The following is a 105655-nucleotide window of genomic DNA, read 5'->3' as shown; positions in this document are numbered from 1 at the left end:
ACCAGAGCTCAAGGGGGCTGAGTGCAGATGGGCACCGCAGGCCAGGGGCAGGGGTGGTTTAGGTGCAGGAAGACCACCCGGCATAGATGGGCGGCTCTGGCCCAGATCTAAGCTACAGAGGCGGAGCTGGGGGGTTAGCAGCCCGGGGAAGAGAAAGAAGTGTGTGGTGTGCTCAGGGAGGAAGACCCAGTGAGAGCGTGAAAGGGCCGTGCTGGTGAATTAGCCCCTTCTTGTTCCTGGGCTTGGGCCACAAAAGCCTTCTAGAACAGAGCCCCACTGCCACCAGCAGCCAGCTGAACATGGAGTTCCTAAAGCATCTGTTCACTTCAGCTTTGAGACTGGGATCCGTGGGATCAGCTTTTCTTTGGAAAAAGGGAGACTAACACCTTCTCCCAGAGCCGTACCAAGCCCATTGGAGGTCCTGACTCACAGCTGAGGTGAAGGCTGAGGCAGAGGCAGGTGAGGTTGGCTGTCAAACTGGGGTCTTTAACCCACACCCCCTCCACCGTGTGTTGAGAGAATCTTCCTTTCCTCCCTTCATTCCAGAAAGGAAAACAAGGTTGGTTGGCAACTTGGTATAATTAGACCTTTTACACCCCACCCATGACCCTTGTCCAATTCTTGCCTGAAAAGTGGTACAGAGAAGCTACAGAGGTGAAGAGTTGCTTGGCAACAAAATAAATAAAGTAGTAGTGGACTCTAACCCAAAGTATAAAATAAATATCCATGAGTCCACACTGATATAAATGGGTGGTTGAACAAAAGATAAGGGAAAACAGACCGATCTCCCATGTAGAAGAATTCCAAATAATCCATGTAGATATTCTGCCCTTAAGAAGGTAGAACATACTCCTCATCCCTTAAGTGTAGGCAGCAGAGTGAATTCCTTCCAAAGGGTATCGTGCATAAAGGGAGAAAAAGAGTAAATTGACAGTGGAGAAATGTGGCAAATCTGACAATCCCTACGTCAGCCAGGTGATCAAGGTCAACACCAACCCTTGATATGATGTGATGAGAAAAGCACCTTACCTCTGAGGTCTTCCCCAGTCTAATCATGGAGGCACACCAGACAAATTCCCATAGAGGGACATCCGACAACGTGCCGGACCTGCGCTCCTCGAAGCTGTCAAGGTCATTAAGAAAGAAGGAGAGTTGGAGAAACTACCACAGCCAAGAAGAACCTAAAGGGACATGATGACTAAATGTAACGTGAGATCCTGGAAGAGAAAAAGGACATCAGGGGGAAACTGAGAAATGTGAATAAAGTATGGAATTCAGTTAATAGTAATGTACCAATACTGGTTATTTAGCTGCAACAAATCTACCACACTGATGTAAGATGGCAGCAATAGGGGAGACTGGGTGTGGGGTATATGAGAACTCCCTGTAACACCTTTGCAATAATTCTATAAATCTAAAACTGTCTACAAGAAAAAGTTTATGGTAAAAAAAAAAGCAGAGAGAGAGAAAACGAGTGGCTTGGCTCTGCCCTGGCCAAGGTACCACCGGCAGGGCCGACCGAACAAGGAGCGGCGAGGCTGGAAACGAGAGGGAGGTGGGTGAAGCAGGCGGCTGCTTTATTTCAGAATAAGGCACCTCAGCCATACTCCTGCCCCCGCTCCTGGGAGCCCTGGGCACAGGCGAGCTGGCCAGCTACAGGCCTCAAGAGACGAAGCAGAGGGAAGTCTTGAGCGTTCCTTCCTTGTCCAGAGGGACAGGTCGCCACTGCTGTGGTGCGGCTCCTCTTAGCTCCTCAGCTGCCCGCGGACTAGGGAGTAAAGGGACCAGGCCCAGCATCCTCTAAATTCAAGCTGAAGTGGGAGAATGGCACACCTTCCCTGTTGGAGGAGGAGAAGGAATATGCACCCGAGGGCTTGGAGGACAGTAGAGCTGGAGAGTTGATCCTGGGCAGAGTTCCGGTTGCCAAAGGAAGACCCAAAGTGACGGCACTGCAGAATCCGAGGGATGAGGGTGTTCTCAGGGTAAGTGTCCAGGGTGGGAGCAGCAAGAGAAGTCCCGGAACTTTGTTTTCCAATTGTGTTGGTCTTCCTCTCTCCCCGGACGTGATCAGACACAACCAGAGCTTTGCCTGGGTGCTGAGAGGCTGCCGGCTCATGGTGGGTGCCCTGCCTTGGGGAAGTCCCAACTGCTGGTGCCACGGAAGAAGTCCTCAGGGAGCTCGCTCAGGAGTCCATCTAGGTCATCTGCGGAGGGGGAAAGAGAGGGCAGGGAGACTTAGTGATAATATTAGGGCTCCACGTGACTCAGAGCCAGGGCTCCCGCCCCTCGGGAGGGCTGTCAGGAAGGTGGCTCGCCCGGCCGCCAGCTCCCACACTGACCGGCCTGAGGCCGGCCCGCCTTCCACCTCCCCTCTGCCCCCCACATACCCACACACAACAAAGGCAGAGGCAAACGCCCGGGCCACTTTGCTAAGCAAGAGGCTCCCCAGGGCCTTCCTGGCTCCTCTTTCCATCCAGAGGTACAGGGCCCGAGCAGAAAGGCTTCAGAGGTCCCCTAGTGCAACCTCTGCGCTGGACAGAGGGAGAAAGAAGGCCAGAAGAGTCATTACATGTGTTCAGAATCACACAGTTCATTAACCTGGTTTCTCATAGGCAGAGTGGGAGACATCATCGTCCCCTCCCCCAAAGTGCCTTGTGGGCAGAGGGGACAAAAGTAACTGTCCCCGACTACAGTTCTTGGATGGGGTGCTTCTGTCTGAGAACTTGGAAACAGAGCTGACCTCAGTAAGCCCTACTGCTCCTCTGACTGCTAACAAGGGCAGCTAACACGTGCCGGGGCGTGCTGGGTGCCAGCACAGGGCTGCACACGTTATACTCATCACTTTATTTCGGGCTCACCGGGCCCCTTTCGAGGGCATCTCGTGGTAGGTCGTGTTATAATCCCCACTTTACCCGAGAGAACAGGGTTTAAAGAGGTCAACTACTTCCCCAAGTAGCATCCCTTTGACACCAGAGCCACAGCTTCCAACTAGAAAACGCCCGCTGAATGGACGGGATCAGGCAGCCCTAGAGTCAGTCAGGCTGGAAACGATACCTGCAGAGGCCAGCTCCCAGTCTGGCACAGAGCAGTCGATACACACTGCTGCTGGAAGGACAGACGTCAGTTTGGGGGCATTCAGATTCAATTAGGGAGACCAGCACTGCACTCAGGGAAGCAGGACTGGAATTGGATTCTAACGAAAAAAGCTGCCTCTCACTAGCTACACTGTGACCGGCGGAAGAAACACTAGGTTAAATGGAGTGAGCCAGCCAGCGTGACCCTAGGAAAATGGGAATCATAGAAGGAATCCGCATTTGTGTCTCCTAGCGCTGCCCGGCCACCACCAGCAGCTGCCTGCCTGGCAGGTCTGTCCCTACAGTGGAGATACGACACCAACCACACCTTCTACAGGCAACTCGCCTCACTCTTATACTATGACCGCCAGCAACCTTCTGATGATAGTTCGGCTTGTCATCAAGCTGACTTACAAGGAGACAGTGCAAGATTCTAGAGAAGATTCCAGCATACAGGGTAGATGCTATTTCATACAATATAAAGAAATGGGCTTTGTGGTTTATCCATTGGTCTACTGTGAATTTGGTTAACATTGAGACACGTATTCATAATCCCACGAACTTTGGGGCCAAACAGGGTTGAATTTATGGAATCAAAGAGCTAAGGACCAGACCTGGACTGTGTTTAGCTTCACCTGGGTAAGGCTCCCTCCAGAGGAACAAGTTGGCCCTGCCCTAAAAGGTCTGTATTTGGGCCTCTCAGGTCTGTATCCTGGTCCCACCCTAACCACATGGATGTCTGACCCCTCAGCACCACCTGGAGGGCCTTGGAGCTTAGTCACTATGGGGAACTCTGCCTCTGAGGTCTGGCCATCAGCCCACAGAAGACTCAAGGATGGTGCCAGTCTATGTCCCCCTGTGGCTAACAGCACATGGCCTGGAAACTGGGGAGCTTCGGTTCACATTCTTTGTGTTAATTAGTTTGTGGCCTGCAGCCTTGCCAGAGAACACACCACATTTGATTTCTGTTAAGATTCTGTAAGATCCAAAGATTCACAGGAGGAGGAACAAGATGCAGCCAGAACAATCTGGCTGAGCTATTCAAGAGGGAACAGAAGGAGAACCTCTTTTGCTCCTGGGTGGGCTGACGGCCTTACCTGCTTCTGGGAGTTCTTTCTCAGGTGATGCCCCTGCCTCTGGGTTCTGTGCTATTCGGAGGCCTTTCCCAGGCTTCTCGGGCTCATGCTGGAGGCTTTCATGGACGCTTCCTGGATCCTGGGGACAGAGGACCTGGTCACCAACACCTGTGCCCCTGACATCCCTCTGGACAGTTCTGCCCAAACAACCTCAAAGGAACAGGTGGGGGCTCAGGAAAGACAGGAGAGAGGAACGTGGCAGCGGCCAGTCACCCAGGCCCATGCTGTGGGGAGGGGGCAGAAACGCCAAACACGCCAAACAGCAGACAGTTAAAAAAATAAAAGAGAAACAGAAAACTTTGGGCTGATTTTCTTTTCTAATTCTGCTGGTATCTGATGTTTTAGGGAATCTCTATAACTGGAGCAGAGAGTGAAGGCGCCATTCAGAATTATGCTGAGGAGTTAGCCTGGAATTAAAAATGAGCTGTTAACAATCCCCAAACTAGCTAATATATGAACAGGTAATTAAAATTAGTAATTAAAGCTGTTAACCATGGTTAGCCCTAGGGAATGGAAGTGGAGAAGGGTCAGTTTCATATTGCTTTATTCTGTACTATTTCAATTTTTTTCAACAAGTATGGATGACTTGAAAAAAAATTTTTTTTTTTTTTTTGGCTGCACCTTGCAGCGAGCAGGATCTTAGTTCCGTGACCAGGGATCGAACTCATGCTCCCTGCAGTGGAAGCACAGAGTCCTAACCACTGGACCACCAGGGAATACCTGGGGTGACTTGAAATTTAAAAGGAAATCAAGATGGGACTTCGCTGGTGGCACAGTGGTTAAGAATCCACCTGCCAATGCAGGGGACACTGGTTCGAGCCCTGGTCGGGGAAGATCCCACATGCCGGGAGCAACTAAGCCCGTGTGCCACAACTACTGAGCCTGCGAGCCACAACTACTGAGCCTACGCGCTGCAACTACTGAAGCCCGTGCGCCCTAGAGCCCGCGCTCCGCAACTAGAAGCCACTGCAATGAGAAGCCTGCGCACTGCAGTGAAGAGTAGTCCCCGCTCGCCGCAACTAGAGAAAGCCACGTGCAGCAACGAAGATCCAACACAGCCAAAAAAATAATTAAAAAAAAAAAAGGAAATCAAGATGCTTTTTTTAGAAGTGGGGTGATATTGAGAGAATGAAGAAGGTTAGGGAGAAAGATGAGAAGCAGCAAGTTAGAACTAAACGTGTAACTTGACTAGATGTCATCGAGTCTAACCCACTCATTTTATAGACAAAGCAACAGCAGGGGAGGGGACAGGACTTGCCCAAGGTCGTGTTACAAATTTCCAGCAGAGCAGGGCCATGACCTAGGTCTCCTGACCCCCAGGCCAGGTCATGACGACAACCCAGGATCCCAGGAAGGTGGGGGTGGCCACAGACGGGACACTGTGTGCCAAGTCAAGGCCGGGCCCTGCACACTCACCCTGGAGTGGAGCTGCCTGGGACCCAGCCTCCCTTGGTTCCCAAAGGAGTTCTGGGCCGGCGCCCCCTCACCTAGCAGAGGTGGGAACCAGGAGGGAAGATGCAGAGCAAGTTCTGGCTCACCTGAGACCACCTGTAGCTGGCTGCTCTCTGCACTGCCACCTGCAGCAAATCCAGCCCTCAGCCACTCACTGAGGGCCCCACCCCATCGTGGACCCTCAACTCGGTTAGTTCTCAAGTGACTCCCATGCTCTCCGACGTTCAGGTCTGCCATCAGACACTCAGGGATCCACCCAGAAGCCAGCTGCTCCTCTAGGTCCTGTTACTGTGCCATCTGGCAGGTGGCTGGACCAGGGACAGGAGGAGATGGCCCTGTCCCCAAAGGGCATCTTTTCACCTCAGGGCAACTGTCCACTTCACATCCCTGCTCCCCAGGATAGAGGAGGGGAAGAGATCAGAAGACCCAGGCGGAAAGCGGCTCTACCCATCCCCACTCCATCTTGCTCCTCTTACCTTGGGGAAGGGCTGAGATGGCTTGAGGAAGTTCCCATCCCCAGAATCTGGGCTATAAACGTGGACCAGGTTGTTGGGCGTCACGTTGAGGTAGTGATTTCGGAGGGAAGGAGAGAACACTCCGATCTGGAGTAGAGAAAGGGGGGGAAGGTGTCCGGTGTCCTGACAGAGCGCCAGGTGCTGCCGGACGGCCACCCAGTCCCGCCCGCCTCACCCTTGCTAGCCTCTGCACCAGGGTCACAGAAATCACTCCTGCCGCAGCCCTGCTGCCAGAGTAGAACCGCGTACCCCATCCTCGGCCCCTCACAGCACGACCCCCACACCCATCTGCCCCCTGAAGGATGGCAGTCAGGCCTTTACTCGGCTCCAGTGAGCCAGGGTCTTCCACTAGGGCAGCCACTCTCTGCCTGGGCCCTGGGAGGACAGGGAGCCAGAGACACAACCCCCGGCCTTTCTCCAGGGCAGGAGGCGGGAGAGCAGGTCCCCACCTGGAGCTCCCGTACCTGCTTTAGCAGCAGCACTGAGCCAGGCTTCAGCTCATTCTGGCGTGTCTCCAGCAGCAACCTGTGCACCGTGCCCTGCATCTCTCCTGCAAACACCACACCGCCCGTCAGTATCAGGGTCAAGGGCAGCACAGCGACTGGTTTGGGCCCTGGCTGGGAAGGGGGTTGTAGACTGCCTCAATTTTCCTAACTGCAAATGGAGAGGGTGGCTCCTCCTCACCTCCTGACCTCAATGCGGCCACTCGTCAGACACTCCCAGGACTTAACTCCTCACCCGTGGGGTCCTTGAAAACCGCACTGGCGTCCACTGTGCTCCGAGTCAGGGACTTGATCATCACTGCCATGTTGGGGACTTTGTTCCTGGGCAGCTGCTTCAGGGCTGCCTGGTTACAAGGAGAGGCATTTGCTGAGCCAGCCACGTCCCACCTGTAAGGCTCCCAAGTGTGCCAGGGCCACGCAGGGAGTGGGCGCAGACCACTGGTGTGGTGATGATCTTCCTTTTCAGAGGGCACAGGGGCAGCCTAAAGGGCTCATCCCACCTCCCTCTGGCAGACCCGAAGCTGGCGGGCCTTTCGTTCGTCTCCCCTGCCTCCTTTCTTTTGTGTGTTTATGTGTATGTATTCATATAGAGCTCCGTCACACAGGCCACAGGCAGGAATACGTCAGCACATGGACTAACATGAGTCTGCACGTGACCTTTGACCTCTGGGGAGCTCTACGGGTAGCAGTGTGTTTACCTTACCCCATTCAGGGCCCAGATGTGCAGAGACATGCCCATAACCCACCTCCACCTATGCCAGATACTGTGAAAAGGCAGGTGAGTGGAAGATACGACCAAAGGGGCTTCGTGTTGCCACTCAGAGACAGGCCTGGGGTAGCAGGGAGCAAACAGAGAGCCCCTTTCCTAAGGTGGAGCAGGGCAGGAGGTTGGTGAAAGGGATAAAAATGGTCTTCCCTTTGGGTCTCAGCACCCAGGACCCTTACCTTCCGCAGCACCATGATGATGCTGTAGGTACAGAGGAAACAGGTAGGGTCTCTCTCATCCAGGCCCAGAGCCGATTTCATGGTCAGCCAGGGCCCTCGTCCAAAGTCCTCCTCCACCGATGCCTGGGAACTAGTAACAATCTGGCACAACAGAGCACAGGGGGAGCCTGAATTAACGGGTCCGCTTTGCTCGAGGCCTTGACTGAGCTGGGATGGAGGGGTGGGAGAGCAAGGGCGAATTCCCTGCAGCACGGTGGCCACACTCTCTCCCTTTATGTATCTCCAAGTTCAGAAAATGGTGTGTGAAACCTTGTGGCATATCACATCTTCCACAGAGAAGCAATACCAAAGGTACACTAACAAAGGTACTTTCACTGAGGTATTTGTTTACTTTAAATCAGGCCCTGATTTTAATTCCATTAATGCAAAAGGCTATCTTGGGCTTCCCTGGTGGCGCAGTGGTTGAGAGTCCGCCTGCCGATGCAGGGGACACGGGTTCGTGCCCCTATCCCGGAAGATCCCACATGCCGCGGAGCGGCTGGGCCCGCGAGCCATGGCCGCGGAGCCTGTGTGTCCGGAGCCTGTGCTCCGCAACGGGAGAGGCCACAGCAGTGAGAGGCCCGCGTACAGCAAAAAAAAAAAAAAAAAAGGCTATCTATGCTTGTCTCTTACAATGGACTTGCAAAGTCTTAGGGCTAGGGAGCCCCCACATACATCTATAGGCTTCCAGGCAATTTTGAAACCAATTATATTTTATTTGGGGTGCCTCTGGCTTTAACTATTCACCTTCTTATATTAAAAAATGCTTTGAATCCAGGTGAGTATTTATTGCTTTGGAGCTGAAATGGACTGGTGGATCTGCAGAGCTACAGCAAAGAGAAAAACTTCTAGAGAGAATTAAAAGCAAAAGTGGGTCTGGGAGCGGAGCAGGCCAACCAGAATCCCAGGGAGGAGGGAGGCTGGGTCTCACCCACCAAGAGGGAACCCACCAGAGGCAAGATGAAGCCAGATCCTTCCCAGCTTGATTCCCAGAAACCTGAAAGGCAGGGTTCCTGAGATACAATTTCGACAGCTATTACACTCTCCTCCTCTGAGGGAAGATGGAGTTAGCTGGGCCTTTCTTTCTTAGCTGGGAAAGAAAGCTGGGCTCATGGTATCGGTACACACCCCTCTGGCATCAGGATAGGCTTCACCTTATGCCAGGAAAATTGCCACCTCCCCATATGCCCTGTGGTGTGTGACCCCAGGGAACAGGCCGAGCAGCACAGACTCTGATTCTCAGCTACTGAAACATGTAGGGATGTCCCTCACTCTTAAATGATCCCCAGGAAGTTAACATTTGCATGGAATTAGTTACCTCTGCCCGGAATTTAGCCAGAGCACCATGAGTCGGAGTCTGGGGCGTGGAAACCATGATGTCGTCCAGATTTTTCCCACTGTGCTACAAGGGGAGAGAGGAGGAGAAGGCAAGAGCAAGCTCAGCAGCTGTTATTTACAAGTACAGCTTCTTGTCTGGGTTACATAATGAGTTCAGGAAACTATCAGGGACAATTAACACATAGTACATCTCTCCTAACGAAGTCTCAGGAGCCTAGTTGGCAGCTCAAAAAAGATGCTTTGGGGATCGTTTTGGGAGTGTGAGGAAGCTAGAGCTGGCCCAGGAACAAACCCCAGGGCTTCCTGAAGGGGGCGATGACGAATAGAGAGGCCTGAGATGAGTAAAAGGCAGCTTTCCCCAAACCCCTGCTCAGGGACCTCATCCTTCCCTACAGAGATCCATCCCAGGAGGAATGTACATGATCTCCTTGGATTTCTCTTAAAAGTGCCAGGGAAGAGCAAGTTAACAGGTAGGAATCGTTTCAAACACCCTTCAAATGTGAGGAAAGGGGGTAACCTATCACAACCAGACCAGATCCTCAGAGTCCAATTATCTGGGATCTGATCCAAGAGTAGTTTGATGGACCCTGTCTCTCCACTGCTGCCGAAATCTACACAGGCAGCTCAGCCCCAACTCCCCCACGTTGACCCCACACCAGCTATGAGTGATTCTGTGGATCTCCCAGAGCATCTGTGCCTTTGCACACGCTCTCCCGTCTTTCCACTGCTGAAATGTCCTCCAGGACACAGCCTTCCGACACACCCTCCGTAAACCTCCTACTCATCCCTCCAGAGCCCACGCAGCAAGCCCAAGGAGCCTAGAGTCTCCCCAGCACCCAGGGAATGACCTCTACTCTCCCTGTGCCTTTTATGTGTAATCGTTTGTGTCTGCTTCTTCCACTCTCCTGGGAGCTCCTTAGGACGGGAATTATTTCTATGTTAATCTCTGTATTCTCAGGTCCAAGCAAAATGCCCAACACATACCAGTCCTTAGCAAATATAAATGAATGAATCTTCCTGCCCTGGTGCTAGGAAACAGTAGATGTTCAACGAATGTATGGAAATTGTGACATTCTCAAGCCTTAAGCATCTCACACGTGGGTTTTCGAGCATTCAATTCTTCCCACTTCTTCTGACTTCCTCCACAGCTTTGGAAACGCTCCCTCTCTGCACTTCCTTCCTCTCCTTCCTGGGGGGCGTGAAGATCCTCTGGGACTCTGCTGCTCTCCTGGGCCCACAGCAGCCTGGGGAGCTCCGGCTCTGGCCAGAGAGAAGCTGTCACTCACCTGGTGAGGCAGGAGCCCAGCTGGGCCGGGGAAGCGGCGCGTTTTGGCACGGGTGGAGGTGCAAGTGGGCTGCTGGGGTGTCCGGTTGGCAGCAGTGACGAGCCGCACCAGGTGGTTCGTGACGATGGGCGTCTGCAGAGCGGCTTGAGGGACTGGGGAAGGACGGGGGCCCTTCAGGGTGCTGACAGGAGACTCAACAGAAGATGCTGGAGCTCGGGGCTGGAAAGGCCCCCGAGGAAATAATCCAGAGATAGTCCTCAAGGGAGTAGCACAGCTTGAGTTGGGAGTTCGTGGTGTAAGAAAATGAGGTTTGCCAGCTAAGCAGGCATTTGGAGACTGGAATGGCTGACCAGGGAAATGATTTTGAGGGCTGCTCTGAATGAGCCTGCCAGCAGCTTGGAGAGGCTGGGGTGCTTGAGGAGGGGGACCACCGGGAGAGACTTCCCAATGGGGCTGCTGACCGCGAACCATTGAAGCAGTTGGGACAGGAAGGTTACCCGTGGCACCAGGCCTCAAGTGGGACTGTGGAGTCCCACAGCGGACAACAGGATCCTGGGGCACATCCCGGGCTGACAGGACACCAGTTATGTGGGTTGCAGGCATGGGCCCCTTTGGGCAAGGTCTGCTCAGATCAGCTGCCCGGGCCTTTTTAGCCAATGTTGAGTCCTCCCGCCGCCAGGTGGGCAGGATTCCTGTGGCCTCACCGCTAACTCCAAGTTCCAGTTCCATGACGGGGCCCTCCAGCTCCATGCTTGCCAGGACCTTATCAAATTCATCTTGTTCAGGCCCCTCAAAGCCACCAATCACCTGCTGTTTGCTCTTGAAGGTGAGTTGGGGGTGGGAGACTGAGGACTGGGGTCTCACTGGGGTCTCACTGAGCGCTTCTGTCAGTGTCACTCTTCCCCGATTGCCAGTCCAGCTGCTGGATGTTGAGACAGGCCTTAGGGGAGCTGTTCCTGTGGAAGGTGGACCTCCAACGGCCCTGGGCATGCTGGAGGTAGAAAGGCGGAGTCCCAGGGCTGGCAGGCCCGCAGCCTCTGAAGGAGCAGTGGGGCATGGCAGTAGCTGGGCCTCCTGTGGCCGGGAAGAGACAGGTCTCAGGCACCCAGCATTTACAGGCCGTGAGCCAGCAAACTGGTTCTCTGCATCCTCCACAGCCGACAAGAAATCCTACAAAGAAGCAGAGACAGCGGGTCTTGGCATCTGGAAATCAAGAAACACTCTGCTTTTACTGTTTCGGGCAAGTGGTGTGTCTGTGTGTGCAGATACTCGCAAACAAGAAACCAAAGTGTGAAACGCAGTGGTGGACTCTCTCACCACCTTTGACCTTGCCCAGGAGCCCATAACGAGGCTTCTACCAGACGCATTCTAAGGCTAAGTCTTCAGGTAGCTTCTCTCTTTCTTCAGTGTCAGGTGGGGGGTGGGGAGGGGTGGTGGCCGCAGTTGGGGGAGCAGTAGGAGAAGCAAAGGAACCAGGTCACCCAGGAGTCAAACAAATCATCCAAGGTCACACACACATCTCAAGGAAACTAGCTTTGTGGTGTCGAGCCTGTGCACCAGGCATCTAACCATCTGGTCCTGCTGCCTGTCCTCCACCCACTCCTCACCCCCACCACACACACACACACACACACACACACACACACACACACACATGCACGCACACACACACGCACATGCACATGCTTAGTCTTCAGTAAGCCAGAGAGTCCTTGGAGCCTGCAAAATAGACAGAAGTTAAATATAGCTTTTCAGGCAAGGTAAATTAAGTATGGATTCCGGTTGGGAAGCAAGGTGAGATTGACACCTTCAAGAGCAACAGACCTACTCCGAAGGTGTCAGAACTGCTGATTTAACTGACAGGAAGGCCCCCTCCATCCCCACCCCCCGCTGCTGCACTGGACTGTCCAGGCTAGAGAAAGGATCTTTCTTGCTTCGTGTATTATCAGGAGAGTAGCATACTCTTAACAGGACTACTTTAGGACTTAGTAATAATAATATTGTAATTACAGCAGCAATAAAATCCTGATGACCCTGGGAGTTGATGGAGCCCTTTTCCGCTGAAGAGCTCACTCTCAGACATGATGTCATCTGTCTTGGGAAGGGGGAAAGGGACTGGTCATGGAACAGAAACTTGAGCTGTCAGAGTTCTTCACTCTTAATTCCATTACTAGCCTAGCAGTCCTACCATGACCTGGTAAGACCCAGGAGGGTCATTTTTTTCAGCCCGTAATTACACATCTCCAAAGCTGAAAGACAAAGACAAGGACGCATATCTCCTTGACAAAGCTGGCAGTTTTGAATTATTTGTAAAAACAAAAATCAAGTCCCCAAGTGATAACAAAGCACCTAACATTTGAAAAACCTCACCGGGTGCCAGGTACCATGTAAACATTTTACCGGAATTCTCTCCATGAGTTCTCATGATGACCCTATGAATAGGTACTATTATTGTCCCTGTTTTATGGATACAGAAACGGAGACTCAGAGAGGTTAAGTAACTTCACAGAACCAGGACTGGAACCCATAAGTGCCTTTGTCACTATGTCTTGGGGCCTCAATGAATGAGACAAGCCAGAGATGGAATTTTAAGAGGTCTGAGGAAGGTCTGTTTTTCCCTTCAAACCTCGGGTTCCAAAAGCCTCAAAGGAAGGGAAGCGTGGGACTGTGGCTGCCAGAAGGGTCCCTGGTGCAGCATTCACCATCTCACTAGGCACCAGTTAGGCAGCCGGACAAATTCTAAACGTGATTTTTAAAGCAAATCACTGGGAGACAAAAAAGTGGATTTGAATGGCTTGTCATCAATAAACTAGAGCAACTCTATTCTATAAATGTAGTTTAATAGCTTCCATGTACATTAGACTGGAGTCAGGAGGCCAACCTGGCTGTTGGTGTTGTATTCTTATTTATTTATTTATTTATTTATTTATTTGGCCGGGTTCAGTCTTCGTTGCTGCACACGGGCTTTCTCTGGTTGCATTGAGCAGGGGCTACTCTTCGTTGCAGTGCGTGGGCTTCTCATTGCAGTGGTTTCTCTTGTTGCGGAGCTCGGGCTTTAGGCACATGAGCTTCAGTATTTGTGGCACGCAGGCTCAGCAGTTGTGGCTCGTGGGCTCCGGAGAGCAGGCTCAGTAGTTGTGGCGCACGGGCTTAGTTGCTCTGTGGCATGTGGGATCTTCCTGGACCAGGGATGGAACCCGTGTCCCCTGCATTGGCAGGTGGGTTCTTTTTTTTTTTTTTTTTTTTTTAATTTATTTATTTATTTATTTATTTTTGGCTGTGCTAGGTCTTTGTTTCTGTGCGAGGGCTTTCTCTAGTTGTGACAAGCGGGGGCCACTCTTCATCGCGGTGCGCGGGCCTCTCACTGTCACGGCCTCTCTTGCTGCGGAGCACAGGCTCCAGACGCGCAGGCTCAGTAGTTGTGGCTCACGGGCCCAGTTGCTCCGTGGCATGTGGGATCTTCCCAGACCAGGGCTCGAACCCGTTTGCCCTGCATTGGCAGGCCGATTCTCAACCACTGCGCCACCAGGGAAGCCCCCGGCAGGTGGGTTCTTAACCACTGCACCCCCAGGGAAGTCCCTGGTGCTGTATTCTTAAGCAATTTAATTTACCTTTTGGAGATTTACTCACTTAAATCCTGTTTCTTTCTGAAAAGGATTTGAGATAGCAATTTTGGGCCTCCTAGATGAAACTATATCTGTTAGATCTGAGTGGGAAGACAGCTGTGCAGATCACTACTTCAGTGGTCGCTGGCTGCACCCAGAGATTAGAAAGACCCCTGCCTGGGCCCATTCCCAGAAATTCTGATGTAACTGGTGTGTGGTAGGGCCTCGGCAGAGGTGATTCTAACATGCCAGCTTCAGATCTAGTCTAACGTGTCATCTTCTGAGGAGAGAGGAGGAAGGGAAGAATGTTTATGGCAGAAGAACAGCCATCATGTCATAGGAGAGAAAATGGAAGGCCACAGAATGCAGTACTTTGCCCTGGCTCAGGTAGCCAGGTGGTGACCCCGAGCCTCCTGTTGTCCAGTAACTGTGCTGTCTCTGACTCTCCCTAAACTTTCTTCCCACATCAAGTACGTCATCGTGGGGCTTCCCTGGTGGCTCAGTGGTTAAGAATCCACCTGCCAATGCAGGGGACACGGGTTCAAGCCCTGGTCCAGGAAGATCCCACATGCCGCGGAGCAACGAAGCCCGTGCGCCACAACTACTGAGCCTGCGCTCTAGAGCCCGCGAGCCACCACTACTGAGCCCGCGTGCCACAGCTACTGCAGCCCGCATGCCTAGAGCCTGTGCTCCACAACAAGAGAAGCCACCACAATGAGAAGCCCACACACCCCAACAAAGAGCAGCCCCCGTTCGCTGCAACTAGAGAAAGCCCGCCTGCAGCAACAAAGACCCAACGCAGCCAAAAAATAAATGAATAAATAAACAAATTTATAATTAAAAAAAGTATGTCATCGTGAAGGTGAATCCAATCATCCACGTGACACAGCTTCCAGGCAAGGGCCCTTATAATTTAAAGGTATGACAATTAAGCAGCTCATCTTTCTGGTTTTTCATTTGTTTCTAAGACAGTTAAGTGGGTTGTTTACATTTCTCATTATTTCTCAGCCTCTCACAGACAAAAAAAGATATACATGCCAAGTAAAAGGAAACTTGGGTTCTGGGCCTGGGTGTTTACATCTTAAGACCTTCTCTGCCATCTCTGTTCACCAACACTTCCTTACCTCATCTTCAAACTCCTCTTCCACAGCAAACAGCTTCTGCAGACTGCATGCCTGAAAGGAAAACAAAGCAGTTGAGGTTGGAGGAGAAATACCGTTTGCAAGTACCTTCTGTCCTCTCTCTGCTTTTTCCCAATTCTAACAAGACCATCAGGTTTACTGTTTTCTGTTTGTTTTTCTGCTAGTGTTGGGGGGAGGAATAAGGGATGAGGAGAGAAGAGATGGGATTTACTTAAAGACTTAGATGACTTAGAATCCTTTCTTGTAAAATAATTCACTCAGGTCCATTTGCACTAATCTTTTTTTTTTTTTTTTTTTGCCTGTGTTAGGTCTTCATTGCTGTGCACAGGCTTTCTCCAGTTGCGGCGAGCAGGGGCTACTCTTCGTTGCAGTGCGCGGGTTTCTCATTGTGGTGGCTTCTCTTGTTGTGGAGCATGGGCTCCAGGCACGCGGGCTTCAGTAGTTGTGGCACGTGGGCTCAGTATTTGTGGCACACGGGCTTAGTTGCTCCGCGGCACGTGAGATCTTACCAGACCAGGGCTCGAACCTGTGTCCCCTGCATTGGCAGGCGGATTCCTAACCACTGCACCATCAGGGAAGCCCTGCGTAATCTTGTAATAAGAGGGAGGAAGCAAAGAGAAGACTGCCCACGGGAGCCTGGTCATTCTTTAGACCCAGCACTGTGCAGTGGGCCTAAGGATTTTGCAACATCCCAAAGGTTTGGCGTTTGGAAACTTTGTCAAACATAAGGGACACTCCCATAAATCCAAGCATGCCCAGCCTAGTGGCCTTGATTCTGAAAGTCAAGCCAGTGGTTTTTATCTAATCCAACACCCAAAAGCTAGGGTCCCAGGAGGGTGGGGTGCCTCCCAGTCCACAGTTCAGTTCCTTCTTTCTGGGCAGCAGGGCTGCTGTGGTCAACATTAAAAGTGTGCCACTCTGGGCTTCCCTGGTGGCGCAGTGGTTGGGAGTCCGCCTGCCGATGCAGGGGGCGCAGGTTCGTGCCCTGGTACGGGAGGATCCCACATGCCGCGGAGCGGCTGGACCCGTGGGCCATGGCCACTGGGCCTGCGCATCCGGAGCCTGTGCTCCGCAGAGGGAGAGGCCACGGCGGTGAGAGGCCTGCGTACCGCAAAAAAAAAAAAACACAACAAAGTGTGTCACTCCTAGAGTCAAGGGCTGTGCCTAAACTCAGACGCCAGAGCAGCAAGAGCTATAGTTAGGGAGACCTATCCCGGAATGTCAAGGATCAGGCTGGAAGGGTTAGGGGGAGGAGGCCCCAAGAAGCGTGACGTTTGAGCACACCGGTTAGGATGAACAGGAGTCCTCCAAGATGAAGTGGGGGCTTCCCTGGTGGCGCAGTGGTTAAGAATCCGCCTGCCAATGCAGGGGACACGGGTTCGAGCCCTGGTCCGGGAAGATGCCACATGCTGCGGAGCAACTACTGAAGCCTGCGCACCTAGAGCGCGTGCTCAACAAGAGAAGCCACCGCAATGAGAAGCCTGCTCACCGCAACATAGAGTAGCCCCCGCTGGATGCAACTAGAGATAAGCCCGCGCAGCAATGAAGACCGAACACAGCCAAAAATAAATAAATAAATAAATATTTTTTTAAAAAAAGGAAGGCAAGAGGCAGGAAACTGAGGCCCAGAGGGAGGTGAGTGGAGAGACCTTCCCTGGGGGTCCGGGCGTGTCCATGTCGAGTCCTGACTAGGGCCCAGGCCTCCCGACCCCACCAAGCTCTCCCCTAAACCCTAACCCGGCCCTGCAGCTCGCACGGGGGAGGGGCTGGAACCCGGAAGGCAGGTCCTAGCGGCCTGGAGACCGGGCGGCCGGGTGGTCCCATGCAGGGCATTACCATGGCGACGGCCGGTAGTCTCCCGACTCTAGGGGTCACCGGGGCCAAGGTGGCAGTGTCAGAGTCCGGGCGACAGAGTCTCTGGTGCGAGCTCGGAGAGAGGCGTCTTTGCAACCCAGATGGCGGCCGAAGGTGGGTGGTCGGGAAGCTGACCGCTGGCGTCCTAGGCCGCTTTCGAAGCCGCCGCCACTCAGCGTCTCCGCCCTCTTAAAGGGGCAGGTCTATTTCTATCCCGCCGACACAAAGGCCCTTCACCGCAGTCTTCCGCCCCGGCCTTAAAGGGAAACGGATGAGCTCTCGGTCGCCCCCCTGCGGCCCCTAGGGCCCAATCCGCTTGTTCAATGCGCTCTCAGGTGAGAGCAAGGTTGGGAATTTGGGGCCCATTGCATCCCATCCTGCCCACCCTCCTCTCTTGTGTTAAGCATACTAGGGACTGAGTACTACAGCGTGACTCTCATTCACACCAGAATCTACCCTGTTGGTTTGTCTGTCTGTTCATCTCTCCATCCGTCCATCCATCTATTCTTGCCACGCGTATATTAAGCAAGGTATTCTCCGTCGGGCTCTTTTCATCCTTCATGTTTCAGCTTAGATCTCAGATCTTCCTTGTCACCTTATCTCTCAAGTAACATCCCTCCCCCCATCACAACGCTTAATTTCCTTCGTTGCATTTTTCATTATTTATAATTGTCATGGTTTACATCTTTTAAAAAATATTTATTTATTTATTTATTTATTTATTTATTTATTTTTGCGGTACTTGGGCCTCTCACTGCTGTGGTCTCTCCCGTTGCGGAGCACAGGCTCCGGACGCACAGGCTCAGCGGCCATGGCTCAAGGGCCCAGCCGCTCCGCGGTATGTGGGATCTTCCTGGACCGGGGAACGAACCCGCATCCCCTGCATCGGCAGGTGGACTCTCAACCACTGCGCCACCAGGGAAGCCCCAAAATACTTATTTATTCATTTTTGGCTGCACTGGGTCTTAGTTGCGGCACCCCGGATCTTTCGTTGTGGTGCAATGGGCTCTTCATTGCGTCGCACGGGCTTCTCTCTCTAGTTGTGGCGCAGGCTCAGTAGTTGCCGTGCACAAGCTTAGTTGCCCCGCGGCATGTGGGATCTTAATTCCCCAACTAGGGATAGAACCGGCATCCCGTGCATTGCAGGGCAGATTCTTAACCACTGGACCACCAGGGAAGTCCCATGATTTACATCTTTACTGTCTGTCTTCCTCACTAGAATATGAGCTCCATGAGGGTAGGGACCTTGTCTGGCTTGTTCAACTTTGTATCCCAGCACTTAGAACAATGACCCATAGAGTTATTGAATGAATGACACAGTGACTACTATTTAACAGGCACAGTGCTTGACACTGGAGATAAAGAAATGAATGACTGCTTGTGCTCTCAAGTTCATGAACAAGTCAGGGAGGGAATTCCCTGGTGGTCCAGTGGTTAGGACTATGTGCTTTCACTGCCGTGGGCATGGGTTCAGTCCCTGGTTCAGGAGCTAAGATCCCACAAGCCGTGCTGTGGCCAAAAAATATATAAAATAAATACATAAAATATGAACAAGTCAGGGAGATACAGATCAAAAGATAGAGTCCAGGAGAGCTGTGCAGACAGATGGGCAGGGGCCCAGAGATCTGGGAAGGCCAGCTCTTATCACTAAAGCCTACTGTGGTTACTGATTCAGCCCAACCTCAGTTTCCCTTTTTGCTTGTCACAGGAGAGGTAGTCAAAGACACAAGGGTTGCATAGTTTTGAGGACTCAAAAGGCAGGAGGAAGGTAGCTGACTTGAGTTCTTAACAATCTGATCTGAACCAGCCATGGATCTTCCCTAGGGTATCCTGCTTGGTCTGGCCTGATCTCTGGGCAGCCTATGGCTTCCATCATTACTCCGTGTGGACCAACTAACCTGTCATATGTCAGAATGGAGGCCAGAATGGTGATGAGAGCGGAAACCTGGACCTCTAATTCTCATTCAAGTTAGGAATTCCTTCAAGGTCTCTGTGCTTCTGAGCTAGAGGACAAAACCCCAACCCTCCCATTTACAGACCCCCTCTCCTCCCAGGAATCCCAGGCACAGCTCACCCTGTGCCCAACTTTCGATAGTCCTAGAGACCCAGTTACAGAGCTCCCTGTGGATCTGGGCTCTGTCAGCTCCAGTTGAAGGGACACCACAGAGCCCAAAAAGCCAAAAGGAATAATATCAACTCCTACTCACACCGTAATTTCCATCTTCCAATTTTATTTTATTTATTTATTTATTTTAATTAATTTATTTTTGGCTGCGTTGGGTCTTCGTTGCTGCCCGCGGGCTTTCTCTAGCTGTGGCGAGCGGGGGCTACTCTTCGTTGCGGTGTGCGGGCTTCTCATTGCAGTGGCTTCTCTTGTTGTGGAGCATGGGGTCTAGGCGTGTGGGCTTCAGTAGTCGTGGCATGTGGGCTCAGTAGTGGTGGCTCGTGGGCTCTAGAGTGCAGGCTCAGTAGTTGTGGCACACGGGCTTAGTTGCTCCGCAGCATGTAGGATCTTCCTGGACCAGGGCTGGAACCCGTGTCCCCTGCATTGGCAGGCGGATTCTTAACCACTGCTCCATCAGGGAAGCCCCTGATTTTATTTTTATTTATTTGTTTGGCTGCACTGGATCTTAGTTGCAGCATGCGGGATCTTTGCTGCAGCATGTGCAATCTTTTGTTGCCGCGCAGGGGCTTCTCTCTAGTTGTGACCCACAGGCTCTAGAGCACACGGGCTCAGTAGTTGCCGTGCGTGGGCCAAGTTGCCCTGAGGCATGTGGGATCTTATTTCCCCGACCAGAGATGGACCCGCATCCCCTGCACTGGAAGGCGGATTCTTTACCACTGGACCACCAGGGAAGTCCCCACTATGTTGTTTTGCCTTTTAGAATTCCAACGAACTAGGTTCTTAACCTGGGGATTCAGGGAATATGAATCCCTTATAATTGCCCAAAACATCATGTGCCTATGCACATATGCCTTGTTCTGAAAGAAAATCATGGCTTTTATTACATTTTCATGGGTGAGAGGGCTTTGCTTTGCACTGTCTCAGGACCAGGATACACCCTAACCCCTCATCTCCCTCCATCCCTTATCTTGTCTGGATGCCTTACACTCTACATCAGACCTCACCATCTCCTGCCTGGACTATCGCCATAGCCTCCTGCATGGTCTCCCTAGTCCAAGCTCTCCTCCTTTCTGCCCACTCTTTGAACATGCAAATGGCATACTATTTTTCCACCGTAAAAATTCTTCAATCCCTCCCAGTCACCTGAGGATGACATATAAAACCCCCAGGGACTGCAATGCCCTGGCATCTGATTCCCTGCCCTATCTCATCTCTCAACCAATATCCCAATCAATACCAATCCCTCTCCACCCCACTCATTCTTCATGCCTCATGTCACATGCTGCCTCCCCCAAGAAGCCTTCCTTTTTTTTTTCAAAATTTATTTATTTATTTATTTATTTTTGGCTGCATTGGGTCTTCGTTGCTGCATACAGGCTTTCTCTAGTTGCGGCGAGCGGGGGCTCCTCTTCGTTGCAGTGCATGGGCTTCTCACTGCAGTGTTTTCTCTTGTTGTGGAGCACGGGCTCTAGGTGCACAGGTTTCAGTAGTTGTGGTGCATGGGCTTAGTTGCTCCACGGCATGTGGGATCTTCCCAGACCAGGGCTTGAACCCGCATCCCCTGCATTGGCAGGTGGATTCTTAACCACTGCGCCACCAGGGAAGCCCAAGAAGCCTTCCTTGACTGCCCCAGGCAGACCCAGGTTTCCTTCTTGGTTCTCTGCACTTGGGCGCTACCTCCATGATAGCTTAGGTCCCTTGTATGCCCTGTATTGCCTTCAAGTTTCCCTGACACATCCCTGCTGGCCTTTGAACTCTTTCAGGGCAATTGACCAGAGGGTTTCACTTTTGTGAGCCAGCACTGGGCACAGGACCAGGCACACAGAAGACATTCAGTAAGCGTTTGTTGAATGACCTAATGCCCTTTGTCAGAAGGGAGTGCAAAGGAGTCTAGGTAACTCCATGCTCATTTCCCTGTATAGTACCTGTACTTATTGGAAGAGGAGCCTCAGCTTCTTAGACACAAGAGAGAGAACACCTGTATTTGTGTGTGTGTGGTGTGGTGTGTGTGTATGTGTGTGTGTGTGTATGTGTGTGTGTGTTTGGAGACAGCATGCCGCACTGCCTTTGGAGTTAGGCAAATGTTGGTTCATATTTGACCCTGCTGCTAACTGGCTGTGTGACCTTGACTAAGTTGCTTTCCCTCTCTGAACCTTAGTTGTCCCCTCTATGAAAATGGAATAATGCATCTTCCTCACAGGGTTGCTGTGAGATTAAAGGAATTAATGCATTGAAATGGCTAACTCCATGCCTGGCACATTGGCAGGGGCTAAACAATGTGGGTTCCCTTCCCCCCTTACTTGAGTTTGCAAACCTGTGCTGAGATTTGTTATGGGGACCACATGGCTTGAGTTTGTATCTATTTCAGCATATTTGCAAATGCATTTCTTCCTAATTTGTATTTTGATCATATGAACAGTTGTATGCAATTCAGGGTGATGATGTGTGCTTATGTGTTTACGTTTGTCTTGGTATGGACAGTGGCATACACTGGAAGTGTGTACACACACTGAGAGCTTTGCGTGGCTGTGTTGGTGGGTGGGTGTTGCATGTTGAATGAGTGTGTGGAATGTGTGTGGAATTAAGTGTGTGTTGTGTGCTACCTACGAGGGTGGGGGTCTGAGTGTATGGGAGTGGGGGAAGGGCTGGTCTGTTTGTGTGGCATTATGTGTGTGAAGGCTGTGTAGACCAGCACTGTCGCATAGAACTTTCTGCCTTGTCCAATAGAGTAGCTATTAATAAAAGCACATGTGGCTATTGAACACTTAAAGTGTGGCTGGTGAGACTGAGGAACTGAAGCTTTAATTGGATTTAATTTTAATTAATTTAAATGTAAATAGTCACAGGTAGACTATTGACAGAAACCTCAAACTTATTCTCCAATGACCAAGTGATGTGCTTCCCCCTCCCTCTTATCATGGAAACCCATGCATCGCGTCCCGACCCCAGCAGGGAAATAGACCCGCTGGAGCCCCGCCCGCGCGTGTATGCGCGTGTGCGCGCGTGTGAGACGTACAGAGGGGGCTGCTACCGCCTCCCCCCAGCCAGCTCCCCCTTCCACCCCCCGCAAGTCCCCAGGCGAGCAGTGAATCAGCCTGACAATGAGGTGAGTCATTCATGAACTGCTCTGGCCGACCCAGCAGGCGGGAAGCTAACGTCAGCCAGCCTCCCAGTCCTACCCCCCAACCCCCCGGTGGGATCGCTCAACCCCACGCACTGCAGATGTTGAAGAGACTGACGCGGGCGGATCAAGGCACTAAAGCTCATCTCCTTGGCCCCTCCCTTTGGTTTGCAATCCATTCATCCTCCAGCCCCTTTCTCCCCTCCGGTGGCATGTGAATCATCACAAGATCCAGTCCAACACCCACCTCCCCCAAGCCTCTCGTGGACGGTCTTCTTCCAAGGTTGGGAGGAGGTGGGGGCAAGGAGGCTGGACACCTGGTGGGGCGCCAAGGTCTGGCTTTGGACGGGAGGCTGACACTCTCCGAACCGTGGGGGTGGGCGGGGCTCAGGGCAGGCTGCAGTCGGCTGGGTCTCTGCGAGCCGACATCCTGCTTGCCTGGAGCCTCAAGACCAACAGGGGTCAGCAGGGAAGGAGTTGGTGAAGCTTGCTGCCTGGAGCACCTGTGGCTGGTGGTGAGGAGGGGATGGGGCAGGGGCAGCAACATTCCTCTGGTTTCCAGGGAGGTCCCACATAGTGTCTCCCCAGTACCTGACAATCTTCAGAACCTGGTAGATTCTCTCATCTGCCCTCCTCTACCTGTTCCCCCAACCCCCAGCCTGAACCCCACCACCCGGCATCAATCAGTCTTCTTCTCTTGGGCTGAATGTCACCTGGGCTTGGACAACTTGGTCCCACGGTGGTGTCCCTTACAGGGTCGGAAATAAATCATCAAACACCTTAAAAATGTGTAGACCCTTTGACAAAACAGCTCTACCTCTAAGAATTTATCCTAAGAAAATAAAAACTGACGTGTGCAAGGATTTAGCTACAAGAAGGTGCATCACAGCATTATTTAAAATGGTGAAAAATTTGAAACAACCCAAATTTCCATCAAAAAAGGATTGAATAAAGAAACTGGTAAAACAACACAATGGAATGCTGTGCAACCTTTAAAAATGATGTTGCGGGGCTTCCCTGGTGGCGCAGTGGTTGAGAGTCCGCCTGCCGATGCAGGGGACATGGGTTCGTGCCCCGGTCCGGGAAGATCCCACATGCCGCGGAGCGGCTGGGCCTGTGAGCCATGGCCACTGAGCCTGCGCGTCCGGAGCCTATGCTCCGCAATGGGAGAGGCCACAACAGTGAGAGGCCCGCGTACCACAAAAAAAAAAAAAAAAAAAATGATGTTGTGGAAGAAGATTTGACGCCATGGGAATATTTTCATGATGTATTACATAAAAAAATTAGATAGTAAGATATTGTATATTGTGTGATATAATTTTTCTTTTTTTTTGAATTTATTTATTTACTTTATTTATTTATTTTTGGCTGCGTTGGCTCTTCGTTGCTGCGCGCAGGCTTTCTGTAGTTGCGGCGAGCAGGTTTCTCATTGTGGTGGCTTCTCTTGTTGCAGAGCACGGGCTTTAGGCGCGCGGGCTTCAGTAGTTGTGGCTCGCGGGCTCTAGAGGGCAGGCTCAGTAGTTGTGGCACACGGGCTTAGTTGCTTGGCGGCATATGGGATCTTCTCGAACTCATGTGCCCTACATTGGCAGGTGGATTCTTAACAACTGTGCCATCAGGGAAGCCCATTTCTTGAAAAAATATGAACATAGGAAAAAGATTAGAAAAGCATTTACCCAATTACTAATAATTGTTCTCAATGAATTATGCACTTAGGAGTGATTTTATTTTCTTCTTTGTACTTCTCTAATCTCCCTCTACATTAAGAGTTTGTGATTTTTGGGACCTCCCTGGCAGTCCCGTGGTTAAGACTCTGCACTTCCACTGCCGGGGGACATGGGTTCGATTCCTGGTCGGGGAACTAAGATCCTGCATGCTGCTCCACGCGGCCAAAAAAAAAAAAAAAAAAAAAAGTTAAAAAAGAAAAAAAGAGTTTGTGACATTTTACAACAGAAAAAAATAATTATTCAATATTTTAAAAAGCCATTTGTGAGGGTGGTAATGGGAATTAACTGTAAATGGGCATTTTATTGGGTGACGAAAATGTTTTAAAATTGGATTATGTGATGGTTGTACAAATTGGTAAATTTACTAAAAAAAATGTTGAATTGTATACTTAAATGGGTAACTTTTTTTTTTTTTCCCTCGGTACGCGGGTCTCTCACTGCTGTGGCCTCTCCCGTTGCGGAGCACAGGCTCCGGACACGCAGGCCCAGCGGCCACAGCTCATGGACCCAGCCGCTCCGCAGCACGTGGGATCCTCCCAGACCGGGGAACGAACCCGTGTCCCCTGCATTGGCAGGCAGACTCCCAACCACTGCGCCACCAGGGAAGCCTGGGTAACTTTTTGTTTAAAAACTCTTAACAAAAGCCATTTGCTGGGCTGTCTTCCAACCTGAACTTGAGGTCTAGGAGTAGGGATGCCAGATAAAATATAGGACATAGGACACCCACTTAAATTTGAGTGTCAGATAAGGAATAATTTTAAAATATAAGTATAAAAATAAATGAGTTTTGAAAAGTCAGGAGCTCTTTATGTAAGTATACAAAATTATTCCTTGTTTATCTGAAATGTAAATTTAACAGGGAATCCTCCCCCACCCCCCCGCCCCCCCTCACCCAATTCTGGCAACCTTAGTCTGGAATCCTTGTTCCTACAGCATCCCTGGGGCAGAGAAACAGACCTGGGGGTGGACATCTGGGCTTGCACCTCCACCCACCCCTAGGGCAATTCTATAGATACTAAGTCTGGGAGAGTGGGATGGGGATCTCAGGAGTTGGAAAAGGCAAGGTGAGAGAGGGTGGGGCAGAGGTCATTTCCTCTGTGTAGAAGGTGAGTTCCTTGTTCAGGGAATGGGAGTGTCAGTAGCATTACAGCTGGCCCTGAACCAAGGGGTGGTAACACCAAGGCTGGAGGTGAGGGTCGGGCTTACCCTTTGCCATGCCCTGGGCTAGCTCTTCACACAGGTACCCCACGTCCTGCTCTAACAATCCAGGGAGGAGGAGGTCATTGTCCTTTTTTATGAGTGAGGAAATTCTAAGAGATAAAGTAAATTTCCAAGTTCACATAGCTGGTAAGTGGCAGAGTGTCAGTTCAGGTCTAGGTCTTTACCCTTTCATTGGGGTTGGGTCCAGTGGTTAAACTGATCGTGCTCTGGGCTCTGAGAACCTGGAGTCAGATCCCTGTATCCTTACTTACTGAGTCTGTCACTTTCGGCAAGTTCCTTAAGTCTCCTGAGCCTCAGATCCTTCATCTTTAAAGTGGGGGCAGGGCTTCCCTGGTGGCGCAGTGGTTGAGAGTCCACCTGCCGATGCAGGGGACACGGGTTCGTGCCCCGGTTCGGGAAGATCCCACATGCCGCGGAGTGGCTGGGCCCGTGAGCCATGGCTGCTGAGCCTGCGGGTCTGGAGCCTGTGCTCCGCAACGGGAGAGGCCACAGCAGTGAGAAGCCCGTGTACCACACAAAAAAATAAATAAATAAAATAAAATAAAATAAAATAATAAAGTGGGGGCAATAATAATAATAACAACAATAATAATAATAGCAACACGACACTCATCTTGTGGAGTTGGGAGGATGAAGTGAAATGGTGCAGGTAAGGTCTGTTGCCTGCTGCTCTGTCTGTCTGCTGGGCAGGATGAGTCCTCAGTAGGTGTGCTAGAGAGGCCCTACTGCTTGAGGATGATGGAATGTCCTTTCCAGACATGTAAATCAAGGCCTTCTCATTGGGGTGTCCTGGGTCCGCAAGGAGTTCCCAGGAGAAAGATGACACCAAGATGACCCTTCAAACCTGGGGAGACCTCACCTGGCACTGTACCCACAGAGCCTGGGTTCTGCCCTGGTCCTGACACTTACTGATTGCTTAACCTCACTGGGCCTCTGTCTCCTTATCTATAAGATGGAATACATAGCATCTACCTTGTAGAATTGTGAGAATGGTAATACATGTGATGGGGCCTTTCAAAAGGAAGTTGCTCAATAAATGTTTAGCAGAAAGGGGGCAAAATGTATGTCAGGACTTCCCTGGTGGCACAGTGGTTGAGAGTCTGCCTGCCAATGCAGGGGACACGGGTTCGATCCCTGGTCCGGGAAGATCCCACATGCCACGGAGCAATTTAGCCTGCGTGCCACCAACTCCTGAGCCTGTGCTGTAGAGCCCACATGCCACAACTACTGAAGTCCGCTTACCTAGAGCCTGTGCTCCGCAACAAGAGAAGCCACCTCAATGAGAAGCCCGTGCACCACAACGAAGAGTAGCCCCTGTTCACCGCAACTAGAGAAGGCCTGTGTGCAGCACAAAGACCCAATGCAGCCAACAAAACAAAACAAAAAGTTTGTCAGCCAAAGACGACTTGCTGGAGGGACACAAATTGGGCCAGTTTGGTGTGGCTGTGGCCCATGCCCCTCCGTGTAGCATCAGTCCACTGTGTCTTGTTCTCTATGGTTTCCTGACCTCAGGGCCAAGAGGGCCTTCCAGAATCGCAGTGTCCAATCCTCCGATCACAGAGGGGAAACTGAGGCTCAGAGAGGGCAAATGATTTGCCTGAGCTTCTATAGGCAGAGATGGCCTGTGTCTCCCAGGTTCCCTCCTTCACCACTGCTTCACTCTGCTTCTTGGGGCTCTGTTGTTTCCACAGGATCATAAGCTCCCAGAGGGCAGGCACATTTGCACCCTCTGTCCTCTTCCCGACATGCATGCCCCGCCCAGAGAAGATACCCTGGAGGGACCTGCAGACATTCAGAATGTGACTGGCCATAACCGCCCTTGCACTGTTGTGCTCGGGTGGCCTTGACTCCTGAGCGGGCAGACAGGAACCCCGTATAGTCCAGGAAATCCTGGGCCTCACTTCCAGGTCCCGGCAGGGCGGTGGGGGAGAGGGTAGGTTTCCTTTTCGGCTACAGTCCCCTGGGCCTCCTGCTCTTCTTGTTGCTAGAGGGGTAAGAAGCCTCAGTGTGGGTCACTCTGGGTCCTGGCGGGTGGGGGGGTGGAGTTAGGCTGAGAAGCTTTTTCCCACCTCTGTCCCAGGCCTCCTGGTCACCTGCTGTCCTTTAGCAGGTAGCTAGCTGCTATGCGAGGCTCTTGGTCGATATACTGGCAGCTTTTTTCTGCTTTCTCTCTCTACATAACATATATATTAAAGGTACCATGACAAATGGTGGTAGCTGCACCCAGAATTGTCTTTGTTTTTAAACAAATTCACAGCTTATTCCAGGGGCCACAGTGCTGGCTTTCTCAAGGCTCGGCCACTGCCGAGTGAAGAGACAGTGACCCGCTTCCAATCTCTGGGCCAGGAAGGTAGGAGGTAGGAGGCCTGGGAAAGGACAGAAAGTGTCGAGGGCTAGGTAAGGCTTTCAAGTGAGGCATGACTGAGGCCCTCACCTCTAGCCACTTGTTTTGTTTTTGGTTTTTTAGAGCTACAGCTGTAGAATTGTTAGCTCACAGAGCTGGAAAAATCCTCAGAAGTCATCCGTTCAATTATACCATTTTACAGATGAGGAAAGTGAGGTCCAGCAGGTAGCAGCCTTCCCAGGCACCTGTATGTTGCTCTTCCTCCAAACATCTCAAATAGTCAAGCATGACTCTATCCTGGATGCTGGCCTGAAACAGGTTTCCTTCTGCCCCAAGCCTGGAGGAGGGGGTCCTGGGAGGAAGGCAGGAGAGGGAGGGGAGGAGGAAACTGTTTTTCCATCTTTCCTTTTCAACTTCACCTGTTGGACCCTCCAGAAATGTCTCCAGCTGGAAGGAAGAAAATCCAGTCCAACCCTCTCATCCTACAGGTAAAGAAACAGAGGCCCACAGAGAGGAAGGGACTTGTCCAGGGTCACGCTGGGAGGCCTGGGCCAAACTCAGGCATCCCAGGGGCAGTTTTCATTACACTCTGCATAGCTCAGTCCTCAGTGACCTCCTTTGCTTTGTGCCTTGGGGCACATGAATTATTTGCCCTGAAATAAACTCTCTTGACTCTTGAATGTATTGTAAACCGCCCATGGGCAGGACTGGACCTTAGAGCACGCTGAAGGAATGAAGGTCCGGCCTGAACTCTGAAGCCTAGCACTACACCAGATGTTGTCATCACATCTAATTTGGGATTCTCAGAGGGTCAGAACTGAAAGGAACCTTGGAGAACAGAAGTCCGGTCCTGTTCCCCAGATAAGGACACCAAGGCCCAGATGGACTCATCCAATAGCACACCAGGATGGAGCTGATCCTAGGACATAGGTTTTCTCATCTCCTGTCCTGTTTCCTTATTCATTCATTCATTCATTTATTCATTTATTTATTTATTTTGCAGTCCCCAAAGTACCTAGTATTGTGCTAGCCTGATCATTTTTCAATGAGCTCAATAAATTCTTGCTGAATGGACTAGAAACAACATGCCTCTAGTTACAAGTTGCCCTTGGTAATTGATAAAGGCTTTAAAGAATGCGTATTTCCTTTGATAAATATCCAGTAAATCCGTGTTGCATGAGTTTATCAGCTCAGTTCTTCCTTGTTCTATATTAAATATTTTCCACCCGAGGCTGTATTTAGGCACAGCTGGACTATTTCCACACCAGGCACCCTTTGGAGGCCAGCAGGGCCACCTAAAAAGTGTTGCTCCACCGGGGACCAGAGATGTGGGCTGGACCACTCTGACAAGGGCCACCCCAGAGCCTCTGGAATTCTATCCATGGATCTGAGGCTTTCTACCCCAGGAGAGATTCTGGGTGAGAGTTTGCAGGTAAGGGCACATTGGCACTGGGTGCCCTGTCTGTTCCCCAGGTAATGCTAACTTTATTTATTTATTTATTTATTTATTTTTAAAATTCATTTATTTATCTATTTTTGGCTTCATTGCTGCACGTGGGCTCTCTCTAGTTGCGGCGAGCAGGGGCCACTCTTCGTTGCAGTGCGTGGGCTTCTCATTGCGGTGGCTTCTCCTGCTGTGGAGCACGGGCTCTAGGCGCGCGGTCTCAGTAGTCGTGGCGCGTGGGCTCAGTAGTGTGGCACACGGGCTTCGTTGCTCCGCGGCATGCGGGATCCTCCCGGTCCAGGGATTGAACCCGTGTCCCCTGCATTGGCAGGCGGACTCCCAACCACTGCACCACCAAGGAAGTCCCTAATGCTAACTTTAGATGCTGTGTGAGTGAGAGGGATGTGGAGGGAGATGGGTGTAGCTGTTAGTTCCGCAGCATTCACCGAGCAGGGAGGAAGGTTGCTCTCTGTCCTGCTCCAAGAACTGGCCAGGACATTTCTCATGATTTTAGATAGGAGTAGCCGCACCCAGAGCCCCTGGCACTGCTGCTCACCACTCCTCGTTTTTCTCCCCAGCCCTGATGCCTCCTTCTCAAAGTCCAACGGTGCTGCCAACCTGTCAGGCTATAGGCTAAACACCTGGCTCTGCTCCGAGATTGATATCCTTCTACCAAGAGGCCAAATTCACCCCTGGGTTCCAGGGTCAGAAGTTTTCCCATCAGCTACTAGATCCCATCTGCCCGATCATTCTAAATTGGGAAACTTAGGCACTGGTTAAGGAGACAACCCCGTGACTCCTGTTTCCATGGTGAATGGTCCTGGCAATGGCCCACCCTAGGGACTCATAACAAAAGATAGTTTTATTCTCTGTGAGAGACCCTAAGATCCTTAAAGGCAGTTTCATCTCTATATCTCCAGTACCTACCGTTTGTGCTCAAGAAACGTAAGAAGAAATCATGTGGAATTATTTAACCCCACTTACCAGAGAAGGAAAAATCTGAAGGCTCATCAGGGCCCCATATGGTGAATTCTCCCAACTTCTGGGGCATTTGGCCATGGCGGGGACAAGGTGTTGATCTCAGAAATCTACAGAGAACAGGGCTGGAGTGCTGGGCTTGGGAGCCCAGCTCCCCCAGGCCCTTTTCCTAGTATTTGGTGGGACAGCCAGAGAGACATGGGTCTCAATCCTAGTTCTTGCTTGCATGAACTCTGTGACTGGGCAAGTTATTTAGCTTCTCTGAGTCTCAGTCCCTTCATCTGCGGAATGGAAAGGGCCTGGCCATAGGACAGTTACTGATGTCTATCATACCACATGGGGAGATTCTTCCCCATGTTCTGAGATCTTGAGAGAAGAAATTCCAGAGTCTTCAGTGTCCCTGAAACTTTATCTGCTATATGTCAGGCGATGTGCTAGGTGCTGGAAAGGCAAAAAAAAATATATGATCTTACGGCTTTTCTCAAGTGGCTCATACTCTGCTTGGGGAGGTAAAATATAAGCACTGAAAAAGCAAAATCCCAACCCAACCTAACTACCCAAGAGACATCATAAGATTGCACAAGAATAACAGGAAATGGATGGCACCATCATTACAGGATAGAGGCAAGAAGACCCCTGTCTTGGAGTGACACAGGATGACTTTGTTGGGGTGGCCTTTCTGCTCAGAGTCCACAGTCAAAAAGTGCTTATGCTGGCTAAGTCATTTAACACTCATTAGGGGAAGAGAGCCATATGCCATAAATAGATGTATAGTTACAAATTGTTATCAGCATCAGTGAAAGCATACGTGGGCTTCCCTGGTGGCGCAGTGGATGAGAATCTGCCTGCCAATGCAGGGGGCACGGGTTTGATCCCTGGCCTGGGAAGATCCCACATGCCACCGAGCAACTAAGTCTGTGAGCCACAACTACTGAGCCTGTGTGCTGCAGCTACTGAAGTCCGCAAGCCTAGAGCCTGTGCTCCGCACCAAGAGAAGCCACCGCAGTGAGAAGCCCGCGCACCACAATGAATAATAGCCCCCACTCACCGCAACCAGAGAAAGCCCGCACACAGCAATGAAGACCCAATGCAGCCAAAAATAAATAAATAAATAAATAAATTTATTACAGAAACATTTATATATTCACTTTTTCCGATCAGATAAGTAACACATGATAATTGCAAATTTTCAGATATACAGAAAAAGATAAAGAGGAAAGCAAAGGTAAATATTTTGCATATATTTTTATAGACTTTTTGATATACAAACATATTCAGACATATGGATCTAGTTTTTTGTTGTTTATAATAATAGAACAATTCTGTAGTACTTGTTTGATTTCTGATTTTCAAGAAAACTGTATATCTTGAGCACCTTTTCAGGTCAATACAGACATATCATTTTAAATATCTGGATCTGGATGGTATTCTACTGAATGGATGTGCCTTAGTTTATTTGCCAATCCCCTACTGATGGATATTTAGGTTGTTTCCAACTTTTCACATCATTAGAAGCAATCTCTTTCCTTCTATACTCATTTTTGAACACAACAATATTTATTTCCTTAGAATACATTTTCGTTAGTGGAATTACCGGGTCACTGACAAACCACCTAGGTTCTATCACACATACTCATATTGTGTTCTAAGGGGAGCTGTAGAAGAGGATAGCACCGAAGCCAGGGACCGGAAGTCTTCCCTTTGAAGGCCTTGGACTATTACTACATTACAGCTCTACCCTGGCCTTTCCCATTCTTTTTTTTTTTTTTTTTTTTTTTTTTGCTTGGCACACAGTTAGCGTGTGCGGTCGGAACTGGCGGGTTCGAGACTTGTCCCAGACATCCACCCCCAGCCTGGACCCCTAGCTGGGGCCTCCACGGCCCTCCCAGCCCCTAGGAATCCATCCCCAGTTCCCCTCCCCCACCGCGGGAGGGCGTGTTAGGGAGACGCTTAGGCAGGCAACGATTGCACCATCCACGGTTTGAAAAGGAAGTGGAGGAAGCGCAGGCAGGAAAATCGTGCATCCCAAAGGCCGAGCCCCCAGCAGCCAGGCCCGTACGCCTGCAGCGCTCCTTCAACCACTACTCTCAGGGCTCCTTCAACCACTACTCCCAGGGCTCCGATCCCTTGCCTTCCTTCCCCTTCCCAGCCCAACTCTTTGCTGGCTACTGGCCCTTTTAGAAGCTGTCACGGTGGCGCTGTTGGCCCCGCCCGGCGGGGAGGGCCAAGAAGGAGGGGAGGGGTTGCTGGTGGCTGAAGCTGGGGGTGGGGGGGTGTGTGGGGGGGTGGTCTGGGTCTATTTTTAGCTCCGGGTCGAGTCACGTGACGGCAGTGACGTCTCGAATGTTGTTGTTGGTGGCGGCGGCGAGCGGAGCCGGAGGAGCCGCCGCAAAGATGGAGGAGCCGTCGAGGAGGTGCTGCCGCTGCTGCCGCCGCCGCTGCTGCCGCCGCCGCCCGCGAAGCCGGAGCTCGAGCCGCAGGGGGTGAGCGCACCCCACCAGCCCCGATCCCATCTCCCCCGGGCTCCCCGGACTCGACGCGGCGCCCCCTCCTCCCGCCGTCGCTGCCCGCGGGCTCCCCGAGCGCGCGTCGCGCTCCGCGCCCCCCTTCGTCCCTCCCGGCGCCCGAGTGCCAGTAGGCGCCCCCCGGGAGCATCGCCAGCCGGTAGCCGGGCCTCTGGGTTACTGCGCGCGCCCCTCCGCGCCCCTCCCCGCCCCTCCCAGGCAGGGGCGCCTTCCCTGCAGGTAAGGGAGGGGCCCGTCTTCCCGCTACCTACACCCCCAGATGGCCGGGAGACCGGCCGGGGATGTCTGATTTGCCCTCTCCCGGGAGGCGCGTGGTGCGTTGCAGGGCGTTTTGAGCCCTGCACCCGGATTCTGTGCAAAGCCCTCTTCGCTGGACACCCTTTCTTGGTACTCTGAGGTGAGGGGCGCTGCCCACCCCACAGCGCTTCTAGCCATACCTCAGAACGCATCCTTGATTTTGTGTCCTTGACATCCGTGCTTGAGGAGGGGGCCTGCGGGCCCACCTTACTTCTCTCTCCCATTATTCTCACCCCCTCCCCCGTGAGGCGTTACTGCGTTTGTTCCCACCCTCTTCTCCCGTCTGACACCCTGGAGCCAGAGAGAGAGAGCTAGGAGGTGAAAGCTGCCCCCCTTCTTGTCTGGGGTGGAGGCCCCCCATTTTTCATCCTGGGTCTGTATCTCACAGAGAGAGGGACACTGCCTGTGCCTTTTAACTTGGGTAGGCTGCTTCCCCACCCCACCCTTCTCTGGGCCCCTGGGGAAGATGAGAATTGGCTGGGTGATAAGTAATTAATCTGGGAGTCTGGTTGTGGGGAGAGAAGAGGGGAACGTGGGAGCACCCCATCTGGGGGAGGAGGTGACCACCTGATGTCCCCCGTTGGCCTTCTGAGATGAGGTGTGTCCCTAAAGAGGAATGGTAGCAGCTGCAGTTGCTCTTGGGGGTGCTCAAGAGACCCACCACTCCGACAGTGACCACTGTGCTCTGGGGCCTGGAATGAGCTTTGGCGACTGGGGGTGATGATGCTGGTGACTGGGTTCAGGGTCCAACTGGGAGGGAAGGATGGAGCAGACCATAGGAACAAAAGGAGGCAAGGGGGTGGGAGATCAGGAGTCTTAGCCAGAAGGACCCATGACCAGACTGCTTTGCAGGACTGGAGCCTGGAGCTGGGTCCTGCCCTGGGCCTCCTCAGGTTCAGAGGATGTAGGCAGGGAGGGTCCTCAGTTCGAGTTCCAGGCAACAGGGGCCCTGAGCCTATGCTGGCTGTTTAGACGCCGGGCTGGGCTGGGCTGGGGATGGTGGGTGAGCCATGTTGGGGGCTGCCTGCTTCTTCATTTCAGTCTTCCTTCCTTCCTCTTCCTCTTAAACACAAAGCTTGGGGAGCCCTTGGGTTGCCTCCCGCCCCTTCTCTTGGATCCTCTCTTTGCTCTCTCTCCCCTTGGACTTGGATCTGGGCTATGTCCAGACAAGGCAGGGTGGGCGTCTCTGAGTTAGAGGGGTGGGCCCCTAGCATCCCCACTCTATGCCGGGCATGTATGCCTGCCAGGGGCCAGAGAGACAGATACCAGGTGCAGTTTACTTGGGGGCAAAGGATGGAGGACATGCTAGCTCTGTGCCAGCCTCCCCTTCCCCATATACCCTCCTCTGTGGCTGGATGGAGTAATCTGGGGGAGGGGGGAGGGCAGCACTATCACATGCCCCACCCACTCTAAGTAGCAGCAGAGACAAAGGTTTGCATTCCCTTCCCTTGGGGTGGCATCTTAGCTGTGTGTTTAGAAATGGGGGCTGGGGCTGGGGGGTGGTGGTGTGGGGCGGGGAGTTTGTGTTTCTGCAGGGGGGAGGGGGCATCAGCCATAGGAGCTGGGGGCAGTGCAGTTGGTGCCGAAGTACCAGCTGCTCTTTAATAATTAATTCTTCCTACTCACATCCCTTTGAGGAGGGATGTCTGGAACACGGCATCAGGCTCAGCCAGCCTGCTGGAGGACGCACTCCTGTTGGTGGGGGGTGGGGGAGAGACGGCGAGGGGGTGCGGTTCTTGGCATTTTTGGAGCACTGTTCTTGCTCATGAATGAAAACCTGATGCAGCCCGTGAGGGGGCCTATTGTAGCCGACTTTGGCTAATTAAACTTTCTCTGCCTTTCTTCTCCCCCACCCCACCTCACCCCAGCCTCGGCCCCAGCCGTTTCTTGGATGGGGACTCTGTCTGGTAGTGCTGGTGAGGGGGTACCCTTCTGCGTGAGGTTTTAGGGCAAACAGACCCGGTCTTCTGCCCTTTGCCTCCGTCTTGCCCCTCCCTCCCCTCTCACCCCCCCCCCCCCCACCCTTTTTCTTTTTCTAGAAATAGCAGCCTCCTCCATCTGGCTTGTGCAGATGCCTGGAGCTGCGTCTGAGCAGACAAACAGAAATGGGCCGATTGCAAAAATGAATTTGTCAGCCTGGTGCCTTTTTTCCTCCCCTGTTGCCCTCCCTCCTCCCTTAGTTTGGGCCCTGGACATCCAAGTCAGCCATCCCTCCTGGCTCTGATCATCTGCAGGCTTCTGGTGGGCCAGCTTGGGGGAAGGCACACGGCGATGGAAGCTTTTGGAGGCTGGGGAAAGTGATCAGCCGTGGCCACGGTCAGGAGGGGTCACGATGAGTGTTCCTTTGTGCCTTGGGATGGGATGTCTGGGCTTGTAGCTTTCTGATGACGTCTTTGGGGCACATCTCATATTGTGAGCAATCTCAGGCTCACAGGATTTGGTTCAGACAGCTCACCTGGCTGCCTTGACCTGGGGACAGGTCCCCAGCCTCAGTGCTCAGGACTTGGGCCTGCCTCTAGCAGGGCCAGAGCTGGTGTGTTGGCAGAGCGGCTGCCTGGTGGTCCTGGAGTTCAGGTTCCTTGAGGGACAAGATACCTGCAGGGCAGCATTGTGAACTTCGGGCCTTTGAGGCATTGCCTCCTCCTCATGTCCCTCACTTGGCTGCTCTTCTCCTGCCACCCTCTGCCAGAGTTTTTATTGCTCGTGAATGGAGTGCAGGATATTCCCCTAGGGTTTTTGCCTTTCCTCCCCCGGCTTAGCCATGAGCTTGTAGGGTGAGATGCAGCTGGTTTCCTGCCGTCCTGGCTGGAGGTGGGAAGTGGGTTTGGATCCTGGGGTGGGACAGAGGTCTGACTGGAAGAGAGAGTTCTCAGGGGATGGGGACAGGGCCCTGGGGTCTGCCTACTTGTGATGTCACGGAAGCCAGGTAGCTCACTGGTTTGGCATCGAAGTGCCAGGAGCCACACAGCTCTTGGTCCCTGACTGCCCACCGAGACCTTCCTATAACAATGGTCAGCAGTGAGTTTCTCTGGCTGAGGAGGCACCCAACAGCTCAGGTTTTTGTTTTTCTTTTTTCCAGCAGTTCGGGTTTTAACCATAAAGCTGCCCTTTCCCCTTGCATGGCCCTCCTTAGTCAAAAATCTACACCTGTCCTGCCTGTCCTGATTAGACCGTGAATGCTGCTTTGTTTCCCAGGGAGGCTTGATGGGGGTGTTGGCAGACACTCTCCACAGGTGGATGGGGGTCTGGGGTCCTGCTACATCCTGCAGGGTGGGCAGGAGTGCAGCCTAACAGAGTCCTGAGCCCCTTGGGAGTTCTAGGAGCCCCTCCCTTCCTCTTGTCCCCAGGGGGTGAGGAAGATGGGGGCTCAGGGCAGATCTTAACGTCGTTTGTGTACCATGGAGGCTCTGCCCCTCCTGAGTGCCCTGTTGTGGAGGTTCCTTTCACTAAGGAGATGGGCTGGGGCACTCGGGCTGCTGGGAATCGTGGGAATTTCTGAACCTGTGTTCTCCAGCCCATGGGAAGGGGTGTGAGCAGGACTGGGTGCCAGCCCCGGGGTGGGCATGGGCTGAGCTGTCTGCCCACGCGGGCCCTGCCAGGGCACCAACAACCCCACCTGCCGCCTTCCTGAGCTTGGCCCCAGTCCTGCGCAGCCTCTTTTGTCCTTGCCCCACACCTGTACCTGCTGGGAGCAATTCAGCCCCTTCTCTCTGCCTCCTCCCACCTCCCCGTCTGAGTGCACCCTTCTCCAGCTACAGAGTCCAAACCTGGGGGCAGCAGGTCTAGGAGGACTTGAGGTCTTCCCACTCTGTGCACGGCATACGTGTGTGCATGTCTGTGTGTACGTTCTTGTGTCCCTGCCGTGGCTGACTCCTGCGCCCCTCGGCTCCAAATGGACCCCACGCCTGGCGATCCTTGATGAGAATGCAGGGCTTACCGAGAATTTATCCTGCCAGGAGGTGGGCTGTCCTGGGGTGGAGCTGATCGTCTCTTCCTAGTTTGGGGGGCAGAGTTAGGGTTTAAATCTCGGCCTCATCGATCGCTTCCAGCTACCTCGATTTCACTGGGTGTTGGAGGGCCTGCCTTCATCTGGAAGAAAACGAATGAGATCACGTCTAGGGTGGATCGTGGACTGTTTAGGGATGGGCCCAGGTGGGTGCGTGTGTAGTGTCTGAGGCTTGAGGACTCGCTGTGGGGCTGGAGCGAGGTGGGGAGCTGGAGAGGTGGGGACAGGTTGGCAAACTCATGGTCCTGTAATACGGGGACATCCTCTCTTGCTATATTGGCCTCAGCAGGCGTACTGCTGGGCCTTTTGGTGCCTTTGTACAAACTGGAAAACGGTGTCCCTTATTCTGGGTGGATTTAGCCTGTGTAGCTTGGCAGGCAGAGCAAAGGCTGGATTTCAGACCTCGTTGCACAGGGCACAACCTATACAACACACACAAGGCCCTGGGCTTGGGCCTTGGACCTCCAGTCCAGAGGGCACCGGATGTGGGATGAATGTCTCTGTCTTTCGAAATTCTTGGAAACAGCATGGTTAATGGGTAGAGGAAAAGCAATTGTTGCCCTCTTTTCTCTGACCTGTTGTTTTGTTGAATGGGGGAGACCAAGACAGAAGTACATCACGTTTCCAGAGTTGGGTGGCACAAGGATCAGGGAGTACGGAGAAGATGAGAGTCCCACCTCAGGCTACTGGGGCTGGGATACCAGTCTCTCCCTTAAGTTCTGCGAGGGGCTCCAGATCAGCCCTGCGTCTCCCCACTGCCCTGGACAGAGTTCAGAAGCACTTTCCCTGCACTTTCTCCTTTGGTGAGCACCATCTCCCACGTCAGGCACCCTTGGGAGTCTGTGAGGTCTCCCCACCTGGCAGCGGACATTGTCACCTAAAAAAGAATTTTGTTGTGGCTACTGTAGCCATTTCCCTTCCCTTGAGGGCTGACGTCCTCACCAGTAAGAAAGAGAAGAAACCAGGGTCTGGTCCAGTTCTGTGCCCCTGGGCAGGTGGCCCTCCCTCTCTTCCCTAGGTGTAACTGACAAGCTCCAAGGTCTCCTTTGACTCTCAGATTCCAGAGTTGGGGACCTCTAACCCTGCTCCATCTCTCCCCAGGGATGCCGTTCTGAGTGCCTGACTGCCTCGCCCCGAAGGATGGCCTCGGATGGGCGTTAGAGGCACAGCGGCCCCGGGCTCCTGTCCCGTCCGTCTGTCTGTTATCGTCTGTCTCTCTTGACATCACCGCAGCTCCACCCCCTCCCGTCCCAGCCCCCAACGCCAGCTTCCTGCGGGCCCAGAGCCGGCATGAACTCTCCCACCGAGTCGGGTAAGAGCTGGGAGGCTGGAGAAGGCACCTGGGGTGGCTTTGGATGTAATGGGCTGTATGGGTATCCAGCCCAGGCAAGCTGACCTTCAGGGTCTGAGCTGTAAGGGAACAAGGGGTCAGGAGTGGAGAAGCATCGTGAGAAGAGAACAGAGGCAAACCCAAAGTGATTGACCATGGGGTAGACCTGAAACTGACGGGTTGACGGTCCAGCCTGGCCCTGGGAGGGCATGGGTTCAACTCTGTCCCCAGGCCTGCCCTCTCAACTCAGGGACCTTCAATTCCGTGCCACCCTGCCCTGTTCACCAAGACAGGCAGGGCTGAGGGGGATGTGTGCCCCTGAACCTCTGCAGCCGGTCCGGGGATGATGTTGGACGAAGTTCCCTATGATAGCTGAATGTCCAGCTTCCTTTTTGTGGTGGTGTCCTCTCTTCCTGGTGGAGTGTTTCTCTGTGTTCCATACTTTATTCTTAGTGGAGCTTTGCAGGGCCTTCAGCCTCAGCCTATGTTGGGATATGTGGTATTGGGGTGGGCATGCAGTGACATGTTGGCGGAGGAGACTTGGCTCTCTCCTTTAAGTCCAGGTAGACATGCCCTGGACATGGAAGGGTCCTAATTTGGGGCCTCTGAGGTTTCTTATTCCCCTCTGCTCGTGGGAGCCTGCCTAGTGCTTCCAGAAATAATCTATGGGTGGGACTCCAGGCAGCTTTGTGTACGGGTGGGTCTGGGTTTGTGCCCATGAGGATGTGTCCAAATGGCCTGAGCTGGACCCTCAGGAGTTTCACAGGGGGGTCTTGGGTCAGTGTGGTCAGAGTAATAACTGCCTTCCCTCCTTGGCAGTCTCCTTCTGCACAGACTTAAAGGATCAGAGTCCATCTTGCTCAACTTTAGCCCCCCCCCCCCCCCCCCCGCAGGCCATCCGGTCACTTAACATCTTTTTCTGTAGGGATGGGAGCTATTTCTCCTTCTTTAGAGATAGGGAAACTAGGGCCTAGAGACCAAAACCCACCTGCAGGATGGTACTGAAGCAGCACCAGGGAGGAATCCAGGCCCCTTCCCCTCTCATTCCCTGTCCTTGTCACTGTGCTAAATCTCATGCTTCCTGTTGTGAGGATCCCCTGCTGGCGACCTGTGGCCCTGACCACAGCCCCAGGGCTTCCAGCAGATTCGATTCAGGGAAGCCGAAGCTGGCGGGATTGCTTGGCTTTGTGACATTTGTTTTGGTCAAGGCTGTGCCCCCTCCCCTTTCCAGCATGACACACCCCGGGCACAGACAGAGTAGAGTGCCAGCTGGAGAAGGCTGGACTTGCCAGGTCAGCTTTGCTGATGAGCCCCCTCCTGCAGGGTCTGTGGCTCCCCCTCAGGTCCTCCCGCCTCTGCCTGCCTTCATTTCCCCTGCAGGGGCTGTGCCAGGTGTTAGACGTGGAGAGGTCTGTGTGACTCTGGTGCTGGAGGGGGGCTGCCCCGACTTCCTGCTTCCTCTTCTGAGGCTGGGCTGGCGAAGGGAAGGAGAGGCCTGGTGGGTTCTCATCGGCCCTTCGGCCATCTCAGCTGGACACTGCCCCTTGCAGGGTCAGTTGTGCCCGGCAGGGGTACCAACCGCTCCCTTCCTCTGAGCTACTATGCTGACCTGTCCAGGAGCCACTTCCAGTCACACCGGGCCTGGGGTCTAACCCTTGGCCAAGGGAACAGGAGCCTCGCAGAGACATCCGTTGGTGGCGTGGGGAGGACGTTTTCCAGCTTCGGGAGTTTATTCCCTTACAGTGAAAGGCTGAGATAATCAACCTCAGATAGATCAGGTCAGTGGGTTGCCTTTCCACATGCAGGTGGTCCGAGTCCCCCTTGTCGCCACTGATGCCAGGGGCTGGCAGGGGCTGGAGGTATCCATCTGCCCTGAGCCGGGCCAGGAGGGGCCTCCAGAGTGGGGCCTATGGAGTTGGCCGTGCCTCCTGGCTGGCTTTCCCGCTCCCCCCAGCAGGGGGAGATGCCGTCTTCTCGTGTTCAGGAAGGAGGGAGAAAGAGAGGGGGCCAGAGATTGGGAAGCTGGTTTTAGGACTGTGGCCAGACCTCAGAGCTGGGATCGTCGTCGTCGTTGTTCAGGGCAGCGCCCTGAGGCCTTTCCCACCGAGTTTTCCCGGGGCTCCGGGCCTGGCTCTCCCGCTTGTGGAGTTCCAGCTGCTCTGGCCCAGGGAGAGGGCCAGCCTCCACACAGCCTCCCCCTTCGAGGGGCCCAGCATCTGCCATTCCCAGAGCTCAGGGTGGCATCTGTGCTGGGGTTGTGGGTGTCCGGCGCCTGGCAGAAGCCTGGAAACCACATGCTTGGACTCCACGGAAGTCAAATGAAACCATGAATTGTAGCTGGGTGTCCACATCCCGGGTAGACACCTCACAGGGCACCCCAGGAAGAGCATGAGGCTGTGGGGCTGGGGATAGAGGTGGGGATGAGAATGGTTAGTACCCGGGGCCTGGGTGCCCTGGCCCCTGAGCACCTCCCACCCGCTCCCGAGACTCACTTCTCTTTCCTTAGGGCTCAGAACGGCAGGCCTGGGTGAGGGGCAGTTTCCCTCCATTTCTCTCAGTGCAGGAGCTTTCCTGTTTGGAAAAGAAAAATAGAAGATGGTCCATCCCGGCCTTCATAGCAAACAAGTTAGTAAGAGAGCACATTCCGGGTGAGGGGTGGCAGGTAGAGATTTCGAGAGATTTACTTCTGGGGCTCACCCGTCCTCCCCGGGGAGTGGGAGCTGATCCACTTACCTCTGGGCTGGGCCGAATGCCAGCATTTGACCTGATTTGCCTCTCTTGCAGTCTTGGGAGTACAGGCAGAGGCCATTGATGGGGCTGCCCGCTTCCCTGAGGAGGCCACTGCCTGGGGTCTGGCTTCTCTTCAGGCAAAAGGGGACTTGAGGAGTGAGGCTTTATTTTCATTTCTGCTTCCCTTAGTGGGACTGAAGGACTGACAGAATGTGCCCCTGGCCAGCCTGGAAGAGCTGCCCTGGGGCCTGGGCCCACTCTGGTCACTGCCCTGTCCTCCATGCTATTGCCCAGAGGAGAGGGCAAGGGTGAGGCGCGAGCCAGTCTGTGTGGCGACAGGGCCCCAGGAGAGAAGGTGGCCAGGTTCCTTAGCCCCAGCTTGGGAGGGAGAGAAGCTTCATGACAACACCTGCCTGCCCAGCACCTCCCAGCTCGCTGCACACTTTCTCTCCTTCCCTTTCCTGGCTGCCCCCTCCTTTCTGGGTGACCAGAGAAACTGGGGCATAGGCGTGGGGTGGAGCCAGGAACCTCGGCGTCCCGCCTCCCAGCCTTGGGCTCCGCCTCTGAGCCCCCGGGGAAGGCGGAGAAAGTGGGTCAGAGTCGGCGTGGGGCGGGGGTCTGGGAAGTGGACGCTGGTGTCCCTTCTCCACTTAGATGCCCCCCTGGCACACCTCTGCGCTCACTATAGATCAGGATCTGCCCTGCTCTCCCCTCCCCTGTCCCATCATTCCAAAGGGATTGAAGGCTTAGCATGGGACGTCCGGAGGAGGCAGGCTCAACCCTGAGGGGATGTGCAAGATGCCAAAGTAGGTGTTCACATTTTTCCCAGACTTGGTCTCAAATGAGAGGGTTCAGCCAGCACCTAGCATGGGACCTGGCGCATGGCAGCTCCTGGGCGATGCTGACGGGCTCCAGCATGACTGGGCTCTAAGGGCAGGAGAGAACCGGAGGGCAGGCAGGCCCGATATCTCCAGGACCCCAGGGCAGCGGGCACCCCACACTCCATCTGGGGTGCTCCCCGGCCAGCCCTTGGCTTTTTTTACTGTGCACAAAGCAGACTTCGCTTTTTTTCTTTTCGGTCAGGCCCCCACTCCAGCCTTTTGAGCCCAGGAAATGGGAGTCTTCAAGAGCTCAAGGGGCCCCATTAGGTTCTCCTCCTCCAGATTTAGAGGGTTAGGAGGCCTGAGCCCAGCCTCCAGGGGAGGGAGCAGGGTGAGCAAGGTCATTGCGGCACCAAGGAGGGGTTGGTGCCTGCTTCTAATGAGGCTCCTGTAACCCACGCTTTGTGGGTGCTCTCTAAGGTTTGTGGGATGACACATGGGAGAGCTAGATGCGTGGGGATGGAGAAGAGACACGAACCACAAGGACAGGGGCTATAAAGCAAGAAGGATTGATGTTAGACATTAGGAAGACTTGGTTGCATGACTTGAATCTCCGAAGGAAAAAAAAGACACTTGTCCCCGTCCCAGGCCTCCTCTCTTATTCCCCTGGAGGATTCTGGGAACTACATTGAGGATTGTCTGGCTGTGTCTGACACTTCACTTCCCACTTCAAGCTGTTACTGGAATTCATAGTAGTGCTGGGAACTGCCCCGAGTCCCCGGCTCTGGCCACCTCTGGGTGCCCAGTCTCCTGGGTGCTCCCAGCTTTCCTAAACAGGGAGTCGTGTTTCCTAAGGTTTCTGACTGCTCCACGTTCTGGGGCCCCTGCTTTTGAGTCACTGTAACTGATGATTTCCTCTCTTCCAGAACAGGGCTGCCCTACCATACTCTCCTGCGCCTGGGGCAGGCAGGGAGAGCCAGGACAGGGCTAGCCAGCCCTTCTGGTTGCTTTCAGCGTGGGTGGGTGGAGTCCTGGCTGGGAGGGGCTGCTGCCCCCAGCTTTCCAGGTTCCCTTGAGTCTGCTGCCTGTCACCTGTTAAGGAGACCTTGACCTTCCCTTCCCTTGCTCTTGAGAGAGCCTGGTTGGCTAGGATGAGGTTGGGGCAAGGGGTGCTGAGCAAAGTCCCCAGACCTACCCTGAAATGTCCACCAACTCCAGACCCCTGTGGGGAGCACCGCTCCATCACCAGTTTTCTGGAGTCTGCCCTGGCTGAGAAGCTGAGGCTCCAGAGCTTTGTTTCGTTCCTGTTGACCTCCAACTCCCCCAGTATACATCTTGCCAGCCAGTCTAGGGCCTGGGAAAGCCCACCTCTACCACTTACCCATCCATGTGATCCCCCCACCTGAGGGCAGGAGGCCCCTTTGCCGTCCCCAGCTGGCAGGAGCCACAGCTACTGTGTCCTTGGTTGGCCAGCTCCTCCTGGGCTCCCGACAGGAGGGTGAGGTCATCCAGTCCAGGGAGAGGACAGGTGTCCCTGGCTCCATGCCTAGAGTTGGGGGCAAAGGGGGCCAGGAGGGGGCTCCAAAATAGCAACTGTGACATCAGGAAGGGGGAGGGGGACACAGACCCAGGAATAACCAGGCTATTAAAAGGCTCCAGTGAGGTCAGGGGGCCAAGTGGGATCTCTGTGTCAGTGGGAGGCACAACCTCAGGAGGAGGGTTGGGCCAGCAGTGGGCTGGGTAGGCGGGTGTCACCAGTCCTCAGGGCGCTCTAGCCTTAGGTCCCAGCAGGGCCGCAGGAGCCGGGGCTGCTCTGCCAGGCCTGGGGCTGGTGGCTGGTGGGGAAGGGCTGGATGCTGGCAGCCCCTTGACTCTTCTTGGAGGGGCTCCAACCTCAAGTCTCTTCCTACCTGGGTACTGGGGGTCATTATACCTGTTAATGGAAACCCTGGGGCAGCTTCGTGTGCTCCCTGTGCAGGAGGCAGTGGGCTGTGGTGGTTAGAGCTCAGACTTGAACTTCAGACATCCCAGACCTACCACTGAAACAGCTGTATGACCTAGGGTGAGCGACTTCATCTCTCTGTGCCTCGGTTTCCCCGTCTGCACCTCTCTTCTGAGGTCATCGTGTAGAATAAATGAGGTGACGTATGTGCTGCTCTTAGCATTACACCTGGCACATTGCCACAGGAAGAGCTACCTGTGCTCTGAGAAGGGGCAGGTGCTCCCAGGTGCCCTTCCCTGGGTGGGGTGAGGCCTGTCCAGGAAGTCTCCCTGCCCCCTGGAAGGAAGCTGAGCAGCCTCTGGAGGTGACACCCTTAATGGGTAGGAGGGAGCTGCCATTTAGCTGCTGCTCAGGGGTCTCCCTGCCGGTCAAGGGGTTGGGGGAACCACCTCCCAGCTCGGAAAGAGGGCAGAAATTAAATCAACTCCCATCCGTCGGCTGTTAGAGGGACTCCAGGGAAGATTCAGGTTTAGGCCAGGTGGCCCTGTCTGCCACCCTCTCCCGGACCCTTCCAGTTCCTTTACTTGCTCTGGACGGCGAGAGGGCGGATAGAGGATGAAATCTGGCTTTTTGGTCTCTAGCCCCTCGCCTGCCAAGAGCAGCGCCAGAGCTGCTCCCAGATGCGTGGGTATTCTAGCGCGTGCCCTTCCCCAGCGCAGGCTCTGGCCACCCGGCTCTGTGGCGTTGGCCCTGAATGCAGGCCCTCCCCTGTCCCCATCCCCCTGCCTGGCGCTTCCTCCTGGGGTGGAACGCGCCTCCCCCTCCCCCACTTGGGGCCTCCGCCAGGCCCGGGCTCCTGGCAGCCGGCCGGCGGCTCCCTGAGCATGCTCCACCTATTTATAGACAGGGCCCTCCCCCAACTGCTATTTCAGTCTCCTGCCAGCTGCCGGCGGCTCATTCGGGAAGGAGGAGCAGGGAGCCGGGCCCAGAGCTGTCACCCAGGGCTGGGAGGGAACGCAGAGAGCCCGCCTGCCTGCTCAGCTCTCCTTCCTGTCCCCTGAGTGCTCAGCCATACCCGCTCCTGGGAGCTCTGGAAGGGCCAGTGGTTGGATGCCCCTCTAGCAGGGAGCTGGGCCTGTGGCTCCGGGGCTCCTGGCTCCTCCTGCCGCCTGGAGTGCCCAGGCCGGATGAGGCACCTCCCCACAGCGCGGGTCCCAGCAGCAGTGGCCTGAGGGAGCCCCTGAGCAGCGAGGGCCCCGCCCAGCCACCTTCCCTTTGGCCGACTCCCGCCTCAGGCGGCCTCCTGCCGGGCATGCTGCTGGTGCCCAAGGCTCAGGGGCTTGTGGAGATGCTGCAGACCATCTATGAGACGGAATCCTGTTTCTCAGCAGATGGGATGCCAGGCCGGGAACCATCCTTGGAAATCCTGCCTCGGACCCCTCTACATGGCCTCCCTGTGGCAGGTAAGTGCCTCGGTGTCCCCGCCTGCCCTCTGCCACTGGGCATCCTTGTCTCTGGGGCTGAGCGTCTGGCTCCAAGTCTCGCCCAGGTGGGGTCCTGCTTAGATCTTTCTGGAGGTCTTTGTTGAGGATATGTGCAGTCAGGGGAGGTGTGCTTACTAGGATGAGCTTCTCTGCTCTCCCTGGGCCAAAACCTGCCCCCCCACCATGCCCTCCAGCTGCACTCTGCTGCATGTCTTCGAGTCCCTTTGGCCTCCGGCAGGGTCTACATCAGCTGCTGGGGGCTGTGGATTACTAGAGGATCCTGGCCTAGTTGGCACCATGGTCAGAGGGGAGGAAGTGGGTCAGTGACCTGCCTCCAGGCTGTCTGCTCCCCAGGTCTGGACAAGACAGGAACCCATAGCCCGAGTGTCCCTAAGAATAAAGGCTACCCCCACTCCTCTGGCTGGGTTCTTAGGGCCAGAGGGTCCAGTGCAGTGATTTCTGCGAGTCCCCAGTCAGGAGTGCCCTGGGAATCAGACACCTGGGGAGGAGGCTTGATGCAGTGGTGGTGGAGGTAGGCAGAGGCTGGCAGCTGGGATGTTGGGGGTCTTGGCTGCCTTGGCTTCTGGCTCCCCCGTATCTCTCCTCCCCGCAAGCTTTGGTTTATTCTCAACACATGAGGATGAAGGAATGTTACTCAGGCTCATAGGGCTTGAGGACTCCCTAGCCCTCCCACCTTCTCAGCAGGGACGTTTTTGGCTCTTGGCTGGGGGTGGCGTCCCCCAGAGCCGGGCCACTCCTTCTCTCCCTCCCAGGAACCTGTTGGCAGCATCAGGCCTTCCTGGCACAGCCTCCCCACCAGGCCGGCACCACAAGATGCTTCCTCTAGGGAGGGGCCTGCTGGACCCATGCCCGCTTGGCACTTGGGTGTGGGTGTCTGTGTGTGTATGTATGGGGAATCTTTGCCTCTGGATATGTGGGTGTGGGTCCCAGGCTTTGATCTGGAAGGTGGGAGCCATGTGCCTGTGCAAGTGCCAGTGATTTGGCTCTAAGCTGTCCAGGGATAAGGTTGCAGCTGGACTGGGATGTGTGAGAGGATGGAGGTTTGGGGAACATTTGGAAAAGCCTTCAAACCAAGCCTACCGTCTGCCTGAGCAGGGAAGCCCATGTAGTCTCCTAAGGTCGCAGCATAACCCTGGGGACCAGCCCTGAGAGTGCCCGTGCAGGCCCCTGGGATGGGGGGGTGGAACCTTGGGGCCAGCCGTGCAGAGTCTCTGCACAGTCCCCTGGGAGGGGTGTAAACGCAGAGGGTCGTTCTAGCCCTGGTCTGGTGGAGCCCACAGCTCTAGCTAAAGACCTGCCTGCTCACTCCTACCCTGAAGCCTCTGGGAGTCAAGGTGGTCCCTTGCCAAGCAAAGGGCTGACTGTGCAGAGCATCTGCCTGGGGGGTGGTCCTACCCCATTTGGCAGATGCCATATCAGTCCACCCATCCTGTCCCCACTGCCCCTTGCCTCCCAGAAGCAGTTGGCGGTTGGCCTGAAGTTTCCTCCTCAGCATGTTCTCTCATCCTCTTTCAAGTTGGGCCCCAGAGTCCTTGCAGGCTGGAACCCCGCTGATCCCATCCCTTCCCTAAGGCTCCCCGTCCCCGCATAGACCCCCCAGCCAGTCCCTCCCCCTCCGCCCCGACACATGCACACTGCCTAGCCTTCTGAGCGGTGGCGTGGTCCATGCTGGCAGGAGGGAGGCGTGAGTCACCTCAGCGGCTCGGGGAGAGGGCTAAGAATGTTCCCCCTGCGCAGCTCTGATGCTGTGTCTGTGACGCGGCTGGGGACAGATATAGGCCTGGAGCTCGGCTGCCTTGTTTTTTTTTTTTTGGACTCTGGAATGTAAATAGATGTTTCAAATAGAAACGCTTTAACCTTTGGGTTAAAAAAAAATCCACCCCGGATAAACACGGCCATGAGGGCCAGGCAGCCTGGTGTTCCCCCCCCAACCCTCCCCCGCCGCCTCCTCTCTCCATCTCTTGATCAGTCTCCAGACAGGATGCAAAAGCCTGTGGCTAAAAAAGCAGGTGTCCAGGGACGCTTCTTGGGCAGTGTGTGTTGCCAGGCCTCCCCAGCCCGAGGGTTTGAGGAAAAGGGGCTTTCCAGGGTGGGTGTCTGCCCTGAACTCTCTGCCCACTCCAGCAGTAAGTCTTTGGAGCCCTATTTTAGGGGCATCCTTGGCTCTCTGGACTGTCCTGTGCGCACTTAGCACAGTGCCTGGCACATGGATGAATGAATGTTGCTTGAGGGGACTGGCATCCAGGGCTGACAGCAGGATTCCTGGGCTCTATTCTGGGGCTTGGCCCTCTAGGTGAATAGACAGATATGGTAAGTTGCCCTGATGGGTGAGCCAGAGTCTTGGCAGGCGAGCCCACGAAGGATGTGGGGTGCTCTCCTCTGTTCCTGCTTGAGGACGGGGACAAAACACAGCTTCTGCCAGTGCAGTCAGGTCTTCCTTGATGGATGGGGTCTCTGCCTGGCTCCTTCTGCAACAGCCCAGCACGCAGTGGACACCCCTCTCATACAGGCTTGGTCCCGGCTCAGGGAGCCCTGGCGCTTGAACTCTGGTGAGGGATTCCCAAGGATGCAGTGCCGGGGGATCCCCTGCCTCCCTTCTGTTGGGCCTTGGATTTCCCTCTGGCCTGGACTGGGCAGCGTGCTGCTGCTTGGGCAACGTGTAGGATGTTAAAAGCAGGCATGGAGGAGGAGTCTTCTTTCCCCAGTGAGGGAGGGTGTGAATCCCGCTTATGCCAGGAAGGGATGCTATGGTTGTTGGGAAGTGCCATGGGGTCTGAGTTTGGTATTGGGGTTTCCCCTGGATATTCTTATTCACGTTCTTCATACCATTCCAAGCTTGGCTAGGTAGGTGGGTGTGTAGGCATAGGGGTGTGGGTAGGTCGGAAGTGTGAGACTGGGGTGGGAGGGGAATTAATATTATAATCTACTAAATGATGGGTATTAGGGTGCTTTCCTTACCTTATCTCCCTTGGAAAGGTATTAATAGCTATGTTTTACAGTTGAGAAGGATCTGAGAAGTTAAGGAACTTGCGCAAGGTCACAGAGTAAATGACGGCTGGGCTTCAGACTCAGGTCTTTGTGTAGGGTGACGTCTAACCCATACAAGAGCTTCCCTGTACAAAGTTTTTTAAAGGTGGCCCTTCTTCCAGGTGGCTATATCCTCAAGCCAGAGTGCATGGCTTAGCACTGGGAGCATGGGCTAGACTTCAGCCCCCAACTTGCCCCTTCAGTTGGGTGCCCTTGTGCAGTACACAACCTGTACAACCTTATGTGGTGGGTCTGTCTTTGTTGCTTCCAAAGTTTTTTCTCCTCGACAAGAGAGACCATTCTGGTCTTGGGGGGCTCCTGAGGTTTCTGGGAGGAGACTGTTTTCTACAAATACTGGGGGCCGCTGAATCAGCTATTTCCCTCCCTGTAGGGATTTCGGCCCAAGCGGGGAGAAGGGGGCTCAGGAACAAAGTTGAACACCCTGTCCCATTCAGACAGCCTCCCCTGCCCCCATCCCCTCCTACCCCACCCCTCTTCTTGTTTTTGAGACCCTCAGCTGTCCCTTCCCTGCTGCACAGCTGCCAGACAGGAAATCAGATTAACCGTGTCCACGCACACAGCTGTAACAGCTGTCAGGTTGGCAGCAGAAATGCCGCCAGCGGGGGGACACTGTGAGAAAGTAGTTCTCAAACTTTCAGTTGCTGCAGAATTACCGAGGGGAGCTTTTAAAATGCGGGTTCCTAAGCCTTACCCCCCACCCCAAGGTTCGGATTCCGTAGGGCAGCCCAGGAACCAGCATTTTTAACACATCTCAGACGATTTTGATGTGAGTAGGCTCAGACCATGCTTGGAGTATGGGCAGGGGTCCTGTGGACAGGGGTCATGGGGCCTAGCAGCCTGCCAGTGGATGTCACCAGTCTCCCTAGAAGGCCTCAATGGGCTTTGGGACTCTTGGGAAAAGGCCAGCTGCAGAGGGAGGGAGGCTGTTGCCTCAGTCAGATTCAAATCCAGCTCCCAGCAGCCTGGCCGTCTGGAGACGGAGGATGTCTTAAGACACTGGGGAGCAGGTGTCTGAATCCCAGCGGGGCAGGGGATTGTGACAAGTGGCCAGGGGGACAGGGCACTCTGCTGGACGCTCCAGGCTGGGCTGTGCTCGGGGAGTAGTGCAGGCAGAGCTCCTGCCCTGGAGCCCCTGCTGTCCACCCCAGGTGTGGAGCGAGCAGTCCCAGCAACATCTGCAGACTTTGAATGGTTAGTGTGCCTTTTAATTGCCTCTAGCTTAGTGCCCAAGTGTTTCCTGGAAATGGCTGGGCTGGGAGAAGTGAGTCTACTTATCCTCCAGAGAGCTGCTCAAGACCAGTGACTAACTCTGTTTTTGCCGGTGAGAGATGCTTTGCGCCTTCCACCAGGGCTCTGCATCCCTTAAGCTTAAGGTCCTTGAGAGGCACAGTCTACCTCAAGGTTTCTGGCGGTCCCGTTCACTTGGCCCCCTTTCCCCCTGCACTCTCGGCTCTGGGGTTCTGGGGCCAACCAGGTCTCCCATCTAGATCCCTGGATCCTTCATACGGAGTTTGGCGCCCTGCTCTCATTAAGTTCAGGGATAGCCTTCAAGATTTCTCCTGGGTTTTGGTGGGAGGCAAGAGAGAACCAGAAGACCCAGGGTTAAGCCCCGGCTCCTCCGCCTCCTTTCCAGGTGACTTTGGATGAATTTCTTCCATCTCTGGCTTTACTTTCTTCCTCTGTCAACTGGGGGAGTTAAGTGGCTGATCCGGCTGGCACTTCCTTCAGTGACATTCTAAGTCTTTGACATCAGTTTCACGTTGCTTCTGCCTAAGAGGGGCTTCGGGTCGCCCGAGTCCTGGCCCCAGGTGGATGTAGAATGGTACTGGGGAGAGGGGTGTTGCCTGCAGCAGGCACAGCAAAGTTAGATACCTGGAAAGGCTTTCTGACTGCCGGGAGCTGGGGCCCAAGAGCAGGGACCAAAGCTTGTGTTCACCTGTGTTAAGTAATGCTTTTAAGGGACTGAGGGATCCCACCGCTGTGGGCTGAGCCTCAGAGGACAGGGTGGCCCTTCTTGGAGCTAACAAGGCAGGGGAGGCTGGAGAGACAGGCTAGAAGCGCTGCCGTTGGGAGGAGGCTCTTCCCAGGGATGCCTCCTCCCGCGCTGGGATCCAGCTGCCGGCCGCTCCAGCTTGTGTTGTGTGGGGCCCACCGGCAGGGCTTTGATTGGGACAGGTTCACAGAATGACCTTGGGACGGTCTGAAATGAGAGCGCTAAGAGAGCTTAGGCTTCACTAGACCGCCAGAGGGGTCCAGGACACACAGAAATGTCAGGAGCCATTAATAGCCGCTACGAGTACCTCCTGAGATTTTCCCAGGCTCTGCGCCAAGCTCCACTGCACGTGTTATCTCTCCGGAGCCCTAGCGGCTCTGGGAGGTGGGTGCTATTCTTCCTCCCATTTCACAGATGCCCGCACGCAGCACGAGGAGGGGCTTGGTGTCTTGCCCTAGGAAGTGGCAGAGGCTGACTTGAACCCTGGTGTGTTCTCTTATTCCAGAGCCCTCGCTCTTAACCATTATATGATGTGTGTTGGCTTGCACTGCATGGGGAGTTGGGAAAATTGCTAGGTGAGCGTCATCCCCAGCTCGCACATGTGGAAATACTGTCTGCATTGTGGTAGAACCTGTCGAGCCTAAATTGGCCTCCCTAGTCACGTAAGAGCACAGAAATAGATCATGGGAAACCATCCTTGGTGGGGAGGGGTCATCGGCGTCATGGGGAGGAGTGTGAAATGCTGTTCCCTGCCTCCTTCCAAAATCCCTCAAGGCCAGCAAGGGGACAAGAGCCTTTTCCCATTCTCCAGAGGGACAGGACGAGGTCATCTGACATTTAAGGAAGCTGCTGACACCCCAGACTGCTGAGGGAGCTCCCGAGGGCCTGGGTGCTGGTGGAAGGCACTGCCCTCTGGGGTGGGCTGCCAGCCTGTTGCTCTCCAGAGGGGCCAGTTCTCTGAGCACCTGGGATGCCCCGCATTGGAGTTAGCACTGCATAGGTTAGTGTTCAGACGGAGCCCGCCTGAGCTGGGAGCCAGGACACCTGGGTTTGAGTCCCTGCTACTTAAACGGTGAGATCTCCTGCACAGCAGCCTGAGAGGCTTGGTTTCCTTGCCTGTGACACGAGGCAGCTGCAACAGATGATCTCCCCTTTCTCCCTCTTCGCTCTTTTTGTTGGGGGTAGCTCTTCAGATCCAGGGCTTATCTGCAGAGGCCTCATTTTCATCCTGTGTACACATTCCAAACGGCTTAATACACCCCTCCCTCAAACTCCGTGTACCCTGGCTCCCCTCCTCCCCGCAGCCTTCTGTGGCTGGTGGCTTCTGGGAGCAGGGTCTTTTTAGAGCCAATTGTTAAGCTTCTTAGGTCTGCCAGGTCGGTCCACACACTGTGGGGCCCCTCCCGCTCCAGTGCTTCTCCAGGGGGAACTCAAGGTACCATTTCCTTGCTGCTAGGGTTTGGGTCACAGGGATACTGGAGTTGGTGACTTCTCCAAGAGAAGGCTGGGAGCCGGGGCATGGCCTGTGGTGTGTTCAGAGCAGGAGGAAGGCTTGACCTTGGTTTTTATTTTGAACCCTTTTCCCAAAGGTGCTGCTAAAAACCTGCTCCTGGCCTGCTAGAACCCCTTGTCTGCTCGGGGGCAGTGTCCCTTTGCCTGGACACTCTCTTTTTAGTCTAAGCCTGTGCTGGCAGTCATCCCAGAGGTTACCCTGTCAGCACCTGCGTCATCCTTCCCTTCCCCCCGCCCCCGCCCCGAGGAGTCAGGGTAACCCTGGCTGTGCTGCCCAGAGAATCTGCTGGGGGAGCCCCCGCTGGGCTGATCGGAAGCCCAGCTAGATGGGAAGGAAGTGTCACTGAAGTATCACTGGCGCTGCTCAGTTGTACCCATGAGCTGGGCAGAGTGGTCCCCTCTAAGCCAGAGCCTGGTGTGTGTGGGGCCCTTCTGACGGCTGCCCACCCAGCTGCCTGGGCTGGGGCTTCTCCGGGGAGGCAGTGTTGGTTAGTCCTTCCGAAGGCCGGAGGACAGGATGCTCTTGCTGCCAGTTCCTAAGGCCACAGCTCCCAGGCAGGGTCAGAGTCCCCGGAAGGGGAGGAGTATGGAGCAGGCTGACCTGGACCCTTCTGTCTGCCTCTGCAGGAGGTCCCTGGGTCAGTTACTGGCTTCCTCTCCACTTCAGCAGCTCCCTGTCAGGAGGAGGCCTGGGGTAGGAGGCTGTGCCCTCCCATGTGACCCCTTCCCAGGCCTTTGCTGGCCAGAGTCCCCAGCCTGTCCTCTTAGGGACCAGTGTCCCTCCATCTACTTTCTTCCCTTTCCAGAGGTCCTGCCACCTTTCTCAGTCCACCAGGAGGCGGTCGAGAGCCTCCTCCTATCATGACACTCCCATTTCCCCTTCCAGGTGCTTGGTTCTCAGGGCAGCCACTGCCACCTGCTCTGCTCATGCTAAGCTTGCAGAGGGCACAGATCCTCGAGGGGGAGCAAGGCCAGCCACACTCTAGGTTTCATGCCCAGAAAACTGCATCTGGGGGGCTCTGTGCCTCCCCGCACCCTTTCCCTGACTCCAGCTGTCCAGCCGCAGCCCCTTCCGTCTTGGATGGAGCTGGGTTACTACCTGCAGACCCACGGGCTGCTGTGTCCTGTCCAGGCCCCACAGGGCCTGCAGATTACTATTCCATCGCTCATCCTTCCTGCTTGTGTGGGAACAAGGCTGTGTGGCAGAGCCCGCTGGCCGCCCCGCCACCTGCATACCAATGGGCCTGAGGCTGCGGCTGCAGCACAGGACCTAGCATCTCTGCCGCGGTGGCAGCGGCTGTGCAGGAGCTCTGGTGGGAGAGTCCTCTTGCCTGAGCCCGTGCCCTCTCTGCAGGGCTCCTGCAAGGGAAGCCAGCACTGCTGGCGGCAGTTCCAGCCCAAGCAGGGTTATCTGCTGGGAGCCAGGAGCACTTGGACCCCTGCCCTTCCCTGGGCGGGCGGGCGGGCTGGCATCCGGCTCCCACAGCCCCGGCACTGCCGGGAGCAGCAGGTTGAAGCCTGTCCACCTCTTGGCTGAGTGATCAGAGTGCCATGGGCCAAGCCAGCCTTGCCTAGGAACAGATAACACTCCGGCCAGCCTGGGACCTTGCTGAGTGTTTCCAGGGCTGGGGACACCTGAGGCTGGCTGCTGGTTCCTCGCTGCCCACCCTACTTTTGCACCCTGGACAGGGCCGGCCACCTCCAGAAAGGGCCTCTGTAGTTTCCCGGAAAGTGAGTGTGTGTGTGTGTGTGTGTGTGTGTGTGTGTAACCCCACCCTCCTGGTCACATCTGGCCACTCCTGCAGATGTGGCTCTGGCCTTGTGGCCGCAGAGTCGTCAGTGTGGCTGGCGGGCAAACCACAGAGGAATGTGCCCGGCAGTGCTGGGGGAAGAAGGGCTAATGGGGAGCATGAAGGATACTGTGCTCAGGCTACCTTCCCTCTCCCATCTCCAGTGGGTCCCAGGAGCCATGTTCAGCCACGAGGGTAGCATGGCCTTGGCCTTCAGCAGGCCTCGTCCCTGCCTTGGGGGGACACTCATTCAGTGCAGGCTCCCTGGAGAGATCCAGGCTCACAGACTGCAGTGGGTGTGGGAGCCTTTCTTAGCTCAGCCCTTAGCCCCCCTCCCGGCTCCCTCTCCACTCCTGATAAGAGATGGCAGTGGGGGCCTGGGCAGAGGCCTGCTCGTGAGGGCAGGGGACTCCGGCAGCCGTCAGGATGGGGGGGTCTTTCCTTCTGCAGGCCTGGGCTGGAGTGGGCCCCCTTAGCACCGGAAAGTCTGCCCAGCTCCCTGTGGCCTCCCTGGGCTGGAGTGGGGAAAGTGAGGGCTGTCTTTGGAGAAAGAAGTGGAAAAGAAACAAGACGGTCGGGCCCTGCCTCTCACTTCCTCCTTTCCAGGCAGTGGGTAGCTTGCCTTCCCTTTCCTGCAGGCGTCAGGAGGCTTTGTGGGGTGTGGGCTGGGCTTGGGGCTCCCTGCTGGCGTGGTGTTTGCCCAGTTGCCCTGGCAACCACAGGGCAGTGGTGGAGAGTGACATTCAGTGACCAGAGGACAGTATACAGGGATCAAGAGGTCGAGACCCATCTTTCCCATAAGCCCATTGGAATCTTTTGCCACTTCCTGGGGCCCCTTGGTCCATGCAGGCCTGGACGCAAGGTCTTGGGACCCAGCAGGTCCCCTCCACCCCTTTCCCCTTTCCCTGCGGGTTCTCCCTGGGACTGGAGTTCTGAGATCTCTGCCTTGGCTCCAGCCAGCCCCCCCTGCCATTACCCTTCTTCCTGTCTGATTCCCTTTCCTTTCCTGTCTCCTCCTCCCACCTCCTCCCTGCGCCTGCCCGCCCATTCTCTCTCTCTTTCCCCCCTCCCCCCAGGCACAGCTGCTGTTTGGCTCACTCTATATATAGCGGCATTTTCAGGGTAATTACAATAAAACTGTTGAAAGGAGATAATCCAGCAAAGGAAGCGCGTCTGACTCCCAGCCCCCTCCTGTCCCTGGTTTGGTGCAGCCCTGCACCCCCCCTTTTCCTGCGGCCTCCTGCTCCCACCCCACCCCGTATTCCCATAGCCTCTCCTGCCCGCCCCATCTGCCCTAGCTGAGTGTGGGGCAGAGAAAAGGGGAACGGATAGGGATGCCCAGAGGGTCTCCACAGGCTTCTCCTGGGCTTAGCGAGGTCCCTGGCTGCTAGCCACATTAGTTCTAGAACTAACGTCTGTGCCTCCGTTTCTCCTGTAGTATATAGACCTCTTGGCAGGGATTGTGTGGTGTTGAGAGGTGGGGGAGGAGGCACAGGAAGGACGGTGGTTAAAAGTATAGGATTTGGGCTTCCCTGGTGGCGCAGTGGTTGAGAGTCCGCCTGCCGATGCAGGGGACACGGGTTCGTGCCCCGGTCCGGGAAGATCCTATATGCCGCGGAGCGGCTGGGTCCGTGAGCCATGGCCGCTGAGCCTGCGCGTCCGGAGCCTGTGCTCCGCAATGGGAGAGGCCACAACAGTGAGAGGCCCGCGTACCACAAAAAAAAAAAAAAAAAAAAAAAAGTATAGGATTTGGAATCACATCTTGGTTCATTGATCACCTGGCTGTATGTCTTTGGTTGTGTTACTTACACCTCCCTAAACCTCAGTTTCCTTATCACTAAAGTAATTCACATAAAATGCCCAGGGGCCTTAACTATCAATGACGATATTCTTTGTTGAACCCTCGTGATCTTCCAGGTACCCTGCTTTGCTTATGCATGTTTTCTTTCTTTTTTCTTTTTTAAATAAATTTATTTATTTAATTTTGGCTGCGTTGGGTCTTCGTTGCTGCACGCGAGCTTTCTCTAGTTGCGGTGAGCAGGGGCTACTCTTCATTGCGGTGCGGTGGCTTCTCTTGTTGCGGAGCACAGGCTCTAGGCATGCGGGCTTCAGTAGTTGTGGTGCACGGGCTTAGTTGCTCTGCAGCATGTGGGATTTTCCCGGACCAGGGCTCGAACCCGTGTGCCCTGCATCGGCAGGTGGATTCTTAACCACTGAGCCACCAGGGAAGCCCTGCACATTTTCTTAGTGAAATTCATGGCTTCGATCTCGTTTAATTAAGGCAGAAGGTTGTATCCATAGAGCAGAGGGATTTGAGTCCCCCCTCCCCCATTCTCTTTGGGTCTAGTAGTCCTGCCTGGTAGCTTTCTGGGCCCCAGGCATGGCAGCCAGGGCCCGGTGGGGTCTGGGGTGGCCCACTGACCCCTTCCTGTCTCTTCTCCCTGCAGTGGAGGTGAAGCCGGTGCTGCCAGGGGCCATGCCCAGCTCCATGGGGGGCGGGGGAGGAGGCAGCCCCAGCCCCGTGGAGCTGCGGGGTGCGCTGGCAGGCCCCGTGGACCCCGCGCTGCGGGAGCAGCAGCTACAACAGGAGCTCCTGGCGCTCAAGCAGCAGCAGCAGCTGCAGAAGCAGCTCCTGTTCGCTGAGTTCCAGAAACAGCATGACCACCTGACCCGGCAGCATGAGGTCCAGCTGCAGAAGCACCTCAAGGTGAGCGAGGGAGGGCACGGGGGTGGGGGGCCACCCAGACCTCTGACCCCCGCCCGGACCCGGCTCACCCAGCCTGCTCCCCCTGCGCCTCTGCAGCAGCAGCAGGAGATGCTGGCAGCCAAGAGGCAGCAGGAGCTGGAGCAGCAGCGGCAGCGGGAGCAGCAACGGCAGGAGGAGCTGGAGAAGCAGCGGCTGGAGCAGCAGCTGCTCATCCTGCGAAACAAGGAGAAGAGCAAAGAGAGTAAGGCCTGGGGCCGCCCAGGGCCAGCTGGGACTCCTGCCCCGCCCCCACGCCTCCCAGCTGTGGGGACCTGGCCCCAAGCTCCCGGTCAGCTGTGCCCTGTCCCGCAGGTGCCATCGCCAGCACTGAGGTGAAGCTGAGGCTCCAGGAATTCCTCCTGTCGAAGTCAAAGGAGCCCACACCAGGCGGCCTCAACCATTCCCTCCCACAGCATCCCAAATGCTGGTAATGGCCCCTGGCAGGCATGGGTTGCAGAGGTGTCCTGCTCAGGGGCTGCTTGGCTGCAGGATGGCAAGGGGCTCCTGGCCTGAAGCCATATAGGGGCCCTGTAATCTCTCCTAGGAGACGAGACTCCCACCCCTGTTTGTCTCCTCGCTGCCCTCCCCAGGATCCATTTCCTATCCCCATGTGCAGTGGATGTTTCATAAATGTAGATTGCTTGGTGGCCGGTCCAGCTGGCTGGGTGATAACCTACATCTGTTTCCATCCCCTCCCTCCACCCTGCAGGGGAGCCCACCATGCTTCTTTGGACCAGAGTTCCCCTCCCCAGAGCGGCCCCCCTGGGACGCCTCCCTCCTACAAACTGCCTTTGCTTGGGCCCTACGACAGCCGCGATGACTTCCCCCTCCGCAAGACAGGTGAGTGAGTACAACCTGGCCTCCCAGGATATGGGGGGGGGCAGAGGTGGGAATGTGGAGGGGCCAGGCTAGGCTGCAGGTGTGTCCGTTTGTGTGCGTGTGTCTGAGCCCCGGCTGCCTTCTCCCCAGCCTCCGAACCCAACTTAAAAGTACGTTCGAGGCTAAAGCAGAAGGTGGCCGAGCGGAGAAGCAGTCCCCTCCTGCGTCGCAAGGACGGGACTGTCATTAGCACCTTTAAGAAGAGAGCTGTTGAGATCACAGGTGCCGGGCCTGGAGGTAAGGGCTCCTCTCCTGTCCCTGTTCTGAGGGCCGGGGAGTGGGGGATGGCTCCGGGCAGGCCCAGGTGACAGCCACTTCTCCCGTAGCGGCAGCCGTGTGTAACAGCGCGCCAGGCTCCGGCCCCAGCTCTCCTAACAGCTCCCACAGCACCATCGCCGAGAATGGCTTTACTGGCTCAGTCCCCAACATCCCCACCGAGGTACAGGCCTGCCAAGGGCTGGGCGGGTGGGCCAGAGCTGCTTTCTGTCCCGTCCGGTCTGTCTGGCTGAGAGTGCCCAGCAGGGACCCCTCTGCCTGCGTGGACAGGCTAGAGGGACCTATTGCCCCGAAGTGGGATCTGTCCCACGGGCCTCTGAATGGCTCTTATCTCTCAGTCCCCCCAAGGTGGGGCTTGGTGCAGGAAGCGGGGCGCCATTCAGAGCCCTCAGCCTTGGCCCCAGGTGGCCCCCCTTTGCCTGCTCTCATGCTTGTCTCTCCCAACTGCTCCCCAGATGCTCCCCCAGCACCGGGCCCTCCCTCTGGACAGCTCCCCCAACCAGTTCAGCCTCTACACGTCTCCCTCTCTGCCCAACATCTCCCTAGGGCTGCAGGCCACGGTCACTGTCACCAACTCGCACCTCACCGTAAGTACGGGGCACATACCCTGTCCTCCCTCTGGTGTTGAGGTCTTCGGTCCTGGATGCCCCCGGCTGGGGCTGTTGTCCTCCCAGGGTCCTGATGGAGATCAGATGGCCCTCCTGCAGAGCTGGGGGTGGGCAGAGGGTAGGTGAGGGATGCTGGTCCAAAGTCAGCAGGACTGGGGCCAGTATAAACCCCTCCCTCATCTCCATCTCCTCTCCCCAGGCCTCCCCGAAGCTTTCGACGCAGCAGGAGGCCGAGAGGCAGGCCCTCCAGTCCCTGCGGCAGGGTGGTGCGCTGACGGGCAAGTTCATGAGCACATCCTCTATCCCCGGCTGCCTGCTGGGCGTGGCACTGGAGGGCGACACCAGCCCCCACGGGCACGCCTCCCTGCTGCAGCACGTGCTGCTGCTGGAGCAGGCCCGGCAGCAGAGTACCCTCATCGCTGGTGAGTGGGCGCAGCTGTCCGAGGAGGGGGTGTCAGCCCCCCCCCAATTCTGAGGGCTCAAGGAAGGACCAACTGCCAGGGAGAAGTAGCCAGGGATACTTACCAGCCCTGTCACAGCTCCCCTCCGTGGCATCATTGATTTCTTCCATATTCTACAGACGTTATTGAGCACCTACAGCCGGCCAGGCACTGTTCCCAAAATCTGCCGTCGTAATGGAGCTCACATTCCAGAGCAGTGCTGTCCAGTAGAAATATAATACGAGCCGTATGTGTACTTTAAAGTGTTCTAGTGGCCACGTTAAAAAATGTAAAAAGGAACAGGTGAAATTAGTTTTAATAACATATACTTAACTCAGTATATCTAGGATACTATCATTTGAACATAAAATGAATATAAAGAGTTAGCAATGAAATATTTTTTATTTATTTTTTTAAAAAAATAAATAAATTTATTTATTTATTTTTAATTTTGGCTGCGTTGGGTCTCCGTTGCCGCGTGCAGGCTTTCTTTAGTTGCAGCGAGTGGGGGCTCCTCTTGTTGCGGAGCACAGGCACTAGGCACGCGGGCTTTAGTTGTGGCATGTCGGCTCAGTAGCTGTGGCTCGTGGGCTGCAGAGCGCAGGCTCCATAGCTATGGCGCCTGGGCTTAGCTGCTCTGCAGCATGTGGGATCTTCCCGGACCAGGGCTTGAACCCATGTCCCCTGCATTGGCAGGCAGATTCTTAACCACTGTGCCACCAGGGAAGTCCAGCAGTGAAATATTTTACTTTGTTTCATACCGTCTTTGAAATCTGGTGCGTATTTCACACTTAGAGCACATCTCAGTTGAGACAGGCCATGTTTCAAGTGCTCAGTGGTCACGTGTGGCTGGCAGCCATGGGATTGGACAGCACGGCTTTGGACAGTCAGCCCATAAGTAGCTGGTGGCATCAGAAGAGGTTCTGCTTAAAAGACACGTGATCCTGGCCTCCAGGCTTCCCAGCCGGGGGTGGGATCCTCCACGTCCATGATCAGGGAGGCCTTGCAGTTGGGGACAACTAGTCATTGTTCATGCACACGGAGGGCCCGAGACTATACGTGCTCGTAAGTGAATCCAGGAAGTTTTGCTGGAGGTGGTGGCTCTGAGCTGCGAGACTGTTCAGTTGTGGGGAGGAGGAGGAATGGGGCTCAGGTTTGGGGGCAGGGTGCTCCAGGCCCCTCGCAGGTTTTTCCTGAGTATGGAGGCGGCGCTGTTCCAGAAGGGGGAGAGTCTCGGGGTGGGAGTGGGAGCCTGGCGCCCTGACAGTGATGGTTACTTCCCCCTCCCCACTACCTCCACAGTGCCGCTCCACGGGCAGTCCCCGCTGGTGACGGGTGAGCGCGTGGCCACCAGCATGCGGACGGTGGGCAAGCTCCCGCGGCACCGGCCCCTGAGCCGCACTCAGTCCTCGCCGCTGCCCCAGAGCCCCCAGGCCCTGCAGCAGCTGGTCATGCAGCAGCAGCACCAGCAGTTCCTAGAGAAGCAGAAGCAGCAGCAGCTGCAGCTGGGCAAGGTGAGCCGGGAGAAGCAAACATCCAGGGCCGTGCTGGGGTCAGGACACAGAGGGTGCCGGGCTGGCAGGGGGCTGGCAGGGGGCTGACACCCAGGCCGCTCCCCAGGCTGGGGCTGACACCCAGGCCACTCCCCAGGCTGCATCAGAGGAGCCGCCTTGCCTTTTTCTAATTCACATCAAAGGTCTGTACGGGCTGGGCCGCTGCCTGCCGGGGAGAGAGGAGGGAAGGATAGGACCTCCTGGGCCACAGGCTGCACAGCTGCGCCCCCTCCCAGCTGCTGTGCCTCCTTGCTCTGTTCCTAGATCCTCACCAAGACTGGGGAGCTGCCACGGCAGCCCACCATCCACCCGGAGGAGACAGAGGAGGAGCTGACAGAGCAGCAGGAGGCCTTCCTGGGGGAGGGAGCCCTGGCCATACCCCGAGAAGGCTCCACGGAGAGTGAGAGCACACAGGAAGACCTGGAGGAGGAGGAAGAGGAGGAGGAGGAGGAGGAGGAGGAAGAGGAGGAGGAGGAGGAGGAGGAGGAGGAGGACTGCATCCAGGTCAAGGATGAGGAGGGCGAGAGTGGTGCTGAGGAGGGGCCCGACTTGGAGGAGTCCAGTGCTGGTTACAAAAAGGTGTCCCCTCCGCCCCGGCCCTTGATCACCACCCCTGTGTCCTCCCTCCTATCTTTCCACCTTTGCCCTTCCCTCTCCCCAGTCTGCAGTTTCCAGGCTGTGCAGGAACAACTTTTTAAGAGTGAAAGGGGAGCAGGAAAGAGACAAGGGGCTGTGGAAGGGAGGGAGCTGCTTGTGCCCCGTCTGCCAGCCCCTCCCTGCGTCTGGGACTGCCCCCGCCTGTCTGCTTCAGTGTGTGTGTGTGTGTGTGTGTGTGTGTTTGCACGCTTGCGAGCGTGCACGTGCACGTGGTCTGTGTATATCTGCATTTCTGCCTGCGTAGGGCCGGTTGTGCGTCGGTCTCTGCGTGCGTGTGTACACACACGCCCCCGCTGTTACTACAGTCTGCCCTGGTGCCTAGCACGCACTCCATTCATTGCGGACACAGCTGAGCCCTCCGGGCCTGACTCATCCCACCCCCTCTCACACCCCCGTCCCTCCCAGCCTCTTACCTCAATGCTACTCCGGTAGCATGACTCATCACGTTCCCCCCCCACCCCCCATCTCTCTCCATCTCCTCGGAGATGGAGATGAAGATGGCTAAGGCTGGAGTGTCTCCTGTCCCTGGGGGGAGGAGGTGATACAGAAGAGAAGGGCTGGATTCAGGCCCTCCCCCTGGGAGGCCACCTGTCCTCTCTTCCATTTCAGACTAAGCCTCACCCAGGCTCTCTCCCACTCTCCTCCTTCCCAGGTGTTTGCAGATGCCCAGCAGCTGCAGCCGCTGCAGGTGTACCAGGCGCCCCTCAGCCTGGCCACTGTGCCTCATCAGGCCCTGGGCCGCACCCAGTCCTCACCTGCTGCCCCTGGGGGCATGAAGAGCCCCCCGGACCAGCCCACCAAGCACCTCTTCACCACAGGTGAGCCCCGCACCCGCACGAGCTGTCCTCACATCGTGTGTCAGGGGGCCTGTGCATGGCATCCAGCCTTGGGCATCATGAAGAGAGAAGATACAGCCCCTGCCCTGGAGAGATGGCCAGGGCCCCTCAGAGCGTCCCGAAGGGAGGGAAAACAGGCCTTGGCTCCCTCCCTCTGCACCACAGCCACCTGTGGTAGTGGTGGCAGCCTCTGCCTCAGTGGGAGGGTGGTGAGTGTCCCTACCTGCTGGGGCAGCGTCTTCTTTCAGGGGCCCACCCCACCACTGCTGAGGGACCACCAGTGGAGGCCTAGGTGGAGGGAGCCCACTGCCTCAGTTTGGTCCTGCTGTTCTAGCTCCCTCTCTGCCCTGTGAGGTTAAATATGAGGCCTCAGTCCATTCCAGAAGGCTCTTCCATGTGAAACTGCCCTGTGCTGGGCTCTGAGGGGGCACAGATGCTTGAGGACGGTGTTGGGGGGTAGAGGGGCAGCACACAGGGGCTGTGACGGCGGGGGAAGGAGGATGTGCCATGAGGTCAGAACCGACGGGGGTGTCAAGGGCGGCCTGCTGGAGGCTTGAGGAGCAGGGAGGCTTTTGACAGGCGGTGATGGGGGAAAGGAATTTCATGAAAAGAAGAGGGGCAGGTGTGTGGGAGGGCCGCTGGGGTGCCTGTGAGGAGGTGCTGGGACCAGGGTGGGCTGGGGAAAAGCTCAGTGAGCTCTGCTGAGGATGGCGGGGGCCAGGCTGTCTCACGGCCCAGAGCAGTGCTGGCTGACAGGTGTGTCTCTGGCCCAGGTGTGGTCTACGACACGTTCATGCTGAAGCACCAGTGCATGTGTGGCAACACACACGTGCACCCCGAGCACGCTGGCCGGATCCAGAGCATCTGGTCTCGGCTGCAGGAGACAGGCCTGCTCAGCAAGTGTGAGGTAAGGGAGCCCCTCCTTCCAGCCTCCACCTCAAACCCAGCGAAAGCCTTTGTGTTTCCCCTGTCGGGGAAGCCTCTGTCTGGGTCTCTTTCTCATTCTCTCTTCAACGCCTGACTTCAGGGCCAGGCCCCCCAGGCACCTCCCAGTTCCATCCCTTGTAGCCTGGTTCCCCCATGGTCCCCAGCTGAATGGAGGAGGGTCCTGGACTGGGGTCCCTGGGGGACCGGGGCATACTTTCTCAACAACCTTTGGATCTCCCGAGGCTAGAAAGTGGCTCCGTGTGCCCCAGGCTGTGGGGCAGAGAGAGGGGCTGGGCCTCGGGGGAGCTGGGCCTGCGGTGCCGTCCCTCTCACCGGCCTCTCTTCCTGCTCTCCCCTGGCAGCGGATCCGGGGTCGCAAAGCCACGCTGGACGAGATCCAGACGGTGCACTCCGAATACCACACCCTGCTCTATGGGACCAGCCCCCTCAACCGACAGAAGCTGGACAGCAAGAAGCTGCTCGGTGAGCTGGCCGGCCGATGGGGGCGGCGTGGGCCAGGCCAGGTCTTCTGCCCCGGTGGGACGGGGGCTGTCAGGAAGACCACCACTGGGGTAGGCAGGTGGGTTCCCGTGGGCGCAGTTGCTACATTGCACGCCTCCAGAGGGCGCCATTCACACAGACTACAACATGCTGGTGGGATGTGTGCAGGAGGATGGGAGGTGACAGGTCAGGCCTGGTGATGGGCTTTGCCCTTCTCCCTAACCTGTCAGGCCCCTTTTTCTCCCTGCCATTTGCCCCAGAGGTAGGATGCCCCCCCCAGGATGGGGGACAGACATCTCCCAGCTGGCATGGGCTGCAGAGGCCTGTCGTGTGCTGGGGCCTGGCCGCCTTTTTCTGTGATTGAGTTTACTGCCCTCTGCACACCCCAACCCGCGGCTTTGGCGGTTGAGGCAACTTCAGAAGCTCTGTTCCTCTTCCCTGCAGGCCCCATCAGCCAGAAGATGTACGCCATGCTGCCTTGTGGGGGCATCGGGGTGAGTAGGGCACCTGCCAGTGGGGATGGGCGGGTGGTGCTCCCAGCTCCAGCCCCTCCCTTCCTGCCCACCACAGCTGCACCCCCATTCTCGCCCTCCCCCTGCAGGGGGCACGCTGAAGCCTGCTCTCCTGCCCCCGCAGGTGGACAGTGACACCGTGTGGAATGAGATGCACTCCTCCAGTGCCGTGCGCATGGCGGTGGGCTGCCTGGTGGAGCTGGCTTTCAAGGTGGCAACGGGGGAGCTCAAGGTGAGTGTGTGTGGGGCCTTGGTCTTGTTGCCTCAGGAGAGGGGGATGGGGGCAGCCGTGGCTTTCCTGTCGGTAAGACACCATCCTCTGTAATCTCAACTCTCAGGTGTAGGTGTGGGGAGGGCCAGCTGGGGGGTGAGGGGTAAAGAGGGAATGACCAAGAGGCGCTAACGTCTGTGCTGTCATGGGTCTCATGTGGCCCTCGGCTGGCGTTCCTAAAGGTTGTGGGATTGACGCTTATGACTTACGTTCTCGTCCTGGCTTATGCTTCTCTCCTGTGTCCACCCACTTCGTGGCTACCTTGCCCGCCTGCCTGCCCCTTGTTTCTGTCCCTCCGTCTGTACCTCTCCAGAATGGTTTTGCCATCATCCGGCCCCCAGGACACCACGCAGAGGAATCCACAGCCATGTGAGTGCCACCGCAGCCCTGCCCCAGACCCACTGCCCTCACACCGTCTCCCTCTCAGCAGAGCTGATGCGCGTGTATCCGTGAGCAAACGCCCACTAAGGCTGACGACCTGCCCTCTTCTCCGCTCGCCCCCCAGGGGATTCTGCTTCTTCAACTCTGTAGCCATCACCACCAAACTCCTGCAGCAGAAGCTGAATGTGGGCAAGGTTCTCATCGTGGACTGGGTAGGCAGTGGGCTGGTGGGACCAGGGTCAGCCTTCAGGAAGCCTCCACCCCAACCCCACGCCCTCTTCCTCAGGTGCCCGTGCTGGGGCTGTTAGCGCAGCCTTCACAGTCCCATGGGGCCCCCCTTAGTGGAGACTCGAAGTGCTTTTAGCCCCTGGTCCACCTTGGCCCCCAGCCCGCAGCCTTGAGCAGCCGAGGAGATTTTCTACCTTGAGTGGTAGAGACAGCTCCTGCCGTTGCTAGAGTCCCTCTTGACTGAGGGCTGACCGTGTGCCAGACACGTGGTGCTGCTTTGCGGCCGCCTTGCTACCTAAGTAGTAGGATGTCCATTTCGATAAACAGAGACACTGGGCTGTTGGGGGACTTACCCAACCAAAGTTACTTAGCTTGGGATGTTGGTACTGGGTTTCAGATCAGGCCTGTGGGCCCCGGCATTTCTGCTCCTGCTGCCACGCTGTGCTTCTCCGCCCCTGCCTCTCACAGCAGAGGGAAAGGCCCCCACCGCTCCCTGTGGGGAGCAGGCCTCAGCAAGGAGGGATCTAATCTCTTCGAGGGATCTAATCTCTTGCCCCTGTCGCAGGGCTTGCCCCAGCTTGGGCTTCAAAGTTCATGATGTTGGGTTCTTCTTCAGAATGCATCTGTTTGCTTCCAATTCCTGACTAGCCGTACTGTTTCCCTCCACACTGCTGAGCAGAGTGGGCTCGCAGGGAGATCCACCACGTTCGTTCCCTGGCTTTGTGTCTCCTCTGTGCAGTGCCATGTCCCGGCCCGCAGACCCTGGTTAGAAAAGCGTGGGGTGATTCCGTGGCGAACAGAACACAGATGCCCTGTAGCTAGTGGTGGGCTGCACCCCCAGAGTCCACCACAGGGTCGGGGTGAGCCAAGCAGAATTCTGACCTTTGGGTCAGACCCTGGGCCTTTTCCCTGACGCTCCCACCCCTTCCCACTAGGACATTCACCACGGCAACGGCACCCAGCAAGCGTTCTACAACGACCCCTCCGTGCTGTACATCTCCCTGCATCGCTATGACAATGGGAACTTCTTTCCGGGCTCTGGGGCTCCTGAAGAGGTACAGCTCCTGGGCTCAAACGTGGGGCTCTCGGGGAGATAGCAGAATGGGACCTGGCAGGGAGCCATGGAGGCCCGTGGTGGTGCTGGTACCTGGGGAGTCTGGGCTTCTAGTGGGAGGACCACGCCAGCCAACTGCCCCTCCATGCAGAACAGAGGTCAGTGGAGTGAGGGCTGGCGGCAGGGCTGAGGGCGGGGCAACGTCTGGGATCCCCAGGCAGTGAGAGTAACCCCTCCCCCACCGTGCTGCCAGGTTGGCGGAGGGCCGGGCGTGGGGTACAATGTGAACGTGGCATGGACGGGAGGTGTGGAGCCCCCCATCGGAGACGTGGAGTACCTAACGGCCTTCAGGTGGGGACTGAGAAGAGCCGAGGGAGGGGTGGGAACCGCCGGGCCCTGCCGTGGGAGGGGCAGAAGGCACTCAGTTCCGCGTGGGTGGAGGGGGTCGGCTCTGCGGGGGGCAGAGCCACCTGCCAGCGTCAGCTTGGGCCCTCCCTTTGCAGGACAGTGGTGATGCCCATTGCCCACGAGTTCTCACCTGACGTGGTCCTGGTCTCCGCCGGGTTTGATGCTGTTGAGGGACACCTGTCTCCGCTGGGTGGATACTCTGTCACCGCCAGATGTGAGCCTGTGCGGGCACCGAGGGAGGCTCTGGAGCAGTGAAGATGGGGTCAAGTGGGAGGTTGGGAGGAGGGTTGAAGGCAGGTCTAAGACTTGCAATCATCCTGGCAGCATCCTCCCACTCTCCCTCTGCCAACCCTGGCCTCGAGGGGCAAGCAGGTTGGGGGGAGTATCTCCTCCAGGAGTTGTAGGGATGGAGCTCGCTGGTCCCTCATGTTTCAGTGGTGGTTTTTCATGGTGCTCCTTAGGAGACGTGTAATTGGATCTTTTTAGCCTCTTATGTTTTGTCTTTTATGGAGCATTTAGTCCATTGACACTGAATTTTATTATGGATATCTATTTGGGTTTAAATCCACCATCTTCTTTTGTGCTGTTTGTCCCATCTCGTTTCTTTTTCTCTCCGTTCTTACCTTTTCTTGAATTGAGTTTTTTCTTTAACCGTTTCCTCTTCCTCCCTTCACCCGTCCCTAAAGGTTTTGGCCACTTGACCAGGCAGCTGATGACGCTGGCAGGGGGCCGGGTGGTGCTGGCCCTCGAGGGAGGCCATGACTTGACCGCCATCTGTGATGCCTCTGAGGCCTGTGTCTCCGCTCTGCTCAGCGTGGAGGTGAGGGGTGCACAGCGGGACTGGGGGAGGTGGGCCAGTAGGCCAGGGGGTAAGGGGCCAGCGAGGGAGGGTCCCTTTCCCGGGTCAGGTGGCACCGAGGGCCCTTGGGGAGGTTTTCCTGATTCCTGAGGACAGGTGGTGGCCAGGGAAGGCTTTCTAAATAGAGGTTTCCCCAGAAGGGCTATGCTTGCCCCTGTCACGGGGCTGAACGGCGGGATGGTTAGAGGGGCAGCCACTCTAAGCCTTCTCTTCCTTCCCCTGCCAGCTGCAGCCCTTGGACGAGGCAGTCTTGCAACAAAAGCCCAACGTCAACGCAGTGGCCACGCTAGAGAAAGTCATCGAGATCCAGAGTGCGTGGGCACAGGCAGAGGGACTCAGGGCCCAGCTTGCCGAGGGGGCGGAGCTTGCGTGACGCCAGGGCTAGGGCTGGGGGTGTCCGTACGTTTGGGGGTTTCTGGCTCTCCCTGACCCCCGGCCCATCCCTCATCCACAGGCAAACACTGGAGCTGTGTGCAGAGGTTCGCTGCTGGTCTAGGCCGTTCCCTGCGGGAGGCCCAGGCCGGTGAGACAGAGGAGGCTGAGACTGTGAGTGCCATGGCCTTGCTGTCGGTGGGGGCCGAGCAGGCCCAGGCTGCTGCAGGCCGGGAGCACAGCCCCAGGTGAGGTGCCCCCCACCTCCCTGCCCTCGCCCAGACTGCTCCCCCCCATCCTGCATTGCTTCAGTGCCCTTCTCTGTGCTTGTGCCCACAGGCCGGCAGAGGAGCCCATGGAGCAGGAACCTGCCCTGTGACGCCCTGGCCCCCACCCCTCTGGGCTTCATCATTGTGATTTTGTTTATTTTTTCTATTAAAAAACAAAAAGTCACACATTCAACAACGTGTGCCGTGTGGGTCTCTCTCAGCCTCGCCCCTCCTGCTCCTCTAAGCTGCCTCAGGCCCCCCCTTCCCCCCCGCCCCACCGTGGCCCATGTCTCAGCTCTAGAAGTTTGCGCCCTCTGTAGGGCGAGGGGTACCCTTTCCAGCCCTTCCCTCACGTTGTACCCCACACCCACTTCCTGCATTCTGTCTTTGTCGCCCTTGGAGCTTGGGCCAGCTCAAGGTGGGCCTGGGGCCCAGATAGCACCTTCCGGTTCTGGGGTCCCCCTGAGTGAGGAGGGAACAGTAAGTTTGGTGCCTTGGCTTCAGCTGACTTAGGGGGAAATGCCTTAATTTCACCCTCCTCCCCTCTCCAGCCCCAGGGGAGGATCCGGAGGGTCCCTCTACAGTCTAAAGATGTAGAGTGGAGGGGAGGTGGGCTCCCGCCCTGCGATTCTCACTCTTTTCCCCCAGTGTCCTCACCATCTCCACACAGACCCCTCTCTCCTCCTCCTTTCTCCTGGCCTCAGCACGGAAGGGAAGCTTTGTGCTCTAGGATATGGGCCTGAGGTCTGCGGGCAGGGCTGTCTTGCTTTACCCTCCTCAGGGCCTATTTCCCCTTCTCAGGGGCTGGAGAGGGTGAAAGCGTGTGGGGGGGTTTGGAGCTGCACTCCTGGGTTCTGAGGGGCCAAGAGGAGGCACGGAGCCAGGCCTGCTCTCCATCTTCGGCCTCCCTGACCCTCTGCTGGCACAGTCTGGGGAGCGGGGAGAAGGTGGTCCCTGCAGGGGGGCTCCAGGCTGGTGAGAGCCCCCCTGCTGTTCAGGACCAGATTTCCCCAGCCATCCAGCATGCTGCAGGCAGAAGGGTCAGTGGCCCACCTCTCTCCTGGGGCCTTTGGCTTTGAAGCCTGGGGATGGTGAGTGGGAGTTCTAGAAGGGCCAGGGCCAGAACCCAGGAGTCTGCCCTCAGCTGTAGCTTGCCTTCCTCCTGGGCTTCCTCTGTGGGCCACCAGCCCAAGGGAACTAAGACCAGGATGGGGCTGGGCACTGCCCTTTCTCTTTCCCAGAAGCCCTGCTGGCCTTCTTGTTTCCAGGGCTAGGAGCCCACAAGGCTTCTAGCGAATGCTCTCCAGCCTGTGGGAAACCAAAGATGGGAAGCAGCTCCTAGGGGGCTGAGTCTTCCTCCCTCCTTCTCCCCAACACCGCATAAACTTTCTTTCCTCCCGTCCCCAGGGCTCCACCAATCTGTTTACATATTTATTATCCTAATGGGGGCCTGAGCAGTGTTGAGGGAGCCAGGGGAGGGGCAGGAGTCCCGCCACCATTGGTTCATTGTGCGCTTGTGTCTTGTTAGTGTGTTCTAGATCCTCCTGGGGGATGGGGATGGGGCTGGGCCCAGTGTACCAGGCCTCCCCATGCTGAGCCCCAGCTCCGGGCCGCTTACCCTCCCTCTCCCCACGGCCGGTCTGGTTCTCACGTAAACCCACTCCTTGCTTTGTCTCCTTGGACATGGATTTCAGTTAAGTATTTTGTAACCCGTTACACTGTGTGTCCTTGTGTAAATAAACTTGTTTCTGGCACCAATGTCTCTGTTCTCTGGGCTCTCAAATGGAGTTGAGGGTCTCATTCCCCCTCCTGGCCAAAAAAAACTACTCTTCTTTTCTCCAGCCCATGGACTAGCCAATTTAGGGAACAAGAGGCTGGGGTGGGAGGGAGTGGGATCTCTGTCCTGTGGGTTAAGAACAAGGTTTCACTGAACGTAGCCACAGCATCTCCTGGAACCTCTGTGTGGCCTACGTGGTGATGATGGGGAGGGGGCCCAGGGCTGAAGGTCTCCCTGTTCCTTCTGACTCTCAGTCTCTGGGGGCACAGGGTCGAAGCGGGTGCAGAACAGGTGGCCTGACAAGGGTTCCACGTGCAGCCACACAGGCAAGTCCAGTGGAGATGTGCACAGAGTCAAGAGAGGAGTCCAGAGGTGTGGAAGGGCTTTATTGGGGCTGCTCTGAGCCCCTCACAGTGTTACAGGAACCCACTGGTCTCGCTGTTGCCTTTGCCCTTTGGGGACTTGGGAGGGAAGGCAGGAGGAGGACCAGCCTTCCTGGGAGAGAGAAGGCCCTTCTCTGGGGCTGAGACCAGGTGGTGGGAGAAGTAGAAAATTCACCATGAGCAGGGCCTGTTGGGGGCTGGAAGGGGACGGGGCTGCCTCCTCGGAGTGTGGAGGTCACGGAGTGTGGGCTTTGTGTGAGGGAGAGTGGCTGTAGGAGGCACCTAGAGTTAGGAAGAGCGGATGGGTGGTGCTTCCTGGGCACTGAATGTGTGCACCAGCCAGGGTACGAGGGCCAGGACCAGGCATGGCCAGAGGGTATGCTTGAGGAAATTGAAGATGTAGAAAAGGCTGATCTGAGGCGGGTAGCCCAGCCAGTCCAGGGGGCCCAGCAGTCCCATGGCCAACACAAGGCAGGCTAGCTTCTGGCCGTGTCCCAGGTATGCCCGCCGCACCTGGGCATAGCAGGGGGAGTGAAGGGCGATGCCCAGACCCAGGGCGGCCCCTGAGTCGCGGCTCAGAGAGGCAAAGGGCCGGCTGTCCAAGTGCACCCACTCAGGCCGTTCACACCACTTAGAGGCTAGGTTGATGGACCTGTGGGGAGCAAGAGTCTTTGCCAGGAGAGAGATTCCCCTGGGTCCTAGAGGGCTGATGGCTCTCCACCCCTTTGGGGCCTACCGCCATGTTCTGCCGTGACCCCAGAAGACTCGATGTTTGTGAAAAGCTAATGTGTCCCGTTTTAGCTACAACCAACCAGAGACCCACCAGGCCAGGTATAGGTGAGGCAGGACTGACCCCAACTTGCCCAAGCGTCAAAGCAGGACTTACCAAGAAAGATCCAGGCCCAGCGTAAAGAGGGTCCAATAGATGAGGCTGGCACCCAGCAAGAGGGCCAGTGAGGTCAACCCGTAGAAGCTGAGCTCCCGCTCCGTGGGCACCCGGGGGGTCATCAGCCAGCCCAGGACAGCACCTGGGGAAGTGGGGTGACAGCACCTTCAAGGAGTTTGGGGATGTGACCCCCACCCCGAGCCGCAGGGTAGTTTGGCAGGAGAAGGGGGGCCTTGGGGTTGGCTGTACAATGGGAAGATCGTACACTGGTCCTCCCACTGCCAATGGCACCCTCTGGGTCCACCCTGTTGCCCCAGTTGCTCACCAGTTATTAGGCCAGCCAACACCTGGTGAGGGAAATGTGCTAAGAGGAAGACCCGCGACAAGCCGACCGCCAGCAGGAAGGTGCAATAAGCCAAGCTAGGTATCACCCTCACCCAGCGGCTAAAAAGAAGACAGGCAAATGGTTCAGAAGGTGTCCACGCACAGCTGGGCTTCCCTCAGCACCCAGGCACCTCACAGTTTGACCAAATGCCCCAGGGTCTGCAGAACTCCAGCTCCCAGGCTGCCCTGCTGCTGGGTCTTTTGGGTCCAGGGTACCATCACCTCTGCCCCCGTTGGTGGGCAATGCCAAGGTGTACCTGTGGGTCCGAGTGGCCACTTGGGAAGAGATGGCCGTCATTATGGGCCAAAGGGCTGCTCCTGTGATCATACAGTGTCCGGAAGGGCTGCCTGCCAGGGGATTCAGAAGCTTGTGGTGAGAGGACGCGGGTGGAACCCACGTGCCCTTGGTGATTGCTCAACACAGCGGCCTCCCCGTGGCCGAGGGGAGAGCCTTCCTCCAGCACTGACCCTTAGCTGCCTCTGCCCTGAAGCCTTCTTCGTCCCCGCCTGAGGCCACTGCTCTCAGGCTTCTGCCTTGACCTCGGCTCTTGGCTTTCCTCTATACAAGGTGGACAGCTGGCACACTGGCACGGCTGCTCTTCTCCTATAATTCAGCATGGTCTTCCCTGGGCTTCTTTGTTCTCTGGCCCAGTAACTGAGAGGCTGGGCCTCTGATTAGGTTGCCCCAGCTAAAAAGTACTACCAAACGCTCACCGAACCCTAACCACATTGGGAGAGGGAAGTTTGAGGCTTCTCACCTGGACCAGTTTCACAAGAAGAGGGGAACTGGTGAACCTGGGCTGGAGCCTGGCTGTAGTACCCAGACTCATGGACCCACCAAAAGGGCCTGTCTCCAAACAGAAACCTAGAAGAGAACAGATGCAAGATGCCATTCCACGCACACAGAGCCAGGGGAACGGGGGGTGTGGCAGGACACCTGGCGTACTCTGGAGGGCGTACAGGCTGGAGTCAGAAAGGGTGTCCAGTTCTGTGCCATTGCCTTGCCAGGGTTTTTTACCCTGGAACAGGAGAAAGCATGCTATTTGTTTTAAAGGGATAAGGAGGCAAGAGATTGTGGTGTGTGCATGTGTGTGCTCTGAGATGCTCCGAAGTCCCATTCTTAGCCCTCCCGCCGCAGGGCCAGCTCCGCTCTTGCCGTCTATAAAGAGCCCAGGACCTGCCCCTCGCCCTCCCTCCCCAGACCCTCACTGACCCTCCTGCTTCCCCTCTCTCCATTTCCCAAATTCCAGCCTGAGTTACTTAGGTAAGCCTCTCGTGTTTGAAAATGGGAGTGGGGAATGGACAAGGAGGCTGGGAGAGAATAAGGAAGACAAAAAAGTTCAAAATCCACTGGCTTAGCCAGGTGCTTCACTGGACCCTGGGAAACACACTGCAGAGGCTGCTGTGGCCAGAAAGAGAAAAGGTGGGAGAGCAGAAGAGATGATGGCAGGAAGCCAAGTGCTGGTGAGGGAGGTGCGGAAGGGACTTGCCTCTCCCCGCCAAAAAGTGAGCCCGGATCACGCACCAGATGCTCAACACATACTTAGGAAATGAATAGGGGCTCTGCTATGTGGGGGGTGTTAACAGTGTCTACCCAAGGGGGTGGTCTTAGGGGAACAGGACTAGAGAGGAAGGCTTATACAGACTCTGAGGAAGGAGGGCACAAAGCAAAGAGCAATTCAGTAGGAAGGAAGTGATCAGACAATTGCTTTCCGTTTACAGCAGGGATGACGCCCTGGCTGAGAAGAGTGGAAGGGAAGGTATTTTGTTTTTCAGCAAGTCATTCCAGCCCATCCATTCAAGTGTCTCCTATGAACCTCCCTTCCCTCCCCCAGGCTGGAAATCTGGCAACAGAGACAGTGGTGAGGGATGAGGGGAGGTGCAGCTGCATGCCCAGCGGGAAGTATAGCTCCCTTCTGCACCCAAGAGAGAACAGGTGGCACAAAGAGATACAACCCAAGGACCCCACCCACTTGCCTGGGGTTCCTGGCTTCTAAGTCTGTGTGCAGAGCCTGCTAGTGAATGAAGGGGAAAAGGGAGAAGAGACAGTGCTCCCTGGAAGGCAATGCTTTAGCCCAGTGCTTTTTGAAATTTACTGTGCACACAAATCGCCTGGGGTCCTTGCTAAAAATGCAGATTCTGATTCAGTACCTCTGGCGTGGGGCCTGAGATTCTGCATTTCTAGCAAGTTTTCAAATGCCCCTTGTGCTGCTGGCCATGGTCTGGGGGACCACACCTTAATCTGCAAGACTTTTCTGTCCTTAGCCGCTAGTGTGAAGCCTGGCACAAAGCATGCTTCTTAAAAACTATGTCAAATAAACGAATGAATAAATGAATCAAAGAGTGAGTTGAGAAGCAGGACTTTCTGCTACTTAAGTCACCACGGATGCCTGTTAAAATACAGATTCCCAGCCCCTCCCCTGGAGTTTCAAAATCAGTCTGTCTGAGGTGGAATGGGGTATTTGCATTTTAAATATGCCCCCTTAGGTGATTTCTCTGATCAGGCCCGTTAAACACTAGTTTAATGATTAGGATGGGGACTCTGAGGTCCAAGATGCACAAAGATGCTCATAGGGGAAAAGTCAGTGGCCACGGGGTAGGGGTGGGAGGTCTTAAGGCCATGGGTTCACTGTCGGGGGGTTGGGGGGAAGCCAGGCCTTTGAGGCAGCTGACGAGAGAGATCAAGGACTGCACAGGGCTCAGGGCCTTTGGGGGTGGGGGACCAGGACGCCGGAGGGCTTCGCTGTCTCACCACTTGAAGACGAGGTTGAGCCACTCGGTGATGAGGCTGATCCAGAGCACCGCGATGCCCACCCGGCGAGAGGCGTAGTAGGCCACGGGAAAGTAGAACAGAAAGAGGCTCTTGGGGTCGCCCAGAAAGGTGACCCAGAGCCACACGTTCTCCAACCAGGGCAGCTGGTTCTGCAGCGCCTCCGCCATCGCGATGCCCGCGCCCAGCGTGGACTCCATGGCGACCCCGCGGCCGGCCCGGCCAGGGTTTGAGCTAAAGCGGAAGCCAAGGAGTCCAGGCGACCAGGAAGCAGCTCCTCACGGCCCTCCAAAGCCCACCCTTCGGATCCGAGGCCCCGCCCCCTGGCGGTGGCCCGGAAAGCCCCGCCTCCCTGCCCCGCCCCCGGCAGCCCCAGGCTCGCGCGAGCCAGGCCTCCTGCCGGTGCCGTTTCCTCCTCCTGGGCTCTTCCCGGGCCTCCCTCTCTACTGGGCAGCGCAGGGGACAAATCTTTTCGAAGGCGTTTCCGCAGAGCCCCACGTGGCTGCTATTGCCGGCACGTGGGCAGAGGGCGTAGAGGCGGCTCCAGCTGCTGTTCCGGGTCATGGGACAGACTAACCTGAGAGTCGGCGGTGCGTCCAGGATCCCTCCTTTACTTCTGTGAAGATGGATATGTAATATCCCGGGCCAGGATTCCTTCCAGACCAGACCTTTCTCCTCCAGTACCGCTACCCTCCAAAAATATTTCGAGATCTCTTGGAGAGAAGGCTAGGGACAACCCCTGCTCCGGGGAGCCAGGCATCCCTGGTCGGCGCTGAAGCGGGCCCCTACGTTTGCACACACAGCTGGCTAATCGGTACACGCCTTCCTCCCCCAGCCCAAGACTCTCCTGCTTGAATTCCTCTGCTGTTGATTTTGGAGGCTGACAGATCAGCCTCTTGATTTTGAGGGGTCATCCCTAACGGCTTGAGAGTTGTTACGCATAGCACAGTCTAAATCACCCTTCCTCCCAGTTCTGTGCTCGCCTTGCCCCTCTCCTTTCGTCATCTTGTCATGTTGCCTTCCAGAACCCCGCTGGGCAGATAAGCCATGAGACAGTAGCTGGGTTGGTAAAGGAAGAGGAGAGGCGACAAAAATTGGAATAATCCTTTGGAGGAACACACAGAAAATAGAAATCTCAGCTATTCTAGGTGAGGTCTTGCCTAGAGGCAGAGGTGAGGTGGGAGGAGACTGGTGAAGTCGTTCCCTCCTACCTCAAGCAACTTTGTCCTTGGAGAGTTTTTGAGGGGTGAAAATGAGAATGTAAATTTGGGTTCTTCTTGGAAAGAGATTAATTTCACTAATTAAAAAGGTGTGGGGAAAGGAAGCTAGATACAAATCTCATTTTGCTCCCTTGCTAAATGTTTTTCAATTGCCCCTAGGAAAAAGCCTAAATTTTCTTAGTCTTTGAAAGTTTGCTTGGCCTCTAGCCACGACAACTTTTACCAGCCCAGTCCCACATTCTGTTTCATGATATTTCTGAGCTACTTTATGCTCCCTGAAATCACCAAGCTCTCTCCTTTTAGGGGTCCTGACGTCTGCAGTTACCTCTGCTTAGAACGTAGCCACTCTTTCCCTGCTTGTCTTCCAGGTCTCAGATTTTCCCACTTCTTCCAGGAAGCTTTTCCTAACAGTGCCTGGCAGTCATTTATGAGAACCTATAATCACAATGTTATATAAAAGGTGGAGTGGCAGTTACGTATGACTTGTTATGGGGTAGACGTGAAAGTTCTCTGGAAAAACCCAAGTATGAGGGAGCAGTATGTTTATTTCTATTACAATGATTGTACTAATATGGGCCCAACTTTAGGAAGTTGATGTCTCTTGCAAGGCAAGGAAACACTTTTGAAATTTGTTCAGGTTAAGTAGTGCCAGGACTGGCCCTTTGCCTCCCTCTCTTTGCCTGTCGTTATTCATACATGAGGCTCTAGAATTTCTTTAGTGGAAGGGTAGGTGGGTTAGGGATGGCAACTGGTGATGGTAGGGCTTGAAAATGCATCTGCATCGTACTTACATGTTAAGAAAACTGTTTCGTATATTAGATAGTCATTAATGGGGGGCCCAAAACTCCTGCCCCAAGGCTCCCTTTGTCAATACCATTGCTCCTCATTCTGGCTCTTTGCCCGGTTTTCTAGAGGAGAGGGCAAGATGGGAGATGGGGAAGCATCTTGAGTTCCAACAGTGATGGGTGATCACGGAGGAACTACCATTTATTAAGGATCTACTACATGCCATGCATTTGTACACATTATCTCATTATCTCCCGCTCCTCCTAACTACTCTGTGAGGTATTATCTAATATAGCATAGCAGTAAATAGCACCGTCTTTGGAAACAGGTAGACCGGATCCTTGCTAGTTGTGCGACCCTGGACAAAGTTTAGTCTAAGACTTAGTTTCTTCCTCTGTAAAATGAGGATACTGATTCCTACATCGAAGGGTTGCCGGATGCTCAACAGTGATAATACAGAAGGAATAAAGAAAAGAATCAGGCTTAGTAATTTGCTCAAGGTCATATAACTCAGTGGAATTCCGATTCCGTTTTAGTTAACTCTACAGCCAATGTTCTTTCCACTACCACTTTGTAGTTAGGTGTAACCGTTTTGAGCAAGTTTAGTTAAGTCTTCTGGGCCTCGGATTCCTCATTTGTAAAATATAGAGTTCATTCATCAAACCCTTGTGTCAAGGTGTGCACGTAATGGAGACTGCAGTTCCCTCCTCCCTCCCCTTTTCATTCCACGTAGGTCATTTATCCTTAACTTCTAAAATGGACCTTGCAAGCCTGTTACAAACCAGGCGCAGCCGCACAAACGTAATTATTCACATTCCTCTTTATTTCCTCTTTTCTCCTCATCCACCTAGGCTCCCGCCCCACCCAGTCCAGGCCACGCCCTAGCGTGTGACGTCAGCACGCCCCGTGCGTCGCGGCGCGGCGCTCACTGGGGGCCCGGCTTTCGCCCGCTGCTGCCGCCGCCGCCGCCGGCCGCGGCTGCTCTCCCAAGATGGCGGCTCCTCCGGGCGAGTACTTCAGCGTTGGGAGCCAGGTGTCGTGCCGGACGTGCCAGGAGCAGCGGCTGCAGGGCGAGGTGGTAGCCTTCGACTACCAGTCCAAGATGCTGGCTTTAAGTATCCTTCCCTGCGCGGAGCCCGAGGCCGGGCCGGCGTGTATGTGCGGCGGTGGGGGGGCGGGGGACGACGGCGGTGGCTGGGGCCCTCTCCGGGCCTAGGGGCGACCGGCTACCGCGGCGCCCGGAGCGCATGCGCACGGCCCTGAGCTCCCCTCCCCCTCTCGCGGGTCCCTCGGTCCGCCTTGGGGACCCTTGTCTCCCACCCCTTGTGGGAGCTGGGCCCCGAACGAGGGTGGGTGGGTGGAGGGGGGCTTGACACGCTGCTGGCTTTTCGGGGGGAACGCTAGGAGAGGGGACACAGTAATCCGGAGAGGGGTGGCCGTGGGAGGGGGCTGGTGATTGGAGCTCGGATGGGAGGGGGACGGGTAAAATCATGTGGGGAGACGGTGTGTAGAGTAAGGAACTGCTAATGAGTGGGACAAGGGTATGGAGTTCAGGAGGGGTTGTCCACTGATGGGATTTGGTCCAAGAAAGGGCGGTGGGGTGGTGACCAAATGGGCCTCGCCTGTTTGGGGGGAGAGTAACTGCAGGACAGAGTTTGTAGCAGAACTGGGGATAGGGGCTTGTTTTGCTGGTGCTTGTGTATGCGTGGTGCCGCTGGGGGCAGGGAGTGCTGAATTTTCGGCTTCTCAGTGATTTGGAAGTTGCTGTTTTGGGGATGTTTGTACTGGAAACCTGGTCTAGAGAGAGGACCACGTTTTTCAGGGGCTTATCTATGGATGTGTGGGTTACAGGTGAAAGAGTAAACTGTCTTCTCTTGTCAGCCCAGCACATGGAGTCCTGACTTCTCCATAGCAGTAGCCTTCCCTTTTGAATGTGTCAGTGTTTAACAGAATGGAAAAGGTGGTCTCTTTCTTTGGGGTGGAAGTGATTTCTGAATTACTCCAGGAAACTCAGTCATGGAAACAGAATACTACCTGGTTGTAATACATGTGCCACCCCTTCCCCTTTTATTTGAGCCACAGGTGGGTTTATTTGGATTTTTTTTTTAAGAGTAATCTCTTATGGCACCTTTCAAAAGGAAATTTCTTACTGAGTCTGCTGCTGCCTTTGGCAAGTATTTTAATTCATTTAACTACTGGTTGTGGATTTGTAGCTTAGGAAGATGTCCTTTGAAACTAATTACAGCAAGAACAGTTGCGTTTTTTTTTAATTTTTGTTTTTTTGAACACAAGACTTCATACCTGGACCAAGTAAGACCTTTTACATTAGTGGTTTAGTTGGAAGGGTTTCGGAATGAAGAATTACTGTACCTTTATTTGACAAACAGTATGCTTTTGAGAAATGGTTGGAGAATGAGTGAGTGAGTGCGTGAATGAATGAATGAATGAATGGGTTAGCTCGCTGGGTCACCTTGAGTGAGCTTCCTTTCCAGTGTTGTAGTTTTCTCCTGTGCAAAATGGGAAATCTCAAATCTGAAAGAGAACAGAGTACTGTTCGGATATAGGGAGTATTATTCTACCAAGAACAGAAAGTACTTGCTCTTCAGTGTGGTTCATTACGTTCAAGACCAACGGTATGCATAGCGGCATTAAAACTGTATTAAGCCTCTTCACAAAACCGGTAAAGAGAAGGTGACAGAAACACTGTTGAGGCTTCCAATTTTGGATTGTGTGTGGCTTTGAAAAGCTTGAGATCTTTTGGTTATGGGGTTGTGCGGCAGGAAAGTGACAGGCAGAGATTTCCTGAGGAGAGGTGTGATTCTTGTGAGGCTCCCTCTCTTGCTTGTGGCACACCTTTTACACAAGCCTTGGGTGAATTGTGTTTTCCATGCCCCTTTGGGATGTGTCCGTTCTCTGCTTGCCCCTATTTTCCTTAACTTTATTTTTTCACCAGAATGTCCCTCTTCCAGTGGAAAGCCCAACCACGCAGACATCTTGCTCATAAACTTACAGTATGTTTCAGAAGTGGAAATAATTAATGACCGAACAGAAACCCCTCCTCCCCTAGCTTCACTCAATGTTAGTAAGGTAAGGACTTGAGGGCAGTTCTGGTTCTCCAAAATGATGGGAAATTTGAGTCTCATTGACTCTTGGTGGTACATACATTGTCCATTGTTTGTTTTTCATTTTTTTCAGTGATTTACAATTGCTTGTTTTGATATATTTTTAAAAAAATATATCAGTTTAACTTTTCTCTTTATTCCTGGTTATCTTCAGAAGATTTTAAGAAATGTCTTAATGCCCAAATAGAGAAATAGAGTTGAGAGCTGGCTTTTGTCCTTTGTGAAAGAGGGCTTCCCCGCCCCCCTGCATCCTGCAGTCCATGTGTGAACTTCCAGTGTTGGGAGGGTTGGGTAGGGGCGTTGCTTCTGAACCTCCTGAAATTGTGTATGTGTGCACATGAGAATATATGTTTCCTGGGTGAAGATTTGGAATATGTTTTTAGATTCTCAGAGGGGTTAATGACCTACAAAAATTTGAAAACCACTGCCTTAGAGCTTTGTTTTTGTCTTTATGTTTGAATTTCGAGGTCTAACAAAATTAGAGTTTTAGGATATTTTAATCTTGGATGTACAAATTGGTCTCTGGGAACCCTCAAATAACTTTCCTGATTCTTTAGTTCTGTTAGCCAGAGTTCATGTTGATCAATAATAGTAATACCCCAAGCCCTGTTGTAGCCTTTGCTGTCCCCTGTACTTGGAACACCCTTTCAGAATGACTGGAGTCGTATCCATCAGGACTCAGTTTAATGGCACCTCTTTCAAGAGGTCTTCTCTGATCACTCAGGCTAAAGTGATTTGCCCCCATTATTCTCTCTTACAGTACCTTAGCCTTCAGCGATAAGGTGACATATCATTTATAGTCTAGTCTGGGACATTTTCGAGAGTAAAGGGGGGGGTGGCGCTTTTGTTTTACACGGAGACAAGTATAGATGGGTGTGTCCTGGGCAAATTGCGACTTAAGGTTACCCTCTTCATAGCTTTTTTGTAACTATAATTGTATATCATTTGTTTACTTTTCTATCTAACCAAAATTCGTTTTGTGGGGATTGGAACTATACCTGTTTTGTTCATCACTAAATATACAGAGCCTTGCACAGAGTAGGTGCTTCGTAAGTACTTGTTGAATGAATAAGTTAGGCCTTCAGTTTTCATAACCGTTGCCTTTCCTTAAGTCTCTTGAATTAGTGTGGTGGAAGTTTTTTTCCCTGTATAAGAGTATTGTAATAATGTATATTCTCTTGCCTCTCTTGGGAATGTAGTGTGTTTGCTACAATTCAGCAAAGCAGGGAGGCACTCAGGCAGCTGAAACAAAGGAGAGTGACTGAGGCTGGCAGAACGCAGTTACCTCAGATCTGGAGCTCCCTTCTTTCTAGATTCCAGGGAAGTGCCACACTTTTTTTTTTACTGGTGTCTGAGGACAGATTCAGAAAGGTCTTGGGTTTCATATTAAAGGCTGTTGCGTACAGAATGTCACATTCTTAGACTTATAGATTTTTGGAACACTGGCTCAGTCCTCCTATTAAAGTATAGGTCATCTTTGGATGATCTTCTGTTAGCAGAAGAGATTATTTATTTTATTTTTGGCTGTGTTGGGTCTTTGTTGCTGCGTGCACGCTTTCTCTAGTTGTGGTGAATGGGGGCTACTCTTCATTGCGGTGCGCAGGCTTCTTGTCGCGGTGGCTTCTCTTGTTGCGGAGCATGGGCTCTAGGCGCACGGCTTCAGTAATTGTGGCACGCGGGCTCAGTAGTTGTGGCTCACAGGCTCTAGAGCGCAGGCTCAGTAGTTGTGGCATGCGGGTTCTAGAGGGCAGGCTCAGTAGTTGTGGAGCACGGGCTTAGTGGCTCCGCAGCATGTGGGATCTTCCCGGACCAGGGCTTGAACCCGTGTGCCCTGCATTGGCAGGCGGATTCTTAACCACTGTCCCACCAGGGCAGTCCCCAGAGGAGATTTTAAAAGTTCCAAATAAAATAGTTTATGCCTGGTATGTTGAGGGTGAAAAGGGCTCTAAGTTATCCTTTAGTGTTTGTAGGGTATGAGAAGTTTGTCAACAACCTTTAGTGAGTAGTCGAGGAAAAGTTATCTGAAAGAGGGATGATTTTCTCAAATTTAAAAGATACAGGATTCTGCTCTTATGACCACCAAGTGCCACCATTTATCTGAGAGGGGCTGGAGTGGTGTGGGTGGGACTGTTAAGTGGGAGATGTTGAGAAGCAATTCTTTTCTTACATTTGACTTCAAGTATAAATGGTTCTTGGTTATTAGTTTGCAGATTATCTTTGCCTTTAGGGTTTTGCTTTCTGCTGGTCAGTTGTCTACTAGCATTATTGTAAACTAGTTGTTTACCCACTCTTTCAAGAAAGCAGCCAGAAGTAATAGGTTGTGGAATACCAGAAATCTTTACTTTTCTTACTTTGTGGCCTGCTTGCCAAGTCTTGAAAAAGGAGTCAGAAACTGAAGACTAAAATTAGGTTGGAGGGCTATCTTTGGGTTTCATTTATTCATTCTTCATTCGTAGAGTTGTTTATGAATAAGCTATATTGGTTTTCCCTTGAAACCAACCTTTGAGGATGCTTTGTGATTCTTCCCGAGGGCTCTTACTGTTACTGAAAACAGCTAATCTGGGCAACTACATGTTGCTTGAATGACATGAAAAGTTCTTCTCATTTAAGAGCATGAGCTTGAGTTTTTTTTTTTAGGATGGAGGATTGTTTAAGCGTTTTAGAAGGGAACTAAAGTGCCTTGAAATCCCTGGAAGAAAACTGTTGATACTTGCAGTCTAGGGAGCACTACCTGTGTACTCCACTTGCAGTGGAAGATAACATCACATGGTGGCTCATCTTGCTGACATAGTAAGTGCTTTGTTTAATTAAACCTGTTGATATAAACCGGATATTTACTCCGACCCAGCAGGAAATGGAATAGAAGGCCTTTTAAAGGAAATATTTAATTCCAGCCCAACTAGAGATGGTATGAACTAGCAGTTCTTGGAGATGAGCTTGTTTTGCTTTTGGTTGGCACTTTCACTGCAGGCTAAGATGTCCTGTGTCTGTCCACAGCAGTGAGATGTAAGAGGAAGCTTGGAAGAGGACAGTGGGGTCGCAGAAGGTGGAAGTTTTGAATGTCATTTTATCTTCTCCACAGTAACATTGTACCCTGTAAAACTGTTTCCAATTTCCTGACTGTAAAAGTACAGAAGCACACCAGAGCCAATCATAAGTGAGGTTCAGGTTATTCACCACGTGGCTTATTAGTTTTCTGTCACGAGGAAGGTTTAAATATTGCATGAGGATGAGAGCCCAGGGTCTGCATGGTAGGGTGAAGTAAAGTGTTTCTTGACAAGTTCCTTTGAATTGACTCCACATTTTGTTCTCTGGGGATAAAGATTGCCCGTGAGTTAGCAGTGCTCTCAGATGATTTGGGACATGTCAGTATTAACAGAGTTCTCTTTTATGTAGCAGTTATCAAACATTTACTGAAAATTATTTTGTGCAAGGCATTGTGGTAAGCTCTGTTGGGGACCATACCTTACATTTTTCTAGGGCTTTACAGTTTACAAAGAGCTTTGACACATCTCGGTTCATTCTCAAAACGATGCTTTGTGATCTTTAGAGTGTATTCTTTTCCCTTTAGTTTAAGAGATGGGAAGATAGGCTTATCAGTTTAAGTGACTTGTTCTAGGTTATATGGCAAGTAGTGTGGGAACTAATACTTTTACATGCCACCCTCTGAACTAGTGATCGGTAGACATCTCATTTAATCCTAACAATAGTTCTTATGGTGGGCGTACCATCACCATCTTACAGAAGAGTAAACTGAGTCTCAGAGAGGATGAGTCACTAGCTTAAGGTCATTCAACTAGTAAGTGATAGAGCTGGGATTTGAACTCAGGTCTGATGTTTTGATGGCAAAGTCCCATGTTTCTTCTGCTTCTGTGTGCTTACCCAAGGAACTTATAGAGTAGGTTGGTGACATGAAATGAGCATGCAGATATCTGTAATCCTAAGTAATATTTCTGAGTAAAGAGAAACATCTGTGTTGTGTGGTCAGGAGCAGAATGGTCTAGTAGAAAGAACATTGGGGGCTTCCCTGGTGGTGCAGTGGTTGAGAGTCCGCCTGCCGATGCAGGGGACACGGGTTCGTGTCCCGGTCTGGGAGGATCCCACATGCCGCGGAGCGGCTGGGCCCGTGAGCCGTGGCCGCTGAGCCTGCGCGTCCGGAGCCTGTGCTCCGCAACGGGAGAGGCCACAACAGTGAGAGGCCCGCGTACCGCAAAAAAAAAAAAAAAAAAAGAACATTGGAACCAAGTGGATTAGTCTTTAAAGTCACTTCTCTGCCTCTTAACCTTGCTGAGCATCAGCTTTCTCACCGTAGAAATGGGGTCATGTTAGTACCTATCTCATAGAGTTGTTTGGAGGATTAGGTCCAGTTGACCAGAGTTGGCAGATGTTAGTCCTATTCTCCCGCATTAGCTATGTGCAGCCAACTGATGTTCCTTGAATTATGGTGTAGGAGCAGGACGGGGGGAGAGGGACAGTATGACAAAGGGAAGCAGCCAAGAACATTGGCACTGTTCCTGTGTCAGTCTTTCCTGATACTGGATCTGACGTTCTCTCAGATATCAGAACTTGCCAACCCAAGACTGGGGAAAATCAAAATTATATTGGATACCTCTTGTTGTGACCAGAATTAACGTGAATTTCCAGGGCAGTGTTATCAAGTGGCATAATTAAGTGAACAGTTGCCTGAGTACTGGAGGTTAGTGTGAGCAGTCACAGAACCTAAGAGGTTGTGCTTTCAACTCCTGAGACTCTTAGGAACAAACTCACTGAGACAGACAAGGCAAGTGTTACGTATTCAGTTGTTTGGATAAATGCCTCCAGGGCATCGAATGACATGTAAGTCTTCTTTTCACTTTGCTGATTTGGAGAAGACTTTCTGGAGGAGATGCTCGCATGTTGTGCAGGAGGCAGGAAAAGAGACAAAGCATGGAAAAGTGAACTCCACAGATAAGGCATCTACCTCCATTACCAAACCACTGACTGATTGATCAGGCTGTTTTGAGTATTTATTACCCATTTGTACCTTACTAACCAGCAGGGAGTGATTCAATAGAAGAAGAACCAGGAAGAAGAGATTCAAAGAGCTTTTCGTCAGCACCTGGTAATGAAGAATGAGTGCTGCCTTTGGATAAAAATGATACTTGGGAGATTGGTCTGGGAGTGGAAGGGCCTGGGAAGGCTGAGAAAATGGAAGAGTCACAAAGTTCACTTTTGAAAGGAACTGACGTCATTGCTTACCTTTAGGTATGACGTCACACAGGGAAGAACTGACTTGGTTTTTGTTTTGATTTCTGACCAGCTTGAAAGCTAAGATTTAGCATAACCTTACGGCTTTCAGTTGATGTGAGGGATAATCCTCAAGTATGAGTAAATTCCTGGGGTCGTTGGTAGCTACTGCACTGTGGCCTGTGTTCATGGACCTATCCTGTTAGCTGAGACCTTGACCATATCTTGACCCTAATGTGTTGAGGTATGGAGTTATCACCAAGTAGAATCAGATGACTTGGCCACCCTATGTTTAGGTATGTATATATGAGTAAAAGGTAGAATGTGTTCATATTATGAAAGTGGAAGGGAAATAACTTGTCTAGGGAAGGCAAGACTTTTTTGTCAGATAAAATTTTTTCTGGCTTCTAGAAGCTACGTGTAACCTACTGGCTCACTTGATTAGAATATGTTGTCAAGGCCACAGTCCCAGGTTAGAGTCCACCAGTAAGTTTTGCACCTGACTCTGAGCAGACAGCTTCCTCACAGAAGTGCCATGAAGATGCAAGTGTGGGCTGAAGAGGAAGAACCCATCATTGCTGAGCAACAGGGACACAGTAAGTAGGGAGTGGTGTGAGATGAAGTCAGAGGGGTAGAGTGATTGACTGCCATTTAAAAAATCACTAACCTTTGAAAGAGGTCACATTTGGTGGCATTCAAACATGGGGGTCAACCTGATAACCATAGTAGGGGGTGCAGCGTTCCAGGCTAGGGCTCATGACTCACTTCAGGCTATAGTGCATGGCAGCCAGCTGACTTGGTGGAGCCCTCCTCAGGTCAAGAGTTTGGTTCTGAAGGGGGCTTTCCTGACATCACAAGGGTGTGGGGAGAATCGTCTACGTGAAAAGACAGATTCTCGGCCCAAGTGACTGGCAGAGATGTTGTTGCAGCCACCTCTGCATTCTATCTCTTTGACACAGAGACGATTCAAAATAAGCACTTGACTGATAGCTCAGTGGTACTGTCTCTTACAGTGTTAAGAAAGGGGCAGTCTAACTGGTTTAATTTTCCTGGCAGAGATCAGGCTTGGGGGGAAGAAAAAAACAAGTGGTGCAGTCAAGTTCTAGCATTGGAATTTAAGGCTAGCTTAGATAAATACCAGAAACTACCCTGGAGAGTGAAGCAAATTGTACATGAACTAGAAAGTTAAAGGATCTATATACCATGCCAAAAGCTAACAGTATAGTGTGGTAGAATGTGGGAAGTTTGAAGAACTGGGTTCTTTTCACAGCTGGGCTGCTAATGAATTGTTATATGACTGTGTGTTAGCCACTTCACCATTGGGAACTGTTCTGTGAATCTCTGATAGTCAAGGTTTCTTTTCCTTTGATCTGACTTCCCTCTCTCCCCCTCCCTTCCTGGTGCTGGGAATGTCAGGATGATTAAGATAATGCTTTTGCCCTCAAAAATCTCATGTTTGGGAGTGGTGAGAGACAGCAGAATTTAACTTTTTGAAGGGGGGCGGCAAACCTTTTCTGTAAAGGGCCCAATAGTAAATATTTTAGGCTTTGTGGCTATACATTCTCTGTCACAACTATCAACTTTGCCTTTGCCGCAAAAGCAGCCGTGGGTGATATGTAAACAAATGGCCATGGTCGTTCCAATAAAACTTAACTAAAACAGGTGGTTGTCTGAATTTGGCCCACAGGCTGTAGTTTGCCAATCCTTGGCTTAGAGTAATGAACATTTTAGGAAAGCCTTCTCAGATGTAACAGTGGAGTAGGGACTTGAAGAATAAATCACAATTGATTAGGTAAAGGGAGGGAAGTTAAATGGAATCAAGCTGATTTGGATTGATTTCAGTTTGTCCATCTTTGCAATTTAAAAACTTTTGCTGTTCTGTCAGTGAGCTAAACTGGTGGCAGTTCTTAGAAATGAGGGAAGGGACTAGTTAAGTGCCAGTGTTGGTGTTAGATGTATATCGTACTGAACTCCAATAACAGCCCTTTAGGATGGGCCCCCATGAATGGACTAAGGCTCAAGAGAGGTTATGCATCTTGCTCAGATTCATGCAGCTAGTGAGTGGTAGGTAAGGGTTTGATCTGGAATCTCTTTTGTTTGGGGTGGGGGGGCAAGGGGTGGCTTTTCTTTCTTACTTTTCTTTTTCTGCCCTCTTCAGAGCCCAGGAAACGACAGCACATGGTTCTTTCACTATCTCTGAATAAAATCAACTCTTTATTCTATAAGCAAATCCCCATTTTGGCACATAAAGTGCATTTTCCAACTTACTATTCCAGTTATATTTTGGAAGTTATTCTGTTAAGGATTTATAGCCTCTCTAGCAGCTCTTACAGAAAGCAGAAGAGAGAGAGAGCCCTGAGCTCATTGGCTAAAGGAAGGTTGGATTATATGAATTTTTTTGAAATAACCCACAAGCCACCTTCTCTGTGCTAATAATAATGATGTTATTATAATAATAATGTTAACAGCTAATATTTGTACAGTGCTTTACAACTCACCTAGTGCTTTCACCCATGTTATCTCCCTTAATCCTTACGGCTATGTGTGAGATGGCTAATTTGAGCGTGTACTCTCACAGATAGGTTGCTGAGGTCAAATTTCAGTTTATATCTGCGCCAGTTTTTTTTCCTGGCAGAGTACTGCGGAGGTTCCACAGCAGTGCTGGTGTCAGGGTCTTGGGACTAGGAAATTACTCTGTTGGTGTCCAGGAGGTTTAGCTGTCTTTTGTAGCTATGAATAGTGTTTGTTGACATCATTACAAACAACTAAGAAAAACTATTGACTTTGCTGGCAACTAGTTTTTGTTCTAAGCCAGGTGAAGTATAAAACTTTGCTTATAGCCTGTACTGGCTGACTTGAGGGTGGCCTGTATTGTACGACAGCAATATGGTGGTCAGAGCCTGGAGACTGAGGTGGCACTGTGGCCCCTGGGTTTGCAAGGGTGTTTTTCCTTTTTTTTTTTTAAACATCTTTATTGGAGTTTAATTGCTGCATATGGTGTTTTTCATCAGAGCTCAACGCTGTCAATGCACCTTAACTTTCTAGTGCAGAAGACTTGCTTGACTTACGTTCTCTAGTCTTGGCACATCAGAAAATGATGGGTTCAGGGAATAGCCATTATTATTGGCCTGAAATGCTTTCTCACACAGGATCTGTTTTCTTAAAAGCATTCCTATGAATTACCGTCAACCAAAGAAATAAAGGATGTCCTTGAGGTTTAGGGTGAGACTGGGACCCTTTTCAGAAAACAGAGGCCCTTCACTAAAAGGCAGACAATTGTGTTCTGTACAGAGGACATTGATGGAAATGTCAGAATTCACTGATAAAAAGAGAAGATGGCAGCTGAGGCTTAAAATGTTTTCTCTTTTATAAAACATTTTCTTTTACATTCCAATTTATAAGTGTATTTTCAACATTTCTCTTATTTCTCTTAGGTGGAACTATTTGAGTATAGTGCAGAGTTCAGAATGCAAGCTCTGGAGTCAGACTGTCTGGGTTCAAGTCCAGACTCTCCCACTTGTGACTTGGTAAACTTGGGCAAGTCCATCTGTTAAGTTGGAGTAATTTTAGTCCCTATTTCACAGAATTGTTGGGAAGATTAAACATTTAATACATGTAAAGCATGTTGTTGCGTGCATTGCGTGGAGTAATTTCTCACTCAACAAATTAGCTCCTAGGATTTTAATGTTCACTGCCAGGCCTCTTGGACTCTACTGTTCCCCTGTTTGATTCAGTGTTTTGGTTCATTTTATGTATTCTGGGACATGACTTCAAGTAGGGTACTCTATTTGAGTTCCCAGCTATCTGAGGTTGTAAAGAACAGTATTTTATTAGAAAGTTTCAGACAGGAGCTTTCAGCCAGGGAGCAGGAAGACTTGGGGATATTGATAGTTGGAAGAAATATATATATATATATATATATATATATATATATATATATTTTAAAATAACTTTATTTAATGAATCTCATATTGATGAATATTTGGGTTATTTAGGGGTTTTCATATTATTCATCTATCTCAGGTTACTTTTTAAAAAATTTATTTATATTATGTATTCATCTTTGGCTGCATTGGGTATTCGCTGCTGTGCGCGGGCTTTCTCTAGTTGCAGCAAGTGGGGACCACTCCTCGTTGCCGTGCGTGGGCTTCTCAGTGCAGTGGCTTCGCTTGTTGTGGAGCATGGGCTCTAGGCATGCGGGTTCAGTAGTTGTGGCTCACGGGCTCTAGAGCACAGGCTCAGTAGTTGTGACGCACGGGCTTAGTGGCTCCGCGGCATGTGGGATCTTCCCGGACCAGGGCTCGAACCCGTGTCCCCTGCATTGGCAGGCGAATTCTTAACCACTGCGCCACCAGGGAAGCCCCAGAAGAAATATTTCTGAGCCTGCTTGTTGCTAGCCAAGAATGAGGGCTTTCCAGGAGTGCACCCCAGAATTGAAACAGCAGGAGCAAGCGTGGGCCCTTAAGATGACAGTGGTTCTTGGCTGCTTTGGTCTGTCATCCCTCAGCCTCCATCAGGACTTGCAGGCAGCACTGCCAGTTCTGGGCAGCAGCTGCAGTGCTTCCTAACCCCTCTGTGAGGGCAGCTGGTTGGAAGGCCTGAATACAGAGGGAAGACAAACCAAGAGTGGCTCAGTGGAGTCAGTAGGTCACATCCAGCAGGTTCCTCTCTGGACTTTGCTTCCCTTGTTGGATCGGCTGTCACAGCCTGTTAAATACTTGCAGTAGGAATCCCTCTGGATTCCTCACAGCACCTGTGCTTTCCTGGTCTGGGTATGTGGAAATAAGATGGCCCAGCTGGTTACCAAGTAACAAGATGAGGTTATAACAAGATGCTTGGATTATGTTGTTGTGGCTGCTTCCTCTTCTCCATGTCACTGAGTGCAGGAGAGATGTGTTGTCGCTGTTCACTGATTCACTCACTCGAGGGTTACCCAGCAGCAGGCATGACTAGAAGCCTTTTAATATTGATGTGCTTTGGAGTCAAGTTCATGCACTTTTCTTTGTTGCCCACATCAAGATGCTATATATAAAATGGCCAAGAGAGGAAGAACTGGTTAGTAGACAAGGAATGAATGTTTTCACTGGGAATTGTGCAAAATAAAAGGAGAGGTAGATAAATGCAGGTTGTCTTGTGCAGTTTTTTTTTTTTTTTTTTTTTTTTTTTTTTTGCGGTATGCGGGCCTCTCACTGTTGTGGCCTCCCCCGTTGCGGAGCACAGGCTCCGGACGCGCAGGCTCCGGACGCGCAGGCTCAGCGGCCATGGCTCACGGGCCCAGCCGCTCCGCGGCATATGGGATCCTCCCAGACCGGGGCACGAACCCGTATCCCCTGCATCGGCAGGCGGACTCTCAACCACTTGCGCCACCAGGGAGGCCCGTCTTGTGCAGTTATTTCAGTTAGGTCACATGTACATTAGTAACATGTATTTGTAGGTTTGTGCTCCGTTTGCCTGAACCCAGTGTATTCTTAAAGTTGGTGCCTTTAACATTCTTTATGATTCTAACCAGTTAGTGCTTCAGTTTTAATTGGGAGAGAGGCCAGCAGTTAGCATGCTTGCATTGAAAATGAATGTAGTATGGTGATAGTTACTGAATTTAAAAACTGCAGTCCTGATGACCCTCCGAAGCCTAAAAGGCACACCCTACACCTTCTCTATTGGGGACAGCTTTTATTGGTTCTCTCTGGCCATTTGACAGTAACCATAAACTTATTAACTTGGAGTAACTGGACCATTTATAGATATGCATTAGTTTACAAAAATATGATGTGGGGAAATGTAGAGCTACAGCTAACTTGAGGGTAGAGTGATAGTCACTTGCTTTACAAAAGGAGGCTTGTCCACATTTGTCATGGGTTTTCAGGAACATGTGTGAAAAGAACAGGGTAATCTCCCTTCCCTTCTCACCCCAATTTTGAGAAGAAACATTTCTAGATTCTTTTTGTGAAGGTAATCTTCCTCATGCCTAATTGATGCAGTTCTCTGTGGGAGAAATTTACCCCATTTATACAGCTTCTTAGTGAAAGCAGATCTCTGTAGCTGAATATTAGGTTTAAGCATTTTCAGATAGCCATGAAAATACAGTTCATAAACTGGCAGCTGGAGGCTTCAGGGTTTGCTGTGAATCCAAATCCCCAAAGCAATTGCAGGTACAGGTAGAGTAGTTGAGGATATTGGGGCAAATTGAAATAGTCAGCTTACACTGATTTCCGCTGACTTTTCCAAGGCTCTCCCTTGTATCATTTAGCATTTGGGATCAGTCTGCACTGTGGGTTGAGATGGAGAGTCATCTAGTCCATTCTGCTTTGCTTTCAGACCCTTTAGAAGAGATTGTACAACAGGTATTTGGCGGAGGTTGGGGGGGTGGGAGTGGCTAGGGCGTATTTTGAAATCATTGTTCTATAACCATTGTGTTGATTTGACTCAGGCTGTCTAAACAAATCACTTGTGGCTGAGATTTATATCCATTTTACTCTGCCTCTGGCAAAAATTCAGAAGTGGTTCTTCTTGCAGCCTTCCTGCCCCTCCCCAACCCCAGCTTAATTTGTCAGTTCCATTCTTAAATATTCTGCATGGATGCCTGCTTTTCTTGAGCCAACTCTTGTCTTCCTGAATGGGTGCTGTTACTATCTAGGCAACACAAGCTTTATAGAAGCAGCTTTGTCTGACCCAACATTGGGAGATGTTTTTGGTCTTCAGGGATAAATGTTTTTAAAAAGACCTCAAAGTGAGACCCTTCTGCCTGCTCATGGGGTAAGCATCTGCCTGACCACTAGCCACTTCTCAGGAGCTCTGCAGGAGCTTGGTTAATCCAAGGGAGCTCTGCTTCCCTCCAGTTTTCCTTTCTTTCCTTGGAGACTTCAGATTTTCTTCAGGATTGTTTGGAAAGTGAGACTCAAGGAAACTCCTTGTTACTAGGGTTTTCTTGGTGACCAAGTAAGCTTTGCTTGTTGCTACTTAAAATACACCCCCAGCAGTTCTCGTTCCATAGAAACTGAGTGCTTTCAAGCCACGAGGCTTCCTTGCTGCAGTTGGGATTGCCAGTGCTCAGGGGAATGCTGTCAGCCCTGTGCATTTCCTTCTCTGTAAAGTTGTAACCTCGTGGGGCCAGAATGGCAGGACCTGGCTTGAAAGATCATTTATTTACTGCTGCTGTATTTGTCTCTCTCCATGTCCTGGGGACCAAGTGAAAAGGGAGCTCTGGCTTTAAATCACTGCAGAGCTTTGGCCTTTCTTCCCCCTTTTACCTAGGGAGTCCGAAGTGACAGCATCTATGAGCTGCGCTCTTACCCCCTCCTCCCTCACAGTCTTTGAAACTCAGAGGCAGTTGAGACTCCTCAGTTACCCTAACCTGTTTGAAGGGCTCCTCTTCTCTTCTTCATAGTCAAACCCACACTTAATAAAGTGCTTCATTTTCCCAACAATTAGACACTTTGCTTATTTTTCCCCCTGTAGAACTATGTTTGGCTTATGGTTTGAAAGGTCACTGTTCAAGCAGAATATGAATGTTTAAGAATTCCAAGCATCTAGGTACTTTGGGAATGTGCTGGAGGTATGACCTCTCTTTGCATTTAAGGAGCTGGCATTTGGGGACAGGTTGGGTGTTCTCATGTGTATGTTTGTGCATATGTCTTTAGTATGCTGCAGCATCAGTACACTAAGTATATGTTCTTGTTCATGGATCTGAAAATCTCCAAGTCATTTGTTTGACTTTCAGATGCATTATCTGCCTCTCGTGTAAACCATCAGTGTATTTGTTTTGTCTTCCACTCGAATTTGTACTTCTGTAGTCTAGCAACCAATAGCGTGGGGTGGGGACCACAAATGTATTAGAGGGGATAGACAGGATACCCACCCCTGCTGGGAGCGATTTACTAGATTTGAGTAGACCTACTAGATTTTACTACAATGCTTGATCAGTGTATGGTTGTTCCACTAGAGGGCAGTTAAGGAACAGACACGCGGTAGAATGCAGACCATTCCTTTTTTTAAAGAGCATGGTAGCTATAGCCCGAGCTGAAGGTGGACAGTTAGGTTTCTTGGAGTCCTGGCTCCCCATGTGAGTACAGATAATGGTACTATAATGGTTGTCAAGTCTTTAGAACTTCAAATCCTGGTCTTTGAAGGTGTGGTAGACATTTATTTCTAAACCTGAGGCTCTAGCGCAGTAGCTGATAAAAATTCTTAATTCTTTCCTTTCGTAGAAATGTATGCATTACCTTTTATCTCTGAACCACCACTTCCCATCAGGTAGGCCCCCCCCGCCCCCCAGTCATACTCTATAACCTTGCCCTGCTCTATTTTCTTCCTTGCACTTAGCCCTGTCTGAAGTTATCTTGTTTGTTTTTGTTTATAGTCGGTCTCCCCTGCCCCCTTCTGTGCTGTACCTCTAGCTTAGTACAGTGAATGTCTGGCACATGGTAGGCATTCAGTAAGTGCTGGAAGGAACGGATGTTTGCCAGGAATAGCAGTAACTGTTGAGGTATATTGTGTGTGTTTTTGTTTGTTTCACTTTTGATCTCTGAAAAAACTGAATCTACCCAAACCAGTCTTTTCCAGCATCTTTTCCTCAACTTAGGTCCTGAAGGAAGGATGAAGGTGAATGCTTTTCTGAGTCTCTTTCCTTTCCCCCACCCTAGCTTGCCAGCAAAGCACGGACAGAGAAGGAGGAGAAGCTGAGCCAGGCCTATGCAATCAGCGCTGGTGTCTCCCTAGAGGGCCAGCAGCTCTTCCAGACCATCCACAAGACGTGAGTTGGGGAGAGCATAGGGGTCCCTTGCCCCGGGGGCGATGCTGCCTGGTGCTGTCTGGTGGCTGATTTTGGGGTAGTTACGTTTATGAGTGTCACAAGGGGAGCTGGGTAGTGTGTTGGCAGTACCTCGGCTTCCAGGGATGCGGTGCTTGTTGCCTTTCTGTATGGTAGAATGGTGTAATCTCCAACAAGTTGTCTGCACTGGGCTTCAGTTTGTTCATCTGTAGAACTTAGTTTTGGATTAGAGTATCCCCAAGGGTCCCTTCCAGACCCAGTGTTCCATAATTTAGAACTAGTGATTTCTTTCTCTTTTATTATTTTGATCTTGTACCTTTCTCTAAAAGCTGACGCAGTCTTATTAAGGGAAAGTTATATCTGTCTCCCTCTTCCCAATTATATATTGGGGTGAACATAGGGAGTTAGGGAGAGCAGAAGGCCACCTTATTACCACCTCATAAAGGACATTTTGTCACAGCAGAAGTCATTTGACTCTCCACTAGCTTCCCTAGCTGCTGAAAAACTGAAACATTTGACACTCCCCCTTCCTCCTGCTGCCTTCTGTTACCCTATTTAACCACCTGAGTCTGGTGCACAGATGGTAGCTGGCATCAGAGCTGTTTGAGGCCATGGTGTGAGTATCTAAGCATTTACAGGTATGTGAAGGAACTCTCATGGCAGTGGCAGCTGCCCTAGGTTCCAAGTGTGAACTGGGATGGATTTTCCCGGTCTGGCAAGTTACCCAGCTGTCTGATCGTTGAGAAGGGCCAGTGTGAGGAGCAGCTATCATTTCGGGTGGTGGGAAGCAGAGTACAGATTGCACTAAGATGGGGAGTTTGTTCTGCCTTTTTAAAGGTACCATTTCCCCCTAGCCCAAAGGTTGGCAAACTACAGCCCGTGGGCCAGATCTACTCATTTGTTTATGTATCATCTGTGACTGCTTTTGAGGTACAGCAGCAGAGTAGTTGTGACAGAGATTGTATGGCCTGCAAAGCCAGAAATACTTGCTGTCCGACCCTTTATAGAAAAAATTTGCCAACCCCTGCCCTAGGCTGCTGTTTAAATTGAATCTAGTGGCCTGAGCCTAGCTCTTTATTTGTAAGTCAAATTACTTTGGACTTCTGAGGCTGCCACCAAGTTTTCTGTGGTTTTTCGGGTCCCTAATGCTTCAGAGTAACTCTTCTGGACCATCCTTGGAATAAGTGTGCATTGGTTTCATTGCTTTTCCTAGCCAGTGGTGCCCAGGAAATGTTTCTTGGCTACTTCTCCCTATGGGCTGATGGCAACCAGTTATTGGCTGAGTGGTGAGCTAGGAACTTGGGGTTAGCTTTCCGGAGTTATTTATTCATCAGGCAGGAGGTGTGGGATGCCCCGCAAGAGGTAACTTTCACCTGCTCTCTTCTCCTTCCAGCATTAAAGACTGTAAATGGCAAGAAAAAAACATCGTAGTCATGGAAGAAGTTGTTATTACACCCCCATATCAAGTGGAAAACTGTAAAGGCAAAGAGGGGAGTGCACTGAGCCATGTACGCAAAATAGTAAGTAAAGGAGCCGTGAAACCTTAGGGAGAGGATGATTCCTCAGCCTTCTCCCCTCCAGCCTCAGGGCAAGACATTACGCCACAGTCCCTGCCCCCTTTTTTTTTTTTATTGCGGTATGCGGGCCTCTCACTGTCGTGGCCTCCCCCGTTGCGGAGCACAGGCTCCGGACGCGCAGGCTCAGCGGCCATGGCTCACGGGCCCAGCCGCTCCGCGGCATATGGGATCCTCCCAGACCGGGGCACGAACCCGTATCCCCTGCATCGGCAGGCGGACTCTCAACCACTTGCGCCACCAGGGAGGCCCAGTCCCTGCCCCTTTTGACACAGCCAGCCTGCGAGCAGCCCTGCCTGATCACCCTGCCTCCCTGCACCATGGTGTTCTGCAGCCATGGCTTGGACACTTGCGGGGTGTGGAACCACTGGGCAGTGCAGAATAAAGCGAGTGGTCAACCCCATGTCCTCTGCAGTGTGGCTTTTTGGAAATTATCCAGACCATTCCATGATACTGTGTCTGAACCCAGGCAGGGTTCTTCTCGGGAAGGGCTGGTTGGTGTACATCAGTGGTTGTTGGAGTCTGTGACCCTTCATGTGTCACCTGACTTTCTAGATTGAGTTGCAGCATTTGTAAAAACAAACTGAGCATTGAGAGACCAACATTGTGGATGTAAAAAGTTTTAAGACTGTAATTCCCCACCAGCTTTTAATTCTGCACTTGTGTAAGGAGGGGAGAGGGAGTTTGGGTCATAATAATCTCCCTTCATACTCTACTTTATAGATTCCCCTTCTGTTAGACAGTCTTAGCTGAAGCTGCAAAAAAATGTGGCTGAAACAAGAGGACCCCCCAGCTATCTTGTTGGGAAGGCCAACAGACAGCAAGCGCAAAGGTGCTGAATAATCCACGAGCTAGACAGCCAGGACGGGCTGTTGACGTCTAGAGTGAACTGTTTGGGAGGCCTTGTGTGCCCATCTCTTTTTCTGATCTAGGCTGACTGGTCTCTTTCAGGTTGAAAAACATTTTAGAGACGTGGAAAGCCAAAAGATACTGCAGCGTTCACAAGCCCAGCAACCACAGAAGGAGGCTGCCCTGTCATCCTGAGTCCACACATACAGAGGACTCTCTTCCAGCATCCAGCCAAGGAGGCGATGGTGGTGGCTTCAGCGGAGGCAGGCCGGGGGAGGGAAGGGATTCTATATTTCCTGTTGGCTCTTGTCAACAAAGGGTCAGCATTTCCAAATCTTAGACTTGAACAAACAAAACACCCAACAGAAAAGAACAAGAGAATAATTTAAAAGTTGAATCATTACTTGACTAACAGACTTCGGTCCACCATGTCCTTTTCACAGCCCCCCTTCTGGAACAGTCACCTTGTTAATTTTATTTTTGAAAATTCCTTTCCTGCTCTGCCCTTTCACCTCTGACTTTCCTTTCCCAGTCTGTCTCTGCCATTCTGTTTTTATAAGTGGCTACACTTGCCTTCTGAGTGATTGAAAGAAACTTTTACATCTTCTCTTCCAAGATAAAAGTAACAAGCTGACTGTGATACTTAAGTTGAGACTAGAGCAGAACACAGAGGTCTCACTTTAAATTTTTCTTTTTTTTTTTTTGTTTATTTTGTTTTTCTTTTTTTGCACAGGGCATGGCTTGAATTAGTTTTATTTTTCTTAACTTTAAATATATATATGAAAATATATATTAAAATGTTCTCTAAATATTTTCTGCTTCTTGCAGGTCTCTTTTTACTAGATCATGGCCGCTCTTCCCACCTCATCCCTCTGAAAATAAAAGTCTATTGTCCTCCCCACCACCCATAGCCAGGCAACTAACTTGACTTAGTTCACAGCAAGAATCTCCTGCAGCACTTTGTAGAGCCAGTGTATGCAGATGGGATCTGGCTTTGAGGGTTCCTGGTAGCTTTTCAGTCTTTAACTGTATGTGTACCAGTCTCACATTCGGCAAAAACCTCAGGATTCTCCCTTTGCCTTTGTCTTACTTCACGGTACTAGAAGAACTTCCTCACCACTCTCCTGTCTCCTAGATGGGAGCGTCCACTGCCCTTTCTCCTGTGCCCTCTGCAGGAAGAACTATTTTGCACGGCACATCTCAGCTCCTTCTCAAAGGATGGTTTTCTTTCATGAGAAACCTGGAGTCTGCCTGTTCCGACCTCTCTTTAAGTCTGTATCCAGAGCCACTAGCCCAGGAGAAAGCTTGGGTGACCTATCATTTCTCTTCTGCCAACCTCCTGCTCTTATGCCCTTCCCTACCCCCGCTTAAGTTTTACAAGCTTATGACAGTTTGTATGTGCTCAGCCGATGGGCAGAAAACCTGGGAAGAATTTCTGGACTTTAGCCCACCGGTTTGTCTGGTTTGACTAACCTGCTGAGAGTTAAACTGGCACCCATTGCCTCTGTTGCCTGCAAGGCAGTCCAGTGGGTAGAGTGTGCCACCATCTGAATATCAGGCACCGTGGCGTGGGAGGTGGGTGATGCTCATATGACTGGCTAGAGCTTTGGGGGTGGGATGGGGGTTAACTACTATTGCTTTGGCCATGATCTCTTTCCCCTTCCTTTTTTTTTTTAATTAAATAAATGGATCAAAATTAAATAATTCAAGCCCTGCCTTCAAAATGAAATTTTTTTTTTTTTTAGTATTGTTTAGCAAAAACAATAAAACCCAAATTTTTTTAACCATCACTCCTGTCTCGGGTTTGTGCGTGCTTTAGAGGCCCCAGAGGGAGGGGTCTGAGGATGTGTGTGTTTGGTTTAAGCTTTCCCTTTAAACTCTCTGCTTCCTACTCTTTACCCTCTCTCCTCCTACCCCTGAGAACTCATCCAGAAAACAGTGCCAGGTATATAAGTTAAGAAGGGGATCCAGGGTTGGGAGCTGCATGTAGGTGGAGTAGAGGAAATAAAGGGGGTGGGTACGTACATGAGACCGTTTGTTACAGGACTGTTGGGAGGAAAAATGAGAGAAGACTGAGGAGTATACTTTCATACCACCTGCCATTGGCCAGAACTTGATTTAAGGTACCAAGCCTTTGATTTAGTCCGCATGGAAATGTAGACTTCTGGAGAAGATAAAAGAGGGAGAAGAGAGGCGCCCTTGCAAGGTCTAGAAAACCTGAGAGATGCAATTAAAGAAGTGAACGTGTTTAATGGGAAATGGCAATCCTTGAAGGAAGCTCTGTGTCACGTGTCCCACGTCATCACTTTCTCCCCGTTGGTCTCTAGGTCTGTGAATGGGAGACTGGGTACCAACTGTTTCTGGTAGGAAGCACTTTTGACTCTTTGGTTTTAGTTCATGAAATGATGTGGGGGAACTTTGAGCAATTCAAGAGGTGGAGTTAGTATGGTGGGAAAGACATGCAGTGTGGAAGGGAGAACAAAGGCTTTGGAGACAAAAATAGTTGGCTTCACATTCTCACACTTCCAGTTCCTCGCTTTGTGACTACGGATATGTCATTTTATTTGTCCAAGCTTTAGTTTCCCCACCTGTAAACATGAAACTAATGCTCGTCTCCTAGAACTGACGTGAAGGGTTAAATAAGATATTTGAAATGCTTAATACTTAGAAGGTACTCTGTAATTGTTAGTATACATGTTAGCTTGGTCCTGGGGTTGTTAAATCTGGAGATGGGATTGAATTAGCTCAGAATTAGTTCAGAAGCTCCAGCTTTGTTTTAGAAGTCTTTGTTCAGATGCCATTTTAAGTGAGGCCAATATGTAAAACATTTGGGCAGAGACAGGGGGCCTCGGAGCCCTGCCCTCTCAGTCTCTTACAGATCTCATCCCTACCTCTTCCCTGAAGTCTCTGAGAAGTTTCTTTGATTATCATTTGAAAACCACTCATTTTACAGAAGGTGAGTGGGTTCCACCAGGGCCAAGTGACTTGTTTAGAATCCTGCCGCCGCCCACAGTGGCGGAGCTGGAACAAACCCCAGGCTTTATGCGCTTGTGGGCTCCTGGTGCTTCCCTGTGACTTCACGAACTGATGGTATGTGTATTGTTCACTTTGTTAGCCAGGTTTGGGGTGGAACGCAGAGGAGCTTGGTGAGAGTGGCAGGAGTTGTGCCCCGGATGGAAAGAACATTGAACTGTTGAACGTGGTGCAGAGGGCGTGCGTCTATGGTGGAACATGTACAGGTGGTTTTGCAGTGTTTCCTTAGTTTTGAGGCATTCTCCTTTCTCCTGAAACACACATACCTTTACACCCCAGCGCCCGGTCACCACCGCACGGCCACATACATGCCTTTGGGTTTACTGCTATTTAGAGCGTTTGGTCAGTATGGTATAAACAGCCTTACCACGGTGAGTTGATACTGAATCTGTGCTGTTGTAAGTCTGAACAGCTCATGGCTGATTTATGTTTGGTGTATTGAATATTGCTCAAGCACTTCAATATTAGTTAAGGGGCTGCAGCTGGGAACCACTGATTCACGGTAACGGCTCCTTGACATTTTTAAAAAAATAATTTTATTTATTTAGTTTTGGCTGAGTTGGGTCCTTGTTGCTGGGCGTGGGCCCTCTCCAGCTGCGGCGAGCGGGGGCCACTCCTCATTGCGGTGCACGGGCTTCTCATTGCGGTGGCCTCCCGTTGTGGAGCACGGGCTCTAGGCGTGCGGGCTTCAGTCGTTGTGGCTCACGGGCTCCAGAGCGCAGGCTCAGCAGCTGTGGTGCACGGGCTTAGTTGCTCTGCGGCATGTGGGATCCTCCTGGACCAGGGCTCGAGCCCGTGTCCCCTGCATTGGCAGGCGGATTCCCACCCACTGTGCCACCAGGGAAGCCCTCCTTGACATTTTTGAAGGTAAGAATGTGTCAAAAATCAGTTTTCCCATAAGACGTACTGGTAAAGGCAGATGTAGAGGGCTTTCAGTCATGCACAGAAATAGAACCGACTGTCCTGCTGACGTGGAGGAGACTGAGAATGTGCAATACCAGAAGCTTAGGAGCTGCATTGTGCGGGATGTGTTGTGGGGACAGGCTGGGGACAAGAGTTTGGGAGCTGGGACTGGTCGTCTGGGTTGGAGCATAGTCCTTGTTTACATGGCAGGTTTGCTTTCCCATCCCTGCTGGAGGCCACTGGTGCCAGAACGTTCCCCTTTAAGAAACGTGAAATCGTCATGTACTGCCTAGACTTCAGGGGTTGACATAACGGCATGAAGTACTTTACAGGTGAAAAAGGGGTGCTGTTGGGCTGCCATCCACTGGTGATAGACTGCTGCTGGGTAATGAAGTTTCAGAGTGAGTTGGTTCTTCTTTATTATAAAAGCCTTACATGGCTTGTTACAGGAAAATGAGAAAGCAAGGCAAATATTTTCCATCTACCACCCCCCCAAAACATTACTGACATCTTTCACATCCTCTAGATGTTAACACCCTTCTTGCTGACCCTTGCATTTCTGAAAATGCAGCGTGCTTCACCATGTCAAAAGAAATTTGCCCACCAGTTCCCTCATCCCCAGCCCACAGAGTGCACTCTGTAATCTGTTGGCATCTTAGAATTGATACATGTAAAAGGTATGGGGGCTAGCTGATCTCTAAGATTACTTCCAACCTCAATAATCTGTTCTATTTTATTTTATCTTCTCCGTCTTTTCCTACAATGCCTTGCTTCAGTGCCACCTGTGAAGCCATCGTTGACAGTGAAAATGGAAAGGGATTCCTACAATTTGTTTATATCACTCATACCATGAGGCATGTATAACCTACATTATAGTTATTTGGGTTTATCTTAAATGGTCTGATGAGGAATTTTGAGGCCCTAAGGCAAGGGTAATGTATTATTCCCTAGCATCCAGCCATCAAGGTAAGACTGAAGGTAGAGTTTTGAAAGTCACCAGTTTAATAACTGGATGAGTTGCCTGAGCCAAGATGAAAAGTGGTCCAGACTGACTGAGTTTTTTTGTGTGTGTGTGTGGTACGCCGGCCTCTCCCGTTGCGGAGCACAGGCTCCGGATGCGCAGGCTCAGCGGCCATGGCTCACGGGCCCAGCCGCTCCGCGGCATGTGGGATCTTCCCGGACCGGGGCATGAACCTGTGTCCCCTGCGTCGGCAGACAGACTTTCAACCACTGCGCCACCAAGGAAGCCCCGCTGAGTTTTGAGGAAAGCTTGAAGTCAAGTTTGGAAAAAGGATGAGGGACCAGTAAAGAACATGGGAGGAGCTGGGGAGGAAGGTGTACCGGGTTCCAGCTTGAAAAGCACCAGGGCCCTTCCCCAGGTTTCTCCAGAGCAGACTTTGGCAGCTAGGACCAAGGTAGGTCAGATTGTGGCCTCCTAAATTTCCAGTTTTGTTGAAAAGACTAAAAAATGAAATTCCTGAACTGGCAAGGTAAGGCAATCCTCTAGTGACTTCGCAACCAACCTCTCTTCCCTTTCCCCCAACTAATCCTGACGCTGACTGCAGCAGTTAGTCTTTAGTGGAGGGACTAAAGTGGTGGCTGCTTTTTCTGATCTGGCCCCCTTTCTGGTCTGTCTCCTAGCTTAAAGTAGGTGCTTATGCTTACTGTAGGGAGGTACGTGTACTGCTCTAAAGAGAATATTCTGGGATGGCTCCCGAGATGTAATTTAAACTGAAATCGGAAGAACAAGGTGCCAGCAAAGGATGCTTGGTTAGAGGGACCAGCAGGAGGTAAAGTTAAGGTTGACAAGAGCTTAGGGATGTTTAGGAACTGCTAGAATGTAGGAGGCTGAAGCCTAGTGAGCAAGATGGAGAAATTGGCAGGAACCAGATCATGCAGGGCCTTGTAGTCATTGTAGTAGGGACTGGAATCTCTGTTCTTGACACAGTGGGAAGCTGTTAGAGGGTTTTAAGCTGTCAGGGGATTTAGGCTGATGTTAGATGGCAACAGTGGAAGCAGAAAGACTTGGCATTAAGAGCCTGTTGCAGCGGTTCAGACGAGACGGTGGTGGCGGCAGAAACATTGCAGGACTGATTGGACTGGCTGATAGCTGGGATGTGAGGGCAAGGTGGGCAGAGAAAGAGGAGCTACGAAGGAGATCTGAGTGGATGGCGGACAGCGGGAGAGGAGGAGGTTTGTGGGAACGTGGAGTTCTGTTACTTTGTCTCACCCATGAAAAGCCGGAGAGCAGATGGCAGATGGGCGGCTGGATAACGCGCTTGGCGTTAGAGGAGAGGAGTGGGCGGGGGCTAGACTTTCAGGAGTTGTGACCTCGTCCTGAATGCCGAGCAATGGATGGGGATCCATGGCCACAGTAGGGGCTCTGGCCTCTGATGGAAGGGGGCCCTTCCTGCATAATAAAGAGGAAGGAAGGAGGAGATAGTGCCGCTGCAGGTGAGCTTGTAGATTTGGCAGGGAGATGAGGGTGAAGGAGTATGTGGCCAGTGGCTCCGTAAACACGCGAGGGAACTACCTGAAGATGGCTGAGTGCTCCTTAGAGGTGCTTGCTCATGCATTAGGTTGCAACCGCGTGGCCACTGTGAGTTCTATTGAGTGACTTGGTGTAGACACAGAGGGTGGATAGTTGGGTATAAGCAGGATGGGAGGTTTATCAGATCTGTACTGTGGTGGGAGAAGGGAATTCAGCTGAGGATGTTTGCAAGGGGGAGTGATTATAGCAGTGGTCCCTTGACCCTGACAATGCATGCTGCTGTCAAATACAGTTCGGTTCTTGTTCAGATTAACCTTTATGAAAGTGTCTTGCCGTCATCCACATGCACTGGCTAAGGGAAGGATATGCAGCCACGTAACTCCAGAAGGCAGTGTGTGAACAGTGTGCTCCTAGACAGGATGCTTCTAGTTCCAGGGGTGGCCCAGGTGTGGTATCTGAAGCTCAGCACAGGTATCCTAGCACTTAGAAATGCCAACGATCTTGGAGCTTATATGGATATTTAAACTGCCTCCCAGTTTAAATATCCACTCTTAAAGCATCCTTGACAGGCTGCCCCTACTCGAACACTTCCATAGATGGGGAGCTCATTACTTTGAGAAGCAACATGTGGTAGCTGTACCTCGCCGTTTGGTCCTCCGCGCAGCAGCTCTAGAACTGAGGCTAGAGCTCCGGTCTCCTGCACTCTAGTCCTTGCTCTTTATGTCCTTGAGTGAGGGTCACTGAAGTAGCTAAACAGGCAGATATGACTGGGAGCTGTCTTGTCTTCTCCAGTGAAATGGCTTATTTTTAGCCAACTATTCCAGCCTCTGAAGAGCTTTTAAAAAATTTTGGTGCTGTAATCTAATATACTAGTTAACCATCCCAATGTTGTGTTCCAGTTTTTATAAACTGTCTTTTCGTATTATCTAAAGGGATATCATGAGAGACTTTAATAAGATCCAGATGTTTGTCTGTGATAGCCACCTAACAACTCTTATCAAAAAGGGAAATAAACTTGTTTGGGTAGACTCACGTGGGCACCTAGTGGCCATCATGTTTTCGGTAACTGATGAGACTACCTGTTCCACGAACCCTTTTTGAATTTTGTTAACTGTTGTTACACTTATCTGACTTTTGAAAATTGGAACTTGTGCTGAGTTCTAGTCTCTGGCAACCCTCTGTGTGTAATGTTTTCTCAAAAATTACTGACAGAGGGCCTCCCTGGTGGCGCAAGTGGTTGAGAGTCCGCCTGCCGATGCAGGGGATACGGGTTCGTGCCCCGGTCTGGGAGGATCCCATATGCCGCGGAGCGGCTGGGCCCGTGAGCCATGGCCGCTGAGCCTGCGCGTCCGGAGCCTGCGCGTCCGGAGCCTGTGCTCCGCAACGGGGGAGGCCACGACAGTGAGAGGCCCGCATACCGCAAAAAAAAAAAAAAAAAAAATTACTGACAGTGATTCCTCAAGTTTTTCCGGTATAATTTGCTTGAACCAGATCACTTGAATTAATTCAAAGGGGCTCAAGTCTGATCAACCACAAGCCGAGACTAATTTCCCACATTGGTGGTGGCTCAGCTGCTCTTACCATTCTGGGCATCATCTGTATTATTCACCTGTGACCTTGACTTCTTAGGGGGATGTTTGGCTGGCATGGGAAACAGTGGCCCACTCTTTGGGGCCCTGTAGCTTAGTGGCTAGGCGCTTGCCTGGATTCAAAAAAGCCTGAGTCATGTCAGATTTCACCTCTGCCACTAATTAGCAGTATGACTTGGCAGCTTACCTTGCCTTGCCAAGCATCAGTTCCCTCGTCTGTGAAATGAGTGTCTTAGTTGAGAATTAAATGAAGCCTTTAATGAGATGCCTGGCCCTTGGTAACCATCTCTTCCATACGGCCATTATTATTCTCTTTAAGAGTTTGCTGGGTGGGGCTCATGAGCACACTCAGGAACCTAGAGAGAAAGTAACTTGTTTAGCCTCACAGGGCAAGGCAGAAGCACGGGGCACCCTGGCCCCAGACCCTTCTGTTTCAGAAGGAGATGCTGGGTACTCCTGGAAGGCCAGAGTGTACTTTGACCTTTGGCCTAGTGAGAACAAGAGGGAGCATTCCCTTCCTTTGCGTCCAGATGTCTTAGGCAAGAAGTAGGAATGAAAGAAGAGACACCGGGCTGCTTCCTCACTTGAGGAAGGGCTCCAAGGGGGCTCCAGCTGCCATCCTGACAAGAAATAGAGGAGGGCCTGAGTCTCCAGAAGGAAGAGAGAGGTTGAAGGGGGAACACCTGCTCTTAGAGAAGCAGGGCAGGGTCCTGCTCCCCTGGATATAAGGCCAAAAGGCCTTGGAGCTTTCCTCAACCTGTCCTCCATCCCCACCCTCAGGGTTATGGCTTCCTGAGAGCTGATTGCTCCTGCTTTGTGGGGTGGGGCTCTGGCAGGAGGCCAGCAAGGCAGGTAACTAGAGCTGAGCTTCCTCTGCCATTCCTGGGCTGGGAGTGCACTCAGCAAGTAGTGCCAGGAATATATGTGAGCGCCCAGGGCTTCCGCCTGAGGCCCCGACCTCAGTGGCCAGATTAGGCCAGCGTCTAGCTGAAGCTCTTCTTGTAGGAGAAGGCAGCGTTTCTCCTGCGATCGTGTGGGAAGTAAGTGAGGTGGGGTGTGGCGTGTGAGTAAAAAAGGTCTAGGGGATTAAAAAGGCCATCTTCCTTGATCGCCTTTCATCCTAGTAGGAATAATGGAATGGGGGGGTGTCTGGGGCTGGGGGATCTGGTTGCTGGGGTCTCAGGCTGAAATGGCTTTTGCCAGAAGCCTAGGTAGCGGGTAACATCTTGGGAGATGGAGGGAAGGTGACCTTGAGACCATGTTGGGGGACCTGGCAACGTGGTGAGACCTCTGAATGGTGTTGGTGTTTATTTTTCTCTCCTAGCGTCACCGTGCTTCCCCAGGCTCCTGGGTGGAGGAGTGTGGCGCGGGTTCTCGGCATCCATGACGGCCTAGTGCCATCCTCACTCCAGCCCCTCATGGGGCAAGGATGGGGCAGGTGTGGCCACTCCTTCCTCACAGCGACCATGGCCACATTGGTGGCATCGGCTTTGCTTGGAGTCTGGCGGCAGTGTGGCCAGCACCGTGTACCTGCCCAAGCTTGGGCACTGTGCGGACTGTGGGGGCCTCCGCCCGCTCAGCCCCCTCCCAGGCTCCCTGACCATTTAGCTCTCGGAGCTGAGCCACAGTAGTCTCAGCCACCTGGCGGGTGGCTCCTTCCACGGCCTGTGGGGACTGTGGGGCGCTGCTTTCTCACAGCGGCCCACGGGACCTGGCTGGTGGAGCCCTGGGTGAGGGGCCTGGGTTTCCTGGAGCATCTGGCCCTCATCCACACCAGCTGGCTCACCTGTGCCCAGAGTTTTCCATCACCCTGTGCTCTCTGCTCTGTCTAGACCTCTCACAACCTGCTTGCTACCCTGGAGCCCTGCAGCCTGTGGGGCCTGGGAAACTTGGGGCAGCTGGACCTGAGCCACACAGCCGGGCTGAGCTGGGCACTGCTGGAGCCAGGGGCCTCTTCCACCTGTGCTGGCAGGGCTGGCTGGGAACCGGCACAGTGAGTCAGGGGCACCAGCCTGGAGGTGCTCTCTGGCTGGGACCGACATCAGCAAGCTGGAGGCTGAGGCCTTTGCAGCCCTGCAAGCGCTGGGCCTGCTCTCTATTGTAGGCAACCTGCTGCAGCATGTCAAGTTCAAGATGTGGCGGGCATCCAGACAGCAGGCATGCTGCTGCTGCTGACCAGTAACCCCTGGGTCTGCGACCGACCTGCAGTGGGCCCTTGGGAAGCCGGACCACCTGTGGCACTTGTTTGTGGCTGACCTGGGTAGCATGACTTGTGGTGGCCCTGGGTGGCTGGCGGGGCGGTGCTGAGCAGTGTGGAGCCCCAGCTCTGCCTTGGCTAGGTATCGGGCACCATTCTAGTCAATGTGGCTGTGGTCATGGTTGAGTGCAAGTGCAGGCGGGGCCCCAGGAGAACTGGAGAGCAGGAGAGCCCTCTAGAGAGGCAGCTGGAGGAGGGGGAGAAGATGGAGCTGTGAGAGAGGAAAAGGGATGGTCCTTAGAAGTCTGCGGGGCTCAGTTGTTTGCCCAGGCAGGGTGGGAGGAATGGTGGGAGGGGAGAGAGAAATGGCTGTGTTCATCTCTCAGGGCCTAGGGCCAACCACCTTCCTCACATATTTCCCCCGATCTAGCACAATGCCATCTTTTCCAGCCCTAGAAAGAGGGATCTGGCCCCTAGTCCTCAACACTTCTTTGGGGAAGAGGACACTAAAAGGTAGAAACTGAAGACCGGAGGGAACTGGGGTGGGATGGGTACAAGGAAAGCATTAACCCC

General features: G+C 53.0%; 4 protein-coding genes across 8 annotated transcripts; 2 read left to right on the top strand and 2 right to left on the bottom strand.

Annotated features, from left to right (window-relative positions):
* Positions 1 to 1551: 1551 nt before the first annotated feature.
* On the bottom strand, positions 1552 to 17040 carry HROB (homologous recombination factor with OB-fold). 2 transcript variants are annotated; one of them, XM_060081517.1, is made up of 10 exons: positions 16872 to 17040; positions 15018 to 15068; positions 10289 to 11458; positions 8983 to 9066; positions 7626 to 7766; positions 6916 to 7024; positions 6642 to 6727; positions 6139 to 6264; positions 4172 to 4289; positions 1552 to 2204 (listed from the first exon to the last, which is right to left on the bottom strand). In XM_060081517.1, exons 1-10 carry the CDS (start codon positions 16872 to 16874, stop codon positions 2113 to 2115), a joined length of 1980 nt encoding a protein of 659 aa, XP_059937500.1. In that variant the 5' UTR covers positions 16875 to 17040; the 3' UTR covers positions 1552 to 2112. The 2 variants fall into 2 exon arrangements, 1 of the variants encoding a protein (XP_059937500.1); XR_009530393.1 differs by lacking the exons at positions 1552 to 2204; positions 6642 to 6727 and having other exon boundaries at positions 4203 to 4289.
* A 15130-nt stretch (positions 17041 to 32170) lies between these two features.
* On the top strand, positions 32171 to 67321 carry HDAC5 (histone deacetylase 5). Of its 3 annotated transcripts, XM_060083004.1 has the most exons (27): positions 32171 to 32332; positions 37779 to 37989; positions 44889 to 44963; positions 55796 to 56055; positions 56152 to 56296; positions 56407 to 56521; positions 56804 to 56934; positions 57064 to 57210; positions 57300 to 57412; positions 57705 to 57836; positions 58057 to 58279; positions 59600 to 59811; positions 60115 to 60429; positions 61160 to 61325; positions 62117 to 62250; positions 62633 to 62753; positions 63216 to 63265; positions 63408 to 63515; positions 63868 to 63923; positions 64060 to 64147; positions 65099 to 65218; positions 65471 to 65568; positions 65721 to 65839; positions 66312 to 66445; positions 66711 to 66795; positions 66939 to 67104; positions 67196 to 67321. In XM_060083004.1, the coding sequence occupies exons 2-27, from the start codon at positions 37968 to 37970 to the stop codon at positions 67233 to 67235; spliced, it is 3375 nt and encodes a 1124-aa protein (XP_059938987.1). In that variant the 5' UTR covers positions 32171 to 32332; positions 37779 to 37967; the 3' UTR covers positions 67236 to 67321. The 3 variants fall into 3 exon arrangements, with proteins under 3 accessions (XP_059938987.1, XP_059938985.1, XP_059938986.1); XM_060083002.1 differs by having other exon boundaries at positions 44892 to 44963; positions 55796 to 56296; XM_060083003.1 differs by lacking the exons at positions 32171 to 32332; positions 37779 to 37989 and having other exon boundaries at positions 44456 to 44963.
* Positions 67322 to 69267: 1946 nt separating this feature from the next.
* Positions 69268 to 73625, bottom strand: G6PC3 (glucose-6-phosphatase catalytic subunit 3). 2 transcript variants are annotated; one of them, XM_060081429.1, is made up of 6 exons: positions 73308 to 73624; positions 71314 to 71420; positions 70813 to 70903; positions 70497 to 70615; positions 70172 to 70313; positions 69268 to 69937 (listed from the first exon to the last, which is right to left on the bottom strand). In XM_060081429.1, the coding sequence occupies exons 1-6, from the start codon at positions 73523 to 73525 to the stop codon at positions 69574 to 69576; spliced, it is 1041 nt and encodes a 346-aa protein (XP_059937412.1). In that variant the 5' UTR covers positions 73526 to 73624; the 3' UTR covers positions 69268 to 69573. The 2 variants fall into 2 exon arrangements, with proteins under 2 accessions (XP_059937412.1, XP_059937413.1); XM_060081430.1 differs by lacking the exon at positions 70497 to 70615 and having other exon boundaries at positions 69815 to 69937; positions 73308 to 73625.
* Positions 73626 to 76258: 2633 nt separating this feature from the next.
* LSM12 (LSM12 homolog) lies at positions 76259 to 97128 on the top strand. The gene is made up of 5 exons (XM_060082474.1): positions 76259 to 76446; positions 78285 to 78418; positions 92319 to 92428; positions 93840 to 93966; positions 94972 to 97128. Exons 1-5 carry the CDS (start codon positions 76323 to 76325, stop codon positions 95062 to 95064), a joined length of 588 nt encoding a protein of 195 aa, XP_059938457.1. The 5' UTR covers positions 76259 to 76322; the 3' UTR covers positions 95065 to 97128.
* The last annotated feature ends 8527 nt before the right edge of the window (positions 97129 to 105655 follow it).

Source organism: Mesoplodon densirostris, chromosome 18 (genome assembly GCF_025265405.1).
Source record: "Mesoplodon densirostris isolate mMesDen1 chromosome 18, mMesDen1 primary haplotype, whole genome shotgun sequence".
NCBI classification, from domain to species: Eukaryota; Metazoa; Chordata; class Mammalia; order Artiodactyla; family Ziphiidae; genus Mesoplodon; species Mesoplodon densirostris.
This window is presented reverse-complemented; position numbering and strand designations above follow the sequence as displayed.

Excerpts from the sequence above, each read along its gene's own strand:
- G6PC3 (XM_060081429.1), bottom strand. The coding sequence starts at position 73,525 with ATGGAGTCCACGCTGGGCGCGGGCATCGCGATGGCGGAGGCGCTGCAG. Across the intron at positions 71,421-73,307 it reads CTCAACCTCGTCTTCAAGTG|GTTTCTGTTTGGAGACAGGC; the intron begins GTGAGACAGCGA and ends GTTCTCTTCTAG. Across the intron at positions 70,904-71,313 it reads TTCTTGTGAAACTGGTCCAG|GCAGCCCTTCCGGACACTGT; the intron begins GTGAGAAGCCTC and ends ATCCCCTGGCAG.
- HROB (XM_060081517.1), bottom strand. Across the intron at positions 7,767-8,982 it reads TGGCTAAATTCCGGGCAGAG|ATTGTTACTAGTTCCCAGGC; the intron begins GTAACTAATTCC and ends CTGTTGTGCCAG. Across the intron at positions 2,205-4,171 it reads GAAAGAACTCCCAGAAGCAG|ATGACCTAGATGGACTCCTG; the intron begins GTAAGGCCGTCA and ends CCCCCTCCGCAG.
- LSM12 (XM_060082474.1), top strand. The coding sequence starts at position 76,323 with ATGGCGGCTCCTCCGGGCGAGTACTTCAGCGTTGGGAGCCAGGTGTCG. Across the intron at positions 78,419-92,318 it reads CTTCACTCAATGTTAGTAAG|CTTGCCAGCAAAGCACGGAC; the intron begins GTAAGGACTTGA and ends CCCCCACCCTAG. Across the intron at positions 93,967-94,971 it reads TGAGCCATGTACGCAAAATA|GTTGAAAAACATTTTAGAGA; the intron begins GTAAGTAAAGGA and ends GGTCTCTTTCAG.
- HDAC5 (XM_060083002.1), top strand. The coding sequence starts at position 37,968 with ATGAACTCTCCCACCGAGTCGG. Across the intron at positions 65,219-65,470 it reads GCTCTGGGGCTCCTGAAGAG|GTTGGCGGAGGGCCGGGCGT; the intron begins GTACAGCTCCTG and ends CCGTGCTGCCAG. Across the intron at positions 66,796-66,938 it reads GAAAGTCATCGAGATCCAGA|GCAAACACTGGAGCTGTGTG; the intron begins GTGCGTGGGCAC and ends CCTCATCCACAG.